At 36.9% G+C, this 144179-nt stretch overlaps 1 protein-coding gene across 1 annotated transcript; it reads right to left on the bottom strand.

Annotated features, from left to right (window-relative positions):
• Positions 1-36367: 36367 nt before the first annotated feature.
• Positions 36368-115897, bottom strand: LOC149566549 (rac-like GTP-binding protein ARAC3). Its single transcript, XM_089819856.1, has 9 exons — positions 115408-115897; positions 114746-115268; positions 114211-114298; positions 113577-113686; positions 113356-113419; positions 113045-113109; positions 112788-112853; positions 97534-97640; positions 36368-36745 (listed from the first exon to the last, which is right to left on the bottom strand). The coding sequence occupies exons 2-9, from the start codon at positions 114848-114850 to the stop codon at positions 36706-36708; spliced, it is 645 nt and encodes a 214-aa protein (XP_089675982.1). The 5' UTR covers positions 114851-115268; positions 115408-115897; the 3' UTR covers positions 36368-36705.
• Positions 115898-144179: the final 28282 nt, after the last annotated feature.

Genomic DNA, 144179 nt, shown 5'->3' with positions numbered 1-144179 from the left:
AAGAACAATAAAATCTTAAATCACTTCACCTATTAATCCATCATATATTATTATGATGTAATTGCATGCATGGAAGAGTGAAAGCAATAAAACATTCATAACACTTTGACACAAGATATGGCGACCCAAAAACCTTCCAAATAAAAAGTAAAACTCAGGTCGAAATGATACCCACAATCTTTAGTACTATAGCATAAAGTTGGCTCGTTAAGGCTTACAATTGACCACTTCTAGTGATCTACCATGTTAGGAGCAATAAGGACTATTAGGTACATCTTGTTAATGGATTTACAAAGATACAGTGAAGTATGCACTCTGTTAGGAGATTTAACAAAAGACTGCTAAGTCCACCTAGTTAAAGGATTTGATTGATGCACCTATTAGAATGAAGCAGTGGTTGATCTTTGATCTAAAACTTTAACTTTCTGTGTGAGAGTCCTTGAATTACAATGATCACCTAACTATGATAGATAAGTCTATGCTTTACCATATACTTCTTGTAGCCTTCTTCAACTCACACTTATCTACTTTTACTTATTCTCATATATTCATATTCATGTTTGGATATGATGTAATATATTACATATATATCAATCTAATTAATTACTTATTGTAGTTGGATACAATATCGAATCTAGCCCATAATGTGGCCAAGTACGAATCCTTGATGCAAGGTCCTCTACTTGCTTAAAAAAGAGGAATTCAAGCCTTAAGTGTATATGGAGATAGTGAGTTGGTGGTTAATCAGGTAAGAAATCATAATATCACTAAGAATAGCTTGTTCAAGTCTTATAAATATAGAGTATGAGATTTTCTTGAAGGTTTCAATCCATTCAATATTTAGATTATCCCTATAAAAGAGAATAGATATTCTGATAGACTTGCAACTATTGGTGCATCTTATGATGTGCTAGAGAATCTTAAGGAGGAGAAGAAGCAATAAATCAGAGTGGTAGGTAGACCTACAATTCCTGAAAACAATACCAATTGGCAATTTTTTGAATCTAATGCATAAATTGTGAGTTTCTTGCAGAATGAAGTCGAATTCTCAGAGAGAAACCAATCCAAGTTGCATGACTAGTATGGGGATCAAATCATCAACCTCAATTCTAATAAGTTTCCTAAGGGTCTCATTACCTTAGAGAGTGTCTTTAACCTTGATGACCATGCAAGAAATAGAGACATGAACCTAGCTACTGACCAAAATGATTACACACCAATCAAGGTTGATAAAGAGAAAACCTTAAACATGGGGAAGGTATGTTCTAAAACTGAACAATAGAATATCATTCATCTATGTCAAGAATTTAATGATGTATTTTCTTGGACATATGATAATCTAAAAGGTTTTGACCCAATCCTATTTCATTATACCATAGATCTAGTAGAAAATGTTGAACCAGTAAGACAAAAATAGAGGCTAGTGAATCCTAAGATTGAACCACTAATAAGAAAAGAGCTATCGAAGCTGATAGAGGCTAATATAATTTTTCCTATCAAGAACTCATAATGGGTAGAAAACCTTGTCCATGTTAGGAAGAAGAATGGAGAAATCAAATTATGTGTAGACTTTAGGGACATTAACCAAGCTTCCTTTAAAGATCATCATCCCCTTCCTTCCATGGAGCAGATATTGTACAAGGTTAGTGGTTTAGAGAGGTTCTCATTTCTTGATGGATTATTTAGTTACAATCAAGTGCTGGTCAAGGAGGCTGATAGATACAAGACTGCATTCACATCAAAGTGGGGTATTATGCTTATAGTAAAATGCCTTTTGGGCTAGCAAATGCAAGTGCCACATTTCAAAAGGCAATGGAGATGGCCCTCAAAAACATGATTGAAAGGTTTGTGTTGGTTTACCTTGATGATATCATAGTGTACTCAAAGGATATAGCAGATCATTTTGGTCATCTCAGACAAGTGTTCATAAGATGTAGAGAGTTTGGGGCATCCCTTACCCAGCAAGTGTGTCTTTTCCACCAATCAAAGAAATTTATTAGGACACATTGTATCAAAGGATGGTTTGACCATTGATCTAGAGAGAACTAAATCCATAATTTCTCTCTCCCTTCCCATTCATAAGAAAGGTCTTCAAATTTTTCTTGGTAGAATAAATTTTGTAAGGAGATTTATCCCTAATATAGATACTATAGTGAAACCTCTTACAACCATGCTTAAGAAGAATATGTTCCTTTTATTGACCAAGGAAGGGAATGTAAGTTTTGAAGAGATCAAAGCAACCATAGCCTCAACCCCTACTCTCATCAATCTGAATTTTGAGAAGGATTTCATTCTTTATACCTTAGGTGGTGAGTTAGGCATTTCTGTTGTCTTGACTCAAACAAATGATAAGAATGAGGAGTAACATATTTCCTTCTTTAATGAAGGGCTTAAGGAATATGAAGACAAATATAGTTATGTAGAAAAGCAAGCCCTTGTAGTCATAAGAGCTTTGACAAAATTTAGACACCTTCTGTCTCATAGCAAGATCCATTTGTTAGTACCCCATCCTAGTGTGAAAGACTTTCTTTTGAGTAAAGATATTAGTGAGAAGAGAGTTTTATGGATCACTAAGGTAATGGAGTATGATGTGGACATTCAAATTGCCAAGTTGGTGAGGGGAAATAGATTGTGCAAACAGATGATCTCATCTCAGGAATCAAATGAGGAAGTTTTCTTGGTATTGATAGAGTAGCAAAAATTAAGAAATGATAATCCAAGGAATTGGATGGATGACATGATGACCTTCTTTTCAGGCAATGGATATCCTCTAGGATTCAATAGAACTAAAAGGAGATAGTATAGGTTGTAGGGAAAAAGTAAAAACTTGTGTCACCCTTTGTGATATCTAAGGGGTTATGACCGAAACACTTACGATTGTACGGGTTATGAACGAACATGTTCCAGCCATACATACGTGGTAGGTTTCCCTGTCGACATGGCATGTATTGTTATGGCCAAAACCCTTTCGATCGAAAGGGTTTTGGTCATAACCCTACCACTTTATGTAAATGCCAAAAATCATTTTTTGGCTATCATTTTCATTGTAGCAGTTACGAGATTCTTGGAGAGTGGTTAAGGTGTTTCAGTCATAACAGGTCAGCATTTTTTTTTTTTTTTTTTTTTGTAAGTGTTTTTTTATTAGTAAATGTTAATGTTAGTCAAATTAATTGTTTTTACGTGTTTTATTAGTGAAGTATTTAGATTTCTTAATTTTTTAATATATTTAAATTACTTTTTATATTTTTTAGTAAATTATTTAAAACATAAGCAAGAATGTAGTCAAACATTGGGTAAAAATGTAGAAATACATTAGGTAAAATGTAGTCAAATATTAGGTAAAAATTTAAAAATTTGACTTTTTAATATTCAAATTTGAAATTAAAACCTATCATTAATTTCTAAAAAATTATACAACACTTGTACATTTATATGAAACTTAGAAAATTTGTTTAACTCAATAGCTAAATCAAAATCTAATTTAGTAAAAAACTTAAGTTACATGTGTACACTTAGTTATAATTTAATAAAGAATTTTAATTTTTTTATCACATATTCATGTAAATGTATAATATTTATTTTTCACATTTGCACATTAAAATACATTAGATATGGTCTAGATAAGATAATTTGTTTTAAAATACATGTACATGATTGAATAGCACCATACATTTAATGTTGTGTATTTATATACGTGTGTTTCAAATTAAATTTAACTTTTAATTATTTTAATTTATACACTTGTATGTTTGTATGTGTATATATATGCATGTGTAGATCTCTAGATATTTATTAGATTTTGTCACTTGTAGCTTCACATTCATATCCTCATACATTATATACATATATACATTATGGCATCTGGTTTAGGGGATCATGCTCTTGCATCCTCAAGGGATGCTAGTGTCCATAGAGGGGGTCAAAGTGTTGAGTCTAGCATAACACACACATCCACATCCTCCACTAAGGATAGGCAATAGTTATTTAAAGATATACTTGCCAGATTATCTCATGCTATAGAGGTTCTAGACTCCTCGCTTTCCTCTTCAACCACCCTCCCTAATAGGGAGAAGATTATAGTGATGCAAGAGGAGTTGTTTCACATGATTTATACCATTGAATCATACAACCCTTTTGATTATATTAGTAATGAGACATTTTATTCTTCTCTATCTCGCAGTGTCACTAGCACTGTGAAGTATAGACAGGTTGACACTGAGGTCTCCACTACCATGGTGAAGACCATGTTTCCATTTTATACAAATAGAGCTAGAGTTAGAGGCTACTTTACGATGAAGTGTATTGATGAGTTTGTCACACCATTTATATGTCCTCATTGGTTGGCTACTCATCATAGATGGCCACAAAAAGATGAGTTCCCTCTATATTTCTGCAAACAATTATTTGCAGAATTTCATTTACACCACAATGTTGTTTACACAAATTATCTAAGTCATGTTGGGTAGGGTCTAGGTAGACTTTTAGAGAGATTCAGACCCATGGACACTCTTGCACCTGTTAATAAATAGGAAATGGTGGGTCCAAACCTTTTGGTTATGCTGAGAGGTCCAAAGATGGTTGATGCAGGCCTAAGTGTTCTTAATGGCATAATCAAGACAGATTAATTTGAGCATTGCCACCATCGTTGCGTAGTTACACGAGATTTCTTCTGATCAGTGTGGTAGATATATGTTATGGTCTCGAGGTACCATCCCATAGCTACATCATCTAACATAGGTGTTGATGATGCATATGGGGTAGCAGACATACCTTCTCCACTAGATGTTTTTGCAGTCTTAGATGTGGATGCATTGCGTCATTTGGGATAGTGTTTAGCATTTAATCTTTTGGATTCATATCGAGTATTATCTAAAGTCATAGGGATTCCACTTCATGACATTGACACTTAAATCAGTCATATTCTATCATATACAACAGGATCATAGGGTTCGCAGAGGTAGGAGGACATTCCTACACCTTCTACTGCACCTGCTGCTATACAGGCCCCTACAGCACCAGCCCTAGCCACCCACGACCCTGTAGCACCATCCCCAGGTACTCAAAACCCTATAGCCCCCCCCCCCCCCCCCCTTCTACTTAGGATTCCACTGCTAGACAGCCTATTCTATTTACCTCTATGATTTCAGATGACATTATCGACTTGGATGCTAATAATGCTTTATCATTACATGATTCAAATATCGATCAGATTGGTAGAACATTACATGATGCTACGGTAAATATGTCTATATGTTTAAATTTATTTTAATTATGGTAAAATTTACACTTAAACATATAGGAACAAACATATATTCTTGATACAATCTAACTTGTGTGTACATGAGTGCGTGTGCGTGCGTGCGTGTGTGCGTGCGTGCGTGCGTGCGTGCGTGCGTGTGTGTGTGTGTGTGTGTGTGTGTGTGTGTGTGTGTGTCTATTATAGGGTCTAAGTGATAGTATGTTACATTTTGGTGATCTGTAGACATCAACAGATCTTACACATCGTGAGTCTCAAGTATGTTACAATTTAAATATATATTTGATTTATATGTATGATATAATTTTTCTATGCATAATTTGACACTATCAATTGGCATAGGGTTTAGACACGACTGATAGACCCTTTTGGGGACATGGATCAGGAGGGGGATGTAGTTGATTAGATGGCCTTTTCTTTTATATGTTATTTTGGAGACATTTGGTATAGTATTTTGGATGTACATGTTTATATGGACACTTTGATGTTTTATATGTTATTTGGATACATGTTTATATGGAGACTTTGATATTTTTTATATGTTATTTGGATACATGTTTGATATGATATTTTGAGACATTTGATACATGATATTTTTATACATTTGATATGGGTACATTATTGTTCAGATATATTTTATTATATATATGTACATGTCTCAGATGTTATTTCATAGATGTATATGTACATTTGTTCATATTGAATGTACATGCATGTTTTCAATATTCATATTTTTATTAATGTTTATGTACATGTTATTGATCTTTTAATGTCTTAATCTTTTATGTTTATGTATGTGTTGTTCATGTTTTTGTATATGTTATTCATCTTAATGCCTTAATCTAAGTGTAATTAACTATATTTAATGACATGTCTTAAAGGGGAGATCCTAAATTATACATAAGAATATAGATTAAAATGTACATATTTTATTTCATAGATATATGTATATATGTTCATGTTAAATGTAGACATGTATGTTTTCAATATTCATGTTTATGTATATGTTATTCATCTTAATGCCTTATTCTAAGTGTAGTTAAATGACATGTCTTAAGGGGAAATCTTAAATTATACATAAGAATGTAGATTAAAATGTATTTTTTATTTTATAGATATATGTATATATGTTCATGTTAAAAGTAGACATGCATGTTTTCAATATTCACATTTTTATGTATATGTTATTGCTCTTAATGTATTTATTTAAGAGTAATTAACTATATTTAATGGCATGTCTTAAGGGGAGATCCTAAATTATACATAAGAATGTAGGCTAATGTATATTTTATTTCATAAATGTATGTAAATATGTTCATGTTAAGTGTAGAAATGTATGTTTTCAATATTCATGTTTATGTATATGTTTTTTTTTTTTAATTCCTTCATCTAAGTATAATTAACTATATTTAATGACATGACTTAAGGGGAGATCCTAAATTATACATATATAAGAATGTAGATTAATGCATAGGTAAGAATATAACATATACATGTACATAAGAACATATAAAGAGTATGACCTAAAGAATACATGTTACAACATTTAATTAATAAAAGTTAATACATATAAGAACATAAAGATTATATACATAAATACATAAGAGCATTAACAATCATAAGAAAACATAAACAATGTATATAAATACATAGAAATACTAAAGGGGTTGTCTTAAGGAGAGGTCCTTAAAGGTGGTACTAAGGGGATGCCATAATAGGTGGTCTTAAGGGGAGGTCAGGTAATAGGTGGTCTTAAGGGGAGGTTAGGTAATAAGTCGTCCTAAGGGGAGGTCCTAAGAGGTTGTCTTAAATGAGATATCCATGTCTAATTTAAATAAAAATAACAAAACATGTCTAATTTCGCATATCCAAGATAAATGATCCAATGTATATAAATTTATAAAAAAAATATCTTGTCAACATTAAATGTGAAAGTATAAGAGCTATATAGACATAGCTGAACTCGAGCTCCACAATAAGTACATAGGTAAACTAGAGCTTCACAAACATTGTATTGTTAGGATCCTCTCTAATTTTTAGTATCTCTAGAAGTTTTTCATGTTCTTGAATAGACGATTTTCACTTTTGATTTTCACGATGTCCTCTTCTTTGTATTGCTTCAAATTGTAACTTTGTTGCTATAACATGGTTACTGTAATGCAAAAATTTTCCTTCAGGCTTGTATTTAATAAATTCAATACCACTATCAGTTACCCTTGTTTGTTGATAATACGTTCCTTTAATAACAACTGATCCAATTGGATATGATTGTTCATCAATAGCTATAGTTCCTTCCAACAACCTGTGTTTTTCTTTTATGCATCTTAAATGATAATAGTCCACATTTTCCACATTATCTGCTAAGGCTTGAACTGTAAAAATATCTCCTGCATGTATATAAAAATAGATAAATATAAATTAATTTTAAAATGAATATACATGTATGTATGTAAGTATATGCACACAAACCTACCATAAATAAATCAAAAATAGATTCATAATCAGCTGAATATGCAGGATCATGAATGTCAATGTCAATGTCAGCATCTTCAAAAGGAGGCTTTCTAACTATCTCCTTCAAATTCCAATGTGAAACATATCCATTCGCAATATTTTCACATACACTCACTAGATTGTCCTTAATGTAGTCATCACAAAAACATGTTTTCTCTCTTACTTTAATTACTAGAGGTTTGTGGTTTCCTGTAGTCATCACTTGATGTAAACTTCTAATACCAAGAATTGTTTGACAATTGTAAGGATTAGATCGATCTATATATGTTAAAAATATAAAAAGTAATTGTCATACTTCAAAATGAATATTTAATAAAAAACTTGAAAGTTCACCTTTAACTTCCCAAAAGTAATGCTCATTGTATTCAGTATCTCGAGTAACAAAATGAACTTTGCAACATTCAAAAATTTGATTTGCACTCTCTATCCTATTCCCTGCATGTACATACAACATGCATACATATAATTTAAAATATATACCATATATATATATATATATATATATATATATATATATATATATATATATATATATATATGAGCACTACTAGTATTAAACATGCATGTATTAAATGCATATTTACCTACAAGTTCATGTTGTCAAAGTGCATGCTTTATACATGCTCCTGCTCCATCATACTCCCCTTTTCCATGTCCACTTTCAAAGAAATTCCATAAAAACCTAACACTGGTTCTAACATATTGCATTGCTACCCAATTAAATGCTTTTGTAGATTTAAATTGTCTTGTGAACACGAAATGATAAGTAGAAACAATTATTTGTGTACATGTATCAAATCAAAATAGGCATATACAAATAAATATAAGTTAAATAAATGTGTAAGTTGATGTATCCTAACCTGCACAACCATCAGACCAAATCCAGTGCTCTGAAACACTTATTCCATGATTTTCAAGATCTTTAGAGAACATTGCAAAACAATGAGCCACATAACTCCTATCATGAACTCTATCATCACTAATGTAGAAATGAACCTCTTTGATGATGATGCGTTCATTTTCATTCAACTTTTCTATCTCATCGACCTCAAATTGTGCATGTCTATAGGTCACTTGCACAAATATTACAACTTGTTTAGAATGAAAATATTGTCCTTGAAGCTCTGTTTGAGATGAAATGGTATTCTTCTTATAAAAATCTACAATTGAAAGTAAACAAACAAGTGGAAAATAATTTTTTGAATCACGAAATTGTTTAGCTTGCCATTGTGCACCATGACAATGTTGGATGTGAGGATATATCAATGGACGAAACTTGGTCATAAACTCATCATAACACAATTCACTCTCCTTCAATACATATTTTTTGGATTCATCTCCTGTCTTATTTTGATATGTCTCATATTCATATCTCATCCATGAAACTGGTGTCGATTCATTAATATTCTCAGTTTGCATTGAAAATTTACGTAAATTTCTATAATCTTTACACTGATTTTTGATGCATTGCACTTTGAACTCATTTGAATCTTCTAATTTATCACATAACATGGACTTCACAAATTTTGTTGTACTACTAGGGATGACCAAATTAGGATCAAGTACTACCATAACTTTTTCATATGATTGTAAGTGTAGACCAAATTCAACATGATTTCGACAAAAAGTTTCATCTATCTTATTTATGTGTACAAAGGAAGGATGCAAAGTCTCAAACATTCTTTGACATATTTTGACAGTTGAAAGTTCTTGCTTGAATGTTTGAAATAATTCACTTTGAGTTATATCTATAAAATGTTTTGGCTGTTCAATTTTAGCCCTTGTCTCTTGATCTTTAATTTGTATAGTATCATGTGTGTTGGAAGAAACATGAGAACATTGTTAGTTTGTGGTGACTGATCAAGGAAGTACTATACATACTTCATAAAAAAAAATTGGGCCATGGTCGATGTTGTGGCCGATATATGGAAAGCATGTTATAACCCTAAAGCGGCATAAAAATACCTGTATAAAAGGGCTTAGGGTTAGGGATTATTTCATTGTGGTGATGTGAAATTGGTTCTTGTGGTGGTATTGAGCTCTAAGGGATTACAAATTGTAATCAGGTTGTAATCACTGGATCGTAATTATATCAGACTTGTTGTTTGGTGGATGTAGCCTAGGGATTCGATGAACCACATTAAATCTTGGTGTCCTGTGTTTTTTTCTGTGTGCTTTATTATTTTTTGTTATTAGTTATATTTGCATGTGATTTTTATTTATGTCTGTGGTTTAATCCTAAAAAGTGGTATCAGAGCAAGGTTTTTTTTTCAGTTATCCTTTGTAGGAAAGTCTCACAGTTGAATGGGAGTCTCATGGTTGAGTGGGAGCGATGGCAAATGAGGGTAAGCTAAGGGTTGATAGGTTTAATGGGTAGAACTTCTAGTTATGGAAGATGCAAGTGGAAGACTATCTTTATTAGAAGGATTTATGAAAGCTATTAGAAGGCAAAGCCAAGAATCAAGGATCTATGTCAAATGATGAATGAGATTTTTTGGACAGAAAGGCACTTGGAAGCATTCGATTATGCATGGCATAATCAGTGTCATTTAATATTACAAAAGTGAAGACAACATAAGAGTTGATGAAAACCCTAGTGATACTATATGAAAAGCCTTCCGTTTCAAACAAGGTATTTCTCATGAAGCATTTATTTAATATGAAAATGGTAGAAGGTGGACCTATTTTAGATCATTTAAATGAGTTTAATACTATTACTAGTCAATTATCTTCTGTGGGTATCAATTTTGAAGAAGAAATTAGGGCTCTCTTGATTTTGTGTTCTTTTCCTAAAAGCTAGAATGACTTGGTACTGGCTGTGAGTAATTTTGTTTCTGGGTCTAGTACCCTAAAATATGATGATGTGATCAGTGTTATTTTGAGTGAGGAAACTTGTAAGAAATCCTCAAGTGGATATACATTAGGAAGTGCTTTGAATGCACAAAGCAGGGGCATAATAACTGAGAGAGGAAGTAATTCTAGAAATCGTGAGAAATCAAGAGTAAAGTCAAAGGGAGGAGGTCTTAATCGAGAGGACCAAATGACTGGTGGTACTATGGGAAACTAGGTCATAAAAAGAAAGATTATTGGAATCGAAAGAAAAATGAAGGAGATAAACCAGATGGAGACAAGGAGGAAAATGTGGTAAATAAAAAATCCAAAGAGGATGCTTTTCTTCTATCTTTATAAATTGTTGATGGTTCATGGGTTTTAGATTCTAGTGTTTCATTTCATGCTACACCTCATAGAGGTTATTTCATTGGTTATGTCCAAGGGGATTTTGGGCTTGTTTATTTGGGCAATAATAAACCCTGTTAGATTGTTGGAAAGGGAAAAATTAAGATTAAGTTGCAGAATGGGAATCATTGGCTACTACATGAGGTAAGACATATTCCAAGGCTAAGTAGGAATTTAATTTTAGCAGGGCAACTTGGTGATGAGGTTTTGTATTTATTTTTAATCATAAAAATTGGAAGGTTTCAAAAGGTTCCCTTGTAGTAGCAAAAGGTGTGAAATTAGGCACCTTATATCCTTGTACATGTCATATTGTTCCTTCTATTTTAATTGCTTCAGACAAAAATGAATGTTGAGCAGGGAGAACAAATATTTGTTATAGATTCTAATACAATGTTGTGGCACAATAAACTTGGGCACATGAGTGAGAAAGGTATGAAAGTACTTCATTCAAAGAAAGTTTTACCAGGTCTAAAATGTGTTAATATGGATTTCTATGAAATTTGTGTATATGGAAAACAAAAGAGAGCAAGTTTTGTAAAGACTAGAAAGGAAAACATAAAGGAGAAATTAGAGCTTGTGCATACAGATGTATGGGGACTGGATCAGGTATCTTCCCTTGGTGGCTCTCATTATTATGTTACATTTATTGATGATGCGACTAGAAAATAATGGTTTTATTTCTTTAGACAAAAACCTGATGTGTTTCAAACTTTTAAGAAATGGAAATACTTGGTTGAAAATGAGACTGGTAAGAAATTAAAATGTCTCAGATCTGATAATGGTGATGAGTATTGCAATCATGAATTTGAAGAATATTGTTCCACTAATGGTATTCATAGATAGAAAATTGTTCCAAGGACTCCATAGGAAAATGGAGTGGCTGAATGCATGAACAGGATTATAATGGAGCACGCAAGGAGCATGAGCTTTCATGCTAGGTTGCCCTTACACATGTGGGCGGAGGCTATCAATACTGTTGTATATTTTATTAATAGAAGTCCCTCTACTCCTTTGGGTTGTGGTATTCTAGAGGAAGCATGGACTGGTAAGAAGGTGAGTTATTCTTTTCTCAAAACCTTTGGCTATGAAGCATTTGCTCGCATAGATTCTAAAAATAGAACCAAGCTAGAAGCTAAGTCAAAGAAATGTGTATTTGTTGGGTATGGCATTAATGAATTTGGTTATAGGCTTTGGGATTTTGAAAATCATAAAATTTTGAGAAGCAGGGATGTCATATTCAATGAGAAAGTGTTGTACAAATTGTTGGCGCTCAAAATTGTGTTCTCCTTTTGAGCGTCCATTTCAAATTTTGAATCAAATCAAGCCCCATAAATGCCCATAAATGAGATTGTACTTGGTTGTACCTTTGAGGCCCCTGAGGTATTTAATATTTCTAACACCTTCCATTCAACCTATCCACCTGTTTCATGAAGTTCAATTGCCATCCTGAGCTAGTTCGTGAAGTCTCATTTTGAGCAATTGTCATTTCTGCATTTTACCCTAAGTGTCAAACAGTGATAGGAGGCTGTGTTTGCAAATGAATATCTTGCACCCAAAAATGTTTCATGACTTGCCACTTTGGGAGTATCTAGTATCACTATCTAAAAATGTATGTTTCAGATTTTGAGTTGTTTCGAGTTCACTTGACTAGGTTTTGACTCCCTCAAAGTTTGTAGTTTACTATTTTCATGCTGATGCACTTTGCACCTAATTCTAGGAGGCCCTGTTTGACATGTTATAATTTTGACCCAGTTGATCAAAATGTGAAAATTCCTTTTGCGTTGCATTGTAGACATCAGAGACTTGTTATGTTTCAAGTTTCAGCTCATGAAAAATTCGTTTGATCAATTTTCAAGCATGATTCCAAATAGAGTTTCTAAAGTTTTACTGGTGTCAGCATTTGTAGATTGATTAGTACCCTTGTTCGGGATGTTAAATCTTGAAATTCATGACTTCCTAGAACAAATGGATTGTACCACTGTGTTGTCCTTTGAAAATACTTCAAGTGTGCCAGTTTTCATGTCATGACAAATTCATTTGCACATTTTTCTAGGTCAACTCCATTTGCAAAAATCACCTTTCTGTCATTATTTCCAATCAACAATTCCAAGTAGCCTACTTTGACCGCTCGCCATTTGCGCCCAATTATTTTTCATGAGCCCTAATCCCAGATTCATATTCTCCTCGTGACAATGAACCAATGCCCCAATTTTCGTGCCCCCAAGTGTCCGATTACCCAATTTTTGAAGCCAAATCCAAACGTATTTTATTGTTTTTTGACATGTTTACTTGCAGGTAATTCTAAAAGGGAAACTTTGGCAGTCAATATCTTTTGACTGAGAATTCATCATGAGATGAGATTTGACATGATACAAATATGTAGAATAGAGGTTCAGTGTGCTAGATTTTAGAACCTGGTCAGAGGTTTGGATCAGTTTTTAAGACCAATCAAAGGAGCTCTTGGCATTAAATTGATAGTTTGCAGGATGCTGGTAAAATGAGTTTTAAATAATGGTTTAGTGATCGAACTTGATTCTAATCAGTTCGAGATGATTAGTGGATCAATTTGAGAATCCAGTTGTTTGAAAACAAAAAAAAATTAGCCGGACCCACTTGGGGTCCGACTAATCTACATCAGATTGCTAAGAGAGTGTGAGTGGGGATTATGCATCATGTTGTTTAAAACCTCAAAATGTAATGATAGTTAAATATATGCAATGGCAGCTTAGAGGGCTTATTGAACAGGTTTCATTTTTAGTTGTTAACTCAAAAGGCACTGTCATTATAGCTAAGATTGTTTCAAACTTGGAGGTTGCAAGAAATGGCCAAGTGCATGGGAGGTTTGAAAGGAACTTTGTATTTGAAAATCCATATGAAAGATAATTTTCTTTTGACACAAGGAGTTCAATCATGACATTCATCTTATTGTCTGGAGCAATGTAAATCAAGCAAGTTAGAGTGGCAAGTGCATAATCCCCGATCAGTAGCAAGTGATGGGTTGCTGATGCGAATTCCAAATGTAACAAAAGATATCTTTTTGGCTCTTGGTGCATTTTGGTTGGAGATGTGAAAGTTGGTCAAGGATAAAGACAAAGGCAGACCATGCAAGCCTCCATGCCATTTAAAAAAGGGCATCTCCACATTTAAAAGAGATATCACGCAAAGAGAAAGGCGTCACATGTAGGGAAGAAGGCACCAGGAAGCGTAAAGTGAAGCAATCCACACACAACATATATTTGAGTGGGCTCAGCATCTCAGCGCTAGAAGTAATAGGCAACCACAATAGATTGAGGCAATTCACATAGAGGAAGCCACAACATCAGTGGGGAGGCAGTTCATGTTGAAGAAAAGATCACGGCTGGAAGAGGGTAGAGCATTTCATGCCAAGAGAGGGGGACCACATTTTTGAACTTATAGTCCACGGCAGGCTATAGGAGTTTTCAAGGCAGCAAAAAGTAGAGTTTTCTTTCATTGTTTGAAGAAGCAAAACAAAAACATCTATGGTGTGAAGAGAGGAAGGAACTCCAAGACATGGCTAGAAAAAAGATCAACAACACTCCACGCAAGGAAAAGAATGCTACAGCCCATGCATCAGAGGAGCACATAACCGTGAGCGCAGAGGAAGGGCACAATTAAAACAATTAGTCCCACATCGCCCGTATGTAGGTAGTTTAAACAATTTAAATGCAACTTCACTCAAAGAGCATTGTGTCTAAAAGACCCTAGGCTTTTTGAAGCCAAGACATACGAGAAGGAGCTTGCAGGCTCGAAAGTTGACCTATTATGACTGTCGTGTATGCCCAGAAAGCCAAATGAAGCATGAAAGCGTAATGAGAAGGCTTGAGCAGATCATCAAGAGGAGAAATTTAAAGGCTTACGAGCATACGCTCCATGGAATTTCAAGTGTGCCTGACAGAGCATAAACCAAATTTTAAACACCTCTGAGGATGCAAAATTTGTCCCGTATGAGTGTAAAGGTAAAATAAGAAGGTCTCGAGCCTACAAGAAATGATGCAAAATTAATAAAATATTAATATGGTCATGGTGAGCGTAAGAATGTAAAGAGAAAAATGAAAGCCTCTGATGCTACGAGGAATTGGATGATGACCCAATGGAGAGTCGACAAGTGGCAAGGGGGCAGAGAATATTGAATATAAAAATGAAAAATTCAAAAAGGGTTTCAAACGCATGAAATTTCAAAATGAAAAATTTGAATGATTTTAAATTTTTATATAGTTTAGACTATATAATTTTTTAAAATTTTCATTTTTAAAGCTCTGATTCAATCCAGGAGTCTATTTTTCAAACTGCTACTAGGAGGGCATTTTTTGTCCAAAATAGGCCTTATCATATACCATTGGAACCGGAAGAAGCTGAATTTTCTAGATTTGGGATTAGTTTTTGTACAGGAATTCACCAATTCATGTTATAAGCAATTTTGTAATTTTTGGGGCATTCTCAGTGGAATAAGCAAAATTCATCATGGAACATTAGGATCAGATAAAAAGCAAATATGAAGGCTTTTTAAAGTTTGGATGTGAAGAAAATCAATTCTAAGATATTTTCTTGGCTTCTGAAGGCCAGTTAACTGATTTTCACTTTTTACCTTGTGTTCATTCTAACATCAAAAATCAGTTATGATGATGAATCAAATTTTTGATATTCTTTATGCCTTTAAGAGCCAGAATCATGGGGATTTGATTTGCAATTACAGAGAGAAGGTAGAGAGAGGCTTTTTATTTTCTTGGGAAAGAATTCTGAGGGTACACATGTCAGTTGCAAATTCAATCCGAGAATTGCTTCCTTCCTATATCTTTCTTCCTTCTTCTCTTTTGCAAAGTGGTTGACAGTTTGCTTAGGGTAATACCAGCAAGGTTCCAGTGTTCTACTGTTGAAACCAGGATTGTAGATGGTTTTGCTTCCTGAATATTGAGCTGAGCTCTAGTAGTGAAGGCCACACATCCACCCTATGCAGATTTTCATTTCATATTATGTATTGTTGTTCTGAGATACTGAAAATTGATGCTAGATTATGTGAAATATCTCTAGTTATATTTTGTGTTACCAGTTTATGTATTTGGTCTTTCAAAGGATAAATACAAAAGGGAAATTTACGTGATTTATCTAATTTCTCTTGTTTTGTCTCCTAATTCTTCATGTGTTATTAACTTTGGGATTAAATGGATAATGTTCATTTGATTTAAGGTAGCTTGGATGAGTTGTATGTCAAATCTTTGTTGCTTTTGACTCAAGCAGTCAAGTAAATGCTTCATCATTCTGATAGGGTTTCTAGGTGCATGAAGGTGATATTGCATAAGTATGGGATTAGGGGATTTTAGTTGATAAACTTGATTGCAATGCAATCTAGTTAGGTCGTCCTGCTAATAATGACTCTATGTTTCAATGGATAGGACACTGATCACTAAATCAGATGCAAGCTAATATGAAGGTTGTTTGCACAAATTATTTTAATCAAATAAATTTAGTTCTTCATGTTGTGTAGTGGGCTAAAAAGAATTAACCCTCACTCAACTGATGAGATTCATAGATTTGCATTTAGCTACTATATATTTATTTCATTTCATGAGTTATTAGGAGATATAAGGCGTATCATCTGTAGTAAATAGATTCAAGGATATGTTTTGCACTGGTACAATATCGATTGAATATGAGGTCTACCCACCTAGGTCTTGCAGAGTCTAAAGTAGAAGAAGGGTCAAGCCTTATAGTTGGCCCGATGTCTGAAATGATGTGTTGAAGATGGGAGTTAGCTGACCCTAGATGTGTCATATTCTCATTAGGGTAATTGAAAACCCTTCAGCATTCTCAAACACCAACACAAATATCTGTTGCAGCAACATGAGAAGAAAGAAGATGATTATGTAGTGCTGGATGATACTCCAAAAGCTGATGTTTCATCCATTCCTCATGATGTGAAACAACCGCAACAACAAATACCACACACACTGGTGAATGTTAGATGGTCAACAAGGCAAATTAGACCTCCAAAAAGATTATCTCCCTCTTAATATCTAATTTACTTACTGATGTTGGTGAACCTGAATGTTATGATGAAGTTATGCAGGTGGATACTAAGATTCAATGGGAGTCTACAATGAAAGATGAAATGGACTCTTTGCTGAAGAATAAGACATAAAATTTATGCAAGTTGCCTACACTTAAAAGAGCTTTACAAAATAAGTGGGTTTACAGGTTGAAAGAAGAGGAAGGAGGTAAGAAAAGATTTAAAGCCAAGTTAGTTGTGAAAGGATTTGCATAGAAAAAGGGCATTGATTTTGATGAGATATTTTCTCCTATTGTTAAGATGACTTCTATCCATACTATTTTAAGTCTTATGGCTATTGAAGATTTGCATTTAGAGCAGCTTAATGTTAAAACAACCTTCCATTTTGATGAGATATTTTCTCCTGTTATTAAGATGACTTCTATCCATACTATTTTATGTCTTATGGCTATTGAAGATTTGCATTTAGAGTAGCATGATATTAAAACAACCTTCCTTCATGGTGATTTGGATGAAGAGATATATATGGCTCCACCACAAGGATTTGAGATCAAAGGTAAGGAGAATTTAGTGTGCAAATTGAAAAAAATTGTATATGGCTTGAAGCAAGTACCTTGGCAATGGTATCTAAAATTTGATAGTTTTATGCATGAGCATGGATACAATAGGTGCCATTCAGATCATTGTGTTTATTTTAAGAGGTTGGATGATGACAGCTATATTATTTTATGTTTATATGTTGATGATATGCTTGTAGTTGGGTCTAACATGGATCACATTAATAAGCTAAAATGCAAATTAGCACATGCATTTTCTATGAAGGATTTGGGGGCAAAAAAACAAATCCATGGTATGAAAATTTGCAAAGATAGGAAGAACAAGACATTGATGCTATCTCGGGCTGATTATGTTAAGAAGGTGTTGCAACATTTCTCTATGGAGAATGCTAAAGTTGTCAACACACCTTTACCTAGTCATTTGAAGTTGAATAAGAAAAAGTGTCCCAAGACACAAGAAGAGGAGGATAAGATGTCCAAGGTACCATATGCTTTAGTTGTAGGAAGCTTGATGTATGCTATGGTATGTACTAGGCTAGATATTGCACATGCAGTGGGAGTCATTAGCAGGTATATGAGTCATCCAATGATTGAGCATTGGAATGCATTCAAATGGATTCTCAAATATTTGAGAGGAACATCCAATAAGTGTTTACACTTTGGGGGTTGTACTACTAATTTACAAGGCTATGTTGACTCAGATTTGGCAGGGGATATTGATACCAGGCAGAGTACTATAGGTTATGTCTTTACTATTGGTGGGGCATCCGTGAGCTGAGTTTTCTAGGTTACAAAAGGTTAACGCTTTAGCCACTACAGAGGTAGAGTATGTAGATGTTACAGAGGCAGGCAAAGAGATGATATGGCTTCAATTCTTCTTCGAATAATTGGGACACCCTCAAAGGGATAATTATTTGTTTACAGATAGTCAAAGTGCCATTCATCTTACCAAGAATTCAACTCTACATTTAAAGACCAAACACATATATTTGCGGTACCATTTCATTCGGTCAGTTTTGGAGGATGGACAGTTAAAGTTGGAAAAGATACATACAGATGACAATCCAGAAGATATGTTGACAAAGGTAGTCACAAGGGAGAAGTTGAATTCCTATTCAACTTCGGTTGGCCTTCTAGACTAAACAGAAATACAAGAACAACAAAGTCCTGGAGGGTTTGGTCCAGTGGGAGCCTCATGGCATAGCAGCATTGATACAGGATCAGTCTCTAAGTGGGAGATTGTTGTTTAGTGTGGATCCAGATTAGTCCCCAAGTGGGAGATTGTTAGTTTTTGGTGACTAATCAGGGAAGTACTATACATACTTCATAAATTCTTTAGAGTTCAGGGCAGTTCCTTAAAATAAATTTGGGCCATGGCCGACGTGGCTAACATATGGTCAACATGTTGTAATGCTAAAGTGGCATAAAAATACGTGTATAAAAGGGCTTAGGGTTAGGTATTATTTCATTGTGGTGATACAAAATCGGTTCTTGCAGTAGTATTGAGCTATAAGGGATTATGGATTGTAATCAGGTTGTAATCACTAGATCATAATAATATCAGACTTGTTATTTGGTGGATGTAGCTTAGGAATTGGGTGAACCACATTAAATCTTGGTGTCTTGTGTTCTTTTCTATGTGCTCTATTATTTTTTGATATTGGTTATATTTACATGTATTCTTCTGTCAGTATTGAGTTATAAGGGATTACAGATTGTAATCAGGTTGTAATCACTAGAGCATAATAATATCAAACTTTCTATTTGGTAGATGTAGCCCAGGGATTGGGTGAACCACGTTAAATATTGGTGTCTTGTGTTCTTTTTTGTGTTCTCTATTATTTTCTAATATTGGTTATATTTGTGTGTAATTGTTATTTCGATGCGTGGTTTAATCCTAACAAACGTGTGGTCCAAAATTCAATAACTTGTCTTTTTACATCTTTAGAAATTTTGTCTTTTCAAGGAACTCTACAAATATTCACCCAGTTATTCTCAATGTTATCATCTAGCATATTTTTCCTCTTGATGTACTTCCAAATAATTCTTCTAGATATATGTGGTACATCAGAAATTGCACATACCTATTTTCTATGTGTCAATTTTCTACTAGATATAGTAGTCATCAATGCTCTATGTGCATTACTCAAATCACCTCCTCAAGTTGTGTTGTCAATTTTTTTATAAGCATTTTGCAAGTTTTCAACTATTGTTTTATTAATATTATGCGCATGGTTTTTCTTATTATCAACACCCAACAGCTCCAAAATAGGTCTCATATCTTTTCTGCTAAATAAGTTGACAAATAATTGTGCCTATCCAAATATACTTGTATCTTTGAAATATTCATCCCACATGTTTTGACAATGCTTTGTAATAGTGTTATCATTTATCATATGTTTAGATGGAATTTGGTTAAAAAGTAGTTCCTCATCCAAATCCATCAAATTTGCTATGCCTTTTAATTTGTTTCTATTATTAGAACCGCCAATTTCTTCCTCTTCATTAGTTTCATCCTCTTCATGAATCTCATCCTCTTTAAGAATTTTAGTAGGTTAGTTTTGGTTACGTTTTGTGCGACCTTTCATTTTTTAATCTCTTATTCTATCATATTTCCTTGATCTTTTCCTTGCACTGCCCATTGAATACTTTAATCTATAGAAGAAAAAAAAAATTAGATTTCACTAAATACTCGCTAATTCTTCAATATAGAATACATAAAAATAAGTAGACAAGAACAAAACACCTTAAAAATATTTGATCCTTCGCAATTGTGATTAAATGTGCAAAATAGTTGCTAAAAATGGCTTCAAAAGTCGTTGTCTTTTTAAAATGCTCTTTTATTTTTCAATATTTTCTATATTTATTAAAATAAGGAAAAAACAAATTTTATTCTATATGAAACAACCAAATTAATCGCTAGTGGTTTGATAGGCCAATAGGGGTTATGGCTGAAAAACTTTAGGCCAGAATAGATTCGGCCAGAAAGGTTTCGGTTGTAACTATCTATGTGTCATCCTAAGTGGTAGCCACACAAGCAAAAATAAGAACTTCTATAAACATCTCACTTTGAAGGCCAATTTGACCTACTAAAATGAAGTTTTTTAAAACTAAAATATACTTCTGTAGGTCTCAGAGTCAAGATTATGATCATATTAATTTTTTATTATTTTGATTATGGATAATATGTTATAATTTGAAAATATTACAAGTAGGTATTTTAAGATTTAGGAAGATGTCTATTCAAAAATAAAAATAAATAGCAAATCATGTTCAAAAATTATTATTTTTTAATATCGCACTAAGGGAGAGAGTCTTCTTCATGAATATGTAATTTGTTTTAAAAAATATGTAGATTTGATGGAAAAAGTTTGACAAGAGAAAAAAAAGGTCAATTTTTTATATCTTTGACTTTGACCAATTATAACTTGAAAGATATTAGCTGAATTCCATTTTTTCTTTTTTGGTGCACTAGGTATACATGTCAACTCTAACATATTCCATAATCAGACCAAAATATGATCATTTGCTTCTTCTTTTTTGACGGGGAAAAAACTCTATATTTTTAGCATTTTTTAAAAATTAAAAAATAGACTTTAAAAATTCAAAAATAAATAAAATTTTCACTCAATTTTTTTAAAAAAATTACCAACATAAACTTCATCTAATTTTACACATTTCATTAGTTTACATCATCTTCAAATTCTAAACACAAATGCCACTTTTATATCATTAAAGTTGAAGAGTTTAAATTCTAATATCACTTTCATTTATAAAAGGTGACATAGGTTTGTGCTTTTACCCTGTAGTCAATTCCTTATGCCATAGTTGATAGTATCCTTTTTAGGAGGGATTTAATGGAGCCCTATTGAGATGCATTGATACAAACCACGGTAAAAGAATGATCAAAGAGCTTCATGATGGGCCTGATGGTGGCCATTTTTCAGCAAGAACAACCGCAATGAAGATTATGAGAGTTGGTTATTACTAGTCATCCTTGTTCCATGATTGTCATAGACATGTGAGGAAGTGTGAAAAATGTGTCTTCTTCTGTATTAAGAAAAGACTTTTATCTCTTCCTCTTCATCCCATTCAAGTGTAATGACCTTTTTCTCAATGGGGATTGGATTTTATAGGCCCTATTAATCCACCTTCTAGTTCTGGTCACAAATGGATTCTAGCTACTACATATTACTTTACCAAGTGGATAGAGACAATTGCATTGAAGGATGTCATAAATTCTTCAGTTGTTGAATTTCTTGATGGAATTATAACCAGGTTTGGTACCCCTTCAACCATTATTTTAGATAATAAAAAATATTTTGTAGGAACTCAGATTTGTGGCAGTTGATCATAATATCTACTTGAGCACATCCTCAAACTACCATCCTCAAAGCAAAGGATTGGCCGAATCATCTAACAAAAACCTAATTAGGATTATGAAAAGGACTATAGAGAATAACCAAAAGTGTTGGCATCAAAAGTTAAAGATAGCACTGTGGGATGATAAAATAACACCTAAAAGAGCAATTGAAAATTCACCCTTTATGTTGGTATATGATAGGGAATCAAGGCTTCCAATTTCATTATAATTCCCATCTTTAGAGCTAGCTCATCAATTGAAGCTAACTAAAAATGATGCTATGTCTATAAGAATGGTAGAACTGATGGATTTGGAAGAGAAAAGAAACTAGGCCATGCAGACCCTAGAAGCACATCAGCAATAGATGAGAAAGAGCTTTGATAAGAAGACTCAGGTCATATTTTTAGAGAGGGTGACCTTGTGCTCAAGTGGGATGTAGATAAGGAAAAACCAAAGGAGGCATTAAAAATTTGATGCACTATGGAGTGGTCCCTATGTGGTTATCAATTGCAAATAGGCCAATGCTTTTCAATTAAGCAAGCATAATGGTGAGAATATGCCTATTCCAGTTAATGGAATATACCTTTAGTCCTGCTTCTAATAAAAGATGAGTATTTCATGTATATAGTTTGGTTAGTTTCCTTCCTATGGTTTCCTATGTTCCAAGAAGTGCACGAGCACATGTGCTTTTTTTGCAGAGGTTGCAGAGGATTTTGGTTCCTAGTTTCAATTGGAGAGAGGTAGTTTTGAGGTTCTTGGGCCAGTTTTTTGTGATTTTAGAATTTTGCTGAGTGGATTCTCCATGATTTCTATGAATTTGTTGTCCAATGGATGCACAAGCTACTAGTCTATGTGTATCTAGCTTGCATTCCCCTGAGTTTCCAAAAAAATTGGCCAAATTTGCCTTCCCACCAAAATTGCCATATTTAAATTCAAATGTTAAATGGTCACATTTCACCTTTAATATTAAAAAATTCCATGGAAATATGAAATAAATATAATAAAAACTTATAATATTTCTATGTTTTCCTAAGTTTAGTTTTTGGCCCCCACATGTTTCCATTCACCATCAGATCTCTCAAGATCAATGGCAGGCGCTTTCCCACTTTATCAAGATGCAACGTTTTTTAAGAATGTGGGCAAGCACCTTGCTGTCATGTGGATCCTATGGACCCTTTCCTATTAGAGCCATAAAAGTAAACTTGTTAGAACAATCGTGTACTCATTAGAGAACGTTGGTGCATGTTGGCAGTTTGGGTGCATTTCATTGGTTGAGATGTTGATTGTGCATTCAGTGGACCAGTTTTTGTTTTCGTCATCAGATGCAGGAAGATCTATGGTTGACGCTTCCCCACTTTGTGAAGTTGTGAGGATTTTAAACAATATGGGAAAGTGAGGTTTTGACACATGCACTAGTGGGTTCATTCTTCTGTGTGGACTACCAGGGTTAAAAGATAGTGCCAAAAAGGATGCCAGGCCATGCTGAGGCTGATTTCATTCTAGTTGCTTCATGTTCATTTGCCCAAAAGGGTGACATGTTGTCATGCTAAATGTTGAGTAGCCCACGAGCCTGAAGATAGTAAAGGGGTAGGTACAATAATAATGAAGATTTTCCATGATTGTCGATCTTTCGTACATTGTTGATCAACGCTTTCTCACATTATAGAATTGCAAGGAATTTAAACATTGTGGGCAAGTGATAGATGGTCATGTGTTCCAGTGGGCCCAATTAAGGAAATAAACACTACAATTTGAAACGGTGGTTAAGTTGGCAATTTCATAAGGTCGTCGCAGTCAAGTTTTAAAAGGCGGCACAGTTAGTTGGTTAAAACGGTCAAATGCATGAAGACTCTGTGAGGTGGCAAAAGGAAATAACATCATTGACTTTCCCCATTGCAACCAATGAATCATCTCTTTAGATTGTGCACCATCACTGAATCTGGAAGGAACTCAACTTTGTGACCATCTCCAAGGTGAGTGATTTGGTAAACTAAGAGGAGATTGGAGCTAAGGTTTGGGACATAGAAAACATCACTAAGTTCCCTATTTTCCATTTTGACATGTCCTTTCCCTTCAACTTCCATTTTAGTATCATCTCCCATGAAGATGTGCAGTACCTTTGACTACTTCAATTAAGAAAAGTCTCCCTTTGAAGAACCCATATGATAGGAGGCACCCGAGTCAAGTATCCATTCCAAAGAAAAACTTGTGTTTGCCATAAGTGCTTTCCCTTTACCCTTTGAAGAGGTTGGAGTTGAATCCTTGGAAGTACTTGGCACTTGAATCTTGTTCTTCCTGAGTAGGTTTTCTAACTCATCGATTCTTTTAGTCTTGCAATGATGCTTGTCATGAGTTGGCTTTTTACAATATGCACAAAAAAGTTTGTCCTTCTTTTCATTACTTCCCTTCTTCTTGGAAGAAGAATTTCCTTGCTACGAGGAGGATTGTTGTGTCTCAGACTGTGATTTATGCTTCCACTGCTTCTTCTTCTTGTTGCTTTTCCCTCCTTGACTTGATTGGTGCTCATCACTAGCCACCAAGGCTTTGGTCTTTGATAACTTGAGAAATCCTAAATCCATCAAATGAGATTGTTCAACAATCAAAATCTCTACAAATACATCAAATGAAGGCTTCTAGTAAGTAGATCCCATGGTCAACCTGTGAGTATTAAAACTTGAAACAAACAAAGCGTACTCTGAAGGTAGCCTCTTCAAGATGTGATGAATCAACTTTTCATCCTTCATGGGATTTCTACAATCTTTAAGAAGTGCCTTATACTCATTGGCTTTGTTGATGTAATCATGAATTGTGTCAGAGTTCTTCGGATCCAAGAGAAGTAGATCATCCTCAATCTGAAATCCCTTTTCTTCATCCAACTTACCATACAATGTTTCAAGTTTATCCCAAACTGCTTTGGATTTTGTACAACTGGTAATGTGAAAGAAGAGATCTCTATGTACACAACTCCTGATAATTCCTAAAGCCTGTTGGTCTTTTTTTTTTTTCCATTCAATGAGCTTTTTAGCATTAGTAGGTTTGGTAATTGTACCATCAACATAGAGACTATATCCTTTTTCCATTAATCTACTCCATGCAATATCTTTCCATGTAGAATAATTGCGTGAAGTTAGAGGTGGACATTTAAATGAACCGATGATGTAGAAATAAAAAGAACACAAAAGAGAGACACAAGAACACAGTACACTGCCCCCCCCCCCCCTCTTTTCACTCAATCAAAAGACCCCCCCCCCCCCCCCCCCCCCCCCCCCCCCCCCCCCAAATAAAAAGATGCTTTTCGCACTTTATAAGTAGTGCATGTACAATGGGACACTTGTCAAAATGAACAAAGTAGACTTTTTGATTTTTCTTTTACAACTACCTTTAGAGGCCCAAATCTGTCACTAAGAATTGTAGCTCAGATGTACAACAATTTTGAAAAGTAATCAAAGCTTTACAATGTAGAAAAAGCCCTAGTTTTGAAAGTGAGAAATTTGTCCACACAACTTAAAATCTAGCTATAAATCTAGAAAGTAGACAAAAAAAAATGCACTTTCAAGAAAAAGAACTTGAAAAGGTGACCAGATGAGCCCATACAAAGCATTTGAAGTTGCAAAATGCAGGATTATGCAGTTACAGTTGCCAAAAAATGTAATTTTTGAAAAATTCTTACACCAAAACTAGAAAATAACACCACCATTGGAAAATTTAAGAAATTCTACCCAATTTCAAAAAAATCACACTTGAATCAAAGTCCAAATGACCAAGTTATGGGCTTGCAAAGTCAGACTACCAAATCAAAAAACAATCTGGAGAGGGGTCTGGAAGAAAATTTGTGTGCTTAAATTTGACGATCAAATAGCCATTGCAATAGTTATAACAACCCTAGTTTTGGTGGTCAAACTGCTGTCAATTTTAAACTCATGCTCAGTTGATGTCAGCAAAAAAAAGGCCCCTTGTTTGACCTAGCAAGGTGACTAGGTTATACATTCGTATGAATAGGTACACGTGGCATAAATCCATACAATGATGTGTCAAATAATATTAATTGTGGCATAGTATGATTGTGTCACCAAGTAGTAGTCATATGTGGCAAGTATGGGAGAATAAAATTGCGTCACGTGGCGTCTTCAAAGCTCACTCCATGTCAGAATAAGTGTGGTTCGCATGGACAAGTGCAGAGTGTTGCATGGCACTAAATTCTATGTGTAGGCTACTGGCAGGTGATTTGTGGGTTCTAGTTGCCAGAATATACTCTCTCGATTGCAATATCGTTCGACACTAAAGTTTGTTGCAGGTTAAAATTCACAGTTATCGAGAAACTGTCATGTGTCGGAGAAGCAAGTCTGTGGGCACTGGAGTTCCCAGTCCTCACCAAAAATGTGAAAGTTGGGGTCAAAATATGACTTCGCGTGGGCAGGAATATGCCTTGATGTCTTCGATGTTTTTCAAATGTACGGGATCGGATAAATGCAACGTCGTCAGGTATTTTATTACATTGTCGAAACTATAATACGACTAGCTAGAAGTTTTAAAATTGTTGCCATAAACTTGTTGTCAAGTGCTAGATTTTGATGTTTAATCCCACATGGAATGTACATAGAGGTTGAGGCATTTTTAAAAACAAACACTGTCAGATGTTAAGTCAAAGAGCTTGTCGGGCTAGGTTGAGCGGTGAGGCTACTAGGTTTGTTCTGCAGTCACTAGAATTGTAAGGGTCGTGGCTAGAAATTGCAATAAGGTCACTCAAAAATTTTATGGTACAGCCTGTTGCAATACTATCTGCCAAAATAAAAAATTCCTTTGCACACAAATAAAATATACATTGTGCAAGGCCAGGATCTGATAGCCCAGTTTTGCAAAAAAAAATCTTTGCTAGCTGCCCAAAGGGTAAAAAAAAAAATCGAGAATAGTGACGAAAAAAATTGCAAAGAAATAAAATTGCAGACCCAAATAAATTAATTAAATCTACAAAAAATGACCATACCCGAACTACAAATCAGGACCTCTAGGTGCCAATTTGCAAAAACAATTTACCTCATGGTCGACTTTGGGCCAAGGTAGCTGAGTTTTTAGTTGATCTTCATCAAATTAGCATTTCAAATACAATGGTGAGGTTAGATCTAGCTCTAGATGCTCCCAATTTCTGTAGTACTCTAGATTCGAGTTGAGGTGTTGAAGCAACAGTGGTCTCGAATGGCTATGTGATGAGAAAATCTCCAAGCTCTGATACCATGTAAGAATTTTCCTAAGGGAAAAATTCACTCAAGAACTAAGAATTCAAACACAAGCACAACTGTAAACCAAAAAGAGAGAGTATGATTAGAATGACGATATATTCATTCAATATGCATTGTCAAGAGTACACTAGGAGTGCCTGTATATAAAGGCCTCTGAGATACATCTAGAATGCCTCAGAATCAACTACATGATAAGTCATACACCCAAGCACATGTCCACCAGATATGGGTTATCCTCCATTAAGCACGGGAGTAAGTGTGGTGATGAGAGGATAAGCCTTCAAGGGTGTAACACACAAATCAGTGTTGTAGACACCATGTGCTAAAATAGAGTTGCGTACTTCTATGTTGTCAACATGACAACTCAAAAAGGTGTGCAAACTCCTAAGCATCTCACAAAAGAAAATAATAAAATCATGCAAAATAATAAAATAATACATTAACCTAAGTAAACTTAAGTGTAAATAGTAAATACGTATTTACACCAACAAGAACCAATGTTATTTTCAGGTTGCCTATTAAGGAACCAAATCCAATTAGTATTACTTTTGCGGTATGGGACACAATTGTGGTTTGTGAGTTTTGAGAAGGTATTCTAGGTGCATGTTTATGGGAGTGGCTTGCAATGGGGGTCGAGGCCCAAAAAGGTTGCCAGGGTAACTCATTGTAAATTGTGTAAAAAAGGATAATATAGTAATTTAAAATATTTAGATACACATTAAAAAGATAAGTTAGACATATTGTCTCATCCATTCCTTGAGTGCTTGTACAAGCTAAGGATGGAGAACAATACCTAGTGAGAGGTATGACTAATTTTCCTTGTCTTCATGAGAGGGTATTCTGGTTTTGCATGGGTCACATTGAGGGTCTGAGGTCCAGAGTGACTAGTCTAGGGTAACTCAATGCTTGAGGGTATGGGATCTAGTGAGAGACCAGTCCAAGGTAACTCAAGTAGCTTGACCATGTGATGACACTCCCTAGTATGTAGCCTAAGTCTCCTTCATGGTTTTTTTATATTTTCCTCTAGTGGTGTACTTGTTGGATATTACTTTTGATGGTGTATTTATTGTGAGTTGTTACTTATTGATTGGATGCCATTTATTGTTGATGGTTAACTTTTGTTGATGAGTGTCAACTATTTATTGGGGGTGTACTTATTGTTGGATGTTCTTATTGTTAGTGATTTACTTTTATTGATGGCAATTGTTGTCTGTTGATTGATGTACTTTTGACAGATGGCTTTGAGTTAAGGTAAATATCTTTCATTGACTTTATCTTGATTTGATGTTGTATTGGATTTAGTATCTGGATGTTGACTTGGTATGTGGTGATGGTATTAGATTGAATGTCTTTTCGATTTGGTTTATCTTTCCTAATTTGGTAGTTTATTGCCCTTGAGGTAGATTTGGCTATAAGGATTCATTTCCTAGGATTGTTTTATGGTTTGATATTTGTTTGTGGATCCTTCATTATCTTCCCTGCATGGTGGAGTGGAAGCCTGACTAGGTGATCACATGGTCGGGAGGTAGTGTCTTCTTACCATTTGGGCCCTCCTCAGATTTGTAGATGTTGGATGCTCATTGGTGCAGTTCTACCCTTTGTCATTCTTATTCATATCTTGGAGACTTCTATTCAGCTTATGTATATATATTAACATGTATCTTATATTTGGATGTACTTGTATCTATTATTGCATACCCTATAACTTGTATCAGATTTATTCATGATTTTTCTTATGAGACGATGTATTTTTTATTTCCTTTTGATCATGACATTGTATTGGAGACTTAAACCAATTATTATAAACTTCTTAAACATGACTCAATGTGAAGGAACCCTTGAGGAATGAAAAACTATATTTGTAATTTCTTATGTGTACTTGATTGTACATGTATATTGCTTCTGCATTATTATCTTGTGTTTTTTTAAATTTTAAAAATATAGTTCATTAAACATTGAATCATGTTAGGTTATTTCTTTTGGGTTCCCGAGCAAGGTGTTACATGCAAGGTTAGTGATAGGGAGGTTGGATGAACCAATCATAGGTTCATACTGCTAGTCTTCTTGAAAGAATTCTAGGGTGTCTTCACCACACCACTTGAAACCTATAGGATCTTTACTGTCTATGGATCCCCTGGTCTCTCTAACCAACCCAACTACCAAGAAAGATTCACCAATCAAGCCAAAACTTGATGCATTCTTCCTTTACTAGCCATGGCCCTTAAACCACCTTAAAGGCTCTTAACCTCCAAATCTTGTAATTATCCTTACACAGGTGTGGAGGTGTTTCCAAGTAATTCAATTCAACCAACTAGGGGTGTTAGGAGTACCGCCTAGTTCACTCTACATTCAATTACACCAATTTTCATAAAATTGGCCTAAAAGGCTACTAGCCCAATTAGGCATCTTACTTCGAGAAAATAGGGATTTTCTCCCAATCCTTCCAAATCAACCCTATAAATTTTCTTGGGATTCCTCAATCATATGCCAATCCCTCAAGGATTTTTGAGGTCTTGGAGTCACCACCTTTCATATAATACCCTAACTCAAATTGAGTTAAATTAAGGGTTTTTGGGCTCTCACTAGCTCCTCTACAAGTTGGAAATTTTTGGGCTAGTAAATGGATTGATGTGACCTCTCCCTCTTCACCAAATCTTGTTAAGACACCTATATAAAAATTCCCAAAGGAATTTTGGCTTTGTCTATGCACCTTTTCAAGTTATATTGTCTACAACTTAGTCTTCCCTAGCTGGACTCACCACAGGCTTGCCTAGGGAAAGACATTAAAAATAGCTCATTTGCATGTTAGGGCCAAAACCTCTGTATTATACATGTACATGGAGTCTAATCACTATTACCAAGAGTTCATTCAGAATGGACTGTAGGAAAGTGAGTTAGAACCCCATCTTTGCAAACTGCCTGGACAAAACCAATGACAGTGCCAAAACAAAACTATTTACAAAAGGAAATCAAATATGCACAAAAATCCTAATTAATGCCACACAAAATCAAGAAAATATCTAGAATTCTCCAAACATGTGTTACAGTGCCAACTTCAATCCTCTAATTGCCCACTGTCATGGAAGTACACATAATATGCACAAAAATCACTTCAAAACTTCAATATTCAAAACTTATCTTCGTACAATGGGTGTCCAACCCTTCATTTAGGTCAAGGCATGTCTTATGTAGGGTGGTTAGGTGGTTACTTACCCCTTAGGGCTCTTTATTTAGCAAGTCGCAACATCTGGACAATGTTGTCTAAGCAACATTTCAATGTTGTAAAGTTGCAAAATGCAACTTTTACATCATTTTTGGCAATATATTGCAAAGCTAACTAAATGAGTTTCAATGATCATTAAACCTTACCAAAGACCTTAACAATGATTGAAACATAGTTCTAACCCATCCTAGACCCTAGTGACCTCATGCTAACATCATCATCAGCTTTGTGCAAATCAAGGGGCTTTACAACTTGTTGATCCCTAATTGTACCTATAAGTGTCCTAAGACTCTCCAAACGAAACCCTTGTGCACTCCTACCATGGTCCATATGACCTTAAACAAAATACTTCCAAAATTACCTAAAGGCACACACACACACACAACAAAACAAAAATTGAATTGATTAAGCAATTCTTAGGTTCTCTTGCACCAGATAGGGTTACCATTAGGGTTAGGAATAGGTTAGGGTTAGGGTTAGGACCTATAATATTGATTGAATTATGGCTAGATGTAAGGCTTAAAAAACATGTCTGGAGAAACCGTCAAACCGTTTGTTCAGGGCAAATGATCTAAGGAAGAAGATGACGAATTTTGAGTGAGAGCCTTGGCAATGATCTTATAGGAAATATTCAACAATGTGATTGGCCTCCAATTGCAGATGTCTTCAGGGTCACCTGCCTTAGGTATGAACTTAATATTCCCTTTGTTAATAAGATTACCTAAAGAACGGGAATTGTATGCCTCGATATAAACCTTGCGCAGGTCTGGACCAATCTCATCCCAAAATGCTTTGTAAAATTCACAAGGGAAGCCGTCACAACCAGGGGCTTTATCATCCGCCATGGAGAAGACAACTTCCTTGAGGTCCTCCAGAGTGAGCTTCTGCTCACATAACACGTTGTTCTGAAGTGAGCTTTTTAGGCATGACATCCAAACAAGCCTACAAGGCTTCGTCCCTGGCCACCAAGGGACCCTAAGCTATGAAAACTTTTTCATAGTGGCGAACAAAGGCCTGAAGAATATCAGGAAGCTCACAGAGGGTATGCTGACCCTCCCAAATGCACGTAATCCCCACCATAGAGTGACGTGCCCTCAACACATTAAAAAAATCCTTGGAAGCTTGATCACCAACCTCTAGCCAGTGAAGGTGGGCTTTGAGTTGAGCTCCCTAGGTAGCATAATTGTCTACAACTTGTTTCTGATGGCGAAGGTTGGCAAGCCGAACCTGGAGATCCGTATCAAACGAATTCATATCAAGAGCTTCAATGGCCATACAGAGATCTTTGATAGTGGCCTCATAGGATCTCTTGCAATATGTAGCCAATTGCCTCCCATAAATGCAAAGAAACCTCGCAGTATGGGTGATGGCATCATTCCACCACTGGGTCCACCCAGAGGATGAGTGGGGCCTAGGTTCAAGGTTAAAAGTTTGTAAAATATGGGTGGCGGTGAGCGAATGGGACAACACAGAAGTATTGAGGTAAAATTGAGTTTTACAATTACGAGGAGGGGTAGAATGTCAGGGAATAGAGAAGTGGATGGGAAAATGGTCCAAAAGAGTCATGTCAGGGAGTAGAGTGACAAGTAGCAGACTCGTGTGAGAAGAAGAAAAAAGGACTGAGAAGACATCATAGCATAGTCCAACCTTTTAAGGACCCTGTCAGCTCCCTCTTAAAAGTTGGACCATGTGTACCAGATGTCATTAGTTCGGCGACGATGAGCATTGGGATAAAAAAAGACCCAACTTGTTTCACATGTAGAACTAGGCTTTTCGCTCACCAGCTGACCATTGAAAAGGCACAATGTCCACTTTATCAACAACCAGCTTAACCATATTAAAATCCCCACAGAATAACCAAGTGGCAGGTGGCAAAGAATCAACTAGCCACCTCCACAAGTGTGAGCACTCAATTGCATCATTAGAAGCATAGATATTGACAATGTCAAAAGAATGATTTTGAAAAGACACCAAAATCCAAACTACTCTCTGCATGGTGTCAGAACCATGAGAAATAACAAAAGGACAAAGCCGAGGAGAGAGGAGAGTGACTACACCACCTCGACCAGATTCATGTTGGGAAGCAAAACTAACACCATCCAGCCATATCACACGACAAGCTGAGTTGAGAAGGAACCCAGAGACTTTAACTTCTTGCAAACATAGAACATCAATATTGCCAAGCCTATGCTTGGTATCACGAACAGAATACTTTCTAGGGAGGTTTGTTAGCCCCTGCACATTCCATGAGAGAAAATTCATCATAAACCAACTTGCATATTCTCCTCGTCCTCAAGTGAGGGAAAAATGTTATGCAAGAAAGCAAAAGGTTCAAACGAAGAGTCACCCAAAGTGATGGCTCTTTGCTTATTGCCTTCAAGGTTGCGCAAGCGACGAGGAGACGAAGAAGAAATCATAGAAGCTGCTTGAGGCGCCCGAACCTAGGCAACTCGTACCTCCGGCTTAGTTGTCCCCTACGATGCAAGGTTTGAAATGGGCGGTGGCGGCACACCCAGAGGAGCCTTTGGTGCCAAAGGCACAAGAGGAGCCACACTGGAACTGGGCCGGCTAGGTTCTTGAGAAACAAGGTTTGGCTTAGCAGCGCCCTTACCTTTCTTGACAACTGTTGTCCACTCATCTTTTTTAACAGCCAGAGTCAGCTTGGGTTCCTACACTGGGGAGCGATTGTGCTCAAGAAGAGGATAATCCTTGATCTTGTGACTCGCAGATTGACAGCGAAAACAAGTATTTGGGAGATTCAAGTAAAGAACCTTTTGAGAAAAGGTGGTAGCACCAATCTGAATTTCCACTAACTCCTTAAGGTCCCTAGAAAGGTCGACCTCAACACAAACCCTCCGCTGAGGACGGGCATTAAAAAATTGTCTAGTTCCACGCAAATGACTTTGCCCATAGTTTGGGCAATTTCAGTGAGAAATGACTAGCAAGGGATGGGTAACCCAAGGAACTCTACCCAAACTGGAACCCTAAGTTTGCATTCATCCGAGGCACAGAAGTCTCAAGACCATCTCTGGAAAACAAGCAGAGACGAACGAACTATCCATGGCCCATGGCTGAAAATACTCTTAGCCTGGGAGGCATTACCAAAACAAAATAAGAAAAAACCCTTGGTGAGGTTTTGAATCCCTTCAAGACGAATCCCCTGAGGAGACCAGGCTTTGGATACCCATTCATGCAACATGCTTTCGGATGGAGTGCGACCCACAAAATACCCAATAAGGGTTTGGGTTTCTAGCCATTGGCAACCAAATTCAAAATTGGAAATATTCAGAACCAAGTCAGGAGAGGAATTACCTCGTGAAATACCTTCAGCACGAATTTGCGCAAGCATTTGCTCAGTGGGGCCATTATCGCATGCAGCAATAACTGCTAGGCCAGAGAGGGCCAAGGCCATTATAAGCTAAAACGAAATCCCGCACTAAATGTGGAATGACAAGCAAGTAATGCAAAATGGGCTCAGACGCAGAGCGTACAAATCCTAACAGAGCTCATCGTCCAACCACTAACTAATTTTCAAATAGGGTTTCACCACTTGTTCCCCTTTGTAGTAGAGAGCTTTAAGATAGTATCACCTTGATAGTTGTGCTTCGGCTTCTCAAGCTCCTCCCCATGTTGTGGGTGAGTTGTCTGCCCACTCTTCGGGTGGACTACTAGGTTTTTCTACTAGTGTATCGGTTATAGACTATCATTGTAATAGCCAACAACATTATTATTAATGTGTCATTGATCTCTATTGATACCTCTAGACCATTCTCATGTAAGGGACAATACCCTTTGTTTTGCTACTACTTTATATCAAAAACATAAAACATTACATATAAATTATATAATTAAATAGGGAAAACTTCTATTTTTCATTTGTTTATCAAAACCATTCAAATTCACCCTTATAAATCATAAATATATAATTAGAAAAGTGTTTTTCACTTTGAGGCCAAAAAACTTGAAAGAAACTCAAGTTAGATACAAGCATTACCTTGCTCTCTTTTTTAACATTTTTTTTCCTATTATTAATATATGCATTCTTCCAATAAAAATTTGGTTTATTTACTATGATCTCTCATATAATAAAAAAATTGTGATTCTTAGTAAGGGTAAAAGCTTCCAAATGGTTGTAGTTCGCTTGGTTAAGCACAATTGGTGAGGATGATACTAAGTGATATAATGGCTATCCACAAGGTTCAAACTTCTTGAAATCCTCTTGCATGTGACTACTTCAAAGGCGTGATTTAGATATATGCTTACCCAAGATAGTTGCAATTCATTACATAAAGATAGAGATGCTAACATGTATATACTTCAATTTATTTCCAAAAAAAACATAATAAAAATATTCAAACATAATAGTGTAGCCTCTTTACACATAATGTTTAAAAGCTTACATTTGGACATTGCCACTTAATAAGTATTCACCTGTTCAAATGGAAGGTGCACTATGTCTGAGACAATGATGCTCCTTTTCAAAAATAGAATAGGCTATAAGGGTGTGGTTAAATTGCATGCATATATATTCACAATTCAACAAAATGTGGCTACAAAGTTCTCATCTCAATATTAAGGTTGTAACTATATAATCCAATCAGACATGCTTCTAAACTATTTACAAATCCAATCTTAAATTTAATATTGGTTTTTTAAGTGGTTCAAGGGTTCTCAGTCAGACGAAGTGTTGATTCGACAATGGTTGCAACTCTCATCTTCTCATATAGCATGTAGTTCAACAAAATTATATTATTATACCAAATCAATCACTTGTGTCAATCTTTTCTATGTTATTCAGAACACACTGGTTCAATTTTTTTAGTTGGGGCTTAGATGTTGTTCTAGACCTTCCACATCCGGCTGTAATGGTGAGATTTGTTGGTTGTATCTTGTCAAGGAAATAGCCTACAGCCTTCGATACTGTGCATCTTCATCAAGCCCTGAACTGTCTGCAGCAAAACATTATTCCTATTGAATCACCCTGATCTCCAAGTGGCAAGAAATACATGGTATTGGTGATATAATGATTTTCATGGTTTTTGCATTTTTGCTTGGCAAACCGGGTGTCTCATGGCACTCGCAGACATCAAGTAGATTTAGTACAAAGATTTTTTTGCTACAAACAATTCAGGGCTTCAAGAAGATGCACAATATCGAACGCTGGAGACTAATTTCGTAACAAGATTACCCATCCAACAAATGTCACCCTTACAGCTAGATGCAGGTGGTCTAGAACAACATCTCAAATCCAAACTTTAAAAATTTGAAATAACCATGTTTTCAATTACAGAGATATGGACACAAATGATTGATTTGGTATTATGATATAATTTTGCTGAGCTACCTGCTACATGAGAATATCAGAGTTGCAACTATCATTGAATCAACCCTTCGTCTGACTGAGAACCCAGCCTCTTAGAAAACAAAATTAAAAATACAAGTGGATCTGTAAATACTTTTAAAAGCATGTTAGATTTTATAGTTAAAATCTTTTGGAATGAGTACTCCTCAGTTGTACCCACATTTTTTTGAATTGTGAATTATAAGCATGTAATTTAACTGTGCCTCTATACCTCACTATGTTCTTGAAAATGAACATCACCGTCTCAGACATACCATAACCCATCTCTCTTGATAATTATGGTAAAACATCTAATATTCCTCCCTAAATAAATGTAGAGTATAAACTCCTTAAATGTTCAATCAAGCACAGAATGGTGAAAGTGCATCAGGAAAACCTGCTTTCTATTACAAATAGAAGGTTTTTAAAATTCATGAAGCCGGAAACAGAATTCTACCAATGTTATGTCCTTTGATTTATCATGGATCGTGACAATAACTCATAAATTAAAATGTTGCTTTCACAAAATGAATTAAAATACTTATCTGTTCATGAAAACACATTTTGATTTTGGTCTTTTGCAAGAAATAGAGTTCAAGACAGTTTCAATGGATTGAAAATCAACAGAACCAACGAAAAATTTTGCTATTACTATGGCAACAGACTTGAGAAGTTCCAAATAATCATCACCATTAGATTGAGCAATGCACTCAATTCAAATTTCAGTCTTGTTTTCAGCTCTGTGAAACTGCTTAGCTCTGGTTTTCTAACACATTACTAAGCTTTTCTATTTACACAACCTCATTGAATTTCCTTCATAAAAGAGCCCAAGCAAACTACCTAGGAATGCTATTAATATCAACACCACAAGAAACCTCTGACTGCCAAAGTACAGCGTAATTTCTTGCACAATATGAAATATATTTACAGAATCAAATGGAAGATTTTATCTTATTCAACACCTGGAACTTTCCTGCCGCATAGAACAGTCCTGCAAGATTTGAACATGAATAAAATGCTCAAATCAGCTGCTGCTCTTCAAACTGTGAGAAACTTTTTAGGCATCACTTGATATGATACAAAATCTAAACACGGATATTAGTAATATTGTCAATTGTCATATTCTTACTGGCTAAGAAGGATGGAAGTTCAAAATTTAGAGTGCAAGAATGGCAAGAAGTGTAGACTATAACTGTCAGCTTCTGAAAGAAAAAAAATTATTATTAACCATCTTGATCTAAATACAACTCACCCTTACTTTAGAATCTCAAATAATGTAAATAGATGGGATGTATTTTGAGTTTGGAACCCACTGATCATCTTTTTTGCATGTTCAAATGCTTTGATACCCTTGGCTGCCAATATGGTAAAAGAAATTCTCTTCCGTACAATATATGATAATATAAAACAAATATCAAGATGAAGTTGCAAAACTCCCATGTAATGCCAAATTCTCTTTATAACTGAAATGTAAATTAAAAATATGAGGTCAAGATATGTGGCTTCCCTGTTTTTTCTCTCTTAGAAATGAAATTAAATACCAAGCCATGAACAACATCTCCTTGAAAATTGTGTCATACCCCTGCCAAAATATGGTTAGCAGCCCCTGATGAAAACAGATCACAGCCTGTATTAACAATAGTAATGGCAATTCAAAGGGGGCCAACCATAAGTATAGGCAGTTATTTTTAATAGCAATTTAAAGGGGGATGACCAAGGCTAGAGAGTACCATTATCAACAAGGGGCCGACCGAGATTCATTAATGATTATTACTGTCCTTTGATTAAAGAAAGGTGAGGACTCCTTAAAGAGGCAGCAAGACTGGAGGTATATCTCTCAAAAATAAAAATATAAGAGGTGAGAACATTACATTGGGATGGCATAAAATTAGAAATTATTTGAGAATCATCTACAGGAAATAAAAACAAACCAGATAACCAATTAAGTTCAGAAATTCATTCAACAATCATTCGTAACATTAAAATATTATTAATGGAATTTGATTGTAAATCCACCAAAACTTATAAATTGGCAATAATCCAGCATATTCTTTGAGAAATCAGCTTCAAATGTGTGGGGATGTCTTGCAAATAAGAAGGACAAAATCCCTTCCAAGTTCACGAGAGAGGAAAGGATGCCCCACATTTCATGCTCCAAACAAGTTGAATAGGCAATGAAAGGATGAGCCCGTCCCCAAACCTGTATCAGGAACTTAGCAAAACACATGCTGGAAAAGAAAAATACTCATAAGGATATGACCAACCAAATAGGGAAACACAACCAGTGCAACAATAAAAAACATTAAACCACGAGACATCAAAGCCAAAGCAGAATTCACCGACAGCCACATTAAACAATATCACAAGTGTTTGAAGACTCCCCAATAGACAATGCTAAAACCACCTGGAGCAGTCTCCCACTGATTGCATGCCCGATTATAGACACCATTTCTAGAAGCCAGACCAGTTTGATGCTCACCACTCGCCAACAAGTACTTATTGTGAGAAGTGACCATGTTTTTGTACATTAGCCGAATTGATGCAGAAGGGTCTAGTAGGACTTTAAACTTTCCCTTTCACCCTCTTAAACCCTCAACTGAGATTCTACCCCTTTACTCAATTGACTTCACTTCAACTCCTCCTATCCTAATAGGCCCCTTGCAATCCAAAGGATCTTTCTAACTCCCCAATGATTTGCCAACAATTCAAGAAGTTTCCTTGACTCCTTGTTCCTTGGTTCCACTCACCTTGTCTAGAGCAATCCTCCCAATCCTAGGCAAAAGGAGCTATTCTCCAAATTGACTCCAAGATGGACTAGGCCCCTAGAGTGACCTTCTTATGTATAGGAACATCAATTCCCAACCTTTACACAAACATTTCAAAACCCAAATATAATTCCCCAAATTCAGTCCAATTTAGGCCTAGTTCCCAATTAGGCCTCCTAACCATGTTTTCCCACCTTTCTTCCAAATTTCCCAACCACACCCAAGACCTCAGACACACTGTTGTTTCACAGCTATGAAATTAGGATGGTTATGAAACTACAAAAATGCAAAATGTTACAATTTTCTGAAGCAGCTCCCCTTAACTGATGTTCCCCAACATCTGAAACCCCTTTGAACACCCTCTTCCCTATGCCAGTCTTCCAATTCAACCTTCAAACCGTAATGTCCCCGATGTATGATTCGAAAATATCTCACTCTCCTAGCTATTAAACCTGTACACGAGTTAGTACTTAGCAATTTTAAAAAGAAAGAAATTATAAAACATTATATATATAGAAATTTAGACTCGTATCCTATTTAGTAATTCCTTTACACAAACATTTCAAAACCCAAATATAATTCCCCAACTTCAGTCCAATTTAGGCCTAGTTCCCAATTAGGCCTCCTAACCATGTTTTCCCACCTTTCTTCCAAATTTCCCAACCACACCCAAGACCTCAGACACACTGTTGTTTCACAGCTATGAAATTAGGATGGTTATGAAACTACAAAAATGCGAAATGTTACAATTTTCTGAAGCAGCTCCCCTTAACTGATGTTCCCCAACATCTGAAACCCCTTTGAACACCCTCTTCCCTATGCCAGTCTTCCAATTCAACCTTCAAACCGTAATGTCCCCGATGTTTGATTCGAAAATATTCTCACTCTCCTAGCTATTAAACCTGTACAAGAGTTAGTACTTAGCAATTTTAAAAAGAAAGAAATTATAAAACATTATATATATAGAAATTTAGACTCGTATCCTATTTAGTAATTCCTTCTTAAATAGAGGTTGTGATCGATCACTTAGCTCTTGGGGGAGAGCCTCCTAGGGCTCCTATAACGGAACAGCTCTCCACTAAGTAACATCCTCTCACAATTACTCTCATTAAGCCTTATGGATGATTGATCAGATACATCCATTCTTCTTAAGGAAGATTACTCTCCTCCTAAGCCTTACGAACTGCCTTGGGTACGTTCATTTCATCTAAAGATGTATTCAGCCATTCGATTTTAGTGACCTTCAGAGATATTATATCTCTGCCTTGATTCCTGTTAGGAATTGTAGTTATTTATGAAGAAAATCTCCTCCTTAACTCAGTATTCTTTAAGTTCCCTCCTCTTTAACTTTCGGCTCTGGTCTATTATCTCCAATGTTGCAGCGACAATGGCTTATGCTGGACTTGGTTGCTGGGACAGATTAATGAATGCTTGAAAAAGTCTATCTAAATCAATGTTTATTAGGTAGCCATCTGTAAGTAATCCCTTACTGTTCTCCAAGATCTGTATATGACTCCATGTGGAACAGGAAAATGTGAACTGTCGGCTTCACGTCCTTGGCAAGCCATAATGCCACACCCTTTAATCACATCTGGTGTCTTGTACACCTCCGTAGGATCCTGTCCTTCCCTCATCTTTTCTATTCCCCAAATCAATGCCTCTTTTGAGTAGTCATGGAATAGAGTTAAATATCAATGCTCGACCCAAAGGTCACGACCATTGGAACTGGTCGTGACCCATAGTCCTTTGTTAATGTTTATTATATATATAATGTTCGTTGTTTATAAATCATCTTTATATATTTATTTTTAAAATAATGTTTGCTTGAGTCACAATATTTATTTATTTATTGTTTTATAATTGAAGATTTTCTTAATTATTTATTGTTTAGTTATAATGATAATTATAATGTTTACTACAATAATATTTGTGTTATTTGTTATAATATTATAATGACATACATTTAGTTATTTATTGTTTATTTACTATTGAATATCATTTCAATTAAAATCATGAAGGGTAGATTTATTGCTAAAACCACTTAATAAAATAAATTTAGACATAATAATAATTTTTTATTTCAATTGTTTTACCCCGATTTTGGGGGCATTATAGTCCCTCCCACTCAATTTTGTTTGTCCTCAAGCAACTTAATGTTTTTTTCTTTTTCCCAAGTGGCATCATCCTCGGGTAAATTTTTCCAGTGGACCAAATATTTGGTGATCATTCTATTTCTCAATCTCTTCTTCCTGGTGTCTAGAATAACCTCAGGTTCCAAAACAAGATGGCCTTCGTCATTTAGTTGTGGTAATTCTGTACGAGGTTCTATTAATTTCCCCAATACCTTTTTAAGCCTTGAGACGTGAAATATATTATGGCTTCTACTACCTTCGGGTAGTTCTAGTTCATATGCTACTTTTCCAATCTTCCTTTTATCTGATATGGCCCATAGAATCTCAGTTTTAATTTCTCCACTCCATTTTTCTTGATTGACGTTTGCTTGTATGGTTGTAATCTTAGGAAAACAAAATCGCTGACTTCAAATGTTCTTTCAATGCGCTTTTTATCAGCATAGACTTTCTGTTGATTTTGGGCTTCTTGTAGATTTTCTTTGAGAGTCTTCAAGATATTTGTGCTTTGTTGTGCAGTCTTGTGTGCTTGGTACTCGACTTCCTTGTAGAGCTAAGTTCGCAAATGTGAGTGTCTCATACCCATATAAAGCTTTGAAGGGGGTCATTCCACTAGACATGTGATGGGTTGTATTATAGCAAAACTCACCTAAGTGTAGCCATCTAATCCATGCTTTCTGCTGTCCTATTACACAATTCTTCAAATATCCTTCTAACCACTTATTTACTATTTCAGTTTGTCCATCTATCTGCGCATGGTAACTTGTGCTTGAAGTTAAACTGGTCCCTACTAATCTGAACAGCTCTTGCCAAAATGACTGATGAACTTGTTGTCTCGATCACTGATTATGTTTTGTGGAAGTCCATGGAGTCTAAAGACTTCTTTGAAGAATAGTTCAGCTATTTGATGTGTCAATGACTCGGTACTAATGGGAAAGAAATGAGCATATTTGGTGAATCTATCCACTATTATATAGATACTATTCTTTCCTTGAACTTTAGGTAAGCTAGTTATGAAATCCATCGAAATGCTTTCCAATTTTTTATTAGGAATGGATAATGGTTGTAACAGTCCTGTAGGGTGTGTGTATTCTTCCTTATTTTGCTGGCAAGTCATGCATTCTTGTACATATCTCTGGATATCTTTCTTTAGACCCTTCCACGAGAATTTCTCTCTTATCTGTTTGTATGTCTTAAAAAACCCTTGATGTTTGGACAAAGGATTATCATGATACTCTTGTAAGATTGTATTTTTGACCTTTGATTGCAGAATTAGAAATATTCTTCCTTTATAAAATATAAAATCATTTTGTGTTTTGATGTCTTCGTTTGGATTTTTCCCTTCTAATATTTCATTAGCTTTGGTATCTTTTGCATACTCGGCAATGATATCTTTCTCCCAATTTCCTACAATATTGGTAACCATATTGATGTGGGGGCATCGAGAGAAAGCATCTACAACTCCATTATTCACCCCTTTAACATTTCTATATTAAAATCATATGCTTGAATTCTACTCACCCATTTCTGTTGTCGATCATTAAGATCTTTTTGGCTCAAAAAGAAACTTAGGCTGTTGTGCTCTATCTTAACAATGAACTTTTCGTAGACTAGATATAGCTGAAATTTGGCTAAGGCGTGTATTATGGCCAGCATTTCTTTATCGTATATGGAATAGTGCTTCTCTACTTCTATGATTTTGCGAATTTCAAATGCTATGGGGTGTTTCCTTTACATGAGAACTGCCCCAATTCCTTCTCCTGACGCATCACATTGTAGTTCAAAAGATATCGTAAAGTCCAGAATGGCTAAAACAAGGCATGAACTCATTGTTTCTTTCAATTGCTCAAATGCTTGTTGAGCTTTCTCATTCCAGGAGAAAGCACCTTTCTTAGCTAAATCTGTAAGGGGGGCCGCAATCCTAGAGAACCCTTTAACAAATTGCCTATAATAGCTGCACAATCTCACAAAACCTCAGAGTTAAGGTTTTCGGCTTCGGCAATTCTTTAATAGCCTTGATCTTTTCTTCATCAACACTTACCCCTTCTACATTAATCTTGTGGCCTAAATATAGAATCTCATTTAGTCCAAATTCACATTTTGACATCTTCGCATATAATGATTTTGTCTCTAGGATATTTAGAACCTTCTTGATATGCTACAAATGTTCTTCCCATGTCTTGGTATAAATATCATCGAAAAATATGAGGAATTTCCTTAATTGCTGCCTAAAAATATGGTTCACGCATGATTGGAAAGTGGCCGGAGCATTTGTGAGGCCAAAAGGGAGTACTAGAAATTTGAAATGTCCATAATGACATCTAAATGCTATCTTTGGAATGTCTTCCTTCCTCATTCCTTTGGTGGTATCCTGGTCTTAGATCAATCTTTGAAAAATATCGAGCACCATGTAGTTCATCCATCAATTCCTCTATTCTAGGAATTGGATACCTATTCTTAATGGTTTTCTTATTTAAGGCCCTGTAATCAATGCAGATTCTCATAGTTCCGTCTTTTTTCTCAACGAGGACTACCGAGGAGGCAAATGGGCTACTGCTAGGTTGAATGTGTCCCATTTCTTATAATTCTTTATTAGTTTTTCAATTTCCTCTTTGTATTTATGAGGATGCCTATAAGGGGTGGTTATAACAGGTTTGGCTCCTTCCTCTAATTCTCTGGAATGCTGAAAACCTCTTTTGGGTGGTATTCCTGGGGGAATGTTTTCAAAAATTCTCATGTTGCTGCAGGATGGGATGTATATCAACATGCACTATTGGCTCATTAGTGGGTGATTTATCAAGAATCATACACTCGGCTATCCACTCTCCTTGATCATGTCTAAGGATGTGCTCTATTCTACTACAGGAGACTACCTTGGGTGATCCATCACATAATCCCTTTAAGGTTATATTTTTCCCCTCATGTTTGAAACATACTTCTAGATTGGGATTATCAACAGTGAAACGCCCTAAAGAGTCAATCCAAGGCATTCCGAGGATGATGTCATTTTGTAGCTTCACAACAAAAAAGTTTTCTCTTATGGTGTAGTTATTTAAAAAAATTTCCAATTGGTGCCCATTATTACCTTGAAGCCCTTAAATTTTTGTGTTCGTAACCTTCTTTTGATTATCAGATCCTTGCTGATGAAATTATGTGAGGCTCCAAAGTCTATTAACACAATCACCTTTTGGCCCTTTAATATTCCTTTTACTCAAAAAGGTCTCTTTCCACTCTCTTGGGTGACTACGGCTAGGGTTCCAAATTCTATTTCATCTATCTTTATTCTTTTGTTTGATGTCTCATCTGTAGTTATTTCTTCCATTCTACGAAGTTGTCCCCTTTTGCATTGATGGTCTTGTCCCTATGGTTCTTTGCACTTGAAGCAAAATCCTTTCTTTGATAACTCGTCCCTATTCTTCACTGTTTCCTTACCTCGGCATTGATGTCCTGGATTCCATGATTCTTTGCAAAAGTAACATGTTTTATTTTCCCTTCTTGATCCTTCTTGTTTGTGTGGACTTTTAGGAGGGTAGGTTCGAGATCTTTCTTTGGATACATTAGATTCCACCTTTCTAGCCTTCTAAATGGCTTCTTCCACCATTTGAGCTTCTAATGGGTTAACTATGTTTTTCGATAGAGTCCTTTAGGCCTTCAACAAATAAGTATGTAAGCCTTTTTTGGGATAAGTCTGGGACCATTACTAAAAGTTTTTGGAACTCATTAGAGAATTCTTCTACCATTCCGTATTGCTTTAAATGGGTTAGTTCTTTGTAGTGCCATTTAGGTTTAACTTGGCTGAATTGTTTGATAACTTTTTGGAAGAATTCCTGATATGAGTTTATGTTTTGATGTCCTAAGGAGAGAAGCCCATTGTGTCACCATTCATGTGTCATTCCTTCTAAGTGGAGTATAGCAAATTGGAGTGTGTCTTCCTCCATCATTGGGCGAAGAGTAAAATATGTGTTTAATTTTTAGAGCCATGCATGGGCTGTTATTTTTCCTGATCCCTCAAAATTGGGTAGCATTGCATTGTTCACCTTATGTTTAAGCTCTTTGTTTGGTCACCTTCCGGTTCTTTTAGGCCCCTCATGTTTTTGTCCCTCATAGAATTCTGCAAATGTTATGAGTTCCCTAATTTCGGGTTCAAGGTTTACATAGGCTCTTGCATTCTCTACTGTGTTATTGATAGGTCGGTTTACTCCATCCTCTTCCCTTTGAGTTTCTTCTCTAGGTAAGAAGGGAGGTCTCGGAATTCTAAACAATGATGATTCATTAATATCCGTCTCATTTGAACTCATATCTTTCCCATGGGAAGAGTTATTCCTTAGGTTATTAATGGAATTCCCCATATTTTGTAGAGCTTTTAAAAGGGCCTGGTTGGATTGATCTAGCCTTTCGTTTTGACTTATGAGAGTTTGATTGGTTTGCTCCATAAAGGTTCTTAATTCATTAGCCATTTCATTCATGGTCATTTTCTGATGCAAGAGCATCTTGGGTTGCCTTGTTATCCTGCTCATTTTGTTCATTTTGCATGTTGATGCCGAGTTACTATAGCTCCAATGTACGCCAAGTGACTCTTCATTCGCCAAGTTACCCAATGTACGCCAAGTGACTCTTCATTTGCCAAGTTACCCAGTGTTCGCCAACTCTTCATTAATCGAGTTACCTAGTGCACGCCAAGTGACTCTTCATTAACCGAGTTACCCAGTGTATACCAAGTGACTCTTCATTCGCCAAGTTACCCAGTGTACGCCAAGTGATTCTTCATTCGCCAAGTTACCCGGTGTACGACAAGTGACTCTTCATTAACCAAGTTACCTAGTGTACGCCAAGTGACTCTTCATTAACCGAGTTACCCAGTGTACGCCAAGTGACTCTTCATTAACCGAGTTACCCAGTGTATGCCAAGTGACTCTTCATTCGCCGAGTTATCCAATGTATGCCAAGTGAGTCTTCATTCACCAAGTTACCCAGTGTATGCCAAGTGACTCTTCATTCCCCGAGTTACCCAGTGTATGCCGAGTGTCAGCATTTGGACGTGATTTCTGCGAGCCGACTTACGGGATTTATTTTGTTTGCAACATTTATGTTAAGATATTTTCTTGGGATGCGTCCAGACCATTGTTGGGTCGGCCTTCCTATTATGTAATGTTCTAGAATAATCTGTAAGCCATTTTGGCAAGTATATATAGAGTGTTTAGGCTTAGAGTTAGGTAAGTTTTTGGGAAGAAGATTAGAGAGCAGAACTAAAAGTGCGAATTTGCAGTTAGATCTTTGAATGTGAATGTATTTGTAATTGGAGGTAACCCAAAAGGCCTTACAGCTAGGAATGTATGAAGATATTTTGATGAATCCATAAAAGTATTTCACTCTTCTTCCTCCTTTGGTTGTTGTTCTTTGTGTTTGCTTCCGTTGTGTTAACTCTTGCAGGGTGGTTTGGATAGCTGGGTGAGCCTTTGGCCCTAGTTATTCACCCCTTTGCCTACGTCATTTTCCTTGTTCTTCTTTCGGAGGTTTGCATAGACATTGCCCACAAGATGGCAAAATCGATGCTCTGATACCATTGTAATGTCCCTGATATTTGATTCGAAAATATTATCACACTCTCCTAGCTATTAAACCTGCACAAGAGTTAATACTTAGCAATTTTAAAAAGAAAGAAATTATAAAACATTATACATATAGAATTTTAGAATCATCCTATTTAGTACTTCCTTCTTAAGGAGAGGTTATGATCGATCACTTAGCTCCTAGGAGAGAGCCTCCTAGGGCTCCTATAACAAAACAACTCTCCCCTAAGTGACATCCTCTCACAATTACTCTCTTTAAGCCTTATGGATGATTGATCAAATACATCCATTCTTCTTAGGGAAGATTACTCTCCTCCTAAGCCTTATGAACTACCTTGGGTACATTGATTTCATCTGAATATGTATTCAGCCATTCGATTTTGCTGACCTTCACAGATATTATATCTCTGCCTTGATTTCTATTAGGAATTATAGTTCTTATGAAGAAAATCTCCTCCTTAACTCAATATTCTTTAAGTTCCCTCTTCTTTAACTTTCGGCTCTGGTCTATTATCTCCAATGTTGCAGTGAAAATGGCTTATGCTAGACTTGGTTGCTGGGATAGATTAGTTAATGCTTAAAAAAGTCTATCTGAAGCAATGTTTATTAGGTAGCCGGCTGTAAGTAATCCCTTGCTGTTCTCCGAGATCTATATGTGACTCCACGTGGAACAAGAAAATGTGAACTGTCGGCTTCATGTCCTCGGCAAGCTGTAATGCCACACCCTTTAATCACATCTGGTGTCTTGTATGCCTCCGCAAGATCCTCTCCTTCCCTCATCCTTTCTATTCCCCAAATCAATGCCTCTTCTGAGCAGTTATGGAATAGAGTTAAATATCAATGCTCGGCCCAAAGGCCACGACCGTTAGAACTAGTCATGACCCATAGTCCTTCGTTAATGTTTATTATATATATAATGTTCGCTGTTTATATATCATCTTTATATATTTATTTTTATAATAACATTTGCTTGAGTCACAATATTTATTTATTTATTGTTTTATAATTGAAGATTATCTTAATTATTTATTGTATAGTTATAATGATAATTATAATGTTTATTACAATAATATTTATATTATTTGTTTAGTTATTTATTGTTTATTTACTATTAAATATGTTATAAAATTACAATTACATTTATTTAGTTATTTATTGTTTATTTACTATTGAATATCATTTCAATTAAAATCATGAAGGGTAGATTTATTGCTAAAACCACTTAGTAAAATAAATTTAGAAATATTAATAAATTTTTATTATCATCGGTAAATATTGTGTAGCCGATAGGGTGTGTGTCAGGATGTATCCTGTCGGTATATGCTCCTTCGGGAAGGTTCTTGTTACATAGCCGACATGTTGTATGTAGCCGACAAACCCCTTCGGGAAGGTTCTTCGGAAAGTATTTATACACCCTTCGGGATCATTGTCATCACCATAAGCATAATGTAATGTCTTGGCATATGCGAATAATACAAGGAGTTATGTTGTTCTTATCTATTTCCTGTATACATTAATTTCTTTACCCCAGTACGATAAACATTTGGCTCCGTTGCCGGATGGACCTGGAACAAAGGCGGAAGAATGAAGACTAATGCCGAATCAGCTGAACAAGAATAAGAATAAGCTGAAAGAAAAGGATGAAATATGCACAGCACAAGGAAATCTAATTCTGGCACAAGCCGAACGCAGAAGGTTCCAGAAGATTGCCGACGAACACAGAAGCGCCGAGGAATTGTTGGAGACTCGACAACGGGTGGAGTTGGTGGAAGAAGCAAGGGAGGAGTTTTTGAACTTGTACTTGCCGAGGGAAGAGAATCCAGACGGAAGGGAATTGACTCACACGGCTCGGAGTGTCGAGGGAGCACGAGCATGGAGTGAACTCTTCGTCCACGATATACTTCCAGAATGGACAAATTCGTTTATCGGAAACCCTCCTTCACCAAAAAGCACAGCTGCAGAGATACAAATCGTTAGTGTCGTAGTACAAAGCGTTGGTATCGGGATACAAAGCGTTGGTGTCGGAGTACAAAGCATTGGTATCGAGATACAAAGCGTTGGTGCTGGAGTACAAAGCATTGGTATCAGGATAGAAAGCGTTGGTGCCAGAGTACAAAGCGTTGGTCTCGGGATACAAAGCGTTGGTGCTAGAGTACAAAGCGTTGGTGCTCGAATACGAAGTGTTGGTGCCGGAATACAAAATGTTGGTGTTGCAGTACCAAACAGCGCCCCTACACAACATCTAGTAGTAATGGCAGGTTCATAAGAAAAGTTGCCGAAATTTGATGGTGATGGAGAAGTTGATCCAATCCAACATTGTAAAACATGCGAAATGATTTGGAGGGCGAATGGTATAACAGATACAAACGAATGGGTCCAGCAGTTTCCGGCCACCCTACGGGATGTTGCAATTGATTGGTTCGCCGATATAGATCCCCAGAAGTTAAACAATTGGGACAACATCAAAAAGGAGTTCATTACGGAATTTCAACTGTTGTGCAAAGACAACGAAATCGTAGCAAAGATATAAAATACAAAACAAGGGAAAAATGAAACAATCCGAGTCTACACGAGGAAATTAAAAGATTTGATAAATAAAATGGAAAATAAGTCGACTGATGGGCTACAAAAAAAATGGTTCATTGAAGGCCTGCACCCGAAGTTGCAAAAGAAGATGAAGATTGTGCCACCATCGTCATACACTAAAGCATACAATTGAGTAATGAACCTGGAAAGTAAGCAAAAGACAAAAAAGAAGAAGAGTAGCTCGTCTGATTCAGATGACGATGCATCTTCAAAAGAGGAGAGCAGTGATGACGAAAAGGGCAATAATAAGGTCTACGCCCTCCAAAAGGATATGATTCAGATGATGAAAGAATTTAAGAACATGCAGAAGGAGACCAAGGGAAATGAGCTATGGTGCACCGAGTGGAAGAAAGAAGGCCATACGAAGGGATCCTATTTGAAGGACCAATTTTGCGAGATTTGCCAGATCATGGGACATTCCACAAAGGAATGCCCTTTCAATATGAAAACAAGAGGACCTCAACAAGTGTTCCTGACACAGGAGGCTTCCGCGTCAGGAGGGAGCAGAAACACCAGTACGAAGGGTGCCACGTCAAGAGGATACAAAAACAATCAACAAGGTCAAAAAAACAACAATGGCAACAATAATTATGGCAGTCGAAGTCAAATTCAGTACGATGCGAATGGCCGACCCATAGTTCAATGCCGAGCATGTAATTTGTGGGGCCACTTTGCCCGTGACTGTACAACAGCAAACACACCAAAATTATTATGCAGATGGTGCGGACCCGGCGATCATGAAGATGCCAAGTGCCCAAAATCGAGAATTAATTTGATCATGATCGGGACAGACGAAGAGAAAGTTCTGGCAATCACACGGAAGCAAGCAAAACTATACCCGAACCCGACAGAAGAAAAGAAGAGGCTGGACGAAGCGAGGGCAAAAATTCAGAAAGCAACGCAAGCGGAGAAAACACACTTGAAGGACACTACCGGTACCTTAGCAAGGAACTGCGTGGAACAGAACATCGTATAGCAGATATTACAAACCGAGGTACCAGTCAAAATCAACGATCTGTTGCTCACAATGCCTCAACTTCGTTCGGCACTCACGAACATTGCTCCAACTGCCAAGTTACCAGCAGAACAAGGAAGGGAGACAGAAGGTGAGGCAAGTGCAAAAGATCCGATGTTGCTAGCCCTCTCATTTGGATGGCATCCGACAGTCGTCGAAATGGGAATTCTGGGGACTATTCTCACAGACACGATTGTAGATGGAAGGTCCGGTGTCAATGTGTTACCAGAGGACACCTGGAAAAGGTTAGGGCAGCCGCCATTGTGGCCACCGACGTTCTAGTTATTAACGGCGGATCAGCACGAGATCAAACTGTTGGGAGTCCTTACAACACAACCGATGACAATTGGAACACAACCATTCCTACTTGACTTTGTCATGATCCCGCTGAAGAGGAAAGGGTATGATGTCATCTTGGGCCGAGGGTGGCTCATACAAGCCAAAGTTAAACACGACTAGAAGAAAAACACTCTTATCACTTGAAAGCAAAGGGCAAAAATTCATCATTGATTTACACACCCAAATGGTAGGGGAAGAAGCTCTGTCATCAAATTCCGAAGAGGAGAATGAAGGGAGGCAGCGTATGGAACCGGATCAGGAGAGAGTCCTGCGGTTGGAAGGAGATGACAATTTGGATTCGGTGAATGGTCTTTACCATTGGCAAATAGAGGACTATGAACTATTTCCGAGTTGCAACGTATTGACCATAGAGGAAGGACACAGCGAGGATGGATTTCCATGAGAATTCACGAAAGTAAAAGAGGGGAATGCGCCTCTAGATGAAACACCCGCCCATGCATTTCAGGAGGGCGAGCCGATCAAATACAATGAAGCCACACTACAAACTATGAATTTGGGAGATGAGGCCAAACCAAGAAACATGCTGGTGGGAGATAACTGGGATCCAGTACTGAAAGCAGCCACATTCAAGATATTTTTGGAATACAAAGACGTATTCGCATGGACATACAAAGATCTGAAAGGAGTACCACCGGAGTTGTGTGTACACCGCATCCCATTGGTTGAAGGTGCAATTCCCGTACGGAAGCGACCCCACAAGACGAATAAGAACTATGCGGCACAGGTTACAGAAGAGATCAACCGGATGCTGGAAGTCATATTATTTTCAAAGTGCTGACCAGTGAATGGGTGTCACCCATAGTAATCTCACTGAACGACACCACCCAGATCCGAATATGCGCTGATTTCAAATGCCTTAATGCAATCACAATCAAGGATCCCTTCTCGATTCCATTTACAAACAGTATCTTGGAAGAAGTCGCACAACATGAAATTTATTCCTTTATGGACGGGTTGTCTGGATACAATCAGATTTCAATAGCAGAGGAGGGCAAACTGAAGACGACATTTGTCGTAGAAGATGGGGTGTATGCATATAACCGGATGCCATTCGGCCTATGCAATGCGCCTGCTACATTCTAGCGAATTATATTGCACATCTTTGACAAAATGTCCATAGGAAACTTTAAGGCATTCCTGGATGATTGGTTGATATTCAACGCCGAGGACAAACATCTGGCAGCGTTGGGCGAATCTATGGAGAGATGTCAACAAGCGCGACTAGCCTTGAATCCGAAGAAATGCATATTCATGGTTCCGCAGGGAAGACTGCTCGAGCATATAGTCTGTAAAGAATGCTTGAAGACAAATCCGGACAAGGTCAAAGTCATATTGGAAATGCAACCATCCACCAATGTAACGGAGGTAAAATCTTTCCTGGGACACAGGGTTATTACAGAAGGTTCATCAAAAATTTTGCCAAAGTATCATACCTGCTAGACAGGTTAACATGCAAAGGAGAACCGTTTAGATGGGAGAAAGAACAAGATGAGGCATTTGAAGGGCTCAAGGTACGATTGGCTACGGCACCCATCTTGGCGTATCCGAATTGGAATAAAGAGTTTCATGTTCATGTCGACGCGTCTAACTATGCAATTGGAGCAACCTTGGCACAGACGAGGAGCCACGGGTTGGATCACCTGATACACATTGCCAGCCGACTGTTATCAAAAGCTGGGCAGAAGTTAGAACTATAGTACAACAGAATGGAAAGCATTGGAAATGGTTTACGCCGTACATAAGTTTCATCATTACTTGCTAGCAACGTTGTTCATGTTCTATGTCGACCATCAGGCTCTGTTATATATGATCAATAAACCTGTCATTCAAGGCAGAATCAGCAGGTGCTTGATTCTGTTGCAGGAGTTCACCTTCAAAATCACTGTACGGCCTGGGAAGAAACATGTCAACGCAGACCATCTGTCAAGAATCAAAACAAGGGACCCAGCGAACGGAGTGAATGACGACTTTCTTGATGCATAGTTGTTTCAGATTGCAGTACTGCCAAAATGGTACGTGAGCATTTGAGAATACCTTTCAACAGGCCAATTCCCAAGTGAGATGCCACCAAATGAAAGGCGCAAATTGATAATCAAGAGTCGTACCTTTCAGTTGATCAACGAATTGCTCTACAAGATGGGGCTTGATCACATCCTGCGACGATGTGTGTTAGAGGAAGAAATACCATGGGTGTTGAAGGAAGCACACGAGGCTCTAGCGAGAGGACACATGGGACCTGATACCACGACACAGAAGATATTGCTGGCAAGACTGTGGTGGCCAACGGTATACAACGACGCATGGGAATGGGTCATCAAGTGTGACACTTGCCAACGGGTTGAGAAGCCACTGAAGAAAGACTTCATGCCGCTTAACCCCTTCCACGCCTAGGAACTTTTTGAAAGGTGGGGATTGGATTTTATCGAACCTTTGAAGGTGAGCAAGACTAGAAGGTGTCGATACATTGTTGTGACAACGGAGTACCTGACCAAGTGGGTGGAGGCACGCGCACTACCAAATAACTCGGCGATAAGCACAACAAGATTTATCTATGAGCAAATCATTACTAGGTACGGAATTCCATTGCAGTTAACAAGTGATAGGGGTGGACACTTCGTGAACCATGTTATTCGACTGCTAACCACTGAATTCAAGATTTATCATTCATTATGGAGGTCGTACTACCCGAGAGCAAACAGACAAGCCGAGGCTACAAACAAAATCCTGATATCAATTATCTACAAATCTTGCGCGGTTGAAGGTGAAGATTGGGAGGAAAAATTACCCTCTTCCCTTTGGGCTTACCACACAGCATACAAGGTGACAACGGGGCACACACCGTTCCAATTAATGTTCGGACAAGAGGCAATGATACCAACGGAATTCATGATACTAGAGCTTGAGGATAGCACTGGAAAATAAGCTAGGCGACATGGAAAGCTTAAGGGAGTGGCTGCATAATTTGAACAAGCTCGAGGAGAAGTGATTATTGGCACAATGGGCCATAGAGGTGACATAGAACAAGTGCAAAGCATGGCACGATAAGCACTTGAAACTGAACAGGTTTCAACCTAGACAGTGGGTGTTGAAGTATGACAGCCGAAATGAGATCAAACCAAGCAAGTTCAAAGTCAAGTGGGTCGAGCCATATCAGATTCAGGAAGTAGGGGCTAATGGAGCAATCAAGTTATGGATGTTGGATGGACAAGAAGTTCCAAAAATAGTGAACGGGTGTAAGTTGAAAATTTATCGCGTGACAACTAAGTCAGGAAATATCACGGAGCAGTAGTATTTAAAATAAATTTTTTTTAAAAAAAAAATTTTTTTAAATGAAAAAAGCAAAAAGGAAAAAAGAGAGAGAGAAAAGCGTTGTACGGTCAAGTAACCGTACGGCCTCATGAGAAGATAACAAACACCATACGGTGTTCTTAAGTAATCATCATACGACATAATTGTACAAAGTGTTCACTGAGTTGTACGGACTTTTTCCAACGGTAGTCAGTCACCTAACACCGTACGGCCCTCTAGAAGCATATCCCCGTACGATATTAAAGGACCAATGTACGATGGACATTCCTGCACCGTACGGCTTGATGAAAGAAGCAGAGGCATAGCATTATCCCGTATGGTATTTCATAACAAGCGAATGCATTCTTCAGTACGGCAGCCAGAGCATTTCACCATACACAGCAAGATAAAGAGAAGAAGACAGTAACAACCTTGGCCTCCACCGTATGGTTAGTATGAGCTATTGAAGGAGTCGTGGAATGAGGATTTGATAAATCGCTGAGGATGGCGAGGTTTATGGGCACGACGTTGGGTATGCGAGATGCTCTTTCCTCCAATTAGAATAACAATTAGGCGATACAATTCAGCCCTTGTTTTATATAAACAGGCTGCCTATACCAAGCACGACAAACAGGCAACCAGGTGATAATCTCACTGTAACAGGTGTGTAGGCAAAGGGTTTCAAAGAAAGAAAGTAAAGACAAAGGCGTCAAGGCAAGTGAAGAATTTGGAGAAGTGTCACCTTCAGAAACTCAAGCATCCTTTCATCTTTTAGGAGACGTGGTGTCTGTACGGACAAGAGGCCGTACCAAGCAAGGACAACCATTCATACAGTGTTTCTAGTAGCAGAGAAGCCATACGGCCGTACGAATAAGGGGCTACCATTCGTACAAAGGCCAGGAGGAGAATTTTTGCAGTCGTACGGAATAAGTAACTGACCTAACGGCAATATATTCAGCAAACTGATAAAGGCGTATTAGGTATGCAATCAGCCGAAAAAAGGGCTTGGAGGAAGCAACTTGATCAGGATTCAACTATGAGTCAGGATGTGCAGGCCGGACCTTCTTAAGCATGGCCACACGGAAAGGACAAGGGCAAGCAAAGGGCCAAAGTACAGAATCAGCTAGAGGTGCATACAATGCTACAGAATGTAGCATTTGAAGGGTTGAATGGGTTGGACTGCAAAAAATGGTGGAATGAAAATCGAGATACCCACCTCGTCAAAGCAAGCATCCGAAAGGCACAAGTAGAGTGGGCAATCCGGATGCCAGTTTTCTGTATCCAAGACTTCGAAGGTGTATTGTGTCCCATGATTGAGGCTTATGACAGGCACTCCCGGAAGAGTTCAGTTCCATATTTGGGGTACAACGTGGTCATTTCATTCTGGCCAGCTAACTTTACCAAAGTATTCAGCATACTAGGCACGGCACAAGGAGGAAAGAAAATTGACAGTAAGCCCAAAAAGATGGACAAGGAGCGGAAGTTGTAGCTGGTACAGTTAGAGTGCAACGACCAGGTACAACAGCAGAAAGATGCCGTTATTGGCACTTCGAGGGGAAGAGGGTTGCAGAAATTTGACATTAGAGAATGCCATTGGAAGTGCCTTATGGATGTGGTAAAGAGTAGACTTAGAGGGTCCAGCAGGGCGCCAGACATTTCCTTTCCGCTAGTCGGTATGATGAACGGACTCATGAACGGGAAGGTGTACGACTGGACTTCTCTTTTGGCCACGCGTATGGACGAGTTCATGACATTGCAGCATAAAACATTTTATATGCCGCACTATGCCATTGGACTCTTTTTGGAGGCATTTGCGAGGACGATACCCCAAGAAAAGTTGGAAATTCAGCCAAGTCCAAGTCTGGGAGTACTTGGCGAGCCTCCAATAATGCAATGGAGGCATTTAGACTCACCTACAGGGCAGAAGGGAGTTGGTCAGAAGAGGGTGCGACAAGAGATGGAGGAATCAGGCAACACAGATAATGGCCACCAAGATACATCTTGTGAGGAGGACAAGTCAGAAGATAAGGAGGTGGAGCTGGATGAGCAAGAAGATGATGAGGAAGTTGGGGTGATTTCAGCAACCCCACTTTGCTTTCCGCGACAATTTCCGGCTGTGCCAGCAACTGCCACACCATCAATTCTGTCATTTTCAACTCCGCATATGCACACCATGGTAGATGTTCACATCCCAAGTTTCGGACAGTTTTGGCATCCGGTGGTCATGACCCCAGTCACTCTAAATCCCAGATCACGGACAGCAGTAGCAGGATCAGTTTCACATTCAGCGCTTGTCCAACCTTCAGCAAGCCGGAGGACAGCATCACCAACGGACACGGGTACGCAACCTGCGGAATCCCAGCCTCAGCTAGTAGTTCAGGAACTGACCCTCGCACCTATAGCAGCGAGTTTGCCTTAGCCATCTCCTGTAGCGGAGCCAGCAGCCACGAAGGGAGGAGTCAGTCAGGGAGGCGCATAGGAGCAAGTTCGTCTAGAGGTGATTGGGACAGATCCAATAGTCACGATAGCCGACACTCTGTTGGATGAGGCAACGGATTAGGATGTTGATTTGAGCATATCGGGAGTGGAACCCTAAGTGCCAGTAGTGGAACGGATGAGCTCAGCGAGTCGAACGAGTGAGTACCTAAGGAGACGACTACTTCCCCCTTTTGCCAAAGGTCCCTCCATCCAGTCTCCCATGAGAGAGGACCTACAGTTGGAGGCCATTTGGTCGACCAGCGAGGTAGTCGAGGTACCGGCATCACCGGGAGTGAAGGATCAGAGTGCAGCAACAGTAGCAGAGAAAGTAGATGGAGGGGTGCAGGTGGTAGACCCTCTACCACTAGCGGAAAAGGATAAGGATGTTTGTTCATGCCTTACTGACATCACAGAGCAAAGCAAGTCCCTGGCAGAGTTGGTGCTTACAGAGAGAAGACGGGCAGAGGTTGGGCAGGAAGCTTGAGAGACGGCCGAGAAGGCTCGAGAGGAGATGGTTGACCAACTTGCCACCTAGCAGATTGCTTGGGAAGTAGAACGGAAAGCCCTGTTAGCACAACTTGAGGAAAATGTAAGAGGGAAGCAGCAGGCAAAACAACAACTAGCAGCAACGGAACAGCAGTTGGCAGCAACACTACAGGAACACTCAGCGAAGAAGGCTTACGATCAGAAAGAAGTTGAGTGCCAGGAGGTCACTTTGATGCTGAAAGAAGTAGTGGAGGAGAACTCTCAGATCAGAACTGATTTGAAGGTCCAAACGAATCAAGTGTATCAACTTCGACGCAACCGGTCTTCACAGTCTAAGACACAACCTTCTGGTTCATGATGTCTACGTTGTTTTTATGAATAAATGTAATTAGTTGTTTTGAATTTTGTTGTGTTGTTGTCCAGAGACGACTTCTCTTTTTGGGGGAGATGATGTCGTCGATAAATATTGTGTAGCCGACAGGGTGTGTGTTAGGATGTATCCCGTCCATATATGCTCCTTCAAGAAGGTTCTTGTTATGTAACCGACATGTTATATGTAGCCGACAGACCCCTTCGGGAAGGTTCTTCAGAAAGTGTTTATACACCCTTCGGAATCATTGTAATCATCACCATAAGCATAATGTAATGTCTTGGCATATGCGAATAATACAAAGAGTTTTGTTGTTCTTATCTATTGCCTGTATACATTAATTTCTTTACCCCAGTACGGTAAACATTTATTTCAATTGTTTTACCCTGATTTTGGGGTCATTACACAAATTAGGTCTAGCCCAAACCTAATGTCCTGCATAATCTCTGTTACCCATTTCCTCAACCAGTCACATACAATGTGTCTAGTTAGGGCTCCCTCCCAATTCCAACTCCCTTGTTCTCCTGGTCTAAAACCTCTAGAATATTATAGTACACCATGGGAACTCATGTTCCACCAAAGGTCGTTAATTTACCATGTTGGAATGTGCTCCTTATTACATGAGAATAGTCAATCCTTGGTTCTTGGAGAGTTTCTAAGTGATAGTATTTTGCTTCTAACTTGCACTAGAAGATAGACGAGGTCTTCAAACCAATTGCATTAGGAAGGTAAGTCACTCTTCTGTCAAACGTGATTCATTTCATGCCAACCACAATTTGTACGAGTCTGTACACAATGGCACAATCATAGGAAAGATCAAAAAAACAATGTATTTTATTTCAAATCTTCCTCAAATGGCAACAACCCTTGAATCTTGATCGAGAATGGCTTATATGGCCATTTTCCATCCTCCTACAACCGAAGCCAACAATATTTTTAAACTAATTATCTATTAGAGGCTAAATGACCATGTTTTGCAAAAGTTGCTTAGCTACGTTTTGTCCAACTTTGCACTTTTTGACAATTTTGGCTCTATTGGACAAACCCTATGGCCTATAGACCCTTTCAACCCCAAAATTACTCTTCCTAATTAAAAATGACCTAGAAACACTGAAAGACCCCAAAACTCAACTTTTAGGCCCTTTGACCAAATTTGACTCAATATGCCTTACAAGGTAGGAAAATGCATATAATGGGCCATTATGAGATCCTTATGACATAAAATGCATAACTAAAGATCATAAGGTGTCCCTACACCATACTCCCCTAGCCAAAATATCTCAAGTCCCTCTTGAGATAAGGTGATTCCAAGTTGTTTGATTCCTTGTTCATCCATCCATATAGCTTTTGAATTTAGCAATCTTTTCCACTTAACCAGTTACTTCTTATAGTCATTCTTCTAGGCCTTTTTGACCACCTTTGTATCCAAAATACATTCCAATTCCCTCGGTGGTGAGGGTTGTTGTCCTGCATTTTATCACCACAAAATGTTGGTAACAACACAAAACTTTTTCAAGCTAGTTTCGCGTTTCTCTAAGTTTAATTTGATATTTAATTGTTTAATGTTGATCAAATGATCAATTTCAATTCGTATATCAAATTGTTTTACTGAAGGCTTTCGTCAAGTTTTTTTCGTTTTGCTTTCTGTCAAAGCCTATGCTTGATTTTTGAGGCCTTCATCGTCTGTTTCTTTTCTTTTGAGTTTGCATTTATTGGTTTTTAGTCCTTTGGTCTTGCTGAAGTCATGGCTTTCGGTTTTCCTTCGATTTCATCTAACCTAGAGCTTAATCGGAATTGTCAATCAAGAGATATGGCTATTTTAGTGCCCAAAAAGTGGACCTTTTTGATGCAACAGCATGAATTACAAATATCATGTTATATTTATAATTTGACATTCACTTTTTGAAAAATATAACTTAAATTCACTTTATATTATATTTTTAAGTTACTTTATCTTTTAAATTTTCATTTAAAGTAACTATAGTGCACTTTATGTTATATTTTTAGGTTGAATTACTTCTTTTTTTTTTCACTTAAGTGATTATATTAACTATATAGTTCAATTTAATTTTTAGCATTTAAATCAAATGCGCTAGTAAATATTACTTTTTAAATAGTATTTACATGTTATATAATTAATATGATATGTAAATATAATTTGTCTCACTTAAGTAATAATTTAATGAATTTAAATTGACATGTGCTTATTTAATCACTTAAAGTGATCAAAAGTGGACATTTTATATGTCATTACATGTAAAATCCGTCAAATGTGGACTTTTTACATACCATTGCATATAATTTTCAACTTAGAAGTATTAATCCATCAAAAATGGACCATTTTCATGTTTAGCATATTTAAGTTATCAAAAGTGGGCATTCTATATGCAATTACATGTAAAATCCATCAAAAGTGAACATTTTACATGCCACTGCATATAAAGTATAACTTGAAAACATAAGTGGACCTTTTTGATGTCATTACATCAAAAAGCTATAATAAGTGAACCTTTTTTATGTCATTACATCAAAAGGTAAGTTTTTATGTCTTTGCATCCAAAATGTGAGAAATATCATGGCTTTCGATTTTCCTTCGATTTCATCTAACCTAGAGCTTAATCGGAATTGTCAATCAAGAGATATGGCTATTTTAGTGCCCAAAAAGTGGACCTTTTTGATGCAACAGCATGAATTACAAATATCATGTTATATTTATAATTTGACATTCACTTTTTGAAAAATATAACTTAAATTCACTTTATATTATATTTTTAAGTTACTTTATCTTTTAAATTTTCATTTAAAGTAACTATAGTGCACTTTATGTTATATTTTTAGGTTGAGTTACTTCTTTTTTTTTCACTTAAGTGATTATATTAACTATATAGTTCAATTTAATTTTTAGCATTTAAATCAAATGCGCTAGTAAATATTACTTTTTAAATAGTATTTACATGTTATATAATTAATATGATATGTAAATATAATTTGTCTCACTTAAGTAATAATTTAATGAATTTAAATTGACATGTGCTTATTTAATCACTTAAAGTGATCAAAAGTGGACATTTTATATGTCATTACATGTAAAATCCATCAAATGTGGACTTTTTACATGCCATTGCATATAATTTTCAACTTAGAAGTATCAATCCATCAAAAATGGACCATTTTCATGTTTAGCATATTTAAGTTATCAAAAGTGGGCATTCTATATGCAATTACATGTAAAATCCATCAAAAGTGGACATTTTACATGCCACTGCATATAAAGTATAACTTGAAAACATAAGTGGACCTTTTTGATGTCATTACATCAAAAGGCTATAATAAGTGAACCTTTTTTATGTCATTACATCAAAAGGTAAGCTTTTATGTCTTTGCATCCAAAATGTGAGATGTAACTTAAAATATGCTAGTGACCCAAAAGGTGCAATTTTGATCACTTGCATATTTATAAGATGCTATGCACCCAAAAAGGTTTGATTTTAACTAAAAGCATGTTTTAAAATGTGTATTGCCCTCCAAAAGATCCAATTTTGAAGGAATGCATGCATTTGCCTTCCAAGAACCTGATTTTGATCATTGAGAGAGATTTTCTTGATAGTTTGCATAAGATCTTCTCCAATAGGATCCTTTTTGCTTAGCCATGGATTTTCCAATATTGAAAATGGATTTATCTTGCTAAAAAATATTTTTTCAAAATCCTTCCAAGGGCACGTTTTTGGAAAAATCTTCAAATAAATCCAATTAGAGTGATTTAAATCACGTTTTTGCAAGGAAAAGAGGCATTTTGAAATCTTCAATCATTTGCAATACATTTTAGCTCACATTTTTGCACTTAAAAACCAAAAATGAATTCATTTCATGCCTTTTATAAATCACCTTTTTTTGCTAAAAACGCCCAGAAAATTAGGATTTTTATTCACTTTTTTGCATTTTGGAGTCACGTTTTTGCATTTTGATCATGTATATGCATTTGGGGAAGTTGTTTTTGCATTAACAAGTCAAAAATGACTCAAAAATGTGCATATTTTGGCCACGTTTTTGCAAAAACGGCCTAGATTTTTGCATTAAAAAGTCATGTTTTTGTTCAAAAAATGGCATTTCAGCCCATACATTTGGATCGAGGGGTTGTTTTCGAGTTTTAGTGCGTGCTCTTGTCTTTGGAGACCACATTTTTGGCCTTCTCGTGTCAAATTCGACCATTGAATGTCCATTAAATGCAACTATGGAAAAAGTCAAAAAATTCTTTGAAAATCCAGATTTGAGAGAGAATTGGTTTTCTGGTCTATAAAACTTGCTATTTTGGCTCTTTAACCTCAAAGTAAGTGGACATTTTCAAACTTTCTCATCAATTCATCCTTATCTTGCTATTTCCATGCATATCATGGCTTGTTATTGTACACTTGTCCATATATATGCCATGAAAAGTGCATTTTGCCTTTAAAAATGATGAAAACTCTCATTTCACACTTTTGGAATTTTCCCAAAATTCCAAATTCGAATTTGCACTTGAAAGCAATTTGCATATTGATATGTTTGAGTTTAAGACCAAAGGCATGTGTTTGTTTTGTGCTTGTTTTTCGTTGTTTGCTTGCTTGCTTTTTCATTTTTCTTCTTTCAGAAGAAATTGCAAGTTCTTTTGAGTACGTTCCACTTTACTCCACATTCCATTTCCATCTTTCCATATCACTACACTCCGTATCTCATCCAACAAATGCAATTACATGTTTTCCATCTCATTCACCATCCACACATGCATGTAATCCCATTTTCCATTTCCATTCCTCCATATGCATTCGCGACTTCATGAGCAATTACATGTTTCTGCATCTTTCCATGCTTTCTACCTCATCTTTCATTCGCACTTACATGTAAAAGCTTGTCCACCATCCGCCTTCACATTGCATCTCATCCTTCATTCCTTGTTACATGTTGCACTTATATGTAATCATTTTTCATGTAATAACATCTTGAAAACCCCAAGTCGCATTTTGGAAATCAGCAAGTTCTCATTTGCGCGCATTCTCATGCGCCAAGCACTTCAAAAAAAAAAGTCAAAGGTGCTGATGGAAAGTTGTTCCGAATTTTCATCTGGACACCATCGAGAAGGTTTTTGAAGTGTCAGAAAATCTAGAATGTGTTAACCTACAAAGGAGAATTCATGACAACTTGAGCAAGAAAAGCTGGATCACATCAAGTTTTCACATGGCAACGGACAATTCATCAAAGCCAAAGGTTATCAAAAGATGCAACACCATGGTTATCACGGTGAATGCAATAGTACAAAGTACAGAAACTCCCGATCCTGTGATCATCCAGGATTGCATCGTCAAGGACAAGGCCCTTCAGAACAATCGCTAGGATTGTTTCCTTCTCTTCCGTCTTCTTTCTTCTTCTTTCATATTTGTAGTTGGAGAGGATGCATTGCATGAAAATGTAATTACATGTAATGTGAATTACATGTGTATGTAAAAGATGTAAAACAAGTTGCATGTTACCCTATATTTTCTCTTTTAGTTAGACTAAGTCAAAGTTAGTTGAGTTGCTCCCACTTTTTCCTCCACATTTTTCTCAATTCCTATGCCTGTATAAAGGAGTGCCCCCTCATTTTAAAAATCATCTTTTTTTCTTATATGCAAGAAAGCTCTGCCACATTTGTGCAATCATTACTTTGATTGTCTAGAACAAATTTGGGAGAAAAGTGAATAAAAGAAGCAACTGGATTCGAAGCTTTGACTGGAAGCAATTGTGATAGAGAAAATTAGAAGCTTTGACTGTAATTTGTGTCTATCGTCTTTAATTCATATTATTATTGTGTGTTCAATAAAAGAGCATAGTGATTTAAGAAGCAATCGGAGCCGAAGCTTTCACTGGGATTGGTTGTGGAAATATATAACTAGAAGCTTTGTCTGTAGCTTATACTTCTCTCTTAATTCGAAAAATAGTTAAGTTATTTTTACTTTTAGGAGTCTTTGTGCCCTAATTGTAAAGCTTTTCCATATAGAAGTATGACAGGACTTAGAGTCAAACTGGTACATTTTCAGCTAGCCTTTGAGTTAGTGAAGGTTTATTGGTATCATTGTTTCCAGCTCTTGATAGAAATGTAGTTAGAGATTCACCGTGCCCATTACTTGCTCCACGAGTAAGTGGATTCTTTCTTGAAGGATAAGAAGAAAGGATATTAGTAACACCCTTTTTACAAAATCTCTTGACTTCTTGTTAATTTTGAGTTGATCCAAGGAACGGTGAGAAGGGGGAACCTTCCCTTTAAGGTAGGAGAGACTCTGTCTCACACGTTGTGGCTAGTCATCCTATTTTGCGACTGAATTTTTACCCAAAAACTGTCAGTTGCAAAATATCCACCCAACAAGGGTAAGTAGTGTTCAATCCTCTGCCTCAGGCATTCCCTATCTACCCTACTCTCCGACAACCATAGCTCCTTTAAATGGCACAAGATCTGATACATTGAAAATTGGAGAAATTCGTAGAGTTAAAGGTAATTCAACTTCATAGGCATTTGGAGCAAATTTCTTAAGGATCCTACAAGGTTCCACTTTCTTGATCAGATATTTGATGTGGTGCCCCTTTGGTAATCATTTCCTCCTCAAATGGACCCATACTAAGTCTCCAACCTGGTACTGAACATCTCTCCTCTAATCTACTTGCTCTTTGTACTTAAGTGCATTCTTCAACAAGGTGTCCCTAACCTAATCATGAATCTCCTACATAGCCTCTACAAAGCTCTCCCCTTGGGCACTGACTTTGAAATCTTGAGGGAGTTCCCAAAGTTCCAAGATACCTTTGGGGTTGAAGCCATTAACAATCTCAAAGGGGCTCCTTCCTGTGCTCCTATTAACAAAGTCATTATAAGCAAATTCTACTTGAGGCAATATAGTATCCGATGCTTGATTATACTGCTTGGTGAGATACCTTAGCGGATTCCCTAAAGACCTCCTAACCACCTCAGTCTACCCATCTGTTTGGGGATGATTAGAAGAAATAAAGCTAGGTTATCCTCCACGAGATCCTCCAGAAGTGACCCACAAACTTAACATCCCTATCAGTAACAATGCTTGAAGGTACACCATGAATCTTGACAATCTCTTTGAAAATAGATCTGCAATATGTGAAGCATCACTTGTAGTCTTACATAGCGAAAAGTGGGTCATTTTACTAAACCAATCCACCACAACAAATACACTATCACACCCCTTTTGTGTCCTTGGTAATCCCATGACAAAATCCATACTTACACTTTCCCATGGCCTCGTGGGAATAGGTAATGGCTGGCACAAACCTGAATTGGTAGTTGTCCCTTGACCTCTTTGGTAAATGACACATTGTTCCACATATTTCCTAATATTTGTTTGCACGTGAGGCCAGTAATAGTATCACCTAACCTTCTTGAGGGTTTTATCCAACCCAAACTGTTCTCCTAGGCTCCCACAATATTTTTCCTTAATGATGTTCTCCCTCATTGAACAACTTGGTATGAATAATTGGCTTCCTTTGAAAGACAATCCTACCTGCAATAAAAGTCAGAATACTCCACATTGCAAGTATTAGATAAATGCATACAAACCTTAAAGATATCATTGAAGTCCTCATCCCCCTCATGCATGGATTTCAGAGACTCTAACCCCACGCTTTGTAATTGTATTTCCTGTATTGTCATGTTTCTCTTGCTCAAGGCACTACCTTATTGCTTACCCCTTTCTTATGCTTAGTGCTGAAAGTATATGCCTAAATGGACTCCACCCATTTCACATGTCTTTGAATCAACTTCTCCTGACTATTTAGGAAACTTAGGGCATGACTATCAATATATACAATGAATTCCTTGGGTAATAAATAGTGTCTCCACTTTTTAAGGGCTTGAACTAACTCCAAGTCATATGATGAATATTTCCTTTTTGCCTCATTCAATCTCTCACTAAAAAATGCAATAGGCATAAATCCTGACTCAAACCTGCCCCTATTCCTACATGCTTGCAGGATACTGAAGGAAGTCGGTTCTCAGGAGCAAGACCTTTCAATCAATTAACGAGTTACTCTACAAAATGGGGGCAGACCAAGTATTAAGACGATGTGTCCTAGAAGAGATACCAAGAGTACTTTGAGAAGCCCACAAAGGACCAGCAAGCGGACACATGGGTCTTGACACCACAATGAAGAAAGTGCTCCTCACAAGCTTGTAGTGGCGACATCGCACAATGATGTATGAGAATGGGTTGTTGGGTGCAACACCTGTCAACGTGCAAGGAAGCCTTTCAAACAAGACTTCATGCCACTCAACCCATCACACACCTAGGAATTGTTCAAAAGATGAGGGTTAGACTTCGTTGGACCCCTACAGGTTAGTCGAGCCAAAAGGTGTCGGTATATTGTGGTGGCCATGGAATACTTTAAAAAATGGGTGGAAGCACGAGCATTGTCGGACAACTCTGCATTAAGCACGGCTAAATTCATCTACGAACAGATCATAACGCAATATGGAATCCCAATCCAACTGACAAGTGAAAGAGGTGAGCACTTTGTGAATCATGTTATCAAGCTACTAACTACCAAATTCAGAAATTTCCATACACTATCAAGTCTGTATTAGCCTCAGGCAAATGGGCAAGCAAAGGCAACCAACAAGATTCTGGTAAGAGTTATTTATAAGTCATGCAGAGATGAGGGTGAAGACTGGGAGGAAAAATTACCCTTTGTGTTGTGAGCTTACTATACCTCATACAAGTTGACCACAAGGCACATGCCATTCCAACTGATGTACGAGCAAGAGGTCGTGGTGTTGGTAGAGTTCATGGCACCAAATTTATGAATAGCTATCAACAATAGGCTCGGCAACATGGAGAGCTTGAGAGAGAGACTTTATACCTTGAACAAATTAGATGAGAGGAGGGTGTTGGCGCAATGGGCGATGAACGTGGCACAATAGTGGCGGAAGTGTTGGCATGATAAGCATCTTCACACATGAGGTTCCAACCCAGCCAGTTAGTCTTGAAGTTTAATGGATGGAACGAGATCAAGCCAAGCAAATTCATAGTGAAGTGGCATGGGTTGTATTAAATTTGGGAGGTTGGAGCCAACGGATCAATCAAGTTGTGGACACTCAATGGCTGAGAAGTCCCTGATATTGCAAACGGTTCAAAGCAAAAGGTCTACCATGAGCGACGCGAGGACCTGAAAAGGCTGGGTAATTAGACTTGGATAGGATTTTTTTTTTAATGAAAAAAAAGAAAAGTCTGAAAGGAAAAGAACACCCACAGAAGGAAAGAGTTTGTGGGCATGTGTCTCGTGGGAAGAAAGAGTCTGAGGGCATATGTCCTCGCGGATAACATTAAGTCGTCGTCTGCAGAAAACACTTCTCCATGAAAACATTCAATTCCCTTGCAACAAAAACTATAAGACTCCACAAAACACAAGTCATGCCATGGGAAAGGCATAGCGACCGAGAGAGAGAAGAAAAGAAGACATCCGCAGAAAACAAAAGACCCTAGGATTTTGCCGATGCAAAGACCGAGAAAAGAGACATTCTCCCACAGAAAAGATATATTACGGACAAGTATTTAGGGTCGGGCACAACACCCAGACCTGCGAAAAAAATATTGAAGCCACGTAGAAGCATTCACTGCCTGTGGAAGGGATCTAAAAGCTACGGACACACACTCCAACCCTACAAAAAAGACCGAAGCCCACAGACAATTTATCCGTAGATGTAAGGAGAGGGCCACTGTGGAAGAAAACTAGACACCACGACATGCCCACGGAATTCAAGCCCACGGTGACTAAAGAGAGTCCCCCACGAAAAACACATATAAGGCCATAGAAGACATCGAAGAAGGCCATGGACATCTTCAGAAAGGCCCGTAAAAAGAGACCGCGAGAGTACAATAAGCTCATCCATGGCAACGACAGAAGGAAGGACGACTACAAGAGGAAAGAAATCCAAGCCTATTGAAACTAGAGTTCAATCGAAAGTGAGCCATGGACATTGAGAAGGGAACCCCGTGGACATTATATCTATCAAGCAATATATTAGTAAGAGCATGACATGTTGAAGAATTTTGCATGATCGAAAGAAGATAAATTGTAAGTTGTAAAGAAGATTGCATCCACGGGAGGAGCAAATAGAAGAGATACTCCATTTACGGGCAGCTACAGAAAGGAAAAAGACACCATCCAGCAAGGAGACAGTAGTTTCAGGCCCTAACTGTTTTTCATATAAAAGACAAAACAAGAAATATTTACGATTAAGTTATGCATTCAACAGGTAAGAGGAGGCGCTGGAAGGATCAATTGGAAGCAGACAGTTCGAGCATGGACAAGAACGCAAAAGCTTTATCCTAAGGTGTTCGAGTTGCAAGCCACTCGCAAGAAGCATTTTCCAGTAGCAAGAAGAAGGTCCAATCAAAGATTCAACAGACTTCTCAAAAAGAAAAAGTCACACATCTTATAGTATAGTTTGAAGGACTCAATGGGCTCAAGTATCGGAGGTGGTGGTAGGAAACCCCTGAGATGGATGTGGTAAAGTAGTTATTGCAACGGGCCAAAGTGCATTGGGCTATTCAGATGCCCTTATTCCCTATTTGGACTTTTGAATAAATCTTACGAGTAATCATTCAAGCATTTGATGGGTATACCAAAAAAAGTACATTCGAGTACCAGAAACATCCTATCATTGTTTCCTTCAAAGTCGTAGACTTTACAAAGGTGTTTGGACGAAGATGATAACTTAGGAACTCACACCTACAGAGTTCAATTTCGTAGTAAAGGAGACAAGGAGCAAAGAAATCCAATGAGATTTCATTAGGGAGGGACCGTGGCATTGTATACTGGATATGTTGAAGTGCAAGCTTACGAGAGCAAGTCGTGCTTCAGATATTGCATTGCCAAAGATAGTTTTCATGAATGGTGTGGTCTATGATTGGGCTTTTGTACAAGATGAACAATTTCATGACATTGTAGCACCCTACCTTCTATATGCCCCATCATGTCATCAACTTGTTTCTGGAAGCCACACTACATCAGATTCCCATGGACGTGTTAGAGCTACCTCTCAATGGAATGTTGGCACCAAATGAGCCTCCAGTATTCTACTGGTGATATCTGGATACCGAAGGAACAACGGTAGGCATGAAACTAGTGAGGCAGGATGTCGGCTTAACCACGGAGACACAGATAGTGGGTGTCAAGCAATGTAAGAGAGCACAAGTGCCTCCACAGATGAGAGCTCTCAGGCTAATGAGGATGAAGGGGAAGCTGCTTTTGAACCTCCGGTATTATTTGCACCACCAACTTTTCCCACAAAAGTGCACTTGACACCAAGTACTAGTACTAGCACTACCCCTATCCTTGCTTTCGCACAAATTAGAACACCTATTGTGATGACTCCACTAGGTTTCACTACGGAGAGTCTCCACGGAGGAGGTAGTTGCAGTACTTGCGATGCCAAAGACAATGCCCATGATACCTGTAACGGAGGGTATCCTTACATAGGTAGCCGAGATAGTAACAAGAGAGGACATCGTAGTAGCAGTTCAGCAAGTGGAGAGCGAGGCACCCGTGCCACCTAGGATAGAGAGTGTTATACCTCAAGGAAGTGATGCCATTCCCAAAATAGAAAGGGATCTTGTATCTCAGCCATCTCTTGATGTAGCAGAGAATAGCGAAGCAATGGAGATTGTGGAGATTGGAGACTGTCCATTACAAGAGCTGCATGAGCCTCAGGTTCACCTTGAGGTCTTCGGATTAGAGTTGCTGGTGACTATAGACACGAGATTATTCACTAAGCCAAGAGGAGTTGGCAGTACGGAGATGACACTGTCCGTACCATTACAGCCCACACCATCGATGGGTCGTGCCAATGAGTTCTTTAGACAATAGTTTGGAGTTTCCCCTATGGCAAGGGGACCCTCCATTCAGTCCCCTAGAAGGGAAGATATTTTGGCTAGGGCATCAACGATTGCAGCACCAAGAGACATCGTGCTACCACAGTTCGAGGATGCGCCAGATGACAAGGATGCCGCACCGGATGTGGAAATAGCTGCAACAAAAGGAAGTGGTTCCCAAGGAATGGAGGTAGAAGTTGTACTATAGGTAGAGCAGGCAAAAAAGGAAAAGATAGACTACGATTTGGATAATGAGAGAACAATGGCATTCATTGAGACTCTAGGTGATGTGTTGGAGATGGGCTGATGACCAAAACTAAGGAGTTACAACTTGTTTTAACCTATATAAGGAAGAGATGCCTTGTACGCTTCCGATCTTGCTTTGAGGCGACAGGTGGATGGCAATTGAGACGCCGGAAGCGATGGTAGACTGGACCACAGGACTGGAATTGGGACTGGGCAACAACTCTATGGAGAGGCTTGGTCGCTAGATAGTAGAGGCGTATAAAGGCATATAAAGGCACCTACTATGCTCAGCAACATGTTGAAGCCGATAGAGTGGTGGCTAAGAGGTCTAGAGAGATGATAGAGAAGTCTAGAGAGTAGTAAGCCATCCAGTTGGCTATACAACAGGCAGAGTGGGCAGCTAAGTGAGCAATGCTTCTACAAGACAAAAGCTTGGTTGAGAAACGATTAGAGGAGGCCCGAGCTAAGGTGACTGTGAGTCAAGCAAGATCTACAAAGAAAGAAGTTGAGGCTTTGGAGGTTGCAATTATGTTGAAAGAAGTTGTAGAGCTGAATTCACAAGCTCAAGCAGATTTGCAGATTTTTTGTGAGCAAGTATACTAGCTACAGCAGATAATGAACTCTATAGGGATGTCTTCTAAGCCCCCTCCCCCTTCTTCTTCTTCTTAGTGTTCTGTAGAATTATTATCCCTATTTTTTTGTGTTTAGTCCCGAGCATTTTGCAAATTGTCGTCTACAGATGATGCAGGAGCATCTTGCATGGAAAAATTTTATTTTCAAAAAAAAAATTGGAGAGAGAAAGTGACGAAAATAGAAAGAAAATTTTTTTTAAAATAGAAAATAGAAAAAAAAAGAGAAAAAGAGGAATTTCTATTTTCAAGGTGCATAGGTGGCGTAAATAGAAAAAAATAAGAAAATGGTTGTCATTCCATTTATTGAAGTGTGTAGGTGGCATCTTAGAAGCTTGTGGAAAGTTCCTTAAATCATGCATTTAATATTTGTTGTGATCCATAAAGGAAATGTAATGTTCTAATTGGACCACATGGTGGTGCTTAGTTGTATTTGGATGGTAATTTAATATTTTCCTTAAGGTAGTTGTATTTACCTTTTATCCCACATTGGTTGTGTTTGTAATGTCTTGGGTGGTAAGTGCCTATTTAAGCAAGGCATATGAGCATTTCTAATCAAGCTTTAAGGTGTGAAAGCTTCAAGGTGTGAAAGTTTCAAAGTGTGATCTCTTCTTAGTAGAAGCTTGGAGAGAAGGAGGAAGCTAAAGGGTGAGTTTTCCTAAGTCTGTCGATAGAGCGCCGAATGTGAGGCAGTTTACAGCAAGATTGTGGTGAAGTTGTGAGTGTGTGGACAAAGCGCCAAATGTGAGGCAGTTTACACTTGGATCTTAGATCAAGTTGGAGAAGAGCTAGTGGTTGCGGTTTAGAAACAAGGAGGTTGCTTGGTGGCTTGCGAACACAAGTTGAGATCTTGGAGGTTTCTACCAGAGTGTGGATCTAGACTAGCTTGGGTTTGGATTGGATCTTGAGGGATCTTGCAGAACTATTACTTGCTTTGTATTTGGCTGTAACCAAGAAGGCCTTACAGCCTGGCACATTGCATGTAACAGTTATTTTATAGATAAAGAGTTGGGATTTGATATCAGATCGTGCATTGTTATTGTGTTTATGTTGTGTGGTTATTTGCTGGGGGCTAGGACACCTCGTTTGGGGATTCTCCTGCCTTGCACCGCGTCAACAGACAACTTTCTTTTTGGGGGAGATGATGTTGTTGAGTACTCAGGTAGTTAAACAGTTTTGTGTAACCGAAGGAAGTTATCGACGCAACAGTTCACCTCGCGTCCCTTGGTGACTATATGTACTAGCCTTTATCACAAGTTAAGATATGTTATGCATTGAAAATGTAATCTTGCATTTGATAATGAAAGAATACATAAGTTGCTGCCGAGGTTCTTTATAATTCCCATATTCAATATCCTATTTTATGCATTAGTTCTTGTTAACCCCAAGAGGGAAAACAACTAGTATCACATTCTACTATAAACAACTTATTAAAATCAAGAAGTATAAGGACAGATTGTTGAGCTACTTTCCCCTTTAGATTTTCAAAATCTTTACTTGCAACTTCTATTCATGTGAACATACACCTTTGATCTCCCTTGATTATATCTAGCATAAGTGCACATACTTGACTAAAATTCCTTATGAATTTTCTATAAAAGGTAGATAGCCCATAAAACTTCTTACCTCTACCATGTTACTAAGTGTTGGCATAGCCTCGGCCTTTTCAAGATCCATTTTACAGCTTCCCATGGATATAACAAATCCCAAATACACAAGTTCTTGCTTTAAAAACTCACTTTTTAAGATTAATAAGCAACTTTTCCTTGTGCAATTTCCTCAACACTATATCCAAATGTTTTAAGTGTTCGTCCCTAATCTTGCTGAAAATAAGTATATCATCTAAGTAGACCATAACAAACTTGCCTATAAAAGGTTTAAGCACCTCATTCATCAACCTGATAAATGTGCTAGGGGCATTGCTCATGCCAAATTGCATGACCATCCATTCATATTGACCTTCATTAGTTTTAAAAGCAGTTTTCAATTCATCCCCCTCCACTTTTTAAGTCAATTTTTGAAAAATAGCACACTCCCCCCAAATAGTCCATTAAATCCTCAATCCTAGGCATGGGACCCGATGGTTATTTTGTTGATGGCCCTAGAATCCGTGCAAAGCCTCTATTTACCTCCCGTCTTTGGTTCTAGGACTGTTGGAACTGCAAATGGTCTTAGGCTTGTTCGTCAACAATACTATGTTGTCCCTTTGCGAGCCAAGAAACTTTATAAGGGAAAGGATGAGGTACCTTCCTTAATTGCAACTTTTCTACCATTTCCACATACATAGAATTATCAGTAGAACCTGAACCCACAATTACTTTACATACCTTACTTTTAACCCTGCATGATGTCCTGAATAAGCTCTTCCTTTGGGCAGGTTCTTTGGGGGCGACTCCCTTTAGTAAGGTTCTCCTCATCATAAGGTTTTTCCCCCATCCCTGGATCAGCAGGCCTTGACATGGAATGAACACTATGAGTGTCATCCTCCTGGACCAAATAAGTTCTCCTATCTCCCCCTTGGTTATGGTTCTGATGTGCTGCTGGACATGTTTTTGCAAAGTGTCCTTCTCTCCACAGTTAAAACATTTGCGATAAAATACAACTTCCCCTCTTCCTGGTCCTCCACTCCTCCCTCTGTCATAAGGTCTTCTACTTCTCCAATTACCCCTAGGATGAGAGTTCCTAGACGATTCCCCCTGACTGGTCTCCCCTTGAAACTCCTGTAGTTGATTCCTGCCCCCAAAATTTCCTCTTCACCTATAGTTCCTTCCTCCCCTTCCCCTATTATTTCACTGCCATTTTCTCTTAATCTTGTCTTTAATCCCCAAAGCTAATTGAGAGCATTTGTGCATAGTATCAGATTGTAAGATGCTGATCTCATCTCATATGTTCATCCTTAACCCATTTATGTATTTGGCCACTTTCTCTGCCTCATCTTCCTGCCTTTGTGCTCTAAGACCAAGCCTATAACATTCTTCAGTATAGGCCCCTACATCCATATTTTTTTGTCTCAAATTTTGTAATTTCCTATGCATTTGTTAGGCATGGTCTGGTGGTAAGAATTGTGTCCTGATTTTGGCCTTCTTTCTATTCCATGATGCAATCATACTTCTCCCCTACTTAACCCTTTCTCCTTGTACAAAGTTCCACTAGGATAGTGCAGATCCTCTCAATTTTCCCTTTTCCATGGTCACCCTCTTATGATCAGGTATCTCCTCGCATTCAAAATAGTTTTCTATAGCTTCCAACCTATTCAAAACTTTTCTGAGTCTAGACTTCCTCCAAAGGTAGGTATATAATCAGTATTGTCCCTTCCCACAGACCTTAAGGCTTCTACAAAGGCCTTCTGATCTGCCCCTATCTTTTCCTCCTTTTCAGTTTCTTCCTCCTTATTCTCTTCCTCTTCTCCCTCAGATTCATCTGCATCAACGCTATCTTTACCCCTTTTCTTCATTTCCCCAAGCTTTTCTGAAAACATCTCTTCAAGCATCTTTTTGATGGTGGTGTCTTGAGTCATTTCTTTAGGAGGCATGGTGTCTGCCTCTTCCTCTATCTATTCTGCAAACATTCACTAAACCATTTAATCCTGATTTGAGAAAAAGTCCTCTCGTACGAATATGATGCAAAGGGGTCTAGTAGGACTTTAAACTTCCCCTTTCACCCTCTTAATTCCTCAAATTAAATTCTACCCATTTACTCAATTGACTTCAACTCCTCCTATCCTAATAGGCCCCTTGCAATCCAAAGGATCTTTCTAACTCCCCAATGATTTGCCAAAAATTCAATAAGTTTCCAACTCCTTGTTCCTTGATTCCACTCACCTTGGCCAGAACAATCCTCCCAATTTTAGGCAAAAGGTGTTATTCTCCAAATTGACTACAAGATGGGCTAGCCCCCTAGAGTGGCCCTCTTATGTATAGGAACATCAATTCCCAAACTTTACACAAACTTTTCAAAATCCAAATCTAATTCCCCAACTTCAGTCCAGTGTAGGCCTAGTTCTTCATTAGGCCTCTTAACCCTGTTTTTCCCACCTTTCTTACAAATTCCCAAGCACACCCAAGACCTGAGACACTTCTCTTTTTTGCAGGTATGCAATTAGGATGGTTGCGAAACTGTAAAACTTTGCAAGGTTGAGATCCCATAAATTGCGAACCTGTGAAATGTTGCAGTTTTCTGCAACAACTCCCCTTTTTCCCAACATCTGAAACCCCTTTGAACACCCTCTTCCCTATGCTAGTATTCCAATTCCACCTCCGAACTAGGTCTGTCCCAACCCTAATGTCCTACATAATCTCTGTTACCTGTTTTCTCAACCAGTTGCATACAAAATGCCTGGTTAGGGCTTCCTTCAATTTCGAACTCCCTTGTTCTCCTGGTCTAAAACCTCTAGAATTATATAGTACATTATTGGAACTGGGTCTCCACCAAAGGTCGTTAATTTCCCATGGTGGAAAATGCTCCAATTACATGAGAACAATCAAGGCTTGGTTCCGGAGGGTTACTGAGAGTCAGTATTTTTCTTCTAACTTGCAACAGAAAACAGATGAAGTCTTCAAACCAACTGCATAAGAAAGGTAAGTCACTGTTCTATCAAACCTGATTCATTTCATGCCAACCACAATCTGTACCAGTCTGCACACAATGCCACAACTGCTGGAAAGACCAGAAAAACAATGTATTTAATTTCAAATCTTCCTCAAATGTCAACAACAATGTATTTAATTTCAAATCTTCCTCAAATGTCAACAACCACCCCTGAATCTCGATTAAGAATGGCTTATATGGTCATTTCCCATCCTCCTACAACAGAATCCAGCCATATTTTTAAGCTAATTAGCCGTTTGAGGCGAAATGACCATGTTTTGCAAAAGTTGCTCAGCAACTTTGCACTTTTTGACAATTTTGGCTCTGTTGGACAAACCCAGTGACCTATAGACCCTTTGAACCCCAAAATTACTCTTCCTAATTAAAAATGACATAGAAACACCAAAAGACCCAAAAAACTCAGCTTTTAGGCCCTTTGACCAAATTTGACTCAATAGGCTTCTTATGACCTATTTGAGCAAATGGTCTTACAAGGTAGGGAAAATGCATACAATGGATCATCATGAGAACCTTATGACATAAAATACATAACTAGAGATCTTAAGGTGCCCCTGCACCACATATATCATGCAAAAGTCCACTAGGTTGCTCACGTCCTTATAGGGGTTTAATAGTGCTTCTCACATAACCATGGTCACTTGGAGCTCCATCATGCCTTAGGGAAGCTCCACACTCTACATACATAGAAGCAGAATCTCCTTTGTATCATCTTTACTACATAATCACTACTAGGTTACCAGACACATCGTCATTTCAAACTAATACATTTTTTTCTTGAAGTTGGTCAAACTAGAAGCCTAGGAATAAAGAAAATTGTTGTACTCTATACCATCATCATCCAAAACATATCATATCACATTCAACATTAACATGTTGGGGCCATTGGAAATCATTTTAGCTTGTGGGCAGACAAACCCTTTACTAAGATATCTCAAGGTGAGATAAACCCTTCCCAGCCATAAGATACTCAACAGTCTAGCTAAATGTTCCACACAAGTAGCACCAGTGACCCTATTGAGAAAGCCTCATCAAACTAGGCAAGTAAGAAAATCAATAAGTTATGTCCATATATGAGGAACCTGGCACTATTCAACCAAGCTCACATAAATGAACATAACGACCAAATAAGTTACAGTAATAAGCAACCATTTATACATGCAAAGCCAACACAACAAATATAATCATTCATACTTTGTACATGACATATAAATATAAATAATCGCAAGCCTACGATGAGTCAATAATCATGCCAAGTCTCTTCTTCGATAAGACTCAATATAGCTTCCTAATCAAACATGGAATTACATTCTAGGAGTGAGATATTGGGAATATCTATCTTCTTAATAGCCAAAAGATCAATTACTTATCCCTTTGCAATGAACAACTTCAATAGAAATAAAGTTACTTTTCAAAACTAAAACTTCTTATATAAGGGAATGATGCTTCTAATTCAATCCATGCAAAAATATCAAAGCATTTATAACAATAAAGGAATTACACTCCATTGTAATGCTATGATAGCCTTTAGAGTACACCAAAGTCCAATAAACCAAGAGTGACTCCCACTCCACTTCATTATTTGTTGATATACCTAAACTACAAGAGCCTCCAATCATAAAGGTAATAGAAGCAACTCATAACACATACCCACCACCCACTAGACTAAGATTACTTCAAGAAGCTCCATAAAAGTTAATCTTCCCATCTTGCAAATGGGCTTTCCATTAGTCCTCTCTTATATAATTCTTATATTCTACTAACCCATGAATGAAGAGTACTTAATAATTCTTGATTGCTATTAGTTTATTAAATAAATATATTTATTTGTGTCACTTGGGGAGACACACTCTCTACCAAGGACACATCTACCATTTCCAAGAGACAGCTAGAACCTAGAGATACCTCCCCCCCCACCCTTCAACGGAGACATTCAATTGTATCTCACACGTGTTCAAGTACCCTCTGATGTTAAATAGGTATTTTCTCAATCTTTTAGTTCAAAACTTTATTTTGTTTTTCATTTTCACTCATACTTAAAGATTTCTCATTCTAGCCAATTTCAAGCCTCCTAGCAATGGAGCATATCATGTAAGTCAACATTTTCCTATGGTTTTCAGTGTTGATTTTCCTATGATTTTTGCTATTTTTCTTTGACAATTTTAGGCCTTCCGAATTCCAATTTTATAATTGATAATGTATGTTAGAATATATTAAATAAACCATTATAGACTTCCATATATTACTAATTACATAGTCATTGTTATGGGTGACATCCAAATATATAGCTATTCCTTTTTGCCAATATTCCATAATGAACCTTTGTTGTATGTGTCATAACATGAAACAATTTTGATTTTTATAGTAATATATTAATTAAAAGAAAACTAACACAAGTGCAGTCCCCATTTCTGTCTTTTGGATTTCCTTTGCATTCCACAATTCCCAACTAAAACTATGTATTTCTCATCAAGGCAAAGTTCCAAATGATAAAGCAATTATAGTAGATTCATTTTATGAAAAGTATTGATATAGAGAATGATTACCAAGACTTTTTATATTGACAAAGGAGCAAAAGTCTCCTTAACTAAGAGATACAACCAATTTATATTCAAAAAGGATAAAATCAACACTATGAAATGCAAACTTCTTAAATAATGTCGAATATACCTAAAGCCTACCCTAACAACTTATTTGACCATTATAACTAAATTTCACAATATAATTTCAATACCTTCCCTTAATGGTCAATTTGTCAACTACATCAAGTTTATCCTGAGGTGTAACGAATATTTTGTCAGTTGGAAACTTAGTTAGACTGTCTGCAATTTGGTCTTTAGTTAGAAAGTACTACAACATCATTGATCCATCTTGTAATGGATCTTTACATGTTTTGTAGACTCTTGATAGATTGGATTTTTGGAAAGTTTTAGAACCACTGATTTTCATAATACAAGGGTGAAGGCCCTGCTTGAGACATACCATGTATGAAAGCATCCTTTGTAGCTATACTACCTCACATGTTGCTTTATCTATTCATAAATATTCAACTTCTATCGAGAAAAGAGCTATTGTGTATTACCTCTTATTGGCTCACATGGTAGCACTTGCATTAATACTAAAAACATGCCCAAAAGTGGACTTTATGTCATCAACATAACCTTCCCAATCTGAATATGTCAGCCCAACCATCTTAGGATCTCTCCTTCTACTATAGAGAATTCCAATGTAGAGTGCACCTTTCACATATCTTGGAACCCTCTTTACTGCAACCCAATGTTCTACCATAGGTGCTATCATCACTATGAAATATAACGCACAAGTCAACTCTAGCGGCTATAAGATTGATAAAGTTGCCTACTAGTTGCCCAAATCCCAACTCATTAATCACCTTTTTTCTATTTTTGCTAAAAGCTTCAACCCTTCCTCCATAGCTATAGGCAAGTTTTGGAATCTGTCATTCTGCACTTGTCTCTAGCATATTCCAACTGAAAATTGAAAACACCAATACCTATCTACCAAAAATGTAAACCTAGGCACTAATGTAAAAGACCATTGTATATCATGTCAAAAGGCTTGCTCAAATTCCATTTGATTTGCTCGATCAAATGTGCCTAACTACCTGTTATGATGATATCTCCATGTAAATTACTAGAGAGATGATCATTGCCTACTCTTTTGACGTATAGGTTAGGATCTAAAGGACTTCTCCGAAACCCCTATTCATCCAAGTGCCTGTCAATCTTTTTGTACCATGCCCTACGTGCCTACTATAGGCCATAAAGAACCTTTGTCATTGTGGATATCTAATGCTCTTTTCCTGCAATCTAAAATCCTTGAGACTGATTAATGTACACCTCTTCCTATAAATTATCCTACTAGACCTTCGCATTCTGATTGTATTCATAGATATGCCCAATTCAAATTGGGCAGGTGGTGTTGAGAAGAAAAGATCCACCAAAGGGTATGTGCTATGCATTCACAATATTTGGTGGTGCTATATGTTGGATGAGTAAGCAGCAAGCTATAGTCGCTTTGTCCACAACCATAATAGTGTATATGGAAGTTACTCATGCTTGTAAGGAAGATATTCGCTTAAATAGTTGTGTTCTAATATGAGGTTTGATGTAGAGATGATTATCATTTGTTGTAGCAATCAAAGTATCACTTTTTTAGCAAAGAATCAAAATTATTATGCTAAAACAAACACATTGATGTCGGGTTTCACTTTGTTTGTGATGGTGGAAGACAAGAAAGTCAAATAGGAGAAGGTTGACACTTAGAAAAATGTTATAGATGCATTGACAAAGCCCATGAGCACAAATAAGTTCAAATGGTGTTTGGAGTATATAGGCCTCACGACCCCTAGTAGTTGGATTGTTATTTTGCTTAGCTTTTCATAAGTGTTCAACATTTGGGAGTGTTATAAATAAGATGTCTCAACCTTTGGTTTCCTAGCATTTATTATTTAATTATTCTGGTAATAGTTTGCCTGTGTAATTAATTTAAACTATACCCATTGATGTCATTTGTGGGAGTGGCAATTTGAGTTATCTTCTTACATGTGAAATGGCATCAATGACATTCTCCCTAATTTTAAGGAGTTGGGTCCCACTTTGTTTGAGATGCCCTTTTTGTTCGCTGCCTCATGTCAAACTGTCTATTTCAAATGAGCCAATTTTAGAAATTGATAAGAAAACCATTGGGCATGTAAGCGTATTCCCTGCAATGATTGTTTGCATGCATGCATGTGCCTTCCATGCAATTTTCACAATTGACGGGTTGCAGTTTTGCATGTGAGTTTATTGGGATAGGCAACTTGCATGTTCATTTTCAATCTTGCATGCAATGAAGCTAATGACATCTGGCAATCTTGGGTATACTATTTTGGAAGCATTTAATTATGCATTGCAAACCCCTGTATATTTTTCGCATTTCGAAGTCAATCATGTTGTATTCACAAGTGCCTTTATGCTGCCAAAATATTATATCATGCACATGATGTTCACAATTGGTAGGTTGCAGTTTTGAATGTGCAGATTGAGATAGGCACCTTTGATGCAGGAGCATCCAGAGGAATAAGGGCAATCCTGTGTCACCCAAAAAAAATGTACTTAGACTTAGTTTCTGTTTCATGTCTTTACATTTTTGGATACCCATTTGGGTCAAATAAAGGTTCCAACTCTCACAGTTCCACTATCAGTGTGTTTGAAAATCCCGAAAAAATAGGAGCATGCAATTTGGCCATCATTTTGGTGACCTAGAAGGTGTGAATTGGCCAAATGAATGTAATTGTGATTTAAAGCATTCCAGAAAAAGAATCAGGTCAAAAGGCCCCACGGTTTGAAAGTTATTGCAGTTTTTCGGGTTTTGGAGACCTCCTAAGAATGCTTCAAAGTCAGGTTTGGGGCATTAAATGACCTCGAAAAGGGTCGAAAAATGGGGGACGAGCGAAGCTTGTCCATAAGGCTATAGAGCGCTTCGAGAGCTTTCCGAAAATGTAAACGGTTCGTCAATCGGAGCTAAGGTTCAAAAGTTATGCCTCCCGGAAGTTCGGTTACCGTTTCTGGATTCTTCTAAATTTGCACCGACTTCTAACGCAGCTTCCGGAACCTTCTATTTCGTCGATGGATGCCTACTAGCACTTTCTAGAATGTACTCCTAGTCCTTAACCCTCCGGGGTCTATTTAAGGAGATTTCTGGCATTGTAAAAGGCAGTTCGGAGTGGAGTTTGAGAGGAGGTGCTAAAAGGAGAAATATTCTCCAGATTTATGCTATTGTAAGCCCTTAGGGCATGTTCTGAAGTTTATTTTCTCTGTACTATTTGTACTAGCTTATTTTCTCAGTTAATATAATTTCCCTTTTCTGTTGTGTCCATTCTGTTCTTGGGTTGTGTTCCCATCAACCTTGCATGCTCATTCTCAATCTTATGCATGCAGTGAAGGGGGGTGATCACATGGCAATCTTTGGTTTACCATTATGGAAGCATCTAATCTGTACATTGTATAACTTGATATATTGTACAATTGTATTTTGGAGTTGAATTGTACTGTATTTGGTTCCTATCTTTAGGTGGTAGGCAACCAATTTTGTACAAGTTAAAAGTCTTTTCTCTTAGTTACTTCATGTAGGATCGTTAGTGGCTAGTGACAAAGTTGACTTTTTAGCTAAGTTACCAATTTGGATGCGTATTCCGAAGTGGATGCAGTATGCAAGATTCTTGTTTTTTTTTTTTTTTTTTTTTGGGGGGGGGGGGGGGGAGAGGGGGGGGGGGGGGCGCGCAGATATGTGTGTGTATTCCAAATATATATTCAGATGCGGGATGCGGGAACTTTTTTTTTTTGGGGGGGGGGGGGATGCGGATGTGTGTGTATATATATATATACACTATATGCAAAGAAATGAGATAAGTAATTTCAGTCTTGTATTCTTACCTTCAAGATCAAACGATGATCTACATTGTTTCTTTCAAGTATTTTGTTTGGATGCAAAACCCCTAGAAAGTTATTTGTACAAGGTACATAATCTACAACCTGTTTACTTGTTTCAGATTTTAGGCATATATTAAATTTTTTTAAATTCTGCCCTATAATTTGAAGAGAGAATTTCCTCTCATTATTTGTCACAAAAATGGCAACTTAAAATGCTCTCAAACTTGAAAAGGTTTGCAAAATGCATTTCCGTATAAGCTCGACTAGATAGCAGCCCAAAAGAAACCCTCACAAAGAACCCTAATGCAATTCAAAAGGAGCTGTGGAATCAGTTTTGTAAGCCATTTTTAGTACTCAGCATATAGTATTATTTGGTTGACGTTTTCACCCTCAAAGGGTTTCTCTAAGGCATGAATGTCTCATTGTTATTCAAATCTATCGTAACACTCTTATCTTTCATTATATTTGTTTAATTATTTCACTCATTTTACTCATGATCTAAGCCTAATAGAACCACACCAAAAATATTTAAAAATGTCTTTTTTTTTTTTGGACGAGGAACCTTGTAGATGCTCCCTGGTGCCCTATGGGTGCCATCCGAATGCCTGAAACATGCATCTGTCCGCATTTGGGTGCCTGTGAGTGGCATCTAGGTGGCACCCACAGTGCACCCATCCATATATGTCGCTGCATCCAGCCTCTAGGAGGCCGAATCGGTAACTTAGACAAGTCAATTTTTGAAATTGCTAAGATAGGTGGAGTTTTGCACATGTGTATTCCAAGCAATGTTTAAGACTGCATGCATGTGCCTTGCATGTTAAATGGACGTCTTGTATGTGATTGTCATAATTGGCAGTTTGCAATTTTGCATATGCGGGTTGAGATAGGCCCCTTGCATGTTCATCCTCAGTCCTCCATGCATGCAACAAAGGAGGTGATGAAAGTGGCAATCTTGGGTGTACCATTCGAAAGCATCCCATTTATCCATTGGAAACCCTTATACATTGTACACTCATATTTTGGAGTTGAATTATGTTGTACTCACAAGTACAGTTATGTGGCTGGAATTATTCCACCTATAGAAGTGTGAAGACTCCTACAAGAGCATAAGTCTATAGCTATAAATTCTATTTTATTGATAACAAATCAGGCTATGTTTTGGAGAGTGGGGTTTTCATAAAGAAAAGATTCTCCCCACATATGCGCTGGTCATGTGGTATTTTATGTTTGAACGTTTGGTTATGTTATATTGAATGTGCATCTAAATTTGTAACAGTTTAATTTTAGAAATTTAGCATTTTCTCCTCTGCACAAAATGGTTTACGAAGCTACTTCCATGCGCACAACTTCCTTTCAAATTTCAAAAAACGTCGTGGAGGAAAAAACATTCAAAAAGATGTTACACATTGTAGTGCCTCTCCCATTTGATTTATGAAAGTCATCCTGATGGATGCAACCTTGTTGATCTTTCTTTGTGAAGTGATCGTGACTGAGACTATGAGTGGTCTACACCCTTGGGTGATTAGATTTATGTTATTGTATTAGTTGGATTGATTATGCTTATGGCTGATTTATGAGATTATGATATGTTAGATGGTTTCATTGAAGATTGTGCTAGTGGTTACTAGGACCAATGTGGTATCATGATGTTGTTCCGTGATTACCCTGAGATGTGCGCAAAGATTGCACTGTGTTTTATTATCCTACTACACTTGACTAGGTTCATTCATGTATTTGACCATATTCATTAATGTGTTTTAAGTGCCTTCTTATGTTATTTAATAACCGTTATTAACTCCATTATTAAATGCTTAAATAATTGGAAATGAATTGTCCATGTTAGATTCATTGGTTGTGCTACAAATATTTACCTTGTTCATTTCGGTAATTTATGCAAAATGGGCTATTTGAATGATTATTTAAATGAAATTAATAAGTACGTGATTTATCGTAATTGTCGCTTCGACTATTAATATTGTGCATCTACACTTGATTGTGTTTGTTTATTGTGCAGGACTTATATCCCCAGCAGTGGCACGTGGAGTTATTGATCAAACCTTATATGTTGAGCCAATATCGTCCCTGTATGGGCAATGCATCTTTATTGTTATTGTAATCCTTTGGTAATTGGTAAATCCAGATTCATGATGCATTATGTGATTAGACCTGTGAGTGTGTCTGTGCATTTAGGATTCCGCAATGGTCACGGAAAAGATTAAATTAAATGATGTTTAATGGGTTAGAGGGATTTTGATTATTTGATTTAATCTTTCTTTTATTGCTGGCTAATTTGTCCTAGTTGGATTCCAATTCAATTGGAGTCACCTGATTTAATTTGGGTTAAGGGAGCCAATTAGATTATTTAATTGAAATAATCTAATTAATATCTCACTTTGCAAAAGTGCATATATTGGCTAAAGTGAGTTTATTCTTACTTCTCACTTTGTTACTTGGGGGTTTTGGAGAAAATTCCTTCAAACCCTCTTGTGAGAAATCGGTGTTTTGCTCATTGCGGGAGTTTGGCTCAGCGGATCATTGCGAGGTCAATCTCGTTGGATTCGTATCGGGATCGCTCTACCATGCCAATGGTTTCATCCGTTTCTGCATCCCCATTATTTTACAATGGTATTTCTCATTTTGCTCTCTTGGCTACAAGGTAGGGCTTTTTGGTTTTAATGGTTTTACTTCATTTCAGCTTTTGTTTCGTGTTGCTAAATGTTAGGGAGTGGAGAACTAGTGTTCCCCTCCGTTTTTACCCATTCATATCACCCGATTGGACGGGGGTGAGCATATCTATTTCGTAGAAATGCGAGTTTAAGTCTTGTTATGCTATTGGATTTTCGTGAAGTGTCTAGGTCCATGATTTTATTTGAAAGTATGATGTTGGGTAAATTTGATTAGTGGGTTTTCGATTCTATAGAATTCTAAGATGTTTCAATTTTGGGTGTCTTGGCATTGTCTCGTTTTGCTTGCCATCGAGGTTTTCGCCCATTTCTTTGTTTGGCTTATTTAGAGTTTTGATCTTGTAGCCCTTTCCTTAACAATTAAGATCGTGGGATCGGAATGGTTATAAGACATTCCAGAGTATTTTATTTCCCAATCCGAACTCGTGTTTCCATAGTGGATTTTGTGGACTTGTGTCTTTTGCAGGATTTTCTAGATTGGGAATATGTGCCTATTTGGTGAATTTTATTAGACCTTTGGTCTTGTGATCCTATTCTTGAATTGAGGTTTCAATTTCATTGTTATCCAAGAACTTTGAGTTTTGGGCTTTTTATTCTTGCCTTGATTTGTGTGTCGCCTATATTTTGTTGGAATTTTGGCATTGTTTCCTTGGATAGTGGAAATGGATTGTATACCATGTTTCCTTGCATGCTATGTTTCCCATTCATGGACATTGGGATTCGTGTAGAATCCATACTCCCCAATTTAGGTCGGTTGAGTGAGTTCATGATGCTTGGTGATTTATTTGCATTGGGATTCATGTAGAATCCGTACTCCCAGATATAGGTCAATTGAGTGATCTTGTTTTACTTGGTATTTTGATTGTTTCTCATCCAATCCTTGTTACTATGATCATCGTATAGCAAGTGTGCGCATGCACTTGTTGGTTCTTGCGAGACCCGAGCTCCCAATTGTTTGTCGGTTGAGCTATGTTCATTGGGGTTGGATTGGGAAACTACATTGCCTACAGGCACTCATCGTGTGATGGGTATGGGTGTATAGGGTAGGTCGATGTGGAGGGGTTTCTCTTGTAATCCGAACTCATAACCCCGGGTTGTGTTTCCGGCAAGGTATACGTGAAGAAGTTTCTAATTAAGTGATAGTTGAAAGAATTCATGGGTAATTAATAAGATAAGAAAATATTGCATACCTGCATGACAATTCTGAAGGTGTGTACTGCTTGTTCAGTTATCTGAGGGTAATTATTTGCACGGCTCCTCCAATGTATGAGCACTATGGCCTCCCAAACGAGTGGTTCCATTGGGTGTTAGCTTGGTCTCCGCAATGCCAAGCGATCTATTCTCCACCAGAATCCCTACATAGGAGACCCATAGAGTGTCTAACCAAGACCTGTTGTATTGCATTGTCTCATGATCTTGGTTTCAGTCCTTTATACTGTTTGGCGTGAGTGTTAGCTACGGATGATTGTGTTGTGTGATTTTGATCGGATCATTATCTCCATTAGCATGGCAGGAGTGGGCCTAAACGTACCATGTGGTTGGGAGTCGTAGCTGCCTATACCACTACTGGGGACTGGTGTATAGAGATGGTCTATTTCCAGTTTGAGATCGATGTTGGATATTCACGTGGTACTTGGTGTATCCGGAGTATATTCTCTAGTGATTTATGTTTTACTTTGGATGCATTTGCTATCATGTTTAGATGATAATTAGTATGTTACTTGATGCATTCCTTTATCATGATGTTATATCATATCACTAGATGATGTTTCTTACCACTACTTTGAATTAGTGATGTTATTGGTAGATTAGCATGTTGGATGTAAATGTTCTTATGATGTTATTTGATGATTATTGGTAAGAATGATCTCATGACACAACTCCAACTATCTTGTTGGCAATTCGAGATTCATGCTCGAGGGATGGCTAGGGCCTTTGAGGTCTCATGATGCTATTATGGTTGGGAGGAAATGAGCACAGTTGTTTTTAGTTTGGTGCTTCATTGCTTGTGCTTTCTTTGTTTTCATAGTTGATTTATGCTCATGTATGTTCATTGCGATGTTGTTTTCCACATGATTACATTACATGCTATGGATTAGATGTTGTGGACTAGATGTTAGAGATATTTGATCTCCTTTATGCTTTCGAGTGTTTGCGCCTCAACTAAAGTGGTTTTGGTACTCCTCGGTGTCGAGGTTCCAACTCTATCTTCCTTCTAGACTTGTCGTCGAGCTTTTTCCTTGTAAAACTGGGCGACATTGGTTCAGCATTGGGCGATACTCGAAAAGTATCGCACTGCTATGGGAGGAAATATCCAGTATCACACGGCAATAGAAAGGTTTGTCGTGCGATACTAGTCAAGTATCACACGGTAATAGTAAAGTTTATCACACAATACTAGAAAGTATCGCTCAGTAGTTGTAAGGAATCTCGCACGATACTAGAAAAGTATCGCCTAGTAGTTTTGTACAATGTCGTACGATACTAGAAAAGTATCGCCTGATTTTTATGCAAAAACTTGCACGGGCAAACAGCAGTTATCTCTGAACTTGTTGGTTGAGATTCGAAGGGTGTTTGGGATACCCTCTGGGGTTGCTCCCCTTCCTAGGTCCCAACAGGTTAGAGATTAATGGTTTCTGGTTTGCATAAACTTTCTTAGATGGTTTTGGTTGCATTGGTAAGTAGTGACGCTTGGAGAACGTTGGTTGCTTGGATTGTTGGTTAAGTCTTCCATTGTGATCTTTGTGATCAGTTGCATGTTGATGTTGTATGTATCCATGCTTAGTACCTTTTTTAAAAATGTATTGGCTTTTATTTATCCTTGTTCTAAGGATCTCCAGGCGGGGCATTACACACATTTAGTGTCTACTAACACTTCATATGGAAAAGACAATCAAATAAAGTAGGTTTTTTACCCTTGTACTTTATTTCCAATTCCAAAAGAATTGAGGGCATTTAATAGTGACATTCTATAAGATCAATTGGAAAGAGTATTGCGCACCATGAAAAAACCAATAGAAACTGATGAGAAAATTCACACATGCTCCAAGTGGTGAGGACAACAATTTTTCATGTACCTGTACTTCCTCAACTCCCATGAGCTCCTTGTGGCTTGGAATATTTTTTTATTCATCTATGCTCCTCATGGTGAGAAAGTTTTTTTATTCACTTATGGTATTAGTGCTGACGGAAACAAGTTTTTATTCTCACATGCTTCTAGTGGAGACAATGATGATTTCACCCACACTCCTAGTGGTGGGGAAGGCAATGTTTCATTCACCTATGCTACCATTGGTGGGGGAGAAAGTTTTTTATTCACCCATGCCCATAGTGGTCAGGCAAACAATTTTTCATCCACCCATGCTCATAGTGGTGAGAAAGAAAAAATTTATTCATCCATGCTCCTAGAGGTGAGGAACACAAATTTTCATTCACCCATGCTCCTAGTGATGAGGAAGACAATTTGTCATTCACCCATGCTTGTAGAGGGTGACAGCACAAGCCTTGATCCATAAGTTAGATACATTCCTAGCATTGAGGCCTATGTCAGAGACATATGCTATCAGGTATGCCACTTTGCATTTAGAGGGCGCAGCACATGATTGGTGGTCACATGGTATGGTCACATTGCAGCATAATCAAGTGACATCCTATCAGGATTTTGTGGATAAATTAGTAGAGCGCTTTGATAAGAAAGACCCGGAGATCTTCTTCCGTGATCTTGCACAACTGAGACAGACAGACAGACAATTTGGAGGTCTACATCAATGAGTTTCAGAGATTATCAATGATGGTGCAGAATGTGTTCGAGAGGAGGTTGGTTATACTGTTCACAGAGGGGTTGTCTGAACCTCTAAAGGGGTCGATCAAGGCATTCGATCCCCCTTCATTGCAGGAGGCTATGAGGAAGGCACGGAGCATGGAGCTCACAGCACCCTCCAACAAGTTCACCTCCATGAGCACTTCTTTATTCAAGGACAATAAGAAGTTTGATAAAAACAAGGGCAAAAAAGGTGACATCAAGGGTAAGTCTACTGCACCTTTGGATATGGAGACACAGAATGACTTGCGCAGGAAGAAGCTATGTTTTTACTGCAAGGGTCCCTTCAACAGAGATTATGATTGTCCTATGAGGCCTAAGGGGACGGCCAACAAGGTTATGTGGGCTTACTACGAGGGTTCAGATTCTGATAATTCTGGACATGAGGTTGATCATAGTGATGCAGAGCCCAAGGCAGAAGCAAAAGCTCCAGAGACTAAGGAGCCCGAGTTGCACTTTCAAGAGGCACGCTTGTCTAGCATTCAGCAGGAAGGATCTTTTAGACTGCGTGGTGTTCTAGCAAGGTAGAGAGTTATTACTTTGGTTGATACAGGTGCTACACACAATTTCATTGATGCACGTTTTGTTGAACGTCGTGGAATTATGACTAAGGAGTTTGAAGCACTACAAGTACAGGTTGTTGATGGTTACACTCTTAAGTGTAACAGGATGGTTAGAAATTTTCCCTTACGCCTGAACAACTATGAGTTCAAGGCGAACTACCATGTTGTCAACATGGCTGATCCAGATATTGTTCTTGGGATGGAGTGGTTGCGCTCATTGGAAGAGGTCACCTTCAGATTGAAGGACATGGAGATTAAGTTTGAAGTGGATGGGAAGCAACACATTTTGAGAGCCATCAGGAATGGAGACATCAGGACTATTTTCTTCAGATGGCTGGAGAGGTTAACTAGACATGATGACATTGAGTGGGCAGCCGTATGTACTCTCATGCCTACACAGGAGGGACAGCATAAGACAGAGTATCACCCAAACATACAGAGGTTGAGAGTGAAGTATGACAGAGTCTTTAGTGACATTCCACCTGGCAGACCACCAGACAGAGGTATTGAGCACAACATTGAGTTGGAGGAGGGTGCGAAACCCGTGATGATTACACCATACAGGCATCCTAAGAGGTTCAAGGATGAGATCGAGAAAACCATCAAGGAGCTTCTTGCGATGGGTCACATCAGGCCTAGCAAGTCTCCTTTTGCTTCTTCGGTTGTGTTGGTGAAGAAAAAGGATGGTACATTAAGGATGTGCATTGATTACAGGGTGCTAAACAAAAGGACAATCAAGAACAGGTACCCCATTCCACGGATTGATGAGTTGATTGATGAGCTTCAAGGTGCATGTTACTTCACGAAGATTGATTTGAGATCCGGCTAGCATCAGATCAGAGTTAGAGAGCAGGATATTGAGAAGACTACCTTTAGATGTCATTGTGGGCATTTTGAGTTTGTGGTCATGCCATTTGGGCTGACCAATGCACCATCTACAGTCCACCATGAACGGGGTCTTCTATCACGAGTTGAGGAAGTATGTGTTAGTCTTCTTTGATGATATTCTGATTTACAGTCGGACTTAGCAAGAGCACATGGAGCACTTGGAGATAGTTTTGGGGATCCTGCAGTCAGAGTCCGTGTACACTAAGGAGTCCAAATGTGATTTGGGCATGACAGAGCTATTCTACTTGGGTCACATCATTAGTGCAAAGGGAGTAAGGATGGATCCTGATAAGCTCCGTGCTATTGTGGATTGGCCTACTCCAGAGAACCTGACACAGTTGAGAGGGTTTCTTGGGTTGTGTGGTTTCTACTGTAGATTTGTCAGTGGGTATTCACGCCATGCAGCTCCTATGACAGATTTGTTGAAGAAGGGAGCCTTCATTTGGACACCTAAGGCACAAGCTTGCTTTGAAAGATTTAAGGATAAAATGACTACATGCCCTGTGTTAGCATTACCTGACTTTTCAAAGCCATTTGAGCTTCAGTGTGATGCATCTGGAGAGGGTATTGGTGCTGTTCCGATGCAAGACAAGCACCCCATTGCATTTGAGAGCAGGGAGCTCCATGGGCCAAAGAGATCATTTAGTATATATGACAAGGAGATGTTGGTTATTATGCATGTATTGGCTAAATTCAGGCAGTATCTAATAGGTGGTAAGTTTTGCATTAAAACTGACCACAATAGTTTGAGACATTTCCTTGGACAGAGAGATCTCAATGACAGGCAACAAAAATGGGTTAGCAAATTGCAGGCTTATGATTTTGACATCTCCTATGTGAAAGGGACTTAGAATGTGGTAGCAGATGCTTTGTCACGTAGACCACATCTCAATGCTATGATTCAGATATCAGAAGATTGGAGGCAATTGATCATTGTTGAGTATGCTAGAGATTCATGGGCATCCGAGATTGTTGATGGGACAGTTGTTGATACCAAGTATACACTTGTGGATGATTTGATTACCTACAAGAACAGGATATTCCTAGTCCCAGGATCGAAGGTGAAGCGTGTTGTTATGAGAGTACTTCATGACTCACCTACAGCTGGACATCCTGGATACTTCAAAACGTACAGGCAGGTACGCAAGCAATTCACATGGAAAGGGCTCAAGGCAGATGTGTTGCAGTATGTTAGAGAGTGCCCTGTTTGCCAACAGAACAAACAAGAGCACACCTTTCCAGTAGGGCTCCTACAGCCACTTCCCATCCCTGACAGGAAGTGGGAGTGCATATCCATGGATTTCATTACGGGCTTGCTTAAGGCCCAAGGGCGAGATTGCATCTATGTGGTGGTACACAAGTTGATGAAGTATGCACACTTCCTTCCCATCACTACTACTTACACAGCAGTGCAGGTGGCTGAAGTCCTTTTCAAGGAGATTTTCAGACTACATGAGATACCCCGGAGCATAGTGAGTGACAGGGACAGCATATTCTTGAGTCATTTTTGGCAGGAGGTGTTCCGTTTATGTGGCACCAAGCTCACACCTAGCACCAGTTACCACCCGCAGACTGATGGGCAGACAGAGATAGTAAATAAGTGGGTGGAGGGATATTTGAGGAACTACGTGGCTGGTCAATAGAAAGCATGGGTTAGATAGATTTATTTCTGTGAGTATTGCTATAATACTACCTATCACATGTCTATTCAAATGACTCCTTTCAAAGCACTATATGGCTATAATGCACCGAGCTTTGTTGATTTGCTTATGAGTGATGTTAGAGTTCCTCATGCTGGGGATTTTCTTCAAGAGAGCAAGGACATTGTTGATGCTCTCAGAGATAATATTGCCAGAGCACAAAATCAGCATAAGCAGTATGCAAACCAGAAGAGGACAGAGAGGAGTTTTGAGGTTGGTAACATGGTTTACCTCATGCTGCAACCTTATCGACACTCTACTCTCAAGAAGAGGGGGTCAAAAAAGCTTAAGCCTAGATACTATGCCCCTTTCGGGATTATCAAGCGGATAGGTGAGATGGCTTATGAGCTTGAGCTTCCAACAGACAGCAGGGTGCACAACATTTTCCATGTGTCACGGCTCAAGAAGGCGTTGGGTCAGCATGTTGTGCCTTCAGCAATTCTTCCTCCATTGGATGATGAAGGGAAATTGGTTCTTGTTCCTGAGTACATCATTGACAGCAGAGAGAGACAGCTTCATAGGAAAACTATCAGAGAGTACTTGGTGAAGTGAGAGATTTACCCAAGGAGGATGCCACATGGGAGGGAGAAGATATTTTGCAACATCCAGCTTTGAGATTGCTTGAGGGCAAGCAATTTCAAGAGGGGCGGATTGTCATGTCCCCTTTTTAGTGACATGTCATTTTTAGTGAATTTGCCTATCATGTGTTAAATTGTAGCTTCTATCGGATTGAACTGTCCTACATTAATCCTTCTATGGTTATTGGCAATCATTAATTATACATACTCTAATAGAGATATATATATATATGTTATAATTAATAAAGTTTTAATTAATGATTAATTAATATATATAACCATAGAGACATGTCTCTTCTCAAGACATGCCTTTTGAAGATATATTTATATTTCTTGGAAATCTGCAATTGAAACACATAATTACAACAATGTTATTGCATTTGCAGAGATCCTAAAACTAACATGGTATCAGAGCTAGACTGCAAATGTAACATCGAATATTGTACTAGTGATATGTCTCTTTCAGAACTAGTTAATGTCTGATCAAATAATATGATGAATTTTCTTCTTCCTCGTCTCTCTCTGCCAAGTCTTAATGTGCAAGTATTCTTAATCTGTGTACTTAGAGGATGAAGTCACTTATCTGTGTGGATGTCTGCCAATGGTATATTATGTAGCTGTGTGTACCTTTATTTTTTACATCGAAAAGGTTATTCGTCCATGTTGATTTTTGACTAGAATAACTAATAGTGAGCAGTGGAATGTTCTATTTCTAATGCATGCTGATATCTGAAAGCGGAGACTCTAGTTCAAGGTATTAAAATTTTAATGAAGTGGCCTAATAGCAGCAAAAGCTGACATGAAGTTTGGATGCCCAAACACGTCTTCCGTCTTGCTGCTAGTAAGAGTCTCTAGTCAAGAGACATAGCATTGACCACTCCATATTCTCTTATGGTTACGCTGGAGTGAGTACTAGAAACTGATTCGATTGGGAGGAGAACTCAGTGTCAGTGTCCACTGCTACTCAAAGTTGTCTCTTGGAGATATACAATAATTGCATGAATCGTGAAGCCTTTGTACACTTCCATGAATAATATGTGTAGGGATTATACATAATTTTGTCATTGGTGGAAGATATAAATGTTGATATGACAACAATATATATTCAGTAGTTACATGGAAGATTAGACACGTAAACAAAGAAAATGATATCATCAACTATAAGATAGAGGTAAATTTTATGGTGGTCAACATTGAGAAGAAGTGGAAATGCGAAAAGTCCTCTAAATGCTACGTTGTGCAGTCCGATTGGAAGACCCATTCCAAAACATGGAGAACCAGAGAACACATCTACAATTGCAAAACCCTCTTCTCTAGGAGGGATAGCATTATAACACATTGAGCCTTCCGTGATGCTCTTGCGGAGGAAAGTGTCCAATAAAATATTAAATCCTCAAACATGGACAGGATGATTCATTTGGTGGGTGGACGAACTCATCTTATCCTAAATCTGTACCAGATGTGAAGATTTCTTGCTTAAATCCAATGCATGTGTGCCCAATTCCTTTAGCTATGGCCACTATTAAGGAAATCTCAAAATTAGAAGAGCATAATAGGAGAGATACAGAAAAGGGAGATACAGATAGTATGCCACACAACCCTAAGAGAAACATCGATTACATTTACTATTCAATCCGAACTACAGTCTACAACCAGCAAAACATGAATTGAAGGGGCAGGGACCAATTGATATTACACTCTTTCCAGAATCATTATAAAGAGGGATGTATCACATCAACCATTAAATAATAGGGAGAAGAGTGTGAAGATTAAAAGGAAGGAATTCTGCCACGCAATGCAAGTACATTATGGAGGAGTGCTATTTACTCATGGAAAATTATGGAAGAAAATAAGTCAAAGGTCATGATTGGTTTGACTCACCAGCGTACAAAATCACAACTGGAATATATGTAAACAAAGGCATCCACATGTATGTGCGATATTTTCTAATAGCTATTCCAAAGGTAAGTTAAGGTAAAATTACATTTAAAACTTTCTTTTATATTATTGAGGTGAGGTAAATGAATATATATATAAATATATATAAATCTCATGTGAGGTTCCTCAATATTATTAAGTTTATGAATATATAATATGCCTTGTATTGAATAATGAGAATATATGTAACAAGTATATAAATACATATATAATATATATATATATATATGTGTATTTTTATATGTATGATTGCATTTGATGACAGTGGATATTTGATATAATGATTGTGAGAATAATATAGAGTATGAAAGGTTAAGTATTATGTGTTCTTACTTCTATTATTAAAACTATAAAATAAATATTACAATCATTTATGTTATTATTAGTACTAGGCAGGAGTTAAATTCTAATAGCCTAGTAAACATTTTTTATACTTCCTACGAGCTATATACCTTGATCTTTTCCTCCAAGAATGTTCTTGCAGGAAAAAGAGGGAGATTAAGATTCACTGGGAGCCTAACATCTCATTTGAGACAACCTTGAAAGAGAGGGAGTAAACCACGTTGTGCTGGATTCACCAATGATAGGAATACATAGATTGTAAGATATTCATTCATGTGACACAACCATACTAAATCAAGACATTGGTATATTGTGGATAAGCTTTAGAAAATGGAAGGACGTGTTTGATTCTATTGTTAAGATAAATGAATGTTTGGGCCTTAAATGATCAAAAGAGCAAGTTGGAAATAAATTGTCATATTTAATTCTAAATTGTTCAACAATATAAGAATAAGTGGAAATTTTACATTGAAGGGGGAATAAATAGGCAATGTTCCATTCCCACTTGAAACTTATTTAGAAAGAAACGTTCCAATCTCTAAAGACAATTCTTGAATCTTCATGTGCAGATAAGTAATCTTATATTAGTTTAACTTCTTGAACTCTCTCCCTTATTTGTAGTTCTAGATGTACTATATGAGCTAATTCCCTTGATCTTTTCCTTTCTAGATGATCTTGCAGGAAAAGTAGGATGGTACATTAGGCATATTGTGCAGACTCAATCTTATGAAGTAGCTACAAAGAAGTTGTGATCTACAATTCATTAATCTTATGATGATCAAGTTGGATAATGTGAGGATCTTGAAACAAATATTCATAATGATTGACATTATGAGTATCCTTCTTTATTAAGGAGTCTAACATTTCTTTTAAGACAACATTCAAGCTCGAAAGATTTATAATCAGAGGGAGTCTAGAAATACACGTGTATGACTTTGTGATTTTGATGGACCTACTTCTATGTACATCATGAGGAAGTATTGACTTATCACCTGAGGTTGAAAAGATTAAGATATTCAAAGGAAGTTCAAAAGTTTTTATGAGTAACAAAATGATTTTAATGGGCCACACCTTGTGAACATCACAAGAAAATGAAAAGATCCTTAAATAACTTGCATGATCATACACTAAGTACTGAGTACATAAAATTGTTCGATGATATAAAGGTTGGAATTTCACATTGTGGGGGGCAAATTTAATAAAAAATGTTCAAATTCCCACTTGAAACCATCTTTAGAGAGGAGATTTAATGATTTGACATTTACGGATTGTCATAGAAAGATAAGTAATTCTTACTCTTGAGTATTATAGTTATCTACTTATGATAGTCTCTTTTTTTTCTCGGTTCTAAACTTATACGTACTATAAGAGTCAAATTGCATTGATCTTTTCCTTTATATCTACAGATGTTCTTGCAGAAAAGGAAAGTTGGTACGTTTGCTACCAGGATTATTGTGCAGGCTCTGGAAGTGAACATCTTTATGATTAAGATTATGAAGAGGAAATCTGACATTGCTTCAGATTAAGAGGGAGCAAATAAGAACATGATTCTGTCAAATTTTTATTTAGAAGGAGTAGATCATATCACTTTAGAGGTAAAACTTGACATGATTAATGATTATTGTTTCTTATGCACTTATTGACTAACATCATATGGTTGATGATTATATGCATACAGTGATAAATCTACTCTTGTAGAAAATGCTCCATGACTTAATGTCATGTGACCTTGTGATACTGGTGCATTTATCACAAGGATGAGTTATTAGTACTGATGAGCAAAGTGCTACCAAGCCTCTTGCAAAGTTGAAATTGTGTACTTTAGAGTTAAAATTGATATGACCTTGTTTTAAATGCATTTATTAAACTATATATTCATGAATATAAAATTATTTTTTGCTTGCAAGCTTGTATTGTGAAAAGTGACGACTTTTCTTGTGAAAGGTGACGACCTTTCATGTGTTCTGATCCTATTATAAAGTGACGACTTTATTTAGTTGATCTATCTTCAAACAATGGATGAATTTGGTGTTATCTTTGTTCTTTGGGCCGGATTTTGCCGGACACATTGATAACCTTCATGGGTCTTTTGGGCGATAGCCAGACACCATGAAAACCCATTGTTTTGAAAGTTTGGATTATCTTTGTTCTTTGGGCCGGATTTTGCCAAACACATTGATAACCTTCATGGGTCTTTTGGGCGATAGCCGGACACCATGAAAACCCTTTATTTTGAAAATTTGGGTTATCTTTGTTCTTTGGGCCGGATTTTGCCAGACACTTTGATAACCTTTATGGTTTTTTTGGGCGATAGTCGAACACCATGAAAATCCATTATGTTTTCTCTCTTCTTTTTCTCTCTTAGTTTAAAACATAATGATGATTACACCTTATTGTGTAAGTTAAACTTATTTCAATTTCCCTTTGCTTAAGAGGGAGTATTGAGGATTCTAGCCTCATAGTGTATTGAAGTAAATTCCATATTTACATATGTGTGTTGATGAATTTATATTGATATGCCATTTTAGGGATATCATAGTGAGATGATATCTCCTTATACTCAAGAACATAGTATGTTATATATCAATCTTCCCAAATAAAGAGAGAGTGTTGAGATAGCTTCGATTGTATCTAAGTCATAGCTATGGTTGAAAACAATAGATATACATATCATTGTTAGAATCAGATATTGTTGGTATGTTTGTACTAACACTTTTCGTGAAGCGATGTCTACTATAAAAGATCACACCTATGATATAGACATCTTGTTGAGACTTATATCATCAAAAGATATTGTATCTAGTGTGATAAATATATATTGAGGTCTTTAATATGACATTCTAAGATTATCATGATAATGTATTCTATATCAATCCTCTTGAGCTAAGAGGGAGTGTTAAATTGTAACTTCTATCGGATTGAACTGTCCTACATTAATCCTTCTATGGTTATTGACAATCATTAATTATACATACTCTAATAGATATATATATATATATATATATATATATATGCCATGTTGTAATGCTTTGAGTTGAAAATCGCATATCATATGTAAAAGCATTTGGTTATCATTGAATAAATATTGGCACTATTTTACATCAGCTATTTGAGTAGATTTGTTGCACAACAATTTCCTTTATTCAGCATTTTACTTTCAGCAGTGTATGTCAAGTGTTTGATGAAATTTCACAGTTCAGTATTGGTGGTTATTAGTGGCCTATTGGCAAGGGCCATTACAAAAAGCAACACACATTACAAGGTCAAATTCTCTTGGAATCGCAAAGTTGCCTTTAGAAAAAGTATTGAAAGATAGATTCAACCTAAAAGTTTCTTTTGCACTTAACTTTTTCAAGTTGGCCAGCTTATTAAAGAAAAGTACAAAGTGCAGCTATTTGAGATTATTCATTTAAGTAGTTTGTGATTATCAACAGAAAGCACAACTGCAATGAATGTTGTTACACAATCAGTAATATCAAATATTGATTTGCATTATCCAATACAGAACAGAAGTTCAATGTATAAACATGGAAACAAGATACTAGATTCTAGGGGTTAAACAAAGCTCTTTTAAGGGATGCAGATTGAACCTCGATATAAGAGAAAATCTTCTCAATGAATGTCCCTTTTTCTTACAGGTTAGAGTAGGCACCCAGGCTTCAACTCAATATCTTCTATTTGTCAAATCTCTATCACTTTCATTTGACAAATCTCTCTCATTTCTATTTGGCAAATCTCTATCATAAATCCAAGAGTAAAAATTATATATATGCAAAATTGTAATCTGAAGTTGCACAAAAAAAAGGTATATTGTTGATGCCGGTATATTTTCCATGAAAGACACCAAACTGACGTACATACTGCTCATTTGTGTTTTATTCAGCCTACACATATATGATTCTCCCCCCAACAAACAACTAGAGAAAAAACAATCTCATTTTCTTGTGTGACAGTTGTGGACAGTTCTGATAATTGCAATCCATATTGACATTATTGTAAGTCAAAGCATGCTGATTTGTAATTTCAAAGTAATCAGTAAAAGTATACAAGAAAGTTGATTACCAAATTTCTTTCCAAAAACTGATCTTAAATTATACTCAACATTAGTTCCTTTAATTTTAATACCAACTAGATGGCCCAAGACTTTTAAAGTTTCATATTGCATTAGAGTTTTTCACAAATTTTTACAGCTTCTGATGCTATCAGTATTAGAATGACTTACAAACATCTTGTCCAGTGTCAGTCAAGCTATTATCAATGTAATACAAAAAAGAGGGCTCTGCTCAATTGAGACATTTCACATAATTCAACCTTTCAAAGTTACCCAAATTCAGTTCAAATTGACATCCCCCAAAGAAATTGTACATTGCATGAAAATGTAAGCCAGTGATACAATCAGTGAACTCACCATATGGAACAGGCATTGTTGGATTTTCTCTTCTTCATAGTGTTATTTCGGTATCCTGGGGGTCGCATGACAGCACTGATTGCCTCATCAAAAACAGCTTTGACATTCTGTGAAGAAGAAAACATACTAGTATATCAAAAAATGAAGACCAATCTCTGGTTGATGTTATCTTCAAATCTACAATATGTTTACTATTCTAAAATTTGGCAACATTGATAATATCTTTTAATAAAGTTGCAACGGCCAATGAATACAGAGACACCTAGGAAAAGAAAATCAAACTCTGAACCTCTTTTCACCATCACCATCCTCTCCTATGTCAGAATGTTAACCAGTCACATTTTAATATCAGAGGATTCATCATTTGGCACAACAGGAATCATTCAGAGCTCAAAACTAAATCTAGCCTCTGATACATATAAAAGTTTAGCATAGCAGATTTTGATTACTTTACCTGGTAAAGACTTCATGAGACATGCTGACTAAGAAGACATCAATCAATCCACTAAAGTTAAGGTTAGGACACTTAAGAACCATTTGATGGAACAAAATAAAAGCAAGCAGGATTCTCCTTCATTGAGTGTGAAACTCATATGATGTTTATTGGGGTAGAAAATATTTTTTGCTCCTCTGACATTATGCATCAGTGGACTCTTTTAATCTGTTGTTAGAATCAAAGGCCACTTGAAATATAGGGCCAAGATTGGAGACACCCAAAGGCCCAAATATTGTAGAAAATATATATTGGCACGAGCTACAATAAACAAAAATCAAAATTATAAAACAAGTCTCCGTACCTACAGACAGAACATCTTGAGTGTTTAAATTGGATGCATAGTAAAGATCCTAGAAAATTATGCTGGGCCATATTTGAGGTTTGAAGCATTGTAATACAATTCAGTTTACTAAAGATTCTACACAATCAATTGACTATTGGAGCTGGCTGGACTTTAACCTCAATAACAAGGTTTCTCCTATGTTGCCTAGGTCTCCAAGATGGCAATGACAAGAGATCGGGGGGAGTGGGGGGTGGTGGGTGGTGGGGACATTTTGGGGCCGCTAATTTTTGAGGCCATTTTTGAAGATGGAAAATACAGAAAATTTAAATTTATAGGAATGTTTTAAATATGCATATGTTGGAATAAGAAAGACTTGTGTTCGCTCTGCAGCTTGGTCATTTAGTAATATTTTGAATATTCATATGTTGAAATAGGAAGGACTTGCATTTGCTCTACAACTTCGTCACTTGAGTTTTCTTCCTGAGAAGGCCTCTTATGTTCGTTTGAGTGGTCATACAACCATTTTCCAGGAGGCCGGCCTCATTTACTCATCCTGTACTTTCTAATTGAGTGCTGGTTATTGGACGAAGGCCATCAAAATGGCATTATTATTCATTGAGCAAGGGCTTTGTTTCTAGTGAGTAGTGGTGGTGGTGGAGAGAAATCATTCCAGAAGGTTGTGGAGCAGGTGCCCACACTACCTCTGGATGCCAAGTTTGTTCCTACATCATCTCCGTGCTCAAGTGTCTACTTCTATGAATCAACTCGAAGAAGGTAAGGACTCACTTGCTACTATGTTTATTATTAAACCTAACCTGCAATGTCTAGGGTTATTTCTGCTAAAAAACATAGCTTAGAGACTCTGTTATCTTCTTAGCAGCCCAAGATGCATCCAATTTTCCTTCTCATGCATTTATGAACAAATGGACATCTAAAACATGGAATTTGAAGTTAAGGTTCTAGTATTCCTTTTGATGAATGGTTCAAAGGGCATTGTTTATTGTTTTCTTCAAAAGCCCTAATTCATAGGAAGTTGTTCAGAACTTTAGGGCCATCCCTTGATCCACGAATGCTACTAAAGAGGAGAGCCTAGCCTTGTCATGCCCTAGATGGGACACGGTTAAAAATATTTCTCCCTATTTGTGGAAAATCTTGCCTTAAACCCTAAAGACTATTAGCAAGGCCATCAAGACGGAATAATTCCCAGTGTTCTTCTCCCTCAAATGGATGCTACAATTCTCATTGCTTTTAATCTTGGTATTGATCTTCTTGAGGTCTTGAGGAATGAATTGGAGGAAGAAGTTACATCTTGCCCTCTTGAAGTCCTTGATGGGCTTAGTGTCTACTTTCTCTTCCAAAGAGAAGGGCATCAAAGGTGGAATTGCGCTCTATTGAAAAATGGTAAGGCCATTGGTTCCCATAACTTTGGTGTAAATGCCATTCCTATTCAAAACCCTAAAACTAAGGGCCAAATTCTTCTATTGAAGTCAAAGATAAGGCTACCAATGAAATTATTATAACCACAAGTCAGCTACCAAAAGATATAATTGTGTCGTAAACCCAAAAAATGGTCAAGAGCCCACACTTGTAGATGATAAGAATAGAGATGCTATGGGTCTGAAGTTAAACAAGGTTAAAGAATCCCTATGGAAGACTTACGTTGCTAAGAAGGTGTCCTCGATTGTTGATGGGGGGTAAATCTCATAAGGTTGGTGCTCAAAACCACAAAGCCTAAGTGCCCAACAATTGCTTGTCAATTAAATAAGAAAGCTCTTTGAGACTAGGAAGAGAATGGAAAAAATTATAATGAATGGGGTGAAATTAGATTCTGCCCTAGATGAGCTGCATAAATCATATGTTGGCTCTATTTGGATGGTTTCTCAAGCTCTCCCATAGAAAGCCAATCCCAATATTAGGGTAACCCCTATTGCTGACCCTGAGGTGGAGGTGTCGAAGGTTGCGATCCTGATTGGGGAAGCCAAATCTCTTGAGATTGATTTCTTTGATCAAGTTGAGGTGGAGGATGGGGATGCTTTGGAAGCCACTAAGGATGCTTATGAGTCAGATGATTGTCTCTCTAAGTTTCTTGAATTGTGATCCCTACAGCGCCCACCCTCTCACCCACTCAGGCTTCTCCATCTTGGAGCCATGAGCAGTAATTAGTCAAGGATGAGGAAGCGGTCTTCTTTAGAGAATGTGAAGTTGGATAAGGTGCCTAGTGCAGTGGAAGAGCATTTGAAGTGGGTCATTGTCCCTTATGGATGTAATCTTGAGGAGGATGTGGTTGAGAAGGCTTTGAAGATAGTTGGAGGGAAAAAGACTAACAAAAAGAGTAAATTCAGAGCTAAGAAGGCTAGCAAAGAGGAAGTGATTGGTAAACCTACTCTGGGAGCTAAGCAAACTTTAGATTTTAAAATAAATAAAGAGGAGCAGACCTTCGGGTCTATTAGCTCTAGACATAATATAAAAATTCTCAACGCTGTAATGCCTATGTGCCATGACATCTTCAAGACATCTGTGGATACTTTTTAATGATCCCCATGGAATTAAAATGTTCATCTTGGAAGGTGAGGGGTTTGGAATCCCTAGACAAAAACTATGTTTTAGAGAGATTCCTCAACAAGAATAAGCACTTGGATATTTTACTTCAAGAAATCAAAGTAGTGGATTTCAACTTTGAGATCAATTTGAGGTGCATATGTATAGATTCAGTTTTTTCACTTCCAATCACTATAGGAGTAAAGGGGGGCTATGATTTATCTAGGCCCCAAGTGGAAATAAAAAATGTATAGATGGGGTACCTTTCCTTGTAATCAAGTGTTGTGGGTGACTCTCTTCTAAGGGGCAGGAGCTTAGCATTTTTGTTTTTTACGCCCCTAATGATTTCAGGGAGAGGGTGAACCTCTTATAATGGATGTTTTAGGTGGAGGAGATGCCTTGGATTGTAGGTGGAGGCTTCAACATGATAGAGAGGGCCCAGGCCAAGCATGGGGGTTCTAGATTTGAATGGAAGGGGGAGGAGAAATTCTTTTGGTGGATGTTGAGAAAGCTCAATCTTGTTAACCTCTTAGCAGGAAATAAGAATGACTTCCCACGTATTTGGTACACATGGTGTAACTTCCAACAAGGTTACTAAAGGATCTATAATAGAATTGATCGGTTTTATATGTACAAGAATTAATTTTTCCTAAAAAAGGACGGAGAAGGGCTTTGTTTTAATGTCATTCAATACTCACTCCCCGATCATCGCCCTGTGGTGGCCCATTTCTCCATGAATAAATGCTCTGATATCCCAAGAGATAGCAACGATGCCTTTACCTTGAATTTTAAGTTAGATGATGAGGATGTCCTTAATGATATAGTCATCTTTAGACAGTTTAGTACTTTTGTGGCTAGTCATGACAGCATAGTTGAATGATGAGTACAAAACACCAAGACTTGAAAAACCATGTTTCAAGTCATAGGTAGAAAGAAAGCTAAGGAATTACGCAACAAGAATATGAAGTGCATAATGAGTTGATTATGGCTGAAGAGCTTGTCTAGAATGACCCAAGTAACATGGCATCCGAAGAGGCCCTATCTCTTGCCAAAGACTCTTTGAGGAGGATCCTGAGTTCTTAAATACAAGGGACTAAGTTAAAGGGTAAGGTGAATTGGATGCAGGATGGGGACAAAGGTTCAAAATATTTCTTTCAACTCCTCAAATTCAGGGAGGTTAGGTAGAGGATAGATTGTTCATGGGAAGGAGACAATAGCCTTATAGACCAGGCTGAAATTCTTAAAGTTTTCAAGTTGTATTATGGGTTTTATTCACCTCTGAAGACCACTATCATGAAATGGAGGTTGTCAGGGAGAAGATTAAGGATATCATCCCAACGAAAGTTAGTGTGATGGATGTTGCTGCATTGGGCCTTGATACCACTGTGAAGAGATAGAGCAGGCTATTGGTGCTTTGAGAAATGATAAATCTCCCTACCCAGATGGTCTGCTTGTTGAGTTCTACAAGAACAATATAGGGTCGATTGGGCATGAGCTTTGTGTACTTTACAAGGAATATGTTTCTAAAGGATCACTTGGTAGGGAGCTTAATGTTGGCCTCATCAAGCTATTGCCCAAATGTAAAGTTCTGCAAATTCTAAATAATCAAATCTGAGATAATACATTCTATGCTTGCTGTTCTGATCTTCCTTGTTGTTTGACCTTGAAATGAGATGACAATATTAATTGTCTTTCTAAAATATATATTTATAACAGCAAGTATTTGTGGCAGAGTTGCTTAAAGGAGCAGACTCGATATTCTTTGTGTGTCCTTTAACTACAATCACACCCTACATAAATACCATACCAAAAGGGCATGTCCCTTGAAAGGACATGACTCTATCTAGGTCGGCCCAAAATGCTTTCTCATAATTGCCACCCAATCAAGGTATTGAAGATGTAAATAGACTTAACTAAAACTAGTTAAGGTTAACACAATCGTTTCAAGAAGGGGTGTCGATCATGCCTAGAAAGAGCAATATAAATCTTAGGCATTCATAAGGTATTTCAAGAATGCTAAGTTTTGTGTGATCTGCACAGTCAAATCAGTACGGATTCAACACTCCCTCTTAACTTGATAATCATACTGAGAGATAACATATCTAGCAACATTAGTTAAGATGAATAAGCATAGATTGATACCCTATATCTATCTGAATCTTTCTTAGCATGTGGTATCATTGAACACATGATACTATGTCATATTACTAAACTTGTGATACGACATATCACTGATACTAGTGATAACAATATTGCAAAAATACAATATACAGGATAAATCCGGAGAATAATTAAATTCCTCATTTATCCAAGTTGTGACTCATAGGTACTGGTATTCCTATATCACAACATGATCCTGAGTTAAGATCTACCAGAACACAAGATAAACTCCAGAGAATAATAAAATTCTTCCTTTATCCAAATTGTGACTTATAGGCATAACAATGTATACATCACAATGTGCTCTTGAACTCATCTAGATCTTACAGTTGATCTCTACTATTGAGCACATTATCTAAGAGATTGTCATCTCTCATAATGTCTTTTATACAAGTGTTCATTATCTCAGAGATCGTCACCTCTTAGATAATGAATACAAATGGTGGAGCCCATAACAATCAATAGCCTGACAATAAAATTATTTTATTAATAATTCAAAGAATACAAATGTATTACAATTCAACCATACCAAGTCTTTTCCTAAAGTGATCTATCTTTGAGAGAGAGAGAGAGAGAGGCTTGGTAAGAATATCTGTTGTCTAATCTATAGTGCAGATATATTCTAATTTTACAGTATTCCTGTCTATCATATCTCTTACATAATGGTAAGGAATTTCAATATGCTTGGACCTGTTATGAAATGCTAGATGCACAGAAAGCTTGCTTGAACTCTGATTATCACAATGAATAATCGTAGGATTCATCGCTTGACCAAATAATCCCACAAGTAACTTTCTAAGCCAAACTGCTTCCCAAGAGGCCATCGCTACTGCAATGTATTCGACTTCTGTGGAACTTTGTGCTACTGAAGACTATTTTCTGCATATCCAAGATATCATTGCTAAGCCAAAACTGAAACAACATCCTAAAGTGTTTTTCCTGTCAATAACACTTCCAACCCAATCTAAGTTTGTGTATCCATGTAGGTCCAATTCAACTTTCTCATACTTGAGCCCAAGGTTAAGAGCGCCTTGTAGGTATCTCATGATGTGTTTGACTACAACTAGGTGAATCTCCTTTGGCTCGCACATAAACTGACTTAAGGCAATTACAGCATAGCAAAATATTAGGTCTTGTATTTGCCAAATACATAAGGGACCCAATCATCTATCTGTAAAGAGTAGAATCTATGGAAGGTGATTTTGTTGATGCTTCCTTAAGTTTATGTAGATTAGTCTCCATGGGAGAACACATGGGCCTGCAGTTCCACATTCCAAATCTCTTCAAGATATCTAATGTATACTTTCCTTGATTGAGTATGATGTTGTCAAAATTCTGCCATACTTCCAATCCTAGGAAGTAATGAAGAGTCCTAAATCTTTCACCTCAAATTCTCTTATTAGATCTTTCTTGCATTGATCTATGAGATGATCATCACCTATTATTAGTAAATCATCAACATACAGTATCAAAATTACCACATCATCTTTAACCCTTTTATAATAGATTTGGATCAGTTGTCTTAGAGAATCCTAAGCCGGTGAGATACTTATCAATTCGTTCATACCAGGCCCTTCGAGCCTATTTAAGCCCATAGAGAGCTTTCTTGAGCCTATAAACAAAAAATTTAGGTTATGAGTTTCAAATCCTTCAGGTTGCTCCAAATATACCTCTTCTGTAATCTTTTCATTTAGAAATGTTGTTTTTATATCCATCTGATGTACTTTTCATCCCTTTGATGTTGTAATAGCTAGGACTACTCTTATAGAGGTGTATCTGGAAACAGGAGCAAAGGTTTCTTCATAATCAATCCCCTCTTTCTGAGAGAATCCCCTGGCTACGAATCTGGCTTTATATTTTTCAATGCTACTGTCAGCGACATGCTTGATTTTAAATATACACTTGGAAGAAACAACAGATTTTCCTTCAAGTCTTGGAACAATTTCCCAAACATCATTCTTCATAATGGATTGGTATTCTTCCGTCATGGCATCCTTCCAAGCTGTATGTTTAATAGCGTCTAAAAAATTGGTTGGTTCTGATTTAGACAAATCATTCATGTTTGTTGCATAACTAGAGAATCTTTTGGGTCTTTTGCTTTCTCTGAATGTTCCAGATGGTGCAGCGAAGTTTTGTGCTTCCTCTACTGTCTTAATAGCCCAAAGTGGTCTTTTCATAGAATTTTGAGTTTTCTCAAGATTGAGATTTTGAATTTCATCTTCAACTTCTTCAAAGTTCCCCCTCTGAGACTCAAATTCAATATTGTCTTCAAAACTAGGTAAGGGAGAGGGATCTCCAGAACTTAGGGCTCTTTTGAATGTTAAATCTTCTTCAAATATTACATCTCTACTAAGTTCAATAGTTTGCTGACCAGGTAACAAAATCTTATATGCTTTAAGTTTAGAGGTTTCACTGTACCCAACAAAAATACCTTTCCTCCCGGAGGGTTCTAACTTAGTTATCTTTTCTTTTGGAACATGTATATATACTGGACACCCAAAAATCCTAAGATGACTTATATTGGGTTTAACCTTAGTAAAGACTTCTTCGGGAGTTTTATCTCTAAGGTAGAAGTGAGGACTTCTATTTTGAATATAGACAACAGTACAAGAGGCTTCTGCCCAAAGATAATATTCTAGATTTTGATCAAATATCATAGTCTTGCAGCTTCTATAATTGTTCTATTCTTCCTTTCTGCTAACTTGTTTTGTTGTGGATTATAAGGAACAGTATACTCCCTCTCAATTCCTGTTTCTTTACAAAACTCTTTAAACAAATTTGAGGTATATTCCGCTCCATTATTAGTCCTAAGAGTTTTAATTTTATGTCCTGATAAGTTTTCAGTGAAGTTTTAAATTCTTTAAATCTCTTAAGGATTTCTTCTAATTCTTTACATAGAGACATGTCCCCCCTTTTTTTGCCCCACATCTCGGAGACGAGGAAGCACCGGGGACTTGGGGACTTCCTCCACCCTTCCCTGTGGTGCCCTCAAGTTCTGCCACCTCTGTCAAGGATAGGGGGACTACCAGTGTTGACTATTTGCTAATTGCCAAGAACTTCTCAGATGAGACCCTTATACTTCAGCAAGGGCTCACAAGTCAAAAACCAAGAAAAAAGCCACAAAGGTATAAAAAGAAAATATATATTCAACCGTGCTTTTCTCAATGAAATGAGATCATATTTGTAATGCCTTTGTTGACAAAAGTTTCCAAAAGAATTCAACTTCTAAAATTGCGAAAGTTTCCCAAAGAACTCAACTCTTGAAACTTTCCAACTTAACTCTTTTGGCAACATTCCAATGATAACTCAATCTTCAACTTAAGTGAAATTATAAAGTTAAATTATAACTTTATAAATAGCTATTTAATTATTTAATAAGAATTTGGCCACTAAAAAGATAACTCCCAAAATACTCATCATTTAAATATGTCATCTAAAATAGGAGTCATACCTATTATTTCTCCATGTGACCAAATGCACTTTCCAAAAATAGAAAGGGTCCATCTCGATCAACACCAACTTACCACAAATAGTAAGTACACAAAACTAAGTCAAAATGAAGTCCAATCTGAGCCAAATGAAGACCAGCTACAGCTTACTGAGATGTGGAGAAGATAAGACCCTCCCAAGCCAAACCACTGCCATAGCAGACCCTCTATCGACAATAATTAGCCCACGAGGATCACAATAATAGGCTAATCCCTGAAACTCTGATGCCGACAAAATGGGGACATTACACCTAGCAATAGAACAAGTGAGAGCATACATCTCCAACATGATTTTTACATGCCCTACATATCCCAAATCAGAAGTGGGAGAGCATTTCAACAAATTTCATCAAATGAAATCCCAAGGTACAAGGCAATAGTTACATCTACGTGGTGGTTGATTGATTGACCAAGCATGCTCACTTCTTTTCCATCACAACTACTTTTAAGGTGGTGAAGTTACCGAGTTGTCCTCTCAAAAGATTTTTAGGTTGTGTGGGCTCCCAAAGAATACTAACAATGATAGCGATAGTAGATTACTAAGCACTTTTTGGATGAAGATTTTTATATTGACAAGCACCAAACTAGCCTTGAGTACCAGTTATCATCCTCAAACTAATGGACGAACCAAGATCACAAATAAGTGGGTGGAAGGCTACTTGCGAAACTATGTAGCAGCGCAACAAAAGGCATAGATTCGTTGGCTTCACCTAGGGGAGTATGTAATGTCCCTTGGTCTATACCCTTTGATTTTCACTAGAATTCTTCGAATATCTTTCATACCGTTACCCGCTTCACCAATGATATTTCTTTCTAAATCTCCATAGCTCTTACTCAGCTTTATGTATTATACTCTTCCAAGCTAACAATCTCTATAATGTTTGCAAGTTGTTGATTGTCTAAGATTATTCGAGATCAACTTCATTTGCATTGCTCCTAAAAAAAATTCAGTGTTTTCTATATTCTCCTTATTATTGCTTAGTGACTTGTTGAAGGTCTTCAACATATTTCTACAACAATCAAATAATAGTAGGCTTCTACCAGAAATTGTGTATCAGCCGATGGGTCCCTTCAGAAAGGGTTTTTTTATGTAGTGACATGTTGTATGTGGTTGACGGACTCCTTCGGAAAGTATTTATAACCCCTTCGGGAAGCATTGTAATCATCTTATCATGGAAGCATAATGTACTGTTTGGCTTATGCGAATAATAATAAGAAGAGTTCTGCGGTTCGTGTTCGTGTTCCATTGTCTGTGTGCAATTCTTAATTAACCTATGCAGTAAACAAGTGTGCCCACACTTGATACTGAAAGTAGTGTATCATGTCTATATCCATAAAAACTCTTAAGACTGTTCTTTTTTCTTTTAATACTATTTCTTACATCATATCAAATTCTGCCCATTTGGCAGTGTATGCTTAACATATTCGTAACCTCTTAATATTCTTAGTCCCAATGATTTAATCTCCTATAATTGTTGGTCATGTGTTTTCTCTGTGATGAGTCAGCATTGAGTTGCTGACTGTATTTTCCTTAACTCAGTCCATTATATATGCACCCAGATTAATAACTATCATTGATTGTCTGTGTATTTTGGGCATGCTCGTTCGGTCATCTATTCTGCTTAAACAATCTGCATTTGCCTTATCTCCTTATGCTTGTGGTATGAATATGAATATCTTAAATAGTTTTATGCAAAAACATCTATCATTGAAGAACTCAAATCCTTCATGGAATATGCATCCCCTGGATTACCGTCGGAAAATTGCACTCCATTCTGTCTCTCTGCAAAGATGGAGTTCAATATTATTTTTCTGCCACGTCCTTCATTGATACCTGCCCAATGTCAATTATCATGGCTTTGTATGTTAGTCTGATAAGTAAGAGTATTTTCTTTCAAGTATATGCGCTGATAATAACTATACTGAACTGTTCATACGTTAGCAGTCTGAATGTCTCGGATGTAGTCATTTATAATAAATTCTTTTTGCCAGATATTTTGCGTTATGTGCACAATTCTGCACTCTACCAAATATGTTTGTTATACCTCTGTTGCTCTGTGGATTGTCTGATGTTCCTTATTGCTGAACACTCTCTGCCGTCTTTATTCAAACTGGGTGCATGTGTATGAGTTTCAAATGTTGATTGATCCCTTCCAGAGATAATGTCTTGCTTCTTATATGTATTCTGCCGTGATCCTTCTTCGATTAATTCTTCTCCCTTTTTTGGTGCCTGTGATTTCTACCCTATTACCTCTTGCTCAACTTGTCTTTGTACTTCTCATGTCCAATATTGCCCACTTCTCCTTCGTCCATATCACTAACAGTCTATTCTGTGTCTGTATTGTCTTTCCCCAATCGTTGCTAACATGTAATAATTATTACCACCATGGTTCTGCACTAATCTCCTTCAATCTATCGCTGCCTTGTATCCTCCATAGAGAGAGTCTATGCGTAAGTTCTATCCTCTAATATGTGTGAAATGGGTAAAGGTCATGACTATTTGTGAGTTCATATCTGTTTGGCTAATATTGAGAGGTTTGATTGGTATAAAGTTATAATCTTTATAGGTTAATTAGATCTATTATTAAATGTTTATAATCATGCATTATATTTAATTATATACATCATATTATTATAATAGATTTATTATTATATTATATTTATTTAAGTATTCATTGTATTATCAAAAGAATCAGTTATATTATATGATATTAGTTTCCTTATTACATTTGTAATAATATAATATCATAATTTATTATTATTTATTCTATTATTAATTTATTTTAATTTTATTATTGGATCTTACTAATATGGGGACATGACAGAGTATTGCCACAACACCACCTATCATATGTCAATTGGTTTATTACTCTACAAAACACATTATAGGTATAAGGATACTTATTTCATGGATTTAGCATTCAGGGATAGTAGTGCACCCAAGGCGAAAGATTGGATTCGCGAGAGTCAAAATATCCTTAGACCCCTCATAGATAATTTGCAACATGCACAGAATCAGCAAAAGATGTGTGGATCGACAAGGGATTGAGCGCAGTTTCAAGCCAGGAAGTTTGGTTTATCTTGGCTTACAACCTAAAGAAGTCTCCCTTGAAGAAAAAGGGTGCTATGAAGCTTCAACCCTACTTTTATGGTCCTTATAGGGGCGATTAAGTGGATTGGTGAAGTGGTGTATGAGTTGAATCTTTCTACCAATAGTAGAACATATATTATGTTTCATGCCTCTTGCCTTAAAAAGGCACTTGGCAAGTTGCAGGTTCAGGGGAGTTACTGCCACTTAATGATGAGGGCAAGCTTGTACTGGAGCCATATGAGATCCTAGACTTCAAGGAGAGTAGGCTGAGGACCCATATATTAATTTATTTTAATTTTATTATTGAATCTTACTAATATGGGGACATGACAGAGTATTGCCACAACACCACCTATCATATGTCAATTGGTTTATTACTCTACAAAACACATTATAGGTATAAGGATACTTATTTCATGGATTTAGCATTCAGGGATAGTAGTGCACCCAAGGCGAAAGATTGGATTCACGAGAGTCAAAATATCCTTAGACCCCTTATAGATAATTTGCAACATGCACAGAATCAGCAAAAGATGTGTGGATCGACAAGGGATTGAGCGCAGTTTCAAGCCAGGAAGTTTGGTTTATCTTGGCTTACAACCCTAAAGAAGTCTCCCTTGAAGAAAAAGGGTGCTAAGAAGCTTCAACCCTACTTTTATGGTCCTTATAGGGGCGATTAAGTGGATTGGTGAAGTGGCGTATGAGTTGAATCTTTCTACCAATAGTAGAACATATAATATGTTTCATGCCTCTTGCCTTAAAAAGGCACTTGGCAAGTTGCAGGTTCAGGGGAGTTACTGCCACTTAATGATGAGGGCAAGCTTGTACTGGAGCCATATGAGATCCTAGACTTCAAGGAGAGTAGGCTGAGGACCCATATGATCAAGAAGTATCTCATCAAATGGAAGGACTTTCTAATTGAGGATAATGCATGGGAGAGAGCAGATTTTGAAGCAAAGGGGATATTGTCATGTCCTAATAGGTCCCATTAGCAGTATTTTGGCTGTGGCCCATTTAATCCCTGTGGGACATTGAAATTGCATTGCAAGGGGATCATTACTTGGACAGGTTGTATATGCAAACCATCTTTTGACATCATTGTTGTTTTTTTATGGCACCAACTTTGGGCCACTCTTTTCAAATTTATGCTCGGATGGCATGCTTCTTGTGGAGGTGAGCAACCCCATATATATATTGGTCTATTGGTAGTCACTAGCATCATCAATCATTGATCACCTTATTTTCTTATTTGCGATTCCAAGTTGAAATTCAATCGGAAGAGTGCAGTTTCAGAGGTGAAATATCCTCCCTAGTCTATTATTGATTTTAAATTGGTGAAGTCTCTTGATAGAGACTAGAATGATAAGGCAAAGACATTATACATTGATTTTCATTGCTCATATCCATCAGTGCCACCATTAACTTTCAGCATATCATATAGTTTGGGCTACGATTTGTATACTTCATCGACCATTATGCTGTTTGGGCAGTGTTTGTGCATTTCATTGATATACATACTGTCCAGGCTGCGGCCTACATACTTCAGCATTACTATTTATCAGATTGACAGTGAAGTACTCCATACTGAATTGTTAGCATCATAATTTGTGTACTATGCTGCCTCATACTTCAACGACACTATACCAGATTTGCAGTGGCATACTCAGTGTTACATTTATTGTGCTGCGATATACATACTCAGTGATTCCATATCAGATTGGTGATCAATATACTCCAGCAATACATATTTTGATTGGCAGTGATTCTATCAGACAGCAATATATTTCATTGACACATACATATCAGATTGTGCATACATCTGAACTGGATCGAAGACTGCAGCTTGTATTAGTGACAGGCACGTCATCAAAAGCAAACACCTGTACTCATGGCATCTACTTTAGTACACATTGGTGTCAATTATTGGTTGTATCAAGCTCGGAGGAGGACAAGAGGTGTTCCAATTTCCATCAGCAACCAGAGGACAGAAGTACTCCGAGGATTGGACATACATCTCAAGCTTTCTTCAATCCAAATATTGCTGATCTTGCCACATTTTCCAACGCAGATCATTGTTTATAAGCCAAGGTGCATTATTGTTCTCAAATGTGTACAATTTGTTTAACTGAAAAAAATATTGGTGGCTATTTCCTTCCGAGCATGTTGTGTTTTAGTACATTTTTCTTGTTATTGCATACTTGGGATATTACAAAGGATGCATAAAAAAAGTATCTTCCGTTCAGTGGTCTCAATCTTAATATAGGTGTTCTTGTTAATGGTTTTGGTAGAACTGCTGTCTTCTCTAAAATCAATTATACTATAGATAAATTAGTAGATCATAAGAGTGTATTGAAAGAATATATCTAAGGAATTGTGCTCAAATGGCAAGGCCAAAGGGATCTCAAGTTGGAGATCCGATTATGAATCCCTATAGTGACGGTGTAAGGTAGAATTCTGAGTTGTGATTGGACTTCCAGTATGACTTCCAAGTTGATTATTCTAAAATATGTTTAATACTGTGGACGTTGTGCCAGGTGAGCAGGTCCCTATTGTGGCCTCAACTGGTATAGGCCATAAAAAACCCATTTTACAATCAAAACAAAATGATTGAAAAGGACACGAAAAAATAAAGAGCAAATATTATTATACAAAAAAAATTATACATACATATGCATGCAGCAATAATACATATATTTGTGTGGAAACTTAAGGCCACATAACATTTGTCATTAAGCTTAGCATGAGGAAATCCTAATTTCGTATAGATATAGACTTCACAAAAAAAAAAATCTTTCTTTCTTTTGAGTAGCCCTCCCAACAACTGAAGAAGTTAACACCTACTAGCTAGCAGAAGGTACAGGATTAAACTATATTTGTTTTCTCGTGTTGCTAGACAGATTATAGAGTGGAGCAATTAAAGTTTGAAAATCTTATATCAATAGATATAGACTTCATTTGAAGGTAAATTGGTAGTTCATAATCAGTTTTTTGCCATTTCCAGCCACGCTGAATGAGTGATAAAGGCTTTTTGAGACCATATATGAAAAATTAATTTGTTGAAGCACAAACTTTTTTACAGAAGATTCTAAATACAAAAACCATAAACTGCAATGCAATCATGGTGTTACTAAAGTGAAAAAGTAAAAGAAAAGGTAGTAAAAAAGTGTATCTACAGATTGTTCGAGTTAAATGAAATACCTGTTGTGTCTTTGCACTACACTCTACATATGCAGAAGCACCAATCTGCTTCCTCAACTCCTCACCCTGAATATAATGAAAGATAACATATAATTCACTAAACACTGGTCTCATCATATCAATATACTGCATGGTATCATAATTAAACCTTACGAATACTTAAGCAGGCTTGAGCGAATGGCCTGAACAAGTAATGTTATAAAAGTTACCATGAAGTTAACAAACTAATCTAAAGTTCAAGTGAAAAGAAAACATACTTGCATGGTCGTTATTGGCATAGAATCTGCATTTTCAGCCAGATAATTCTTATCTTCACGAAGATCTGTAATATAAATGAAATTCAGATGGACAACCATCCCCTCTAACAAGTCAGCAGTACATTTGGCAATATACAGATATTTAAACATTTTCCCAAACTACAACATTCATTTGCTTTTATAGTTTGCTTGTACTGCAAGAAGTGGAAGAAAGTTAATTTATTTAAATTTTACCCCAGCAGCTCATTTGACAATAAATTATTACACTTAGATGTAGCTAGCTAATTATATGCTTGCAATCAGTAATATACCTAATTTTGTTCCAACCAGAACAATTGGAATGCCAGGAGCATAATGTCTGAGTTCATGGATCCACTGAAATGAGACCATTTAAAATCTTGTAAGCATTACTACCAAAGCTAGAAGAGACCTCAGACCAACTAAACACTTGCGGAAAATAAAAACCTGTATTTCTATAAAAGCATGAATTTTCCATGAATAAAAAGAGGAAAGGAAATTTCATAGCCAATACCCTCTTTGAGATATTTTCAAAGCTAGCACGACTGACTAAGGAAAATGCTAAAACAAAAACATCAGCTCCTCGGTAACTAAGCGGCCTCAGTCTGTTATAATCTTCTTGACCTGCAACAGAAATCATTTTTCTTGACAAATAAAATTATCATCTCTGTCAAGGAATATTCTACTGGTACTCAACTGTAGATTATCTATGCTTAAAAGCAGTACACTGTAAAAATGGTGAAACTGGTAAAAAAAAAATCATAATATGACCAATAGATCTGCGCATATGATCAAAGAAAGGATTTAGATCTTTCATACAATGTTATAAGAAAGAAAAACTTTCAATTAAGTAAAGCATTATCCAGAACATCAGCCAGCGAATTAAAAAACCCTACAAGGCATTGGAGGTGTAAGAACCAAATCAAACCCAAAAAGGTGCAATTGATGCACTGGTGATCACACAGCTTATGGTCTTCAGTGAGCTGAATACAGCATCCTTCAGCTCAATTATAAATTGACCAAAGAAATAGATATCCCAAGTGATCATGTGGGAAAATACCTCAAGTAAGGGATAATAAGCAGATAGATTGTATGTATGATATATTTAATGTGTTGAATTGAGTTATATAAAGCACAAATAATATCACCTGCAGTGTCCCAAAGACCCAGATTCACAGAATTGCCATCAACAATTACATTGGCGCTGAAATTATCAAAAACAGTTGGAACATAGTCCTGCCAAAAAGGCATAAGAAGTGAGTAAATTGGCAAAATGCCAAGCATTTATACGAATAACTTCCCGTTATGAGTTTGGTTTACTGAAAACTCCTGAACGAAAGAAATAACCCACAGCCCATTCACAGAAAGTTTGCAATCAATACTAGACATAGTGGACCAGAATTATAAACATAAATAGAAATTATTGAAACGTAAAGCATTCCAAATTTCCAATAGGTAACTGTCTTCTAATGTTTCAAACAAAGCTTCCTAGCTTAAAATTCAATAACCCAAAATATCAACAGAGAGCTAACAACAATGCAACCAGAAATTGCACATGAAGGATCAAATCTATAAACATGATTATAACTAAGAGAAATCAAGAAAAATCCTTTGAGAGGCTTGAAATAATTAATATCAATCGCCAAACGAACACATTGGAGTGACAAGATTCCAAGCACTCACAGTGGGAAACTTATTGCTCGTGTAACAAATTAGCATGCAAGTCTTTCCAACGGCTCCATCCCCAACTGTAACACATTTTATAAACCTCGACGTGTTCACCGCCATCTCCTTCCAAACAGGGTTAAGCGAGGTACAGAACCTTACTGTCCTGTGCCCTAAATGCTGGAAAATTGAATTGAATTGTAGGGTTTTAGGCCATTCTCAAGAATCCTTGTACCCTTTTAATCCCACACCAGCAAAATGCATAATACTTTCTGCGGCACTTTGAACAAAAAGAGCTGCAACAATTGTGTGTCGCAACAAGACCCGCATCAAAAGTCAGCCCAACAGCAAAGCAGATCCCAATAGGCTTCCAGCTTTATATATAACACGTTAACCAGAACCTCAATTAATAAGCCATCTATAATTAGTTAAGATTGTTGGATGATAGGTATTCAGCCAAATTTTAAGTACATGTGAAAGTACTTATGCACATGTTTCTCAATGCTCTCACTTAAAAACGCGTAATCCATAAACTGTTAAGCTGAATTTCAGGAAGGTAAATTTAGTTAGAGTTAAGGTGAGTCGACATTTGACCCTGTTAAATTTCAGGCTGTCATACAGACTCAGTGAAAAGAACAGAGTTACTTGCAACTATTGTAACAGGATGGTAAAATATTTACCTTCTTTGCTTTAGCTCACTTCAGCAGACAACGGAAATACTGATCGTATTTAAAAGAGGCTTTTGGGTTGGAGGGAAAGATGAATTAAAGTGAACAAAATGTACCATCTCTTTTATAGTTAAAATAAAGCATATTGAACTAAGAGGCAGAAGATTTGAAGATAAGAAAGTCTTCAGAATTCCTAAGTTTTGCAGTTCATGTCCTTGTCCGTACCCAACAAAGGAAAAACGAAAACTTTACGTGGGTATGAGCTTTGCAGTTGAAAACAACCCAGTAAGCTTTTCCGTTGTTTAAATGGAAGGAAAAATGGCAGTGCGGACCTATGCGCTACAGGAGAAAACACCAAAGACGGAAAAAACTATCGTTTAAAACCTTCAAGCAAACGCTAGCTGGAACTCTACACTTGAAGATACCCACAACATATTTCGTACTGCAATTCAAACTATAATCCTCAAGAAATCATCGCAGAAATGTGCGCTTGATTGGCATTGGAGGGCCCAGCACTGGCTTTTTGTCCAAATTGACCGTAAAAGGTAGAGTCTTCTTTAAGAGTAACATTGGCATACAAGATTGACGTGACCGAACATCAAGTGACTCCGTAGGACCAGTTAAGAAAGCTTGGATTTAGAAACTGAATTGAAGTTGTGAATAGTCGGTACCTGTCATTTCATGTGAGTATTCAGAGACGCTGCAATGAAGGAAAATCATGTGAATGGATAGGGTCTATTGGGTGATTATGTTAATGCAGCACGGTGGGGATTATTTTCTTGAAAACTGTATAACGGCACTAAAACGGGTATTATCTTCTTTTGAATTGTACAAAACTGTGTAACGGCACTAAAATAGATGACAATTGTATGCATTCATAATTTAGTGAGAACTATTATGACAATAGTAATAATATAATAATACATAAATATAAATAAATGGGTATAAATCAATAAGTACGATGGCTTAGCAGCTGGTATTATGCAAATAAATATAATGAAGGGCGGATTACTGTAACTAGTGTTATAAAAAGAAACATGTTGTACAAATCATTGTAGGCGTTGTTTGGGAGTTGAATTCTTTTTGTCTTTAATTTGAATCATGGGTAAAGCATCACTTTAGGAATGTGTTACCTTGATATTTGTATTCAAGAAGTTAAGGGTTCGTTTGTTTTGCAGAATTAGCAAAATTAGGTTTTGATTCAAAATTTGGTTTTATCCAAATTAGGGTTTGAAAAAAAGATTTGTCATATTTGGTTAACCTGGAAGATGAGTGGGAAGATACATCTTTCGCGTTTAGTTCGTAAAATTAGTGGATGAATTTCAGGAAGAAGACTACGAATATTTCATAGATGGCGGATGAAATTCCAAATACTTCTAGGCAATGTAAGACTGCATGCAAATACTTTTGGGCTTCTTTAATCTGCCTCTTCCATCTTGCAAATACCTAGCAAATAATAGCAAAAACCAATAATGCCCTTCAAATACTTGTAAAAATCAACAATGCCAAGCCAATTCTTGCAAAAATCAACGATGCCCACCAAATACCACTAAAATATATGATCTCGGGTTACATAAAAGCATGCAACAAAATGGAAAGCTTCATTGAAATGAAAGAAGCAGAGAATGTTGAAACCCTAACTAGAGTTGGATAATGGAGCCGAAAACACACTTTGTTAAGCCATTGTTGAGGGGAAATGTTGAACACTTGCATAGGAGAGAAGATGCCATGAATAAAATCCCAAACACCTACATAATATTGGAAGAAATGGAAAATAAATTACCTCTACAATAGCTCGTGTCACAGAAAATGGACAAAACATAGTCTCTTTGATATGGTGAAAACCTAATAGCTACAGTAGGTTTGTAACTCACCGGACTCCAAAAAAAAATTCATTCTAATTTTCATCTAATCCTCAAAATATGAAACCTCGAATTGAATTCCCAATTCCAGCTATCTGGATGGAAGACTGGAAACCTCATTTTGGCCAAAAATTAGAATACTAGAATTCTAATTTCGTTTTGAAAATTTTGCCCCAGACACTAACTTTGTCAAAACTAGATTTTGGGTATTCCAATTCCAGGGTAATTTTGCAAAACAAATGGGCCTTAAAAGAAGGTTAATTCTGGAATGAGAGTAAATTGAAATGTGAAAACTTTTATCTTCTTTCTGTAAGGAAACTCAAATGCGGAAATAGCTTCCTACACTAATCTCTTAAGAGAAGTATGGTGCAAATCATATTAAAATCTTTTACACTTACAAATTCAATATCATGTAAACAACAATATTTCAGCAAACCAAGCATAAAGAAAATAGATAGAGAAAGAAACACATAACACAAAGATTTGTCGATGGGGAAAAACCTTTCGGTAAAACAACCCCACCCCTCCAGAACCTGCACAATGTATTATCTTCAACACAAGGTTACAATACACTTGCAATGCAGGTTCAACAATGACAACAGAAGACTTCAGTAGCAACTCATAGTACCAACAATACACTTTCTCGCATACTTCCTCTTTGCAACCCTAAAAACGCTTATAACATGCACTTCACTTTAGGGTTACTCCCAAAGGTAACCGTATTAGGGTTTTACTATTGGGGTAGAGTGTACAATACTCGAATTTATCAGTTGCCACATGTCTTCACCTGTCATTGAATCTTCCTGACATAGCTCTTACATGTCATAGGAATCCGTCATAACCGTTTTAGCAATGATCTTCTTATACACAATTCAAGATGCTGACACATCAACATTATTTGCAAGAAATACATATTACAAAACAAATAATAAGAATAGAAATTATCCAAGGTTGACACACCTTATTCCTAACACTTTCTACCAACTTTTCTCTCTCTGTGTACTAAAATTTACTCTTTTTCTATCAAAGTTAAGGTTAGAGAGTTAGAGTTGGAGAGTATGAGACAATGCTTAATCCTTCTTTTCACTCTCCATGAACCTATGTTTTATCTCTCTATCAACCACAACCTTTTAGAAAGTTAAGGTTATGAAGTTGGGGTTTGGATTTTAACTTTGTCCAAATGCATACCCTAATCCTAACTTTTTAATCCAAACTCCAACATTGAAATAACTACCAAGAGAGCTAAAGTTGAAAGACATAGCCTGAACAATTCCAATAAGTGGTGGTTCTCCAATTTTGGATATGTACATAACTGAAGCAATCAATTGCAAATAGCATGCTTAACATTCATCCAAAGTGTGTAGAACATGAAACCATTTGCACTGTATAAGAGATTCAATTGCAGGTAGTAGAAAAGTCGATGCTAGCAATGAAAAATAAATTTGAGATTATACAATGATATGCCAAACAAGAAAGAAAAATGATACAACTTACTCCTCTTGAGAAACAATATGTGGAATTGTTAATCAAGGAACTATCAGGCGCAATGGATGCCCAATAGATTCAGAAACTATTTGTAAAGGCAGAGGCAGAGCCATCGAACCATTTGGCCACAATGAAATTAAAAGGAGCTTTCTAAAGGTGATTATAAATCTCACACCATTGCTAGTGAGGACCAAGTGTTGGAGCATGGGAAATCCTAATCAGAATAGAGAAATGGTGTGTCTCTGACTTGCACATGTTGATGGGGGAGATTTTTAAAAGTTCCATGAGTGCAGCGTAGACTTCTAATCACTCTTCCTTCTCTCTAAGTACAAAGAGTGATGAGAAAAATGCATAGCTTGCATGGAAACAGTTTGATAGAATACCCAAAAGTTTTTTTTTTAATTGTGATGTCATGCATGCACAATGTGAGCACATATGCTAGAGTGTTTATAGGTGAAGAAAATATTTTTCCATAACTGGTAAAGCAGGTGCAATATTTGTTTGATAAATTGCCTGCATTGGATCTTGATGGCCAAAATTTAATATCACTCAAATGCATTTTGTTGTTTAAAATACAATACCATAGCTGGAAGGTGGAGGCTACAGCATGGTTCAAATGTCCAGTTGCTCAAATTAAATGTGGTCTCATAGCATGCGATGATGACAAGACATTTAGCGAGCATGGAAAGTTTGGAGCAGAGCCTAGACATTTGTTAGAGCACACAGGTGTTCATATTTTTGTTATTCACAATTATCCAACATGGATATTGCACTCAAACCATAGAAACTTCCCAACGTTTGATAGAGTGCCTCCAACGCCCACAAGTGGTGGAATTTGAAGGAGCATGAAGTCTATTAAAATACCTTTGAAATCAAGGAATCAAGTCATTGTGACAACATATGGGTATTGGTCTCATAATTTGACATTGTTTAAGGTGCTATCTTTTTTGATTGCAACAACTAAAGAAAAATGCTCCAAACTATTTGATATAATGCCTTGGAATGCACTTTGATACATGAGCAACATGAAATATTGAACACAAAGCTATATAATTGCCTTAAGGAAATGGAATCGATGGTTTAAAAATACAAAATCAAGAGAACATTGAATGCATACCTGACATCTCACCAGAACAAGGAATTTTGTGAGCGATACAATGAGATAACAAATTCCAAGGCAAAGAACCTCTTGCAATACTGACGAGCACTCTTCCTGAGATATCAAATACAAAAATGAGACATATTGATATCAAAGATATTTGGCAAATGATAAGCAAAGAGGATGGATCGCCTTTGGCATACCGAACATTGGACAGTGGATTGGCTCATGTAGGAGGACATCCATTCATAGTTCAGTGCTTTGAACTGGTTTTGGAATGTATCAAGGCATATGATCAAAATTCTAGAGACGTTAAGACCTCAGGAGGTAATGTTGTGGTGAGGTTGGATCTGGTATCTATCTCCACTTAATTTAGATTGCCAGTGAAGGAAGAATTTAGAGAAATGTCTAAAGGAGGTGCTCAATGGTATTTCCATCAAAATAAAAAGAAGTTTTTGAATGTTATTACTAAAAGTTGGTTGGGTCAACCTAGGAGAGGACAATTGCAGTTACCAAGAGCTCTACGTAGGACACCTATTAATGAAGACATTTTAGATATGATCAATCTTCTCAATAGAATAGTGGGGAATGAGATAACTGAGGACTTTCAGGATTGGATGTTTTTGTACATCAATACCATCATAATTGGAAAACAAATTATTGACTAGGGAGAAATGACTAGTGATGCCCTTCATCATCAATTGACTAAATTCAATATGAATCAAGGATTCTACATGTTCTCGTACCTTATGTATGCAATTCCTAGTATGAATTCATGGCTTGGTCTCAATCCATATGGGGAATACAATGTGGCTATGCAAATCTATAATTACTACCCCCAGTTGCAGTTAAAACAAATCAATACACACTTCTGTAGGGTGAAAGATGATTTTTCAATGCTCACAACCAGGGAACTACAAGGGAACATAGGACTCTAAATTTCTCCTAAAGTAGCTAGTCTCATTAGTACTTATGGTAGTTTCTTCATACAATATCCCCGTGTTGGAAATGTAATGCAAGCTAGGTGACTGAGAGGGGGGGTGAATCAGAAACCACTTAAACTTCAATCACTTAATCCACTTTGTTATGTTAACTAATCTACTTGCATGCAAGAAACATAAAGCAAGAAAGTAATAACACCATAACATTGTATTTGGTAACCCAAAAACCCTCCAAATAGAAGGTAAAACTACAATGGGGATGACACCCACAATGATTCACTACTACAGTAATAAAGTTGGCTTGTTAAGGCTTACAATTGATCACTTATGGTGATCTACTCGGTTAAGAGTAATAAGGACTGCTAGGTCCACCTTGTGAAAGGATTTACACAATACAATTAAGTATGAACTATGTTAGGATTTTTTGCAAAGGACTGTAAGGTCCACCTTGTTAAAGGATTTAGGACTGATACATGTGTTAGGATGAATCTGTGGGTTGATCTATGATATGCAACTCTGATTGTTGGTGAAGATCCTTTGAAGTAAACTAATCACCTGACTATAATAGATGAGTCTTTGTCTTTCCTTGTGTTTCTTTTAGCCTTCTTAATATTATGTCCTTCCATATTCGCTTGTAGACAATGTTCTTCAACTGTTAGTTCATCACACATATCTATCTCATTTGGATAAAAAAAATACCTCATACTTATATCCATCCAAATAATACCATCATAGGTTGGCTGCAACATAAATAGTTCTTAAAATAATTACTAAGTCATCTCAGTGTTGTAACACAGGTCTAGAGGTGATACTGAAGACACTCGGGCAACACTTTCACCTTGGCTAACTCTGGCACTCGGTTGATACTGGATGCTCGGTTCATACTAATCACTCGATAGACACTATTGACTCAATTCACACTACTCTACTAGCTTGATTATCATCTTGGAAAAAGAATACTTTACTGACTTAGTTCACACTAGAGCTTTGTGGGAACTATCAACACAGTTGGCACTGCAACTCGATTGACATAACAACTCAGTTGACATAGCTTCATTCATACTAGGTTAACATTGTTAGCTTGATTCATTCATGAGCTTTTTTAACATTGTTGTTTGGTAGCTCGGTAACTACTGACTTCTCATAATGACTAAGTGTTTTGACACTAATTGACAATATGTCTTGCCATTAGATTAGCAATCTCCCCCTTTGGCATTAGTGGAAAAAATACTTATCATGCTCAAAATCTAAAATCAAAATTCCTTCACTCAAACTCCCCCTTTGAATATGCTCTATCATGTAGCTCGGTTTGCACTTAAGACTCTGCAACTCAGCTTGAACTGAAAACTGTGTTTTCTATTTTTCAAAATTATTTTTGTATATCTTCTTTTTACATATCTTTAATCTGTACGTATTTCCTTTATTCTATATATACTTTTCCTCTTTATATGCATATACTTTTCCCTTTTTCATACTTTCACCCTTGTTTTTGTTACAAATGCCAAAAAATTTACAAGGTTATGCCAAAATGAGAAAGAAAATCATGATGTACCTCCAAAGTCAAAGACATAGTCTTATCCCAATTATCCTTAAGCACCTTTAGAATGTGTAGATCAATTTGAAGCTCTGCTGGGGTAACTCCAACATGTGATCTGTCATTTAAAGGTTTATGTCTTTAACTAGTGTCTTTGCATGATCTATTCTTTTCTGCATAATGTCCATGTGGGGAAGCATCATACTCTGTATATCTACCATGGTTCCCTTATTCTGGCTTCTTCTCTAAGTAGTTTTGCATGGATATTTATCAAAAATCTATTTTTTTGCAAAATGATTTGAACTAGAACTTAGATTAAGTGCCAATTGACTGGCACTAGCCTTCAATTCCATATCAATCTTGACTAGTTTATCTTTTATCTCCTTGGTAAAATTGGTTGTGTCACTCAACTTTACAAATAAAGATACAACATTATTCACAATATTTTCTAATGCAGAAGTCAAAGGAGACAATTCTACCTGATCAATAGCTATTTTATGTGCTACATTCTCTAGCAGTTTGTTGTCAAACTTAATTTCAACTTTGTCAAGGAGTTTGTCCTGCCCATCTATATCCTCATTGAATTTATGCACAATATCAATCAATTTATAAATGATAGGGGCTTTTTCATTTACCTCTATAGATAGAGTGTCCATAAATAATTCTTTGATGTCCTCTAAGACTTTTCTTCTATCTCTTTATGCCCTTCGCATCTGTTGTTTGGCCATTTTCTTCCACAATTCTCCCATAATATCCATTTCCTCAGCAAATACATTGGATTGGTCCCAATTTGGTATCACAATCTCTTCATCTAGATCTATGCCATCAATTATCTTATATTTACCTTTTCTCTTAACCACTGATGAATGTATCATCTCTTTGCCTTTGTCAACCAAGTCCTTCTCCTGTTGTAGCTCGATTGAAACTGTAGGAGCATGTTGCTCAATTACCATAGGGATAGAGGTTGGTGAAGATGTATAGTCTTCACTTCACTACAATCGATTGTTTCTCAGGTGTTGCCTTAGGTGAAGTGGTAGAAGAGATGCCATGACCTTGTTAGTTTGTGGTGATTGATCAGGGAAGTACTGTACATACTTCATAATTCATTATCTTTGGGGCCTATTTTATTGTGAATATTTTATCGGTAATTTTGGGCCAACATATTATAATTAACTATAACCCTAAAGCAACAAAAATACTTGTATAAAAGGGCTTAGGGTTAGGGATTTTTCTATAAGGTGTGACACAAAAATTACATCTTGCAGCGGTATTGAGTTGTAAGTTATTATGGATTGTAATCAGGTTGTAATCCCTAGGTCGTAATAATGTTGGATTTGTTGTTTGGTGGATGTAGCCCAGGGTTTGGGTGAACCATGTTAAATCTTGGTGTCTTGTGTTCTCTTCTGTAAGATCTATTATTTATTGATATTGTTTATATTTGCATGTAATTGTTATTTCTGTCTGAGGTTAATCCTAATAGAGCTCTGCAACAATCTTCTCAGGATTTGACTCTTCAATTTTCTAAACCTCTAGTAGGACTCCCTCTTCTTTGATATCAAAAATGGTTTTCCACATATTTTTTGTGGACTACACTGTTAGGATTAAACCACAGATAGAAATAACAATTACATGCAAATATAACCAATAATAGAAAATAATAGATCACACAGAAAAGAACACAAGACATGAAGATTTAATGTGGTTCACCCAATCCCTGGGCTACGTCCACCAAACAACAAGTCCAATATTATCACAATCCAAGGATTATAACCTAATTACAATCTGTAACCCCTTATAGCTCAATACTGCCGCAAGAACCAATTTTGCATCACAACTATGAAACAATCCCTAACCCTAATCTTGTTTATACAATTATTTTTACCACTTTAGGGTTATAATTAATAATTACTTATCAACCCAAAATCTTGATAAAATAGGGCCCAATTTTATTTTTTCATAGAATTTATGAAGTATGTACAGTACTTTCTTGATCAATCACCACAATCTAACAATCTCCCACTTGGGGACTGATCAAGCTCTAAACTAAACAACAATCTCCCACTTGGAGACTGATCTTGTAGCTATGTCGCTACTCCATGAGGCTCTCACTGGATCAAACCAGCTTGGACTATGTTGTTCTTTTATTCATGTTCAATCTAGAAGACCAACCAAAGCTGAAGAGTTCAGCTTCTCCCTTGTTACTACCTTTGTCAACATATCTGTTGGATTGTCATTTGTATGTATCTTCTTTAGCTTTAACTATCCATCCTCCAAAACTAACCAAATGAAATGGTACCATAATGTGTTTGGTCTTTGAATGTAGAGCTGAATTCTTTGCAAGATGAATGACACTTTGACTATCTATAAACAAATAATTATCCTTCTGAGGGTGTCCCAATTCTTCTAAGAAGAACTAAAGCCATATCATCTCCTTGGCTACCTCTATAGCAGCTACATACTCTACCTCTGTAGTGGATAAACTATTAACCTTTTGTAACCTAGAAACCTAGCTCACAAATGCCCCACCAACAGTAAAGACATAACCTGTAGTACTCTGCCTAGTATCAATATCCTCTGTGAAAACTAAGTCAACATAGCCATGTAAGTCAGTAGTAGAGCCCCCAAAGTGTAAACACTTATTAGATGTTCCTCTCAAATATCTAAGAATCCATTTGACTACATTTCAATGCTCAATTCCTAGATGACTCATATACCTGCTAATGACTCCCACTACATGTGTAATATCTGGCCTAGTACATACCATAACATACATCAAGCTTCATACAGCTAAAGCATAGGGTACCTTGGACTTCTTCTTGTGTCTTGGGACACATCTCCTTAGTCAACTTCAAATGACTAGGTAAAGGTGTGCTGACAACTTTTAGCATTCTCCATAGAGAAATGTTGCAACACCTTCTCCACATAATCAACTTGAGATAGGTCAATGTTTTTTTCTTCCTATCTCTACAAATCTTCATACCAAGGATTTGTTTTGCTACCCCCAAATCCTTCATAGCAAACACATGTGCTAATTGGCGTTTCGGCCCTTTAATGTGATCCGTGTTAGACCTAGCTACAAGAATATCATCAACATATAAACATAAAATAATGTTGTTGTCATCATCCAACCTCTTAAAATAAACACAATGATTTGAATGACACCTATTGTATCCATGCTCATGCATAAAACTGTCAAATTTTAGATACCATTGCCAAGGTGCTTGCTTCAAGCCGTATAAACTTTTCTTCAATTTGAACACTAAGTTCTCCTTACCTTTGACTGCAAATCCCTATGGCTGAGCCATATATATCTCTTCATCCAAATCACCATGAAGGAAGGTTGTTTTAACATCAAGCTGCTCTAAATGCAAATCTTCGGTAGCCACAAGACTTAAAATAGTATGGATGGAAGTCATCTTAACAATAGGTGAAAATATCTCATCAAAATCAATGCCTTTTTACTGTGCAAATCCTTTCACAACTAACCTGGCTTTAAATATTTTCTTACCTTCTTCCTCTTCTTTCAACCTGTAAACCCACTTATTTTGTAAAGCTCTTTTACCTACATGCAACTTGCATAAATCCCATGTCTTATTCTTCAACAAAGAGTCAATTTCGTCTTTCATTGTAGACTCCCACTGAATCTTAATATCCACCCGTAGAGCTTCATTATAACATTCAGGTTCACCAGCATCAGTAAGTAAAATTGAATATATATATATATATATATATATATATATATAGAGAGAGAGAGAGAGAGAGAGAATCTTTATGGAGATCTAATTTGCCTTGTTGACTGTCTAACATTCACCGGTGTGTGTGGTATTTTTTATTGCAATTGTTGCACATCATGAGGAATGGCTGGAACATCAACTTTTAGAGTATCATCTAGCACTACATAATCATCTTCTTTCTTCTCATGTTGTTGCAACAGATCTTTGTACAACACTTTCTCATTGAATATGACATCCCTGCTTCTTACAATTTAATGATTTTCAAAATCCAAAAGCCTATAACCAAATTCATTAATGCTATATCCAACAAATACACATTTCTTTGACTTAGCTTCCAGCTTGGTTCTATTTTCAGAATCTATATGAGCAAATGCTTCACAACTAAAAGTTTTGGGAAAAGAATAACTCACCTTCTTACCAGTCCATGCTTCCTCTGGAATACCACAACCCAAAGGAGTATAGGGACCTCTATTAATCAAATATATAGCAATATTGACAGCCTCTGCCCACAAGTGTAAGGGCAACCTAGCATGCAACCTCATGCTCCTTGCACGTTCCATTATAGTCTTGTTCATGCATTCAACCACTCCATTTTCCTGTGGAGTCCTCGAAACAATTTTATGTCTACGAATACCATTAGTGGAGCAATAATCTTCAAATTCATGACTGTAATACTCACCACCATTATTAGATCTGAGACATTTTAATTTCTTACTAGTATCATTTCAACCAAGCATTTCTATTTCTTAAAAGTTTGAAATACATCAAATTTTTATCTAAGGAAATAAACTCATACTTTTCTAGTTGTGTCATCAATAAATGTAACATAATAATGAGAGCCACCAAGGGAAGATACCTAAGCCGGTCCCCATACATCTATATGCACAAGCTCTAATTTCTCCTTTTTGTTTTCCTTCCCAGTCTTTACAAAACTCACTCTCTTTTGTTTTCCATACACAAAAATTTCACATAAATTTATATTAACACATTTTACCATTCTTTGAATGAAGTACTTTTATAACTTTCTCACTCATGTGCCCAAGTCTATTGTGCCACAATGCTATATCAAAATCTATAGTAGCTATTTGTTCTCCCTGCTCAACTACACCAATTGTTCTTGAACATTCATTTTTCTCTAAAATAATTAAAGTACAAGTAACAATATGACTTATACAAAGATATAAGGTGCCTACTTTCACACCTTTTGCTATTACAAGGGAACCTTTTGAAACCTTCCAATTTTTATCATTAAAAGTAACTACGCAACCCTCATCACTAAGTTGCCCTGCTGAAATTAAATTCCTACTCAGCCTTGGAACATGTCTTACCTCATGTAGTAGCCAATGATTCCCATTCTGCAACTTAATCTTAACTTTTCCCTTTCCAAAAATCTAACAGGGTTTATTATCCTCCAAATAAACAAGTCCAAACTCCCCTTGGGTATAATCAATGAAATAACCTCTATGAGGTGTAGCATTAAATGAAGCACTAGAATCTAAAACCCATGAATCATCAACACTTTCTAAAGACAGAAGCAAAGCATCCTCTTCAGATTGTTACTTACCACATTTGCCTCCTTGTCTCCATGTGATTTATCTCCTTCATTTTTCTTTTGATTCCAACAATCTTTCTTTTTATGTCCTAGTTTCCCACAGTACCACCAGTCGTTTGGTCCTCTCACTTGAGACCTCCTCCCCTTTGACTTTCCTCTTGATTTTCCATGATTTTCGAAATTACTTCTTCTCTCAGTCATTCTGCCACTACTTTGTGCATTCAAAGCACTTCTTGATGTAGATCCACCTAAGGTTTTCCTACAAGTTTCCTCACTCAAAACAACACTGATCACATCATCATATTTTAGGGTACTAGATCCAAGAACATAATTACTCACAACCATTACCAAGCCATTCCAACTTTCAGGCAAAGATCACAAAATCAAGAGAGCCCTAATTTCCTCCTCAAAATTAATACCCATAGAAGATAACTGACTACTAATAGTATTAAACTCATTTAAAAAATTTGCAATAGATCCACCTTCTACCATTTTCATATTAAATAAACACTTCATAAGAAATACCTTGTTTAAAGTGGAGGGCTTTTCATATAGTTTCGCTAGGGTTTGCATCAATTCTTCTATTGTCTTTGCTTTTGTAATATTAAATGCCACTGATGGTGCCAAGCATTATCAAATGCTTCCAAGTACCTTTCTATCTAAAAGATCCCATTCATCATTTGACATAGATCCCGAATTCTTGGCTTTGCCTTCCAACAACTTCCATAAATCCTTCTGATAAAGATAGTCTTCCATTTGCATCTTCCAGAACTAGAAGTTCTGCCCATTAAACCTGTCAACCCTCAGCTTACCCTCGTCTACCATCACTCCCACTGAACCGTGAGACTCCCACTGAACCGTGAGACTTTCCTATAGAGGATAATTGAAAAACAACTAGGCTTTGATACCACTTGTTAGGATTAAACCACAGACAGAAATAACAATTACATGCAAATATAACCAATAACAAAAAATAATAGATCACACAGAAAAGAACACAATCTAGTGATTATCACCTAATTACAATCTGTAACCCCTTACAGCTCAATACTGCCGCAAAAACCAATTTTGCATCACAACTATAAAACAATCCCTAACCCTGAGCTCTTTTATACAAGTATATTTACCGCTTTACGGTTAAAATTAATAATTACATGTGACCTAAAATCTCGATAAAATAGGGCCCAAATTTGTTTTTCTAGGTTGATGCCCCAAGCCCCAGAGAATTTATGAAGTATGTAAAGTACTTTCCCGATCAGTCACCAGAATCTAACATGCACAACATTTATCCTTTTTGACAAAATTTGAAAAGCTTTAAATATAGGAGTCTATTTGTTTTCATATTTGGAAATCACCTCCTCAATTTCCTTGCCAGAGAAGTTTGGCATTATTTTTTTCAGAGTCTACTCTTTGATGTCTTTCTATTTTTTACTACATTATCCCAATGGTGAGAAACAACCTTAAGAAGAGTCTTAGAAGTTTGACCTTTGAGTTTAGAAGGGTCATATTTCCACTTAGCCATCTTCTCAACCATTGCATCCTCAATTTGCTTATGCTCATCTTTGCTTCTGGAGTCATATTTCAGGTATCTGAAATCTGCCATCCCACTTCCTTCCCTTAATGTTTTCAATCTTTGTTCAAAGGCAGGTGGTGGATTTTTTAGAGAGATAATAAGAGTATTGTCTTCATCTAAATGATGCAGGAACATCCTAGGTGTAAGAGCAATCATGCATTACCCAAAAATATTTTCTTTTCAGTCTTTTCTATTTTAATAAGAACTAGTAGACAACTCTCGATAGTAGTTTGTCGCTTAGTCTTGCAGATTACTTAATGAAGGTGCCCATGTAGGTTAGCATATTGTACTTATGAATTCTGTAATTTAGCATTTACAGTGCAAATAAGAAGTCCATATTTTGTTCTCGCAATTTTTGTTGTTTCTTTGTTTCTATTATGGTTTATGGTATTAAGGGGAGCACCCTTCATCAAGTGGTATCGGAGCTAGATTTCTTGAGTGTGTGGACATATCATCATTTGTGAGGCAATTCATAGCAAGATCGTGGTTTGGGCTGAGCGTGTAGATAGATCACTGATTGTAAGGTAGTTTGCACTAGGGTTTCAGCATAAGCAAAAAAAATGCCTCCACGAAGAGTGTGTGGCAGAAGAGTTGTAGGTGTTACACATGAGGGTTTTAGAGCCCTCCAAAGACAAGTGCAAGCATTGGAAGAACAAATGCATAGAGGAATAAATCTTCCCGTAAGAGATGAAAGTGAGGATGAGGATGAAGTAGAAGAAAATGTCGAAGCAAAGGCAATTCTAAACCCAGAGAAAGAGAGGCTTTTTAGGACCTAAGACCTAAGTTTGAGGTTCCCACATTTTTGGAAAATCTTAACCTAGAGGAGATGATCGATTAGATCAATTAACTAGAGGAGTACTTTGAGTATGAAGATATTAAGGATTCTGATGGGGTCAAGTTTGAGAAGGCAAAACTGAAGGGACATGTAAAGATCTAGTGGTAGGAGGTTCAGTTGAAGCGAAATAGAAAGGGAAAGGACAAAATCACTAGATGGGATCATATGATAGCTAAATTGAAGAGACAATTCATTCTTGTGGATTATAAGCTTGATCTGTTGAAGAAAATGCAAGGGTTGAAGCAAGCAAGAAAATTTGTTCAAGAGTATACTGAAGAGTTCTACTGAGTTCTCATTAGAACCGACCATGTAGAAGCTGATAAGGAGAAAGTGGCCCATTATCTGAATGGGTTAAGGCCAAGTATTTAGGATGAGTTGAGTCTAGTTCAAATAAATAATATTGAGGAGGCATATCAGTTTGCTCTAAGAGTTGAGGAAAATTTGAGCAAAAAATTTGACAACAAGAATAGCGGAAGAGGTCACGGTGGAAGATCTGTGGAACGATCTTATGAAGATCATAATGACGATGAAAAGAAAAAGGATGAGGCCAGAAGTTGTAGTCAGAACCAGAGGGAAAACAATTCCAATCGTTTCCATGACTAAAACAATAGAGATCAGAGAGGAAGAGGCAAAGGACAAGGATCTGGAAGAGGAGGCTTCCATGGGAAATGTTTTCACTGCAAGGAAGAAGGGCATAGAGCATTTTAATGTTACCAGTGCCAAGGAAGGACAAATCAAAGAACAAAAGGCCAAGCCAAAGTTGCATATGTTGATGAAGATGCCAGATCCTCACATTCTAAAGATGCCAAGAGAGGAGAAGTCCTAGTTAACAAAAGAGTCACGTTGAGTGGTGAGAATGAACGTAATCAAAGAAGGATCTTGTTTCACACAATATACAGATGTGAAGATAAGTGTTGCAATGTGATCATTAATGGTGGAAGTATTGAAAATCTAGTGTCAGAAATGATGGTCTCAAAGTTGAAGCTGAAGAGATAGAAACACCCACATCCATACCATATTGCTTGGGTGCAAGATGACCACAAGGTCATGGTCAATGAGCAGTGCTTAGTGAAGTTCAAGATTGGAAGCTACTAGGATGAGGTACTATGTGATATCATACCTATGGACATATGTCATATGTTGCTAGGTAGACCATGGCAGTTTGACAGACATGTTGTACATGATGGGTGAGCAAATGCCTACACTCTAACCAAGGATGGAGTGAAACATAAATTAAAGTCGTTGAAGGAGAAAAAAGAAAATGTACGTAGTGCTACTAGAATATGTTTTGTTGATGGAAAAGAGAAGCGTAAACATATGTGTTTTTCTATAATTCCAAAAGACAGTAAAGATGAAGTAGAGGAGGTACCTGCAGAAGTTACAAATATGCTATGAGATTTTTTTGATATTGTATCAGATAATGTACCTAATGGATTGCCCCCAATGAGGAAGATTAGTCACCAGATGAATTTGGTTCTAGGAGCTAGTTTTCCAAACAAGGCAGCACACAAAATGACACTAGCAAAAAGTGAAGAGTTAAATAGGAAAGTTCATGAGTTATTGTAGAGGGGGTTGATTTGAGAAAGTTTGAGTCCATGTGTTGTATCAGCAGTATTAACACCAAAAAAGAATGGAGAACAGATGATGTGCACAAATTATCGCGCTATCAACAAGATTGCAATTAATTACAAATTTCCATTGCCAAGGATGGACGATATTATGGATTGTTTGAGTGGAGCTGATTATTTCACAAAGATAGATATGAACAGTAGATATCATCATATTCATATCAGACAATGTGATGAGTGGAAGGCTACTTTCAAGACAAAAGAAGGATTGTATGAGTGGTTAGTCATGCCTTTTGGGCTAGCCAATGCACCAAGCACTTCCATGAGGCTCATGAATGAGGTACTAAAGGAATTTCTAAGTAAGTTTGTCATTGTTTACCTAGATGATATTTTGATCTTTAGTAAGACATTGGAGGAGCATTTGATTCATATTCGCAAGGTGTTTGATAAGTTGAGAGAAGAAAAGTTGTTGATAAACCCGAAGAAGTGCAATTTTGTAAAGGAGTTGGTGTACCTTGCATTTGTAGTTTTAGAAGAAGGCCTGAAAATGGACTCAGAGAAAGTGAAGGCTATCCTTAAATGGCCTACTCCAAGGAGTATGATAGAGGTAAGATATTTTCATGGATTGGCTAGTTTTTACAAAAAATTCATAAGAAGTTTTAGCAGTATTTGTGGACCCTTGACTGAAACAATGAGAGGGGATAGGAAAGAGTTTAAGTGGATTGTAGGAGCAGATGAGAGTTTTAATCTATTGAAATAGAAAGTTATTGAGCAACCTATTTTAACACTTTCAGATTTTAACAAGGTGTTTCAAGTAGACTGTAATGCTAGTGGTACTACAATAGGAGTTGTTATGAGCCAAGAAGGTAGTCCTATTGCTCATTTTAGTGAGAAGTTGAATGATGCAAAAAGAAAATATTTTGTTTATGATCAGGAATTTTATACAATAGTCCAAGCATTGAAGAAGTGGAGACACTATCTTCTTCCTAAGGAGTTTGTTTTGTATACTGATCATCAAGCTTTGCAATATTTGAATAGTCAAGAAAAATTAAACCAAAGACATTTGAAGTGGGTTGAGTTTTTATAGAGTTATACATTTGTTTTGAAACACAAGAGTGGGAAGTCTAACAAAGTTGCAGATGCTCTTAGTAGAAGATAACTTTGCTGACAAAAATGCAGATATATGTGGTTGGGTTGAAGGAACTCAATACCTCTATATCCAAATGATCCTGATTTTCATAAAGTGTGGAAGGCTTGTACAAAACTTATTACACTTGATAGAACAAAGTGGTTGGATTTCATGATCTAGGATAGTATGTTGTTCAAAGGAAGTCAATTCTGCATTCCAAGAAGTTTAGTGAGAGAGAATCTTATCAAGGAGAAACATAGTAGAGGATTGGCTAGACATTTTGGTAGAAATAAAACCATTGCTTTGGTTGCTAAGAATTATTATTCACCACATTGTAGCAAGATGTGAAGAAGTTTGTACAAAGTTGTAGAGTATGTTAGATGGTGAAAGGAGTGAAGCAGAATATAGGGTTGTATCAGCCATTACCTATACCAAAGAAGTCATGGGAGGATGTCAACATGGATTTTGTTCTTGGATTATTGAGGACATAGTGTGGGCATGATTCTATTTTTCTGGTGGTTGACAGGTTTTCAAAGATGTCACATTTTATTCCTTGCAAGAAGACTACTAATGTTGTTCATGTGGTAGAGTTTTTTTCAAAGGAGTGGTAAGACTACATGGTCTGCCAAAGAGTATAGTTTTAGATTGAGATACCAAATTTGTTGGGTATTTCTGGCGTACATTGTGGAAGAAGTTAAAGAAAAATTTGAAGTTTAGTTCATCACATCATCTACAGACTGATGGATAGACAAAAGTTGTGAATCACAGTTTGGGAAATATATTGAGATGTTTGGTTATAAACAAGCCAAAAGGATGGGATCTGATTTTACCACAGGTGGAATTTGCATATAATAATTTTGTCAATAGAGTATTGGTAAATCACCATTTCCAATTGTATATGGGAGTAGTCCCAAAAATGCTTTTCAATTGCAACAGTTGGATAAAGGAGAGATAAGTAGTTTTGGAGTAGAAGAATTTGCTAAACATTTGAAGAACATCCATGAGGAGGTGAGGAAACACATCATAAAGATGAATACACAATATAAAGATAAGGCAGATGTGAAAATGAGGTATAAGAAATTTCAAATTAGAGATGAAGTCATGGTTCATTTCAAAAAAGGGTTTTTTTTAGTAGGTACATATAATAAGTTGACGATGAAGAAGTTTGGACCATGCAAGAGAGTGAAAAGGCATGAATCTGGAAATGCTTATGAAGTGGAGTTGTCTACAGAATTGCATATTTCACTAGTATTTAATATTTCAAATTTGATAGAGTATTATGAAGGAGGTGATGGAGATGAAGTTGTAGAAGTGCAATAGAGTATTCCAACAGCTAACTTAGCTATAAAGGAGATTGAGAAGATACTGGACAATCATGTTGGCAAAAGTACAAGGAACAAAACTTATGAGGAATAACTAGTCAAATAGAAAGGGAGGCCAATAGAGGATTCATCATGACTTGCAAGGGAGGAGGTTAACCGTCTTGGTTTTGCTCTGAACACTTGAGATGTGATAGAGTCCCTTCTCAAATTACCTCAGGTGTCAGATGCAGGAGCATCCTGGGTGTAAGAGAAATCTCGCATCACCCAAAATATTTTCTTTTTAGTATTTTCTATTTTAATAAGGACTAGTAGATAGCTCTGAGTGGTAGTTTGGTGCTTAGCCTTGTAGATTACTGCAATAAATACGTTCATGTGGGTTACCATATTATACTTATGAATTCTGTAATTCTGCAATTGGGACACAAATAAGAAGTCCCTATTTTGTTATCGCAATTTCTATTATTTCTTTGTTTATGTTATGATTTATGGTATTAAGGGGAGCATACTTCATTACTGAATCATCATCCTCTTCATCAAGATTCAATTTCTTCCTTAGCCTCCTTGGTTTGGTGGTAGTGATCACAGGAGTAGACCTTGCTAGTTTCTTTGATGTAGACTTTGATGGGGTCTTAACCTTCTTCTTAGGAGGTTCCTTTGCTTCTTATTCTTCATCACCTTCCTCTTTATCTTCATCTTCATCTTCCTCTTCTACATCATCACCCTTTCCTTTAGTGAGCATGAGAGGTGAATCTATTTTTGCAAGTTTCTTCTCAATGTTTTCCAACCTTTTCTTTCCTCTCTTCAGCATGTGACGAATCTTAATCTAAAGTGAGATTCTAGTCTTGGCTTCCTCATAAATTTTGAAATATGTAGCCTTGGGGTCCATAGGCTCATTAATGAGAGCCTCAATAATGTCTCTTGTTTCATCAATATTTACCTCATATGCCAGAGGTTTTACCTATGCAATCCTAGGTATGACTGCCTAATTACAAACTTTGTCACAGTTAACCAGAAAGCATATATCTTTCTCATAGCCATCTACCAGCTGCTTAGGGATCCTGAGCCTACTCTACATTCTCTCTTTGAAATTATCAAAGTATGCATCCATGATGCTTTCAAAAATCTTTCCCATTTCATCTATAAACTCATTAATATGATACAATACTGGGGTGCCTTCTTCCAAACAAAATTTTCTTTTGATGAAAGAATTTGTGCACATAAAAGAATAAACATACCAAGAGTAAACCGACCTTACATGAGTTGTTCTTGCAGGCTTTTATACTCTCCATGTTCTTGTTCAGTTGGATGCCTTGGAGCTTGGCAAGGTCAAAGGATAGGTTCTTCTTCACCACCTTGTATGTTAGGTCCACTGCTTTGCAAGGCACGTTGTTTGGACAACTTGAACTATAGATTTTGTGTGCTATGACATGGATGTCAATCTTGATTTCCATGCTAGTCATGTTGTTCAATTTCATGTCTTTTCCATTTCATTCAACTAGGGTTGTTGATTTATGGAGGAGTAAACTAGATACTGAGAGCGAGGGTGAATCAAAATCTATAACACTTTTCACTTTTCACATATTCATCCACATCTATCAATAACTTGTGCATGCAAAGCTATAAATGTAAACTTGCTTGTAACATATAAATCAGTTCAATCACATGCATGAAAGTAATAACACATAACACAATATTTGTTACTCAAAACCCTCCAAGGTGAAGGTAAAACTGGGGTGGGCATGACACCCACAAATCTTCACTACTATAGTAATAAAGCTAACCAGTTAAGGTTAAAATATTTGACCATAAAATATGATCTACTATGTGAGGAATCTGTCCTGTTAAAGACTCAAGAAACTATTAGGTTTCATCTTGTTAAAGGATTTGACACTTAGACTTTGTTAGGAGATTTACAAAGATCTATTAAGACCACTCTGTCGAGAGATTCACCTTGATTCAAGTATGTTAAAACTGATTCAGTACGTGATTCTCAATTTTCTCTTCAAGCTGATTTTGAGTCTCCTCTTTACTAACTAATCCTCTCCTCTGATCTGATAACACTTGTCTTTCCCTTTCACATTCATTGCTTATGAATAGGTCACTTGTTCTATTAGATGATAATAGAACCCTTGAATGACTTTTGATCTTCTCAATCCTTCTAGTACAATGCTTCATGTTCACACCTATACTCTTCTCTTCTCTAGCCTTCTCATCATGTATATGGTCTAGGTTAAGATCATCGCTATTTAAAGATTTACATAAAGAGCTTTCTAGATGGTTCTAGGTTTTTCCTCTTCATCCTGATTGTTGAACACACACGTAGGGATGTGTGATCCACATCATGTAAATGTTCAGTAACAACCTCTTCAAAACTTAAATAAACCTTCCAAGTCAGCTTGATAATCCTTTTGCCCAAAACTTTATTCCATTCCTGACTTTTATGTAGACTCTACATTGTTCGATCTTTACTATTTTTATTTCTCGGTATTGTTGTTGTTGGGAATTTGTTAAGCTTCTGATGCTCAACATATATTATGCTCAACACATACTACATCACTTGGTACTTATACTTAGGTTTACTTAGTAGTTGATAATTCGCTTAGTCACTGATGAGCTCGATACATATATAAAATTACTCTATGACTATACACTTACTCAGCTTTTATAGAATTGATCAGTACATAATATCTAATGTACATGACTCGACCTATGTATATTAGCTTGGTCATAGTGATGACCATCTAAATCTACCTTGTAAATGACTAAGTAGTTGACACTAATAGACAACAATGGTTAGAGATACCAACAATCTCCCCCCTTTGACATTAGTGGAAAAAACACTTTGTCATAATTACATCACTTGTAATATCAATACAATCTAATAAAATGAGCTCTACCCCCAAGTCTTATGACTTTTGAATAATGATAAATTCGTTACAACCTATATACTATACCTGTATATCCTCTTTTCTTCAATACACTCTTTCTTTCATATACATTTCTCCCTTGTATACACTTCCCCCTTATTTTTTAACACTTTATGTCACTATTGCTAGGGTTGAAAGAGTTGAAGTAATCCACATGTTTCAATAAATTCTTTGTGAACTCTAGTAATCATGGCCAAGCATGATTCCATATGGTTCTTTTTGCCTCCAAAATTTGATTTTGCAATTGTAGTTTTGTAGCTAAATCAATTAAACTCTAACCCACTAATAAGTTATGATCTTCCATCATAAGATCCTAGGTTATCTTTAGTTCTCTCTACATGACCTCCAAATGAGGTATCATCATTGTCTAAATTGAGATCAATTTGGATCTCATGGTTTTGTAATGTTGCTTGAAGCTTGGCCAATGTGCCTTGAGCATTTAGTAGAGTATTGTAGTGATCAATGCTAGATCCTGCTAACCCTGATTTAATACTGTGGATGCCTTCATCTTAGCTTGAGTCTTATCTATGTTTGCCTAAATATTGTCTGTAAACCTTGGCACATCTGAAAAAAATTTGTACACACGTTGTTCTCTCTATATAAGATTCATCAATATGTGCTTTCTCTTGCAATAACACTTTTTGCTCAGCTATAGTTATGAAAACTTTGTCCACAATCTTGGTCTCAATCCTTCTTGCTAACTAATCCATTAGTTTCTCATTTGATTCAAAAATTTCAACACTTACTTGATCATTTATATTTACAATTTGATCAATGATTGGTGTCTTCATCCAAATGTTGTATGTCAAAATCATCAACAAAAATACACTTTACATCATGTAATGTTTGTTTTTGCTTTTGCTCTCTCCTTAGCTCTTCTTGTATTTTCTTCTTCTTCAAAATTTCTTGTAGAAAATACTTTTTCTATGAGGTAAGATTTGCTAGATCAAATTGTGGCATCTCAATAATCTCATCCAGACTAACCTCAGTATTTGGTGGAATGTCTTTTATTTCTTTTCTCTTCCTATTCAATGAATTGGTGTTGCTGCTTGACATTGCCTTAGGACTAGGTGAGGGGGTGTCACCACTCAGTCTTTCTTGTGCATCTGTGCTCAAGATAGAAACAATCATACTTGGTTCAGCCTTATTTGATTCTTTGTTTTCCTCAATCTGAGGTGCTGAAACAATCTTATCATTTTCATTAGTTTCTCTATCTTCGCCATCTTCTTCTTTATTTGTAAGCCTTGACTGCTTGGCTTCTAGAGTGTTAGTGGTGTCGACATGTATAGGAGACATGTTTCCTTATGGACTTGACACACCTAAGTTTTCTCCACTACTGTGTTCATCATCATTTTTCACAGTCTCTACCTTCTTTGTAGTTAACCCAAAAATGCTCTTCCACAACAACACACTTTGTTTTCATACAACTTCCTCTTTATTTTGTAGTATCAAGAAAATTTTGTATTTAGGAACAAATATGCTCCTATTGTGTTTCAAAAATGTGTCCTTCTATTCTTGTGATAGATCAAACATAACTCTGACTAGAGCGTTAGTTCTTATCTAATTTTCTACTTCCTTTGGCTGCTGCCATGTCCTCTCTAATCTATCATATAGATCCTATGGTATCTTCTTATTTATTTCATTAGGAGCTAGGTTTTTATTTGTAATCATTTCTACCATAGCCTCTTCAACTTAATTTCTATCATCATTATCTAGTGTACCATTTCTCACATATCTGAAACTAGATAAACCTACAGATCTTCTTAGGTTGTCACATACCTCTTCAATAGCCTTGATCTACTTGATAGGTGGTCCTCTGATAAATATCCTTCTTTTGGTTCGAGGTTCACTCGACTCACTAGACTCTACTACTTTTTTCTTTGCAAACTGCTTGACAATAGCAGTTTCCATGGTCTTTGGCTTGTTTGGTGGTGGAGGTGTCAATGCCCTCTTCTTCTCTATTCTTTGAGCTTTCTTTCTTAGTGGCATGACAACAACTAGGGCTTCAACCTTGTCATCTTCTTCTACCTCATCATCCTCATCACCACTGTCTTGTTCTTCATCTTCACCAAGACCTTGTATTATTTGCAATAGTTCTTTTCCCTTACCTAGGGTGCTTAGTTTAGCTTCTAGTTCTTCAATCATCTTCTTATTTTCTTCTCCTTGGAAGCTATCTTGATGTCCACTATTATCCTTGCCTTTGCTTCTTCATATCCTCCAAATGGTTCATCTTTGATATCTATTTCTTCTTTTAATAGTGCATCAATGTTTGCACCTACAACATCATTGTCTATCTCATATTCAACGCTTTGTAACCACACCTTCCTTGGCTTCACTTATTGTAAAAATGTGTTATCCGTATAAAAAAGGAAATGTATAAAAAAGGAAACATATGTCACTATAATATTTTGTGATCAATTCCTCTAGAATTCTCATTCTCCTTTTCATCCTCAACTTGAATTCATCAAAATACGTATTCATTGCATTTTCAAAATTATCTCCTAATTGAGTAATAATCTCATTGATTTGCCTTGTCATAGGTTTATCTTCTTCCCATACAACATTACCTATACCAAGAAAATACTTTTGGATATAAAAGAATACACAAATAATTAGGGAACCAACCTTACACATTGATTTATTTGCCTTTCTTGTTAATGATAGATTTTCTACTAATTGTAACATTTGTAGCTTGGCAAGATCATACTCATGATCTTTCATCACAATCTTCCATGCTTGGTCCCCAGCCATACACGACACACTATTCAATCTACTCGATTGATAGAATTTGTGAGCAATGAATCTCACTAAAAATTGTATGAGTAGATCATAAATGTTTTTAATGGAAAGACCACGTTCATTCCACTCAACTCATGTATTTACCTCAATTTCTCCTTGGCTCAAACATTGCATTGCTTTCTTCTTATCTAGGGTTGGATAACCTATAACCCTATGTATCATTTTCTTTGTGATCTCCACTGGTCCATTCTACAACCAATACTTCATATCATGAACTCTAGTCAAAATAACTTTGATCCATTTGATTTTGAAATTTCTTGGAAACATTAGGGCTCAAGTTAACCCTTTCCTCTCAACAATAAGAAACTCATCCTTCAAAGTTCCTTCATTACATAGCTTCTCATAAGCTTCCCTAATTTCAAAATCTTCCACTTCTCCAATTTTGCACATATAATAGCTTTTTACATCATGAGCCATAATGACTTTATGTGGTATTAAAGATAACACACCCATTTAGTCTCCTTTTACAACAGTCTTTGGGATAGCACAAAATTTAGGTGTAGGATAGGCATCACTCTTTACCAATTGATCTTTACTAACCTTTTGCGTAATTCTAGTGGTCGATGAAGCTACCATGATCATAACTAGGTTTTAATTTTATTCTTTCTCTAGATGCTCAACACTCTTTCATGCTCTTTACTTGTTCAATCTTCTTGATCAACTCCTTGAAATCTCTATTGTTTTCTTGAAATCACTTAATCGCTCTAAGCTCTTCAAAAATTTGGATGCAAGGTATGCAGTAATGCATTCAATTTTTTTTATATACCTCTCTTTTGATCAGTTAGGTTAACCATTAATGTTGCATAATTCTTTGAGTGGAAGCCAGCTAGCACAATAGCTCGGTCTCTTCCATAACCTTCGGTCTCTATTAGAGTGCTCGGTCTATGTTGCAATGCTTGGTCAACATAGTCAATTTCCTAATACTCAGAAACCTTTCACAAAATTTGTTCTCATGCATCTTATATATATAGATATGAACTTTTGGCATACATTTATGTAAGGAACTGATGTATGATATATATTTTAGGTCTAGAGTTCCATACATACCTCTTTTGCTAAGTTAGAGATGACATGATCACCTTCTCCATCGGATTGGGTGACCTCAGCTCCATTAGCTCCACTATTTCCATCTTTTGTTTTCTTTTTCCATTTTTGGTTCATTTCATTCTTCACTTGCCCAATGTCCACTTTTTCTTTGCATTTGTCCTTTGTCTAATTTTTTGAATGTACTTGAGTCTTGCAATTCTTGCTTTGATGTCCAAATTTGTGACATTTGGAGCATGTATTGTCAGATGCATAATTATTCTTCTTCTAATTTGTCCAGTAGGGTTTTTTCTCTGATCTACATTCAAATTCTTTATGCCCATATTTTTGATAGTTGTAGCAATATCCTTCAGATCTAGGTGTAGTAGGTGTATTCCTCAGTCTTGACCTACACTCATGTATTTGATGTCCTTGTTTCTTGTAGTAAAAGCAATAACCAAGAAACTTATGTTTGGAATTTTGCATACCATGTTTGCTTCGATAGATTTTTGTAGTGTGACCAATTTTTCCATAGTGATAGCATGTTGGTTTGTCTTTTGGCTTTTCATTTCTCATTTCTCCATTCCTCAATGATTCTCCTTTCTTAGTGCATGAATGTCCTGACCCATTACAACATCTGGATGACTTCATAAGTTCTTCAAAATATTGCATTGCTTCATTTGGTTTGTTGAATTTCTCCATAGATTCCTTTTCATTCTTTAGTTCATTATTTAGTATCTTGTTGTGAGATTTCATATTTGTGATTTCAAAATCCTTGTGATCTAGTTCCTAATTTGTAGTCATCAATTGATTCATCATATCCATTTGTGTATTTGTGAGATTTTGTACATCTAATATCCTTTTTTCAAGTCTAGTAGCCATTACCCTTTTGTCTTCTTCTACCATAGTTCTATCTTCTTCAACTTTCTTTCTTTGTTTAGTCACTTTACATAGTCTCGTTGATTGGATTTCATGTTCTCTTTTTAGTGCCCTTATATCTTCATTGAGAAGTTTGTTCCTTTCAAGTATATCAATAGATGTTTTGTCATTAGGATTGATTGGTTCAAATAGTCCTCCAATATCAACTTCTTCATAAGAGTATTATTTTATCGGGATGACAATTTCCTTTTTTTTAGGGAATCCTTTAGATCTTGTCTTGCCTTCTCAAGTTTCTACAGTGTGAGTTGGATGTCAATCACTTGATTGTCAATAGTCTTGTCCAGTTTGAAAGCCTTCATCTTCCAAGATCTAATCTCCAAGATTTTAAGCTTCTTTTAGAGAACCAGAGCTTTGATACCAATTATTGATTTGTGTAGGAGTAAACTAGATAATGTGAGGGGGGCGAGGGGTGAATCGTAATCTATAACACTTTTCACTTTTCACAAATTTATCCACATCTATTAATAACTTATACATGCAAAAATATCAATGTAAACTTTCTTGTAACATGTAAATCAGTTCAATCACATGCATGGAAATAATAACACATAACTCAATATTTGTTACCCAAAAACCCTCCAAGGTGAAGGTAAAATTGGGGTGGGGATGACACCTGCAAATCTTCACTACTATAGTAATAAAGTTAACCAGTTAAAATTACAATGTTTGACCATAAAATATGATATACTCTATGAGGAGTCTATCACGTTAAAGACTTAAGAAATTATTAGGTTTCACCTTGTTAAAGGATTTGACACTTACAACTAAGTAAGGACTCTGTTAGGGTATTTACAAAGATTTGTTAAGATCACTCTATTAAGATATTTACCCTTATTCAAGTCTATTAAAATTGATTTAGTACCCGACTCTCAATTTTCTCTACAAGTTGATTTCGAGTCTCCTCTTTACTAATTGATCATCTCCTTTGATCTAATAATACTTGTCTTTCCCTTTCAAATTCACTGCTTATGAATAGGTCACTTGCTTTATTAGATGATATTAGAACCCTTGAATGAATTGTGATCTTCTCAATCCTTCATAGTATAATGTTTCATGTTTGCACCTATACTCTTCTCTTCTCTAACCTTCTCGTCATGTATATGATCTAGGTTAAGATCATCAATATTTAAAGATTTCCATAAAGAGTTCTCTAGATGGTTTTAGGTTTTTCCTCTTCATCCCAATCGTTGAACATACACATAGGGATATGTGATCCACATCATGTAAATGTTTTGTAGCAACCTCTTCAAAACTTAAATAAACCTTCCAAGTTGGTATGATAATCATTTTGCCTAAGACTCTATTCCATTCCTAAATTTTATGTAGACTTAGCATTGCTCACTCTTTACTATTTATGTTTCTTGACAATGTTGTTTCTCAACATTTGTTAAGCTTCTAATGCTCAACATATATTGTGCTCAACACATACTACATACTCGATACTTATATACTTAGAATTTACTTGGTTGCTAATAATTCGCTCGGTCACTAATGAGCTCGGTACATATAGAAAATTACTCTATGACCATACACTTACTCAACTTCTATAGAATTGCTCGGTACATACAATCTAATGTACATGACTCAACCTATGCAGACTAGCTCGTTTGTAGTGATGATCGTCTGACTCTACCTTGTAAATGACTATGTGGTTGACACTAATAGAAAAAAATGGTTAGAGCTACTAACAATAGTTATCTTTGCCAATTTTACCCATCCTAGGGTATTGGTAACCTTTGACTTCTCCAACATTGGATACCCAGTTATCCTATGAATCATCTTCTTTATGATGGGATAAGTTTGCTCAAGCCATAATGACATGTCATGGACAGCTCAATATGAACCAAATCCACTTGATTCAAAAATTCCTTGACATGTGAATGATGTGGGTCAAGCCCTTGATCTCTAGATGGTTGTGTTCTATCTTTAGCACATCATTATCGCACAAAGTACCATATGCCTGATCCAGCTCAAAATTACCTAGTTCCTGAATAAAACAATGATAAAATGATTTGATATCATGAATGATAAGTACCTTGAGGGGAATTGATGAGTGTGCCCCTTGTGGATCCTTCTCCTTGAAAATTGCTGGATACATCTTGAATTTTGGAGGAATGCAGTCTAAACTCTACCAACATTTCAAAACCCTTTTTGACCTTTGTGCTCAAAGATGTTTCCATACTACTTGGTTGATGAAGGATTGAGGATGGTGACTTTTATTGAGACTTTCCTTCAACAATTTTTTTGCCTTGAATCACTTTGGGGGCTTGAAGAAAGTTGTGCTTTGTGAAAACTCAGAATTCATAGTAAAAAATGAGTCTTCGATCTCTTCCTTTTTTAAGATTTTCAATTTTAGAGCCTCGTTAATGCTTCATACTTGGGTAGGTGAAAGAGACTCAGTTTAGTCTTCAAACCTTGAATTTACCTTGAAGCTTGGTTAATGCTAACCAACCATGGTTGGT

This window comes from Cupressus sempervirens, chromosome 3 (assembly GCF_028749045.1).
Source record: "Cupressus sempervirens isolate cs-2001-9-10 chromosome 3, ASM2874904v1, whole genome shotgun sequence".
Taxonomy (NCBI): domain Eukaryota; kingdom Viridiplantae; phylum Streptophyta; class Pinopsida; order Cupressales; family Cupressaceae; genus Cupressus; species Cupressus sempervirens.
Note: the sequence above shows the minus strand (reverse complement) of the source record. Positions and strands in the feature narration are given on the sequence as shown.

Excerpts from the sequence above, each read along its gene's own strand:
- LOC149566549 (XM_089819856.1), bottom strand. The coding sequence starts at position 114,850 with ATGGCGGTGAACACGTCGAGGTTTATAAAATGTGTTACAGTTGGGGAT. Across the intron at positions 114,299-114,745 it reads CGAGCAATAAGTTTCCCACT|GACTATGTTCCAACTGTTTT; the intron begins GTGAGTGCTTGG and ends CCTTTTTGGCAG. Across the intron at positions 113,420-113,576 it reads TTGAAAATATCTCAAAGAGG|TGGATCCATGAACTCAGACA; the intron begins GTATTGGCTATG and ends GTCTCATTTCAG.